This window comes from Scyliorhinus torazame, chromosome 12, assembly GCF_047496885.1.
Source record: "Scyliorhinus torazame isolate Kashiwa2021f chromosome 12, sScyTor2.1, whole genome shotgun sequence".
In the NCBI taxonomy this organism is placed as follows: domain Eukaryota; kingdom Metazoa; phylum Chordata; class Chondrichthyes; order Carcharhiniformes; family Scyliorhinidae; genus Scyliorhinus; species Scyliorhinus torazame.
The window spans coordinates 111,561,523-111,705,701 of NC_092718.1; positions in this window are offsets into that span (position 1 = coordinate 111,561,523).

A 144,179-nucleotide genomic window follows, 5' to 3' on the forward strand; every position below is an offset into this window, starting at 1 on the left:
CTCATTCACTCACTCGCACTCACTCGCATTCATTTGCTCTCTCTCGCTCACTCACTGTCACTCACTCACTCACTCTTACTCAATCTCTCTCACTAGCTCTCTCTCACTCACTCCCACTCACTCTCTACTTCTCACTTTCTAACTCATTCACTCTTTCTGACTCACTCACTGTCACTCACTTTCTCTGACTCAGTCACAGACACTCCCTCACTCTCTCTATCTCTCTCACTCACACACTGTCACACTCACTGATTCTCACTCACTCACTAACTCACTCACTCTCACTAACTCATGCTCTCTCACTCAGTTTCACTTGCTCTCCCACAGACGTTCACTCACACCCACTCACCCATTCAGTTATTCATCTCACCCACTTTCTGACTCACTCACTGTCACTCACTCTCACGCTCTGTCACTCACTCACTCACAGCCACTCTCTCTATGTCACTCGCACCCACTCCCACTCATCCTTTCACACACTCACTCTCACTCACTCACACTCAGGTTTCTATCTCTCTCCCTCTCCCACACACTCTCACTGTGTCTCACTCAATCTCAACCCCCCACTTTCACCCTCTCACGCACTCCGAATATCTCTCAGTCTCTCGCTCTCACTTAGTCTCTCGTACTGATTAACTCCCTGTCACTCACTCACTCACTCTCCTCTCTCACACCCACTCACTCTTGTCTCCCTAACACATTCACTGTCAATCACTCGCTCTCACTCTCTCACTCACTCTCACCTTCACTCAATGTCTCTCATTCACTCACTCTCTCACTCACTCACTTTCACTCAATCACTTTCACTCCCTCTCACTCATTCCCACTGCGTCTCACTCACTCTCACTCACTCACTCTCACTCTCTCTCACTCACGCACGCACAGTCTCTCTAACTCGTTCACTCTCAGTCACTCACTCAGTTTCACACACCCACTGACTCTCACTCACTCTACCTCACTCACTCACTCACTCACTTGGACTCACTAACTCCCACCTTCATTCACTCTCTCTCACCCAAAGAGTCTCTCACTCACTTATTCTCATGAACTCTCACTAACTCACTCACTCTCACTCAGCCCCACTCACTAACCCATTCACTCTCTCACTCACTCTCACTCACTCACTGTATACTCTCGCTCACTCACTCTCTCTCACCCACTCTCACACACTAGCTCTTTCTCACTCTCACTCACTCTCTCTCACTCTCACCCGTTGACTGTAACTCACTCTCACTCAGCCCCAATCACTCATCCATTCAATCTCTCACTCACTCTCACCCACTCACTGTACATTCTCACTCACTCACTCTCTCTTACCCACTCTCACACACTACCTCTCGCTCACTCTCACTCACTCTCTCACTCTCAGCTGCTGACTCTAACTCACTCTCACTCAGACTCACTCACTCAATCACTCTTACTCAGACTCACTCACTCACACTCACTCTCTTTCACTTACTCTCTCTGATCCACTCTCTCAAATTCAGTCTCACTCACTCTCACTCTCTCTCTCACTGGCGCAGTCGCACTTCCACTCACTCTCACTCATTCACTCTCTCGCATTCACTCTCTGTCACTCACTCACTCTCACTCATTCTCACACACCGCTCACTCTAACTCACTCTCACTCAACTCAAACTCACTCTCTCTCGCACTCACTCGTTTACTCATTCACTCCTCTCACTCACTCTCTCAATCTTTCTCACGCACACCATCCCACTCACTCACTATCTCTCACTCAGTTTCCTCACTCACTCTCACTCATTTGGAGTCTCTCGCTCACTCACTCTCGCCTCTCTCACTCACTCACTCTCACACACTATCTCGCACTATCTCTCACTCACTCACTCATACTCAATCCCACTGTCATTCATTCACTCAGTCTCACTCCCTCTCACTCACTCTCTCGCTCACTCATTCCCACTCACGCTCACTAACTCGCTCACTCTCACTACCTCATGCAGTCTCACTCTCTCACAGACACTCATTCATACATACTCACCAATTCACTCACTCACTCTCACTCACTCTCTCACTAACGTCTGGCACTCACTCTCACTCACACTCACTTACTCACAGCCACTCGCTATAACTCACTCTCACCCAGTCCCTCTTACCCTCTCACACACTCACGCTCACTCACACTCAGGTCTCACTCTCTCTCTCACTTACTCTTACTGTGTCTCCCTCCCTCTCATCCATTCAGTTTCTCCCCCTCACACACTCACTCTCACTCACACACCCACACTCAAGTTTCACTCTCTCCCTCTCTCCCACTCACTCTGACTATCTCTCACTCACTCTGTCTCACTCATTCATACTCTCTCTCGTCTCTCACTTGCACATACACTCTGTGGCCGACTCATTCTCTGCAACTCACTCTCACTCTCTCTATCACTCATGCACTCTCCGTCTCACTTATTCATTCACTGTCAATCACTCACTCTCACTCGCTCACTCACTTATTCTCACTCACTCCCACTCACTCTCTTTCTCACTCACTCTCACATTCACTCTCTCTCTCACTCATTCTCACTCATTCACCCACACTCACTTACTCACTCACACTTACTCATTCTCGCTCACTCTCATTGCTCATTCGCACTGCTTCTAACTCACTGTATCTGTCTCAGTCTCTCACTCTCTCATTCACCAACTATCACCTTCATTCACTCTCTCTCTCTCAAATAGTCTCTCTCTCACTCATTCCCATGAGCTCTCACTAACTCACTCACTCTCACTCACACACTGAGCACTCCCATTCACTCTCACTCGCTCTCACCCTCTCTCATTCACTATCTCTCACTCACTCTCACTCATTCGCTCTCTCACACACGCTCACTCTCGCTCATTCACTCACCCGCTGACTCAAACTCACTCTCACTCAGACTCACTGACTGTCACTCACTCTCTCTGACTCACACACACACACTGACACATTCAGTCATTCACTCACACTCTCTCTCACTCACTCTCTGACTCACTCATTCTCACTCACTCACTATCATCAACTCACGCACTCTCACTCAGTCTCACTTACTCTCTCACAGACACTCACTCACACTCACTGACCCACTCACTGACTGTCACTCGCTCTCACACACACTGATTCACCCACAGGCACTCTCTCACCCTCTGACACACTCACTCTCACTCAGATTTCTCTCTCTCTCCCTCTCCCACTCACTCTCACTGTGTCTCACTTATCCTCATCCACTCAATTTCTCCCTCTCACACACTCAATCTCACCCACATTCAAGTTTCTCTCTCTCTCTATTCCCACTCACCCTCAGTAACTCTCTCTCACTATCTCCCACTCATTAGCACTTTGTCTCACTCACACACAATCTATCTCCGCCTCTCACTCTCACTTACTCTCATATAGCGGCTCACTCACTCTCTCACTCACGAACTCTCCGTCTCGCTCACTCACTCAATCCCTCTCATTCACTTTAACACACTTTCTCAGACTCATTTACAAACTCTCACTAACTCATTCAATCATTATCACTCACAGTCACTCACTCTCTCACTTACAAACACTGACATTCACTCACTCACTCCCACTGTGCCTCACTCACTCTCATCCATTCAATTTCTCCCTCTCTAACACTCACTCTCAGTCATTCTCTCTGTGTCTCACTCACTCTCAATCTCTCTCCGACTCTCACTTACTGACTCACTCTCTGCCACTCACGTTCTCTCCGTCTCTCTTACTCATTCACTCTCCCTCTCCCTCACACTCTCACTGTCGATCTCACTCACTCACTCTCACTCACTCACTTTCACTCACTCTCAGTAATACACTGACGCTTACTCACTTCCTCCCTCCCACTCACTCTCTCTCCCTCACTCACTTATCCTCTCTCACTCACTCGCGCTCTCCCTCTCATTCACTCTCTCTCACTAACTAACTCTCGCTCACCATCTCTCATTCTCTTTCTCTCACTCACTCTCACTTTATTTCTCACTCATTCATTCATTCATTCTGTGTTATTCGCTTACTGTCTCTCACTCTCTCTCTCTCTCTACCTCACTCATTCTGTGTCACTCACTTACTTTCAGTCTCACTCATCACGCTCGGCACCTTACTGTAATCCTCTCATCATCATACACATTCTCGCACTCTCTCTCACTCACTCGCTCTCTCACGCCCACTCACTCTATCGCTCACCCTCTCTCCCACCCTCCCTATCATTTACTCATTCTCTCTCACTCACTCCTCCTCTCTTTCACTCACTCACTCTTAACCACTCACTCTCACTCCCTCGCACTGACTCACTCTCATTCACTTACTCATTCTCACTCACTCATTCATTCTCACTCACTCGCTCTCAATCACTCACTCTCACGCACTCACTCTCTTCCGCTCACTCTCACTCTCTATCACTCTCTCTCTCTTTCACACTCACACTTCGTTACTGACTAGCTCTCAATATCACTCATGCCGCTCGCTCACTGACACTCACTCTCTCACCATCACACACTCACGATTACTCTCACTCACACGCTGTCTCACACTCATTCACTCTCTCTCACTCTCTGTCCGTCACTCTCTCTCTCACTCACTCTCTCTTATTCACTCTCATCTTTCTCACTCATTCTGACTAACTCACTTTCTCTTTCTCACTCTCTCTCTATATATATATAACTCACTCACTCCCCTCATTCACTTTCACTCTCCCTCACTCACTCTCACTCACCCTAACCCACTCTCTCTGGCTCCCTCACTCACTCATTTTCACTCACTCTCTCTTACTCACACTTGTTCACGAACTCACACGCTCTCACTCCCAATGTCTCTCTCTCTCTCTCTCACTCTCCCCATCACTGACTCACTCTCTTTCACTCAATCCCCCTCTCTCACTCTCTCACGCTCGCACTCACTCGCTCTCACTAACTATCTCACGCACACACTCATTAAGTCACATTCACTCACTCACACACTCTCTCTTACTCACTCATTCTCACTCACTGACTTCCACTCACTAACTCACGCTCACTCAATCACACTCTCATACTCACTCACTCTCACTCTCTCACACACTCTATAACACTCACTCACTTTCTCACTCACAATCTTTCACTAACACTCTCTCACTCACTCACTCTCACTCACTCACATGCGCTCTCCCTCACTCACTCACTCTCTCTCTCACTCACTGTCTCCCTCTCTCTCTCTTATTACCACACTCTCACTCACTCACTTTCACTCACTCTCGATAATACACTGTCGCTCACTCGCTTCCTCTCTCACACTCACACTCTCTCCCTCATTCTCTCTCACTCACTCACGCTCTCTCTGTCATTCACACTCTCTCACGAAGTAACTCTCGCTCACCATCACTGATTCTCTTTCTCTCACTCACTCTCACTCACCCACTCTCACTTTATTTCTCACTCTTCGCTCACTCATTCATTCACTCCATGTCACTCGCTTACTGTCTCTCGCTCTCTCTCTCTCTACCTCACTCATTCTGTGACACTCACTTGCTTTCACTCTCACTCATCTCGCTCGGCACCTAATTGTAACCCTCTCATCACCATACACATTCTCGCACTCACTTTCAATCACTCTCTCTCACTCACTCGCTCTCTCACGCTCACTCGCTCTCTCACGCTCACTCACCCTAGTGCTCACTCTCTCTCCCACTCTCTCTATCATTTACTCACTATCTCTCACTCACTCCCCCTCACTTTCACTCACTGACTCTTAACCACTCACTATCACTCCCTCTCACTCACTCACTCTCACTGACTCGCTCATTCTCACTCACTCATTCACACTCACTCACTCGCTCTCACTGACTCACTCTCACTCATTCACTCACACTTTTCCGCTCATTCTCACTCTCTCTGACTCTCTCTCTCTTTCACGCTCACACTTCGTTACTGAGTTGTTCTCAATTTCACTCATGTCGCTTACCCACTCTCTCACTCACACGCTTTCTCACACTCACTCACTCTCTCTCCGTCACTCACTGTCTCACTCACTCTTCCTTACTCACTCTCATCTTTCTCAATAATTCTGACTAACGCACTCTCTTTCTCACTGTCTCTCTCTCACTCACTCACTCCCCCTCATTCACCCTCACTCACCCTCACTCACTGTCTCTCTCTCACACACTCATTCTCCCTCACTCACTTACTCTCTCTCTCACTCACTCAGGTTCATGAACTATCTCACATCATTGACTCACAGACTCTCTCTTACTCATTCTCTCTCACTCACTCTCTGTCACTAACTCACTCTCACTCTGTCAAACACTCTCTCCCTCACTTACTTTCTTACTCACACTCTCTCAAGGCTCTCTCTTTCTCTCTAACGAACTCACACTCACTCGCACACACTCAATCTCTCTTATACACTCTGAGTAATTCTCCAACTCCCACTCACTTACTCTCCCCCACTAACTCTCTCTCACTCTCTCATTCATTTCCGCTCACTTACGCCCTCATTCTCTCCCACTCACTCACGCTCTCTCACTCTCTCTCACTTACTCACTCGCTCACTCTCACACATTCTCTCTCTAACTCATTGACTCACTCTCTCTCTCACTCACTCTCACCTTCACTGACTCTCTCTCTCACTCACTCTCTCTCACTCACTCATTCTCAATAACTCTCACTCACTCGCTCTCACTAATACCCTCACTCTAATTAGACCACGAATCCTCACTCAGTCTCACTCACTCACTCTCACTTATGCACTCAATCATAATCACTCACCCATTCACTCACTCACTGGCTCTAACTCATTCACTCACCCATTCTCACATTCAACCATTCTCACTCACTCACTCTTACTCACGTTTTGCCGCTCTCTCACACTCACTCTCACTCATACTCTCTCACTCACTCACTCTCACTCATTCAATATCGCTCATTAACTCACACTCACTTACACACACTCTCTCCCTCACTCACACTCTCACTCACTCTCTCTCACTCACTTTTATCTCTCTCACTCACTCACCCAATCTCACTCATGCGCTCTCTCTCTCTATCACTAACTGTCTCTAAATCACTCACTCAATCACACTCACTCTCTCTCACTTACCCGCACTTACCCTCACACACACTCTCTCAATCATTCACTCATTTCTACTCCCTCTCACTAACTATCTCTCTCACTCACTCACTAACTTGCATTCATTCACTCACACACTCTCTCTTTCTCACTCTCTCGCACTCGCTTTTATCACTCACTCACATCCACTCACTAACTCACACTCACTCAATCAAACTATGTATTCACTCACTCTCGCTCTCTCACACGCTCCATAACACTCACTCACTTTCTCACTCAAACCCTCTCACTCAGTGACTCTCACTTTCTCACACACGGTCTCCATCACTCACTCTCTCTCAGTCACTCTCACTCTCACTAACTCACTCTCACTCACTCACCCTCACTCATCTCGCATTCTCTCTCACTCACTCATGCTCCCCCTCTCATTCACTCTCTCTCACTCACTTTCGCTCACTATCACTCATGTTCTCTCTGTCACTCACTCTCATTCTTTCTCACTTACTCTCACTTTAGTTCTCACTCACTCACTCAATCAATCAATCATTCACTCTCTATCACTCGCTTACTGCCTCCCACTCTCTCCCTTCCTCTACCTCACTCACTCCTTGTCACTCATTGGCTTTCACTCTCACTCTTCTCGCTCGGCCCCTTACTCTCTAAGTCCCTCACCATCATACACTTTCTCGCACTCACTTTCAGTCACTCTCTCTCACTCACTCGCTCTCTCGCGCTCACTCACTCTCTCACTCTCTCTCACTCACTTCCAATATCACGTACTCACTCACACTCTTTCACTCCCGCTCCCTATCTCTCACTCACTCACTCTCACTCACTAAGTCTCACTCTCTCTTTCTCACTCACTGTGCCTCACTGACTCTCACTCATTCGCACTCACTCACTCTCACGTTTTCACTGTCACTCACCCTCACTCACTCTCTATCTCGCACACTTACTCACTCACTCACTCATTCTTACTATCACTTACTCTCTCTCACGCACTCACTCGTCTCTATCTCTCACTCACTCAGTCTCACTCACGCTCTCACACACTCTTTCCCTCACACACTCTCTCGCACTCTCTCTCGCACACTCAGTATCATTCTCTCTCTCTCAGTAACTCAATCTCACTCACTCTTTTACTCACTCTCTCCTTCTCACTCTCTCACACAGACTCTCTCCCTCACTCACTCTCTCATTCTATCTCACGGACATTCACTCACTCTCTCTCTCTAATGTTACTCACTCTCTCACCCACTCACTCACTCTCTGTCACTCACAATAAATAATGCACTGAGTCTCACTAACTTCATTTCTCCCACTCACGCTCTCTCACTTTCTCACTCACTCTCACTCACTCACTCCCTCACTCTCTCGCACTCACTCACGCTCTGTCTCTCCCTCACTCACTCTCTCTCTCATTCATTCAGTCTCGCTCACTCTCACTCATTCTCACACTATTTCTCACTCACTTACTCACTCATTGCTTCACTCTATATCACTCGCTTACTGCCTCTCATTCACTCTCACTCTACAACACTCACTATCACTGAGTCTCACTCTCTCCTACTCACTCTTTGTCACTCACATGCTTTCACTTTCACTCATCCCTCTCGCTGCCTTACTCTGACTCTCTCCATCACACACATTCCCACACTCACTTTCACTCACTCTCCCTCACTCGCTCTTCCACACTCACTCTTTCTCTCACTCACTCTTACTCTCACTTACTCACTCACTCTCTCTCACTCAGTCCCCCTCCCTCTCACTCACTTACTCTCACTCATACACCCTCACTCTCTCTCAAACACCCACTTTGACTCACTCACGCTCACTCATTCGCACTCACTCTCTCTCACTCACGCACTCTCGCTCACTGTCACTCATTCTCTCTCTCACTCACTCTCACACTTTCTGACAATTCTCACTCTTTTTCTCACTCACTCATTCATTCACTCTAAATCACTCGCTTGCTGTCCCTCACTCACTCTCACTCTAACTCACGTGCTCGCGCTGACTGTCACTCTCTCTCACGCTCTCCGTCTCTACCGTACTCACTCTTTGTTACATACTTGCTTTCGCTCTCACTCATCCCGCTCGCTCACTTACTCTCACTCTTTCCATCACACACTTTCTCACGCACGTTTTCACTCACTCTTTCTCACTCACTCTCACTATCACTTACTCAGTCTCTCTCACTCAGCCTCCCTCTCTCTCACTCACTCTTACTCACCCTCACTCTCTCTCAGTCACTCACTCACTTTGGCTTACTCGCTGACTCTCACACATTCTCACGCAGTTTCACTCATTCACTCTCACTCACCCGCGCTCACTCTCTCTCACTCACTCTCACTCGCTCTTACTTACTCACGTTCATGCACTCTCTCCCTTTCACTTTCTCTCTTTCTCTCTCTCTCTCACTCTCTCACGCTCTCTCACACACTCACTCAATCTCACTCACGAACTCACACTCACTCACTGACACACTCTCTCTTCATCACTCTCTCTCACTCACTCTCTCTTACTCACTCAGGCACTCACTCACTCTCAATCACTCAGTATAACACACTGACGCACATTCGCTCACTCTCACTCACTCTCATTCACTCTCTATCTCACTCACTCCCACAATATATCACTCAATTTCACTCTCTCTCACTCACTCTCACTCTTTCTCACTTATCTATAACTCTCTCTTCCTCACTCACTTTTTTACAATCGCTTGCTCTCACTCATCTCGCTCGCTCACTTACTCTCACTCTCTCACCATCACACATTTTCTCACATTCACTTTAACTTACTCTCTCTCACTCACTCTCTCGCCCTCACTCACTTTCCCTATCAATTACTCAATCACTCTCACTCACTCCCTCTCAGCCACTCTGACTCACTTACTCACTCTCACTCATTCTCTCTCACTGCCTCATTCACAATGACTCACTCGCTCTCATTCACTCACTCTCACTCACAGACTCGCTCACTCTCACCCACTCTCATTCTCTCTCACTCCGTATCACTCTCTCTCTCTTTTCTCACTCAGTATTTGTCACTCACTTGCTCTCTCTCTCACTCATGTCGGTCGCTCACTTTCTCTCACCATCACGCACACACTTTCACTCATTTTCTCTCACTCACTCTCTCGCTCTCACTCACTTTCCCTGTCAATTACTCAATCACTCTCACTCACTCCCCCTCTCTCTCAGCCACTCTGACTTACTCAGTCACTCTCACTCATTTTCTCTCACTGCCTCATTCACAATGACTCACTCGCTCTCACTCACTCTCACTCACAGACTCACTCACTCTCACTCACTCTCATTCTCTCTCACTCCCTATCACTTTCTCTCTTTTCTCACTCACTATTTGTCACTCACTTGCTCTCCCTCTCACTCATGCCGCTCGCTCACTTACTCTCACTCTGTCACCACCACGCACTCACTTTCACTCAGTCTCTCTCTCACGGTCACTCACTCACTCTGTCTCACTCACTCAGACACTCACTCACTCTCAATCAGTCACTATAACACACTAACGCACATTCATTCACTCTCCATCACTGTCTCTCTCACTTATTCCCACTCTATCACTCACTCTCACTCTCTCTCACTCACTCTCACTCTCTCTCACTTAGCTATAACTCTGTCTTCCTCACTCACATTTTGACAATCACTTGCTCTCACTCATCTCGCTCGCTCACTTACACTCACTCTCTCACCATCACACATTTTCTCACATTCACTTTAACTTACTCTCTCTCTCGCACACTCTCTCTCTCTCACTCACTTTCCCTGTCACTTACTCACTCACTCTCACTCCCCCCTCTCTGTCAGCCACTCTGACTCACTCACTCATTCTCACTCACTCCCTTATTCACAATGACTCAACCGCTCTGACTCACTGACTCTCACTCACAGACTCACTGACTCTCATTCACTCTCATTCTCTCTCACTCCATATCACTCTATCTCTCTTTCCCACTCACTCTTTGTCACCCACTTGCTCTCACTCTCACTCATCTCGCTCGCTCACTTACTCTCACTCTCTCACCACCACTCACTCACTTTCACTCATTCTCTCTCACTCACTCGCTCTCTCACGCTCACTCAGTCTCTCTCTCACTCACTCTCACTCACTCTCCTTGTCACGTACTCACTCTCGCTCACTCACTCTCCCTTTATCCCACTCACTCACTCTCTCTCACTCAGACTCTCTCTCAGACTCTCACTCATTGACACTCACTCACTAGCTCTCACTTACTTATTCTGACTCACTCACTCACACCCTCTGACTCACTCCCACTCTCTCTCACTTACTCAATCTAACTTACTCTCACTCACTCTTACTTACTCAGAAATGATCTCACTCGCTCACTCTCTCGGTCTCTCTCACTCACATGCACTCACTCACTCTCAGTCACTCTCACTCTCAATCGCACTCACACACTCTCTCACTCACGCACTCTGAAAAGTAAAAATGCGAAAATATGCCATTTGAAAATGGAAGTCTGGAAAAACCTGATCAAAGGAAACATGAGAAAATGTGATTAAAAATCCAACGAAGGGTTAACAGCAGCTGCAAAAGAAGGTTTTGAATTGCAGATAGTATTTATCAAACAGGCGTTAGGAAAACAGCTTGTGACTATTCAAGCTGCAAAATTGATGCATATCTTTTCAGTCACAGCAGATTGAACGTTTAGTAAAATGGAAAAAATAATGTTTCACACGTTCTTTGAAGTTAATTATTTTAGTAAGCAGCTAAAAGATAATTGCCAAGATCTTCAGTTGAATTGGGTGACAAATGTTTAGGTGTTAATTTCTGGTGACACCAGGTGAAAATGGGAAGCTGGATGACAACGTGTCCACGAGAGCACACGTTACCCCCAAATCGGAGTCAGAGTTCTGACAAGCTAAGGGCACTATTTGGTAATAAAGCAACTTAAGAAGTGACAGGAACCAGATGTAATACCCCTCTAGGACCAAACCATTTTTGACCATCAAAATGGAAAAATGTAATCAGAGTTCGATGAGCTAAAGTCATGCTCAACATGAATACATAGTCGTGTTAGAAATAATTACGATTAAAGGTACCGTGTGCAATCAAGAGTAAAATAAAGTTACTTTACGATAATGAACTTCACAACTGCTCGAAGGAGAATATAAACCCGCGGGGACACGCAGCAGAGTCAGCTCTCATAGCTGCCCTTGGCCATGTGAGTGTTGAGCACAGAGACAGAGCGGAACAGCGAATCCATCTGAGAAAGACCAAAAGCTAAAGAAGAGAGATTGTCAAGATACACCTGAAGGTGTTTTCAACCAACCAAGAGAATACAGAAGCAAGACCTTTTTATTTTTCTGTAAAGACAGTGATTGCATCTTTTAAATGAAGAAATATAGTAATAAAATAACTTAAAAGTTTTAACCTGAAACAGTAGTTATTACACAGTCAACGTCACTTACTCAGCTACGCGGGACCCAAGATCGATGTTTCTAAGTGGTAAACAGATAAAACATCTTCTATAAAGATATGGGTTATACCGGGGATAACTTGAAAATATAGATTGACCCGAATAGCACCCACCTAAGTCTGCACGGGAGCCAGGGAGTAAGAATCTCTGTTCACCATTTAGAATGTCTAAGTGACCCTTTTTGGTACAAGGGCAATTCTGAGAACAGTGGTGATGTTTTTACTTCAACTGTCTCACTCTCACTCACTCCCACCCACTCACTCTTTCTCGCTCACTTTCACTGTCTCTCACTCTCTATCATTCTCTCTCTTTCTCTTGTCTTGTGAGAGTGTCTTTACGAATTGGATGCTGAAGAAATGTATCTTTAACAGATGAAGCTGATCATATTACTGAAGTGATGTCACAGGGGGGAGCTGAGCTCACTTCTGTTTTTCCTTTCAGTTTGAGAAAGCAGCTTGGGTGTGTCTGTGTGTTTCCAGAGAGCTGCACGAAGAAAAGCAAGGTGCTGGAGCTGAAGTCAACCAAGCTGATATATCTCTGCCATCCAAGAGAACGAATGCATATTCTGTGACCTGGTGTATCCTGTTTTGAAGGTTTGAAGCCTTTTGGATGTATGAAGGAACATTTTGAGGGATTATTTAGTGTTGTATAATTTTCGGGGTTATCTTTGAAGTAAGGGGTGTTAAGAGATCTCATGTTTATTCAATAGGTTAATTTGAGTTCATGGAATAGACATCGTTTTGTTTTAAAAACCACGTGTCCATAATTGTAATATCACACCTGGGGAACAAGCGGGGTTCTTCAAAAGCAACAATACGTTAAAGGGATGAACTGGTTGAAATTCATGATACATTTTGGGGTTCTGAAAACCCCTTGCCCATAACACTATTTCTTTCTCACTCTTTGTCACTCACTTGCCCTCACTCTCACACATCTCGTCTCGCTCACTTACTCTCACTCTGTCACCATCACACACTCACTTTCACTCATTCTCGCTCACTCATTCGCTCTCTCACACTTACTCACTCTGTCTCTCTTACTCTCTCTCACTCACGTTCCTTATCACTGACTCACTCTCTCTCACATACTTCCCATTTCTCTCACTCACTCTCACTCATTCACACTCTCTCACTCGTTCTCACTGTCAATCCAACTTACTCTCACTCACTCTTACTTACTCACACACTGTGTCACTCACTCACTCTCACTCTCTGGCTCTATCTCACTCACTCTCACTCACTCACGCACGCTCACTCACTTTCACTCACTCTCTCTCTCAATCTCACTCTCGCTCGCTCACTCCAACTCACTCACTCTCACCCATATCACTGTCTCACTCGCTCTCACTCATTCACTTTTACCCTCTCTCACTCACTCATTCTCTCACTCACTCAATCTCATTCACTCTCACTCACTCCTTTCAGTAGAGTACTTTCTGGCAACTTACCCAAAGCAGAATAAAGCCTCACTGGTCTGCGGTTCCCAGACGTATCCCTGCAGCTCTTCTTGAACAAGCGCATAGAATTTGGTTCCCTCCAATCTTCAGGCACCTCTCCTGTGGCTGTCAATGTTTTAAATATCTCAGCTCGGGGGCCGGAAATTTCGTGCCCAGCCTCCCACAATGTCTGGGATACATTTCATCAGGTCCCGGGGATTTATCTATCCGGATGCGCTGTAATGCCTCCAGAACCTCCTTCACTGTAATATATACACTGCTCAAGACATCACATTTCACTTCCCAATTTCTCTAACATTTGTGCCTTTCTCAAGCGTAAATACTTACGTGAAATATTAATTTAGGACCTCTCACATCTTTTGCGGATCCGCACATAGTTGGCGTTGTTTATCCTTAACAGGCCCTACGTTCTCCCTAGTCACCCGTTTTCCCTTTATGCATCTGTAAACTCTCTTTGGATTTTCCTGTGCCTTATTTGCCAAGACAATCTTATGTATAATGTTTGCACTCCTGATTTATCTCTTAATCCTCTTCAAGGGATTCCCTATATCGCAGCTGCCAATGCATGCCATCTGCCTCCTTCTATCTTTTGGCCAAGTCCTCAATATCCAAAGTCATCCAGTGTTCTCTGCTTCTGTCAGCCTTACCTTTTACTTGAGAAGAATGTGCTCATCCTGAAACCTGGTTAACACACTGTTGAAGACTGCCACTTACCAGCTTGTAAACAGGCTCTCCCAATCAACTTTTGACAGTTCCCGCCTAATACCGTCGAAATTGACCCAAATCTAGAATTTTAACTTTCGGGTAAGAACTATGATTATCTGTAGCGATGTTATAATTAATGGTCCCAAAATGATTGTTGGTGAGAAAATTATGTCTCTCACATTATATTCAATTCTGTCTCTCACAGTACATTCAATTCTGTTCTCACATTATATGACGATCTGACATGTTGGTGGGAAATCATGCTGTTTGCATTATAACTAATGGTTGCAAATTGTAGCTAACTTCGGAGCCCGATGTACTTTCTGTGTCTAAAGACAGTCCTTTGTGGAAAACAAATGACTCATCGCCAGGTGCTGACCGAGAGACAATGAAATATTCACAAACTTGCCCAAGGTCTAAATGCCTGAAGATAACCCTGTCTTGCCCGGCTAGCCACGAGCTGGCAATTTAACAACAAGAAGAGGCAATAGGTTACAACCTGATAACCATTTATGGCATGGACCGAGATAATGGAGGACTAATTAGGTCTAATTGGTTGGATGTAATGATTGTGACGCGAATAAAGGTTATTGGCTGTATGTAAATGAGATTACGAACTGATTTCGCTTCTGTATCTGTATATTAACCCATGTGAGTCTTAGCTGAAGTGGGATAAGGAGCTGTCAACGGCTGCGGAGATTCTGAGCTTGTCCCCCAGAATTCTGACAGAATAAACTGTTTTCTTTAAACTTATACTCAGGCCTTCGTGTGAATATTTTCACCTCTAACATTTGACGTAGTCTGGCGGGAGGTTGCTGAGACGAACGCCGCTCGAGCTGTGGGCAAGGAGCGTAATCAGACCTTTGACCGCCAGAAAGTAGAGTCACTCGGCGAGGCAGACGGTCGGTGAGGTAACATCCAACGAATCTGGTATCAAGGCAAAGTGAGTAAAAGTCTCATTTTAACATTTCTTTTTTTTGGTTTTGTTTTGTTGGTCCGTGATACCATTTTCTTTAGTACTAATTGGCGCTCGAAGACCCATGCTGAGCCTGAATTAAGGGGGCAATTGAGCTCTCACGCGACGGCCAGGGTTAGTTGGGAATCCGAGACGCACCGACTGTTCAGTGAATAACGGGTCGCGAAATTTACCGTGACACAGTGCCAAGCCAGGACCGCCACACTCCGGGAGTGGACGACAGGTAAAGCGTCTGAACCGGCACACAGGCTACGGGGGTTATTGAGACGACACAGTTAACACATCATGGAAAAGAGAGGCATGTGGTCGCTTTTCTGGGGTCCCACGGGATCCATGAGTCTGGCGCTCGGGCAAGCGCGAAAAACTCTGAAACAGAACATGATCAGAGATGAGTGGGACCCCGACGCAGCCCCTGTGGAACAAAGAAAATGGTGGAAATCACAGAAGCGAGATAAGACAAAAAAGGCGGGGATCACTTGAGTCCATCAATTGATTAGAGATACAGAACCGGCACAGACGTCACCACAACAGACTACGGAAATCCTAAACACATTTAGCCAAGGAAACCCACCTCCATACCCTTCCGCCCCCCTACACACTGGGGAGGAAAGAAAATGACGACACACCCTGCAGCCCTCATATCGTTTCATTTTGATCCGTTGGAGCTCTGTAAACATCTTCCATGACTAAGAGGAGGAAAGTGTTGGTGAGAAAATTCTGGCTCTCACATTATATTCAGTTCTGTCTCTCACATTATATTCAATTCTGTCTCTCGCAGCATATTCGATTCTGTTCTCAGATTATATGAATATGAGACCTTGATAAGTATGTACCTGTCAGGCAGGGAGGAAGTGGTCGAGTGAGGGAACCGTGGTTTACTAAAGCAGTCTAAACACTTATCAGGAGGAAGAAGGAGACTTATGTAAAGATGAGACATGAAGGTTCAGTTAGGGCGCTCGAGAGCAACAAGTTAGCTAGGAAGGACCTAAAGAGAGAGCTCAAAAGAGCCAGGAGGGGACATGAGAAGTCTTTGGCAGATAGGATCAAGGATAATCCTAAAGCTTTCTATAGATGTGTCGGGAATAAAATAATGACTAGGGTAAGAGTAGGGACAGTCAAGGACAGTAGTGGGAAGTTGTGCTTGGAGTCCGAGGAGATAGAAGAGGTGCTAAATTAATATTTTTCGTCAGTATTCACACAGGAAAAAGACAATGTTGTCGAGGAGAATACTGAGATTCAGGCTACTAGACTAGAAGGGATTGAGGTTCATAAGGAGGAGGTGTTAGCAATTCTGGAAAGTGTGAAAATAGATTAGTCACCTGGGCCGGATGGGATTTATCCTAGGATTCTCTGGGAAGCTAGGGAGGAGATTGCTGAGCCTTTGGCCTTGATCTTCAAGTCATCTTTGTCTACAGGAATAGTGCCAGAAGACTGGAGGATAGCAAACGTTGTCTCCTTGTTCAAGAAGGTGAGTAGAGATAAACCCGGTAACTATACACCAGTGAGCCTTACTTCTGTTGTGGGCAAAATCTTGGAAAGGTTTATAAGAGATAGGATGCATAATCATCTTGAAAGAAATAATTTGATTAGTGCTAGTCAACACGGTTTTGTGAAGGGTAGGTCGTGCCTCACAAACCTGAAAAAGTTATTTGAGAAGGTGAACAAACAGGTGGATGAGGGTATAGCAGTTAATGTGGTGTATATGGATTTCAGTAAAGCGTTTGATAAATTTCCCCATGGTAGGATACTGCAGAAAATACGGAGGCATGGGATTCAGGGTGATTTAGCAGATTGGATCAGAAATTGTCTAGCTGGAAGAAGACAAAGGGTGGTGGTTGATGGGAAATGTTCAGACTGGAGTCCAGTTACTAGTGGTGTACCACAAGGATCTGTTTTCTGGCCACTGCTGTTTGTCATTTTTATAAATGACCTGGATTAGGGCGTAAAAGGATGGGTGCGTAAATTTGCAGATGACACTAAATCCGTGGCGTTGTGGACAGTGCGGAAGGATGTTACAAGTTACAGAGGGACATAGATAAGCTGCAGCGCTGCGCTGAGAGGTGGCAAATGGAGTTTAATGCAGAAAAGTGTAAGGTGATTCATTTTGGAAGGCATAACAGGAAGACTGAGTACAGGGCTAATGGTGAGATATTTGGCAGTGTGGATGAGCAGAGAGACCTCGGTGTCCATGTACATAGATCCCTGAAAGTTGCCACCCAGGTTGAGAGGGTTGTTAAGAAGGCGTACGGTGTGTTAGCTTTTATTGGTAGAGAGATTGAGTTTAGGAGCCATGAGGTCGTGTTCCAGCTATGCAACACTCTGGTGCGGCCGCATTTGGAGTATTCCGTGCAATTCTGGTCGCCGCATTATAGGAAGGATGTGGAAGCATTGGAAAGGGTGCAGAGGAGATTTAGCAAAATGTTGCCTGTTATGGAGGGAAGATCTTATGAGGAAAGGCTGAGGGACTTGAGGCTGTTTTCGTTCGAGAGAAGAAGTTTAAGAGGTGACTTATTTGAGGCATACAAGATGATCAGAGTATTGGATAGGTTGGACAGTGAGAGCCGTTTTCCTCGGATGGTGATGTCTAGCACGAGGGGACATACCTTTAAATTGAGGGGATATATATATATAAGACAGGTTTCAGAGGTAGGTTCTTTACTCGGAGTGTAGTAAGGGCTTGGAATGCCCTGCCTGCAACAGTTGTGGACTCCCAACACTAAGGACATTCAAATGGTCATTGGATAGACATATGGACGATAAGGGAATAGTGTTGATGGGCTTTAGAGTGGTTTCACAGGTCGACGCAACATCGAGGGCCGAAGGGCCTGTACTGCGCTGTAATGTTCTATGTTCCATGTTCTATGCCGGTTCCTCACTAACACTTCCCTTACCTGTTCTTCCTTATTCCTCAAGACGAGGTAAAGGTGTCTCCCCTCTCTAGTCGGGCTACCCACATATTGAATGAGAACGTATTCCTGAATACACTCCACAGATTTTCCAACATCCAAATCCCCAGTGCAATGGCTGCCCCAATTAATGCTGGGACAGTTACAGTTCCCTCGTATTATCACCCTATTTTTCTGGTGGCTATCTGTAATCTTCTTACATATTTGCTTCTCGATTTCCCGCTGTCTGCTTGGGGACCTATAGTGCAGTCCCATCAAAGTTATCGCACCCTTCTTATTTTTCAGTTCTACTCAGTTGGCGAAACCTTGGATCTCTCCTCTCTTTTCACTGCCGTGATGTTGTCCGAAATGGTAAACGCATCTCCCCCTACTCTCCTATCTCCAGGTCCACACTTCGTACAGCATCGATAGCCAGATCACCGAGAAGGCAGTCCTGCCCCTCCTTCAGCCATGTTTCAGTAATAGATGTTATATCGCAGTACCATGTCACTATCCATGCCTTGAATTAATCTGCCTTACCCGTTCGGCCTCTTGCATTGACATAAATGCTGTTAAATCTGTTTAACTTCTCTCAACATTTCTCCTAATTCGCTTTTCTTTCTATGCCTTCTTTACCACCCCCTCATTTCCTGTATTTGTTCCCATCCCCTGCCACATTAGATAAAAGCATCTCTTACAGCCCTCGCAGATTGGTTCCACTCCTGCCCAAGTGTAGACTTTCCGATTTGTAAATGTACCATGTCGCCCAGAACCGTTCCAATGTCCCAAAGTTCTGAAAACCTACCCCACAATTCTCAAGCTAAGCATTCATCCTGTCTATCCTGCCATGTCTACTCTGAATAGCACGTGGCACTGGGAGCAATTCTGAGATTACTACCTTTGAGGTCCTAATTTTGAGTTTAGTTCCTAACTCCTTAAATTCAGCACGGTAACACAGCGGATAGTACTGTTGTTTCGCAGCGCCAGGGAAACAGGGTGGATTCCCTGCTTGAGTCACTATATGTGCGGAGTCTCCACGTTCTCCCTGTGTCTGCGTGGGTTTCCTCCTGTTGTGCAGGTTTCCATCCACAAATCCCGAAAGACGTGCTGTTAGGTAAATTGGACATTCTGAATTCTCTCTCTGTTTACCCGAACAGGCGCCAGAATTGTGCGACTAGGGGCTTTTCACAGTAACTTTGTTTTAACGTCAGCCGACTTGTGGCAATAAAGATTATATCAAAAAAATGTTGCACATCATCCCGTTGTTTATCTGCATCGTTGGAGACTCTTTGCACCACGATAGACGGTTGCTCACCCTCCTCCTTTAGAATGTCCTGAAGCCGCTCTTCTTTTATATTAATAACTACCTGACGCACATATTTCATATGAGCATACACCCATCCCCGATTGCCTTTTTAGTTGTCCTCTCATTGCTGTTAAAGTCTTCGAAAACCTTTAGATTCACGTTCATCCTCGCGAAAACGTACATGCTTTCTTCTGGTTTTAGCCGTCTCGGATTTCTCCTGTTAGTCATGGCTATCTCGCCCTCCACATAGCACCTCTCCTCCTCTTTCGGATAATTTTTTGTTGTGCCTCCTGAATCACAACATGGACACCTGCCATTGCTGCTCGGATACATTCAGGTTGTGTTCCTTATCTGCACACTGGATTACTATTTTGTTCATCCACTTTCCACATTTATATATTTAAGTTGCCCTCCTTGTTATTTGGTCATTTCCTTGTAAAATACGTGTGCTTGCTCGGCTGCACATTGGTTTACTTTTTTTTAATTTTATTTTTTTTCATGTAATTCTAACATTGATCGGACTCTATTTTGTTTTCCAATTAGGTCCTTCGGTTCGGAAACTGCGTCACATCAGGGACCGTCTTTGCGTCACCACAACGGGACATGTCTGTTTCCATTTCTTGAAAAGGCTTTCTGTAGTTTGCAATTTCAAATGAAAAACGTTCAACCTTTTTCTTAGACCTGACCTAACAATGAACGTTCAACTGTTTGGGGAAGAATTTTATGAATCACATATGAAAGAGAATTTTTTACTTCTTTGCTTTTCACCTTTAGATGTCTCATTCAGTGATTTCCTGCCATGTCTACAATTTAGCCGCCGATCTATCAGTTCTGGGAATATGTTGTTAATTGTTTCGTTCTTTTATATTATGCTTCCCTACACCTGCTGTCTTGAGTTTCAATAACTACCTTGCATTATGATCATATTGTAAAGGCTCCTTGGTGTGTCACAATGGGGTCTGGAGCGTGTATTTGGAAAGATATCTTTTTAACGTTGAGTCAGAACTTTAGGCAAATCCAATGGACAGACATTCAAGATGATTCTCTCCATGCAGAGGCATTCCAGGCGCTACTAAACTGTCAACTAGCATGTGCCTCTCTGCATCAATGGGAGAGGTGATGTTCTCCAGTCACATGTTTCCCCGCTCTGCGATGAACAACATTCTACCCCATACTATATTTTCAGTACATTCAAAGCTAATTTTCCGATATTCTAGTGGGTGCCCTTAAAATTCTCTCGAACAGCCTTCAATGAACCAAGCTGATCCAAATGTATAATTTCAATTCTGGTCTGAGATTTATGCTTGCCACGGCGACATCGATTGTGGGAAATACAAGTCTGTTGTTCCCTGTGGCCCTTTAGTGTCCTTTGGTACCAAGTCCTGATACTGGATTATGTTTCCACTTCAAGCCCATTAATTCCATGGTCATGCGACGCACATAAGTGGCAGTACTTTACATGTTCAAGACGCTGTAATGCCTCCAAGTGGACAATGCAGTTGTAACGAAAATCAATACTACCTTGGAAACATAAAACTGCAACTTATAACTGATGAAGATAAATGTCCCTCCAGACTGGACTGTACCTGTGTCAGGTTCATTAGTTCAAGGAAGCAACATACCACCATCTTTTCCATGACAATTATCTAGAGGAAACAACTGCCATCTTAGTCAAAGGTTTCCACGGCCCTTAAACAAATAAAAGAAAATATAACCGATAGCAGTTACGCGTTGCCTTTTTTTTTACATCATTTTGCTGACGTGTCTGACATTTACACAGTAAATACGTTGACGACTTCGTTCATGGTCGTACAACTTTTGTTTTGGAAAATTGAACTCCCACTCCAAAAATACATCGTACGTCAATTCCACCACTAGAACTTCTTCCATCTCCTGGTCATCACTGCACGAAAACGTGAGACTTTAGTAGAATACTGTCTGGGACAGCTGTCTCAAGTTTGACACGAGTCCCCAGATATCTGTTAAGAAGACCATCTGATTGTAGCGTGGTGTCTGTTGTTCTTGTTTCCAGTGACGAGGTGAAAGTTTAGTTTTCTTACACTTCCGCATTTTTAGGATGTTCCCGAGGTTTGGTAGAAGTGGTTTTTCATCGCCGAGGTAATTGGGGATCAGCACATTTCTGTGGTACCGGACCCAAGGTCAAAGTAAGAAAAACAGTTTATGTTCCCCAAATAATATCTGAAGTAGAGACGCTTATATGACCTATAGCATATGGTTTCACGAGTAGCAGACACGTGCTGGGCTTTAATGCCAGAATATTACATTTAATTGTATTTAACCCACAGCTGCCGTTAGCGGCACGACTGCCGGATCACAGATTATTGGCCTCCTCACTGGATTGTGTAGCAATTAATAGGTAATAGTCGCACAAACGTATCCACCAAATTCGCATTGTTTGCTTCTCGCCAACTGCTCATTAAATCTCAAAAATGTACCAAACTAAAAATGAAAAAGAAACCAAATCAGTGAGCCAATGAGATGCCTCTTCAAAACTGTTATACTCTATAACCTTAGTATATCGCATATTGAAGAGATGTGCAAAGTTGGGGATCCAATTCCGCCCACATTCAATTAGTGCATCCTATGCCCTTACCATAAGAGAAGGTTGAATGCATTACAGTAATAGATTTCAAAACCAGATTAAAAAGTGTTGAGGTATGAGAATTCAAATGCGAAGTGAAAATTATTCACTGGCATGCACGCAAAACACGCCAAATACAATAAAATAAACAAAAGGTCAAGAGCAATACCAACAGGATTGAGATAGTGGCAGTGATTAGTTTAGATGCAGATTTGCTAATGGCAATTGCTGCAAGTTATCATTGCCTGTGATTGTATTATTTGTTTCGACAGTTAATTCAATGTCAGGATTGCAACCAATACATACGAATTCCTGTCAAGTAGATGGAATTTTGGAAATCTAACGTGTTCTGAAAAGGCACTGCCAATTTGCTGTTACGACTCTCGAGTGCAACGCAAAGTAATGGTTACCAGCAAGTCTGAGAAGCAACTGATCCGATTGTGCAGCCAAATTATTTATTGAGTGGAAGATCATTGCGGGCCCAATGCATTGCCGCATCGTGCGTTGTCCTCGTACCTAACACGTGCGAAATATTAGTTAGCACATCTTTTAGTAGAGCATTATATTGAAATTTGTTTGGAATTTGAGTAGAGAATAATGTTTCTGTTGCTTTTAATCCAAGTGTGGATTCCAATTTGACATTGCGCGTTTCTGACCTTCTGTTCAGTCAATCATCTTTGCTATCTTATCAAAATGGAAAGCGTGTTCACTTGGGTAGAATAAACCAAATCGTTCATACCTACTAGACCATCATTGCTCTCTGTCAGATAATTCTAACTATTAGATAGACAAATGGAAAAGTACCTATTTGGCGGTCTGAACCTAAGAAAACGAACGCACACGCTTCAAATACAGTGCAGCACGGTGGCGCAGTGGTTAACACTACTGGCCTACGGTGCAGAGGTCCCAGGTTCGATCCCGGCTCAGGATCACTGTCCATGTGGAGTTTACACTTCTCCCCGTGGTTGCGTGGGTTTCGCCCCAAACAAATCAAAGATGTGCAGGGGAGGTAGATTCAACACACTAAATTGCCCCTTTATTGGAAAAAAATGAATTGGGTATTCTGAATTTATTTATTTATTTAAATTAAGAAAAACATCCATCGCTCATTTATTTAAGGAGTATCTGCTATGTGGAAAGAGCGGTGTCTTATGAAATCCATGTGGATGGAATTACAAAGCTATGGCAGCCAAATGCTGGTATTTTGGAACAATGGAAGCTGGGCGTCCAAAAACGCTGGTATTCAATTATGCAGACGCCTCCTATGGTTGTGGGCTGAACGGAATTCTAAAAAATAGAGGAATAATTCAAAAACGTGGCGACTGTTTTATTTATCGCTAAATGATCGTGCCGTGGGCTTCAGTCAGCAACGGAAGATAACATTGACGCACATGACATTATGAAAAATGGAATTCATTAGAAAAAATAGGAAACAAAGAAAGATGAATGTTTCACATGATTCGCAGACTTATTGCTCGTTTAAAATGCAAATCTCCATTTTAGGGGAGAGGATGTGACCTGCATTCCAGTCATGCAGCTACATGCAATGATCAAACCGTTTAGGATGTAACTTGTGTTCTTCAAATAAAAAAAGGTTCAAATCAAGCTCAACATTACTGGAACTACATTTTCACATCAGATGGAGCTGTATATCTTGAACTGCTTTCAGCTGGTTCAGTTTTGCATCTGCACAGCTGATTGTTAATTTGTTGATCCACTTTCTGGAATTCTATGTTTTTTAAACCGTCTTGTTATTTGGTCATTTTAATTGAATCTTCCTTTATGGGCACTGGGTCCGGCTTTTTTCCCCGTTTCTCTTAATTATAAACAGCCCTTTTCTGTGATCTAGCTTGGTCTTTTAATTCTGATTGAGACCACGTTCCGGCTTTTAACCATTCATATCGGATATTTTCCTTGCCTTTCCGCTTTTGTTTTCGAGTAAAATATATTCAGCCATTTACTTTGTGTGTGGCACATTATTTTATTTCCAGCAGGGCTAACGATGAACATGAAATTGCTCAAAGGAATTACATTGTGTTCACGTCTTAAAGGGGTATTTTCATTGTGTTGCTTTTCAATTTATCAATTATCTTTCAGGGATCTGATTCCTGTCTTACATGTAGCCGCATAATTCTCATGTCCGGATTCTTTTTCGTTTTATTGTCATGATTTTAGTAGGCGGGTCCCTTCACGCGTGTTTTGAATTTCCTGATGTATAATTTCCTGCTGTCACTGATACGGGCTGTTTCGTGAATGAACCAGATCTGAAGGGGGTCTCGTGTTGAGCATAAATCATTCATTGTGAAAGGGTATTTTTGTAAAAAAAATCAAGGTACGCATATGCACATGTGCTGGGTCATGCAGGCTTATTCCAAGCTCCACAGAAGGCATGTGGCTCACTACACGACTATGGGAGGAGATGTTCATAAGTCAGATGTCAACTCTGTGCACTGAACTTAATGCTGCAGATTCACTAGCGTCACGACTTGTTTTCAGATATTATAATGGTGCCCGCATGATCTTCTGTCTTTGATCCAGAGGTAATCCAATAGAAAGCTTGCAATGCAGTGTGAGCGATATGCTTGACATTATATTAACGCAAGTGGTCAACATTTCAAAACGGCACATCGCCAGCAAATATAACCTACAGTGAAACACGTATCAAAGGGCGCAGTAGAGCCGCGAGTTCAAAAGATGAGGAGAAATGAACCGGCAGCTCATAAAGCGCGCGAGAGGAGCCACAGATTCTGAGAAAAGCGCGAGACAAGCCGGGAGATTTTAAAAGCGCGAGAGGAGACGGGGGATGACAAAGAGCGTGGGAGGAGCAAGGAACCAAGAAGTTGACAAATGACGCGAGAGGAGCCAATTGTTCCAAAAAGAACGCGGTTATACCAATGCAAACAGTTATGACATTTTGGATATGGTTGAACGAAATGGCGTCCAATGAGATAACAACAGAAGCCACATTTGCGGCACTACAGGAGGGTGTGATGCACAAGGGCGCTGCAGACGATTTGAAATCAAAGAGTCGCGGGGAATCAATTGTGAATTGAATCGACAGATGTTTATGTGGCTGAAAAACATACTCCATCATGGCACGTTACCTCCCTGTTGCTACGGCTAAGCATATTTCAGAGCGGTTGCACAATGTTCTGAAGGGACAGCGTTAACCAGCAGTTGTCATGGTGCTCATTATGAAGAGGGTATTGGCTACAAAAGTGAGGTTCTAAAAGCAGAAGGCAGAGAGCTGGGAAGTATGTTGAAACAATAGAACATAGAACATAGAAAATACAGCACAGAACAGGCCCTTCGGCCCACGATGTTGTGCCGAACCTTTGTCCTAGATTAATCATAGATTATCATTGAATCTACAGTGCAGAAGGAGGCCATTCGGCCCCCTGAGTCTGCACCAGCTCTTGGAAAGAGCACCCTACCCAAACTCAACACCTCCACCCAACACCAAGGGCAATTTGGACATTAAGGGCAATTTATCATTGGCCAATTCACCTAACCCGCACATCTTTGGACTGTGGGAGGAAACCGGAGCACCCGGAGGAAACCCACGCAGACACGGGGAGGACGTGCAGACTCCGCACAGACAATGACCCAAGCCGGAATCGAACCTGGGACCATGGATCTGTGAAGCAATTGTGCTATCCACAATGCTACCGTGCTGCCCTTAAGAACAAATAAATCTACACTATATCATTTTCCCGTAATCCATGTACCTATCCAACAGCTGCTTGAAGGTCACTAATGTTTCCGACTCAACTACTTCCACAGGCAGTGCATTCCATGCCCCCACTACTCTCTGGGTAAAGAACCTACCTCTGATATCCCTCCTATATCTTCCACCTTTCACCTTAAATTTATGTCCCCTTGGAATGGTGTGTTCCACCTGGGGAAAAAGTCTCTGACTGTCTACTCTATCTATTCCCCTGATCATCTTATAAACCTCTATCAAGTCGTCCCTCATCCTTCTCCGCTCTAATGAGAAAAGGCCTAGCACCCTCAACCTTTCCTCGTAAGACCTACTCTCCATTCCAGGCAACATCCTGGTAAATCTTCTTTGCACCTTTTCCAGAGCTTCCACATGCTTCCTAAAATGAGGCGACCAGAACTGTACACAGTACTCCAAATGTGGCCTTACCAAAGTTTTGTACAGCTGCATCATCACCTCACGGCTCTTAAATTCAATCCCTCTGTTAATGAACGCGAGCACACTATAGGCCTTCTTCACAGCTCTATCCACTTGAGTGGCAACTTTCAAAGATGTATGAACATAGACCCCAAGGTCTCTCTGCTCCTCCACAATGCCAAGAACTCTACCGTTAACCCTGTATTCCGCATTCATATTTGTCCTTCCAAAATGGACAACCTCACACTTTTCAGGGTTAAACTCCATCTGCCACTTCTCAGCCCAGCTCTGCATCCTACCTATGTCTCTTTGCAGCCGACAACAGCCCTCCTTACTATCCACAACTCCACCAATCTTCGTATCATCTGCAAATTTACTGACCCACCCTTCAACTCCCTCATCCAAGTCATTAATGAAAATCACAAACAGCAGAGGACCCAGAACTGATCCCTGCGGTACACCACTGGTAACTGGGATCCAGGCTGAATATTTGCCATCCACCACCACTCTCTGACTTCTATCGGTTAGCCAGTTCGTTATCCAACTGGCCAAATTTCCCACTATCCCATGCCTCCTTACTTTGTGAAGAAGCCTACCATGGGGAACTTTATCAAATGCCTTACTAAAATCCATGTACACTACATCCACTGCTTTACCTTCATCCACATGCTTGGTCACCTCCTCAAAGAATTCAATAAGATTTGTAAGGCAAGACCTACCCCTCACAAATCCGTGCTGACTATCCCTAATCAAGCAGTGTCTTTCCAGATGCTCAGAAATCCTATCCTTCAGTACCCTTTCCATTACTTTGCCTACCACCGACGTAAGACTAACTGGCCTGTATTTCCCAGGGTTATCCCTAGTCCCTTTTTTGAACAGGGGCACGACATTCGCCACTCTCCAATCCCCTGGTACCACCCCTGTTGACAGTGAGGACGAAAAGATAATTGCCAACGGCTCTGCAATTTCATCTCTTGCTTCCCATAGAATCCTTGGATATATCCCGTCAGGCCCGGGGGACTTGTCTATCCTCAAGTTTTTCAAAATGCCCAACACATCTTCCTTCCGAACAAGTATTTCCTCGAGCTTACCAATCTGTTTCACACTGTCCTCTCCAACAATATCGCCCCTCTCATTTGTAAATACAGAAGAAAAGTACTCATTCAAGACCTCTCCTATCTCTTCAGACTCAATACACAATCTCCCGCTACTGTCCTTGATCGGACCTACCCTCGCTCTAGTCATTCTCATATTTCTCACATATGTGTAAAAGGCCTTGGGGTTTTCCTTGATCCTACCCGCCAAAGATTGTTCATGCCCTCTCTTAGCTCTCCTAATCCCTTTCTTCAGTTCCCTCCTGGCTATCTTGTATCCCTCCAAAGCCCTGTCTGCACCTTGTTTCCTCAGCCTTACATAAGTCACCTTTTTCCTCTTAACAAGACATTCAACCTCTCTTGTCAACCATGGTTCCCTCACTCGACCATCTCTTCCCTGTCTGACAGGGACATACATATCAAGGACACGTAGCACCTGTTCCTTGAACAAGTTCCACATTTCACTTGTGTCCTTCCCTGCCAGCCTATGTTCCCAACTTATGCACTTCAATTCTTGTCTGACAACATCGTATTTACCCTTCCCCCAATTGTAAACCTTGTCCTGTTGCACGTACCTATCCCTCTCCATTACTAAAGTGAAAGTCACAGAATTGTGGTCACTATCTCCAAAATGCTCCCCCACTAACAAATCTATTACTTGCCCTGGTTCATTACCCAGTACTAAATCCAATATTGCCCCTCCTCTGGTTGGACAATCTACATACTGTGTTAGAAAAGCTTCCTGGACACACTGCACAAACACCACCCCATCCAAACTATTTGATCTAAAGAGTTTCCACTCAATATTTGGGAAGTTAAAGTCGCCCATGTCTACTACCCTATGACTTCTGCACCTTTCCAAAATCTGTTTCCCAATCTGTTCCTCCACATCTCTGCTACTATTGGGGGGCCTATAGAAAACTCTTGACAAGGTGACTGCTCCTTTCCTATTTCTGACTTCAACCCATACTACCTCAATAGGGTGATACTCCTCGAACTGCCTTTCTGCAGCTGTTATACTATCTCTAATTAATAATGCCACCCCCCCCCACCTCTTTTACCACCCTCGCTAATCTTATTGAAACATCTATAACCAGGGACCTCCAACAACCATTTCTATCCAAGTTTCCGTGATGGCCACCACATCGTAGTCCCAAGTACCGATCCATGCCTTAAGTTCACCCACCTTATTCCTGATGCTTCTTGCGTTGAAGTATACACACTTCAACCCATCTCCGTGCCTGCAAATACTCTCCTTTGTCAGTGTTCCCTTCCCCTCTGCCTCATTACATGCTTTGGCGTCCTGAATATCGGCTACCTTAGTTGCTGGACTACAAATCCGGTTCCCATTCCCCTGCCAAATTAGTTTAAACCCTCCCGAAGAGTACTAGCAAACCTCCCTCCCAGGATATTGGTGCCCCTCTGGTTCAGATGCAACCCGTCCTGCTTGTACAGGTCCCACCTTCCCCAGAATGCGCTCCAATTATCCAAATACCTGAAGCCCTCCCTCCTACACAATTCCTGCAGCCACGTGTTCAACTGCACTCTCTCCCTATTCCTAACCTCGCTATCACGTGGCACCGGCAACAAACCAGAGATGACAACTCTGTCTGTCCTGGCTTTTAACTTCCAGCCTAACTCCCTAAACTTGTTTATTACCTCCACACCCCTTTTCCTACCTATGTCGTTGGTACCAATGTGCACCACGACTTCTGGCTGCTCCCCCTCCCCCTTAAGGATCCTGAAGACACGATCCGAGACATCCCTGGCCCTGGCACCCGGGAGGCAACATACCTTCCGGGAGTCTCGCTCGCGACCACAGAATCTCCTATCTATTCCCCTAACCATTGAATCTCCTACAACTATTGCTTTTCTATTCTCCCCCCTTCCCTTCTGAGCCCCAGAGCCAGACTCAGTGCCAGAGACCTGGTCGCTAGGGCCTTCCCCCGGTAGGTCATCCCCCCCAACAGCATCCAAAACGGTATACTTGTTTTGAAGGGGAACGGCCACGAGGGATCCCTGCACTGTCTGCCTGTTTGTTTTTTTCCCCCTGACTGTAACCCAGCTATTCTTGTCCTGTACCTTGGGTGTGGTTACCTCCCTGTAACTCTTCTCAATCACCCCCTCTGCCTCCCGGATGATCTGAAGTTCATCCAGCTTCAGCTCCAGTTCCCTAACACGGTCTTTGAGGAGCTGAAGTTGGGTGCACTTCCCGCAGGTATAGTCAGTGGGGACACCGGTGGTATCCCTCACCACCCACATCCTACAGGAGGAGCATGTAACTGGCCTAGCCTCCATCCCATCTTACCTTACAGAATATATCTGCTGTGAGGACTTACTAGATCTCCGCCCTCCGACTCTGCTCCCAGTCAGCTACACTTCCTGTAAACTCCTGGCTCTCTTCGCACTCTTTGCGGAAATGTCGGAAACAAAATGAAAAGAGCACCTTACTCCCTCCTCACCTAACTCCCTCGGTCACCAAACTCTCACTATCGCACTCAAAAAGCACCAAATTCAGCACAATAGTACCTCAAGTAATTAACTCGCGATGACTAACACTGCAACTTGTTGGTCAAAGTAGAAAATGCTGGATATATCGGATGCAAACATGGCAGACGAAATGGTGGGAGGGTGAGGGTTTCTCATTCCTCACACATTAGTATCGGTTCCTGGAGGGGAGGGGATGCCTATGAGAAATCTTAAATTCTTTACCCGTCAGTCTGGCCTCAATAAAACTCGAGATGGATTTGCAGGCATAGCATTAGTTATTTTTATTTGACTTGCAATTCTGACTCGTTTCACACAGACACAGAAAGCATGCTGCCTCCTGAGTCTCCCGAATCGAGTGATTCTGTAGAACAAATACATCTCTACCAACTCATTCAAATGGCATCAAGTTTCACATACACGATTCCCATAGGTCATCCTATACCCCTCCTGACCTGGCCATATATCCCAATTGGCTCACTTCTCATCCCTTTCCCTGGCCTCCTATTACCCAGCATCCTTTTCTCCTCCTCCACTGGACACCCCATTCTCCACTGGACACCCCATTCCCCCTTCGTTTGCCATGCGTTCTGAAATCCTTTGTCTGTGAACTAACATAATTAGACCGGCCTATATCTACATTACAGGAACTATATATATCTTTAAAGTAACTATTTTATATCACATTCGTCATTCCCGCCTTTTATATCATTTCCTGATAACCGAGCTATTCATTTCATAGCTATGGTCCCTCATATAAAAAGATTCTTCTCTGCATTTCCAATTCCTGTAGTAGCCCCCCTCATCCTCTGCACCGTCGTGGATCCTAACAGCCAAGATACTAGGGGCGTTGATCTGTTCCAGTGCACCCCGGATTCTATCCATCACGCAGATAAGGATGGCCAATCCCACAAAGATGCAACCACCGCTAAATACATGGCGATATTTATCAACCAGTCCTTCCAACCTCCAAATCCCCAGTTACCCCAAGAGCCAGGATCCTGCATTCAGTCCAGGTGATCCGGTATGCGATCGATAAAATTAGTGATGTTAGCGGTTAAGTCTTGAACTCCCATGATACACTTGCCCTGTACTGTGGCGTATACCCCACCCTCACGGGCCAGAAGATAGTCAAGAGCATACCGGTTCTGCATTGCAAACAACCGCAGCTGAGACAATTCCTTGGATATTGCCCCAAGGGCTTTCCCAGGATGGTAAGGCCACAAATAAAATAATTCCTATCGCTGAACGCCAAGGAACACCTCACACCTCCCAGTGTCAAGACGCTCAGAATTCCCCACCCGGCTGAGTGGCCCCGGTTGGGTGCGAGAACCTGAGGTTCTTTCCAGTTCTCGCAGAATTCAGCTGAGACTGCCCGGCGTGCTAACTGATTATGTAGCATCCACGTCGAGGGGCAGGGGACTGTGGTAGGGACTAGAGTCCCCATAGCAATTTGGCGGGGAAATGGGGGTGACAAAACATTGGTCGCTGCGCCATTAAGTAAAAAGTAGTACCCTTGCTCCGTGTACAGGCTAGCATCACAATCAGTATATCGGTTGCGTAGGGATCCCCCAGTAGCCCAGTTTATCCAGCTTTGGAACGCCCATTCGGCGCGCGTAGCATGCGGGAAGCCCTAGTCCCAACAGTGATATGAGAGACATTCGCCCAGCCACAAAGGAGCTGGAGGCCGGCCTTCAGTGGAACGCAGGTGGTGTTGTAACAAACGCATTGGCCAGACGCCTGGGTGATATGACACCTCCTCTCCATACAGGTGGGGAACAGGCATGTTATATTCGATTCCACCCCTACCACCAAAAGCCGTATCCTTCACTGCTGAAACAAATCTCGTACGACCGGGAGTCCCGATTGAGAATGAAGTGGCTAGGTCTGTACGCCCTCCACCGTTGCAGCCTATCATACTGTGAGTGGGAATTATCCCGAGGGAGGGGAAGGCAAATAGCCGATGGTGCTGAACCCGGATCGTAAGGAAGTTTGACTTGCTCCGGCGGTGGCTCGGAACGCTGACAATGAACCACCGTTTGGGGAGTGCCGCAAAGCGGTGAAACAGAAAATAACCTAGACACCGCTGCGTGGTTCGGGTAGCAGACAACCCGTCCCTGGCCATATAAACGGTGGTAAATCTGGTAGAAGAGATTCATACTACCCGGGTTTTCCTCAGTTTGGCCTCTAGATGAATTAAGTATATTTCCTGATAACCTACAGTCTAGTTATACTCCCCTCCTTACACGCCCGTCCTGTCTCTTGTCCCCCTCTCTCTTTCACAACCTCTTCCTATCCTCTCCTGACGGTCTGATTTTACCATTATGGCACCAAGCTTAACAGATCCAAAATCAAATTTACATGTACTCCCAAAACAAGGCAATGTCCATGTAATGTTCCCTTTCCATCGCGGGGACCGGTGCAATTGCTTCATGAGTCCTGCATTGTCCTTTAATTTGATGACCTTCCATGAGTCGATGCCATGCCCTCGTATATGGGGGCATTGAAGAGCATCACCTCTGCATAAACGAAATGTCCTTGTAGTTTGGTTGGGGTTACAAATGTGGATAATATTTCCCTTTTCCATGTCCATCGCCGATGACAGTCCAAACGAGGTGATGCCGAAGATCACACAGGCGGTGCGTAACCACCCCATCATGCTCCACACCTGTAAAATAGCGCTGGGGAAGGGAGGCAGGTTAGTAACCGACGTTTTTACAGTGGGAGAGGTGGCCCCAGTTTACAGTGGTGGAGGTGGACCCAAGCACTCCGCCCCTCCACTTTAACTGCTGTGGCGGTAGTAAGGAGAACTTGGAAGGGCCCCTCCAATCGCGGCTCTGACCCTTTCCGAGTCCAATTTTTGACCATGACATAACTACCGGGCTGCACTGAATGTGAGCTAGGTAATGGGGGCGGTGGCTGGTGAACCGCGTGGACCTGGCCATGGAGCTCCTTGAGCACCTGAGTGAGGTCTAGAAAATAGGTGGTCATCTCTTCAGTCATATGGTGAAACTGAACCAGTCTGGGAACATGCAGGCTCCAGGGAGTTCTAAGAGGCCTGCCATAAAGATATCGGCAGGAGAGAGCCGGTCCTGTCCCGCAGGTGCAACCCACAGCTGCAAGAGGGCAACGGGGAGCAACTTAAGCCGTGTCAGTCCCGTGTCTGCTCTAAATTTAGTCAATTTAGTTTTGAGGGTCTGATTGTGTCTCTCAACCAACCGGGCCGCCTGCGGTCTGTACGCACAGTGTAACTGCTGGCGTATGCCCAATTGGGAGCAGAACTTCTTGCTAATCTGTCCAGTAAAATGGGGCCCGTTACCAGAACTTAACTGAGCTGGTATACCGTACCGGGTAATGATTTCCCGCATCAGAACTTTAACCACAGTAGCAGCTTTATTATCGAAAGTCGGAAACGCCTCAACCCATCTGCTGAACACATTCACAATGACCAAAACATATTTATAACGTTGACACCTTTCCAACTCAATGTAATCCATTTCGAGCTTCTCAAAGGGACCATTGGGCAACGGGGTTTGCCCCATACCACAAGGGAGACCTTTGCCGGTGTTACATTGCTGACAGATGAAGCACCGATTACTGATACTCTGGGCCAACCCCTGCATTTTAGGGTGCCACCAAGTGTCCAGCAACAAATCACTAGTTCCCTGAGCCCCACAATGAGTTGCAAAGTGTACACATTCAACGACCCATAAAGCCAGTACATCAGACATACAAGGCTGATGTGCTGGCGTGGTCCATAAAGAGGAAACAGAATCATATGTACAACCTAACCGTGTCCACATTTGTTTATCACTCCAAGGAGCGTCCTCCTGTAACCTTATGACGTCTTGGATGGTTCGCATTGGCTTGTCAGAAGCAGACATATTTATAGTATATCGTTTAGTCTGACTTAACATCTTAGACACCATCACTTGCTGAATTTGCGCGGCTGTCCGTGCTGCACAATCTGCTTGTTCACTACCAACGTCAACAGGGGTCTTACCGTTTGTATGGGCAGCGCATTTAATGACGGAAATCTGCGCGGGCATAAGGAGGGCCTGTAGTAGGTCATTAACTAAACCCCGGCGGGGTATTTCCGTGCCGGCCGAGGTAAGGAATCCCCTATTCTTCCAGAGCTGTCCGAAGTCATGAACTACCCCGAAAGCGTATCGGGTGTCAGTGTAAATGTTAACCCGACGATCTACCCCAAGTATACATGCACGGGTAAGGGCAAAAAGTTCGGCTTGTTGGGCTGAATAAGGGGTCAGGAAAGCTGCCGCTTCTAGGATCAGACCATCCTGATCTACGATTGCGTAACCGGACAGTCTCCGGCCTGTGGGGCTTATTAATGCACTGCCATCAACATACATAATCATGTCAGGTTGTTCTAACGGAATATCACTCAGATTGTCCCTTATTGTGGTAGTTTCCTGAATCAAGGCTAAGCAGTCGTGGCCAGGTGCGTCTTCATGGACAGGGGGACCGCTAAGAAAACAGGCTGGCTTGATAGTGGTACAGTATTTAAATGTCAGACGTGGATTGTTCAAAAGGTATATCTCATACCTATTCTGACGAGCTGCGGTAAGATTCTGAGTCTGCAGCTGCCCCAATGATGCGATTACAGAGTGGGAGGTATATACCGTAATATCCTGTTGCAGAGTTATATTGGCAGCAGCCTGCAAACTATTGTATATCGCTGCCAAGATCTGGGTGCAAACAGGGGAGCCCAACGCCACTGGATCAAGTTTGGAAGAGTAATATGTGCTTGTCCCCATGATGCTGAGTGAGTACCGCTGTTTAACATCCTTCCAGAACAGTACAGTGTTTCTGGAATGGTCGATCGTACAAGGAGCTCTCGAGGGCCGGTGCTTGTAACAAGGCCTGCTTCAGGCAACGGAAGGCTTCGAGTGCCTCGGTGGTGAGAGTAAAATCCCCCCCCCCCCCCCCCTTTACTAGTGTAAGGCGTCAGCAGCTTTGTATAGACAGAGATGTTTGGTATCCACTGCCGACAATAATTCACCATACCCAGCCAATGACGGTAGGGGCGGGGAATTGGCATATTGGTTCAATCCTACTGGGGTCAAGACTTATTTTTGTGACTGTAAGTAAAACTCCTAAGAACTTGACCTTTGGCTGAGCCAGCAAGACCGTTGATTGTTAAACAATATAATCCAACGAGGATAGGTGGTTTAATAGCTGGATCACATCATCCCTGTTACTGGGCTCGTCAGGACTCGCTACCAATATGTCATCTACATACTGCACTAGAGTGGAACCATGCTTCAATGCCAAAGCCTGGAGCTGGGTCTGCAGACATCTGGAGAAGAGCGTAGGTGAGTTAACGAACCCCTGTGGCAGTCGGGTCCAGGTTTACTGCTGTCCATTGTAAGTAAAGGCAAACAAATATTGGCTTTCAAGTGCAAGTGGGAGGGCAAAGAAGCCGTGCTGAAGGTCTATTATGGCGAAGACCCGGGCATGAGCTGGAATTTGAGCCAATATGTGGGCAGGGTTTGGGACGCGATCATGTAAAGGCTGTGGAATGGCATTGATTGAACGTAAATCCTGTACTAATCGGTACAGGTCTGGTTTGGCTGCTTTAGGCACAGCAAGTATGGGTGTGTTACATTATGACTAGTAAGGGACCAAAATACCCTGTTGCAACAGCTCTCGGATTAATTTGTCTATAAACGGGGCAGCTTGGGGTTGCAGCGGGTATTGCCGAATGGAAGACAGCTTTACATGGTCTTTAATCGTTACCTTAATAGGTGTAGCATTTGTATTTCCCACTTCTGATTGGTATTCCACCCAGACCTGTGGATTGTAATATTCCAAAACATCACGTCCGCGGTGATGCTGCAGTCGAGTGTTAATCGTTTCAGGGACCTCAAAATATTTTATGGCAGTACCGTCTCGCGTGACTTGAAATGCGTACTCTGTTGGATCCGAATGATCCACTGCCCTCCTTACCAGTGACCCCAGATCATTGGCATGGTGCTGGTCGTGGACCTGACGAGTAATATGAGGGCTTACCGAAGCTGACTGTGGCCATAAATGTGGTGGTATTGTAACAACATCGGCTGTACCTTCTTTTCCCGTGGCTTTGACTGGAACCTTGACTGACCATTCGGTCCCAATTAACGGCCGGTATTTGTCCTCCAACCCCCTGTTTTGTCCGGTTCTGTCATAGGCCAAGGTAACGTGATGCAGTGAATGTTAAATGACTAACGTCCACCACTGGGGAGTGATGGAAATATAGCACTGTTGTCTCATGCTCGATGATTGAACCGTTACCCCTTCGTCTCCGCACTCTAGCTGTAGCTGGAAGGTACACAGTAAATCTCGGGCCAACAAGTTACAGTCCAATCCAGTAGTCACTATAAACTGCTGATCTGCAGGCTTATTCTCGTAAGTGACTGTCACAGGTTCAGAAATAGATTACTCACACACCTGTCCTTGGAACCCCGACAAATTCTGCGTGTGGTCAGATAGTGGTAGTCGAAGTTCTGATTGCACTGAAGACATGGTTGCTCCAGTGTCGATTACAAACGGGTGATGTTGTTCTCCTATCTGCAGATAAATAATAGGTTCCCTGTCCGATTGGAGAGTCCTTATGACTAAATTAGCTAGTCAATCCTGTGTTGGGAAAGGGTTTGCCTGGGAGAAGTCAGTGTATCTCGTCTGCCCTCCCCTTGGTGCGTACCCCCTTCTTTGAGTCGGGTAGTCTCCTTCTGCTGCCCGTCTTTCTTTTAAAGGGGCATTCCTGTTGCCAGTGAACTGCACGGCCGCAATTAAAACATGCATTGTTCCCTCTATATCTGCCCCGTCCTCTTCTCCCAGGAGATCAATGGCCCCTCAGAGGTGCCGGTGGTTGTAAAGCTGTTGGTACATACGGTGGGCCATAAAGAGGAGCTTAGTGTCCATTTGGGTGGGTTTCATATTCTCCCCCTTGCTGATCCCCTCACCCAAAGTCACAATATTGGGGTTCCAGCTGGTAAGCCACCGTTTCTGCCGCTGGTTGGGGTCTCAGATCATCCTTTTTGATTCCAAACTCAGTCTTAATCTTTGTAACTGAGCCTCCTTCCTGGCCGATACCCTCCTTCCAATAACATCTGACTGCCCTGGCCATATGGGAAGGGTCGTTCTCTGTGCAATTCATGCTATTACATTTCACGGCAGTAGCCACGGAAGGTGGTAGGCAATGCATTAACATAGCACAATATTGAGGGGAATTCTGACCATTTTGATATGGCAAGTCGTCTGACTGCCCAGGGTAGATTTCATTAAAACGTTCCAGAAATTCCTCGGGCTCTTCAGTCTTTTTAGGTTTGAGGTCTAAGATAGCAGAAATGTTTATGGGCTTTTGAAATGTGTTATTCAACGCATTCAGGATTTATGTCCGTCTACCATCGTCCAACGCTTGGGCCTGCTGGAGTGCGTCGTGGCTAGCATAATTCAAGTGATTGAGATGATTGCGGTACTCTGCTGGGGTTAAAACCTGCTGGACTTGGGACCAGAGGTCCTGAGAATCAGCTTGATAAACTGAGATGTTAGTTCTCAGATGATCCACGAAAGCAGCAGGAGATTTTTTTTTGTCTGGGATTGCAGCCATAATAGCCATAATCTCACTGGGTCTCCATGGGAAATAAACGTCTATCGTGGGCTGGGCCGCCGCCGTCACAGAGTCAGGGTTTGGTATTTTCCTAATCGGCAACTGTCTAATAGTCTCACCAGGGGGCACTCTAGCTGTTTCCTCTGGCTCTTCCAAGACTTCGACGTCCCTCCCTGTCACTAGAGGGAGCTCCAGCTCCTCAGAGTCATCCATGTCCTCTCCCTTTGTTCTCGGACGTTTCCTGTTCCTCCTTATCGGTCTGAAGGGATTTAGGTGGTATGCGTGATTGTTTCTGGATAGGATCAGACCCTCCTCTCGCTGTCCGAGTTCGGGTCCTAGAGCTAATTGGGCTTGTGGAACAGAGCTCCCCTTCTCTCTTAGACAGTGAAGATGGTAAAATAGGACCAATGCTATCAGCCGAAGTGGCTGGAGAGGCTGGCATGATTAGAATCTGGGGAGCAGTGACTGGATATAAATTATGATACTCTGGTGGTTCTGGAATTAATGCAGACAATGCTACAGGTGCAGTCGGAACCCTAGCCGACATGGTCAAATTATCTAAATCTTCATCTTCTGTCAATGCAAGGGCAGCCATTGAACTACGTAGCCCATTTTTTGTTTGACTCGATCCTTCCCTGTCTTTACTTGCGCGTTTGTTGAATGCACACTCCTTTTTCAAGACCTCGAACGTTTGCTGGTTTCCCCTTCACTAATTGGAATTCCCATTTTAAGGGCATTGTCTTGCCAACTTGATAACATGATCTTATCTCTTTCCTCTTGACAATATTGTCTCCATAATCCAATTAATTCTTTTGCTTTCAAACTTTGGCTCTTTTTCCAGATTTGTCCCTGAATTTTCTTAATGAATGGCTAGGTGCTTGGTGCCCCCTAGTGGTCATTCATTACCCAATTTGTTCCTTAAGGTTGCTGACATTTTCCTAAAGTCTTTCGCTTTCTCTGGACAAATTTCACATAATATTTGCAGTGGCGTGCCTGGATCATTTGTGTTATCCAAGCAATTCCCCATAATCTCAACTAGTCCTCAAGACTGCGTTTTTCGCCACTACTGTCCAAAGGCACAATTTTAGCTTAATCAACTATAGATTTAAAACACTAATTGAACTAAACCCTCCTTCCTGAGGTCCCATTAGTTCTTAAAAATACTCACACATGGAATTAAACCATCTTTTTTCAGATGTCCCATTAATCCCAAAACCTAACCCAAAACCGAATCATTAATTATGAAATCCCATCAGCTAAATTTCTGATCCCCAGATTGACCTTTGACTTCGTCGAGACCATCTTTCCGTACCAACCGCGAGTGACCAGACTAATCAGACCTAAGAAGAGGGGAATAATCAATGCACGGTCATTTTCCAGCTTTACATTGTGGTTCCTTTTCCACTCTCCTTGTCCAAAATCAGTCTAATTCGGATTTCGCGGTTGGGAAGAACCGTCTTGAGAAATCCCGGGTTTCGGCACCAAATGAGAAATTTTAAATTCGTTTCCCGTCAGTCTGGCCTCAATAAAACTCGAGATGGATTTGAGGGCATAGCATTAGTTATTTTTATTTCACTTGCAAGTCTGACTCGTTTCACACAGACACAGAACGCATGCTGCCTCCTGAGACTCCCGAATCGAGTGATTCTGTAGAACAAAGACATTTCTACCAACACATTCAAATGGCATCAAGTTTCACAGACAAGATTCCTATAGGTTATCCTAAACCCCTACTGACCTGGCCATACATCCTAATTGGCTCAATTCCCATCCCTTTCCCTGGCCTCCTATTACCCAGCATCCTTTTCTCCTCCTCCACTGGACACCCCATTCCCCCCCCCCCCCTCGTTTGCCATGCGTTCTGAAATTCTTTGTCTGTGAACTAACAGAATTAGACCGGCCTATATCTATATTACAGTAACTAATATCTTTAAAGTAACTATTTGTGTCACATTCGTCAACTACAAACTGAATTGGCTGCACAGGGCAGGAACGGGACTGATATGGGGCGTGCAAGAGCGGTTGGCGAGAGTTTAAACTCATATGTCAGGCGATTGGGAAGCTATATATATATATCCAGACGAGGGGGAACCAAGAACAAGAAAACACGACAGCAAGGAGAAAAAGAAAAGCGAGAGGCACAAATATCCAAGGCCAGAATGAGATAAGGACGCAATACAAATAATAGGTACTGAACATGGAATGTTAATAGGACTGGCTTTAAGGTTTTGAACCTGAATGCTCGGACCATTCGAAATAAAATGGATGAATTCGTGGTGTAAACAGATGTAAAGGGATATGATCTCGTTGGGAGTACGGAGATATGATTCTAATGTGACCACGTTTGGTAACTCAAAATTGAGGGCTATTCAGGTTATAGGAAGGACAGGCATTTAGGAAAAGTTAATGGATTTGCACTGTTGATTGCAGAAGATAGTAGTACAATATCGAGAAAAGATATGCCGGCCGATGATGCAGAATTTGTCGGATTCAAGGTAGAAAATACCAACAGAGCAGAGGACATTTGCAGGGGTCGCATACAGAATACCAAAGTGTGATGGAAATGTTGGGAATAGAACTAGACAGGAGATTAGAGGTACATGTTATACAGAAACACATCGGATTACTGGTGCCTTTAATCTGCCTGTCGATTGGGTGAGTCAATTTCGTCCCAGTAGTATAGAATACAAATATTATTCCTGTTGTGTACTTATCTCATTCTGGCCTTGGATATTCGTGCCTATCGCTTTTCTTTCTCTCCTTGGTAGCACGGTAGCGTAGTGGTTAGCACAATTGCTTATCAGCTCCAGGGTCCCAGGTTCGATTCCAGGCTTGGCTCACTGTCTGTGCGGAGTCTGTGCGTTCTCCCTGTGTGTGACTCAGTTTCCTCCGGGTACTCTGGTTTCCTCTCACAGTCCAAAGATGTGCAGGTTAGGTGGATTTTACATGCTAAATTGCCCTTAGTGTCCAAAATTGTCGTTATAGTTGGGTGGGGTTACTGGTTTATGGGGATAGGGTGGAGGTGTGGACTTGGGTAGGGTGCTCTTTCCAACAGCTGGTGCAGACTCGATGAGCTGAATGGCCTCCTTCTCCAATGTAAATTCTATGATAAAAAGATGAATTCCATTTGTGTATACAACATCATTTTCTGGACAAATCCGTTTAAACTAGTAATACAGGGGTGTGGGAACCGGAGCAATAGGTCAGAGGGTGAAAATATTGAGGTTTAATTTGGAAATTGGGCCAGAATGGCTCTGAGGAAGAGCAGGAAGGATTGTGTTGCTGAAAACAATGGGATTGGTGACCTGAAGTTTTAATCCAAGAAGTTTAACAGGTAAGGCAGATGAAATTCGAGCTTGTGTTAAGACTTGGAACTATGATGTTATTGCCATTATAGAGACCTGGTTGAGTTGAGGACAGGCAGCTAAACGTTCCAGGATTTTGATGTTTCAGGCGGGAAAGAGTGGGAGGTAAAAGGGGTGGAGGAGTTGCGCTACTGGTGATTGAGAATATCGCATCTGTAGTGCGGGACGACACCTCAGAGGGCAGCGAGGCCAGATGGGTGGAGATCAGGAAGAAGAAGGGTGCAGCCACAATGCTGGGTTTTTACTACAGGCCTCCCAACAGTCAGCGGGAAATAGAGTAACAGATAGGTAGACAGATTTTGGAAAGGAGTAAAAGCAAATGGGTTGTTGTGATGGGAGACTTTAACTTCCCAATATTGACTGGGTCTCACTTAGTGCTCGCGGTTTGGGCGGGCAGAGTTTGTATGGGGCATTCAAGAGGGCTGCTTAAAAAAATATGTGGATAGTCCAACTAGGGCGGGGCTGTACTGGACCTGGTTTGGGGAATGAGCCCGGCCGGCTGGTAGAAGTTTCAGTAGGGGAGCATTTTGGGAATAGTGACCACAATTCAGTAAGTGTTAAAGTTCTGGTGGACAAGAATAAGGGTGATCCGAGGGGGAATGTGATAAATTGGAGGAAGGCTACTTATAACAATATTAGGCGGGAACTGAAGAACATAGATTGGTGGCGGATGTTTCAGGGTACATCAACATCTGACATGTGGGAGCCTTTCAAATGTCAGTTGAAAGGAATTCAGGACTGGCATGTTCCTGTGAGGAAGAAGGATAAGTACGGCAAATTTCGGGAATCTTGGACAACGAGAGATATTGCATGTCTCGTCAAAAAGAAAAAAAAGGCATTTGTTAGTTCTAGAAGGCTGGGAACAGACCAAGCCTGTGCGGAATAGAAGGAAAGTAGGAATGAACTTAAGCAAGGGGTCAGGACGGATAAAAGGGGTCACGAAAAGTCACTGACAAATAGGGTTAAGGAAAATCCCAAGGCTTTTTCCACGTACAGAAAACGCAATCGGGTTGCCAGGGGAAGGGTTGACCGACTGAAGGACAGGGGAGGGAATCTATGCGTGGAGCCAATTCACGAGGTACGAAATAAATAATTTGCATGCATCAGAATTCACCAACGAGAAGTGGATGTTGACTCTGGGGAAAGGTGTGTAGATAGCCTGGGTCAAATTGAGATCCAAAAAGACGAGATGTGAGGCGTCTTGGAAAATATTAAGGAGGATAATCCTCCGGGCTTGATGGAGTGGAACTGGCTGAGGCCTTGACAGAAATCTTTGGTCCTCACTGTCTTCAGGTGATCTCCCGGAGGCCTGGAGAAGAGCCAATGTTGTTCCTTTGTTGAAGAAGGATAGCAAGAATTTTCCAGGGAACTACAGGCCGGTGACTCTTACGTCAGTGTTAGGGAAATTAATGGAGAAAATTCGTCGAGTCAATATCTACTCACATTTGGAAGTAAGTGGATACATTAGCGAGCGGCAGCATGAATTATTGAAGGGGAGGTCGTGTTTCACTCACTTGATAAAGCTTTTTGAGGAGGTCCCAAAGAACGGTGATGCAGGCAGGGCAGCGGTTGTTGCCTATCTGGACATCAGTAAGGCCTTTCACAAGGCCATTCATGGCAGACTGGTACAAAAGGTGAAACCACACGGGATCAGAGGTGAGCTGGCAAGGTGGATACAGAACTGGCTAGGTTACAGAAGGCAGAGTGTAGCAATGGAAGGGTTATTTTCTGTTTGAAGTGAAGTGACTAGAGGAGTTCCGCAGGGATCAATTCTGGGACCTTTGCCGTTCATAGTATATATACATTTTTTGCAAGAAACTGCAACTGGCCTGATTTGTAAGTTTGCGGACGACACAAAGGTTGGTGGAATTGTGGATCACGATGAGGACTGTCAGAGGATACAGCAGGATTTAGATCATTTCGAGACTCGGGCGGAGAGGTTGCAGATGGAGTTTAATCCGGAAAAATGTGAGGTAATGCATTTTGGAAGGTCTAATACAGGTCGGAAATACCCAGTGAATGGTAGAACCCTCAAGAGTATTGACAGTCAGAAAAATCTAGGTGTACAGGTCCACGGGTCACTGAAAGGGGCAACACAGATGGAGAACGCAGTCGAGAAGACTTTCGGTATGCTTGCCTTCATTGGCCGGGGCATTGAGTGAAGACATTGGCAAGTCATAGTGCAGCTGTGTGGAATCTCAGTTAGACCACACTTGGAGTCTAGTGTTCAATTCTGGTCCCCACACTACCAGAAGGATGTGGAGGCTTTGGAAAGAGTGCAGAATAGATTTACCAATGGAGGGCATTAACTATGAGGAGGGGTTGGATAACCTCGGTTTGTTCTCACTGGAACGACGGAGGTTGAGGGGCGACCTGATCGAGATCTACAAAATCATGAGGGGCATAGGCAGGCGGAATAGTCAGAGGTTTGTTTCCCAGAGTAGAGGGGTCAATTACTAGGGGGCGGAGGTTTAAGCTGCGAGGGGCAAGGTTTAGAGGAGATTTACGAGGAAGGTTTTTTACACAGTGTGTATTGGGTTTCTGGAACTCGCTGCCGGAGGAGGTGCTGGAAGCAGGGACGATAGAGACGTTTAAGGGGCATCTTCACAAATACATGAATAGGGTGGGAATAGAGGGATACGGATACCGGAACTGCAGAAGATTTTAGTTTAGACGGGCAGCATGCTCGCCGCAGACTTGTCGGGCCGAAGGGCCTGTTCCTGTGCTGCACTTTTCTTCGTCCTTTGTTCTTAACCAACAAAGAAGTCGGCCATATTGGACTGGGCATTGTGCAATGAGAAAGGATAAGTTAACAATCTCGGTGTGAGAGAAATATTGGGAATGATTGACCAGACTGCAACATAATTCATCATTCTAGTGGATAGTGAGGTTATTGATTCGGAGTTCAGCGTTCTGACTAGAAATTTACGGAATTATGATGGTATGAGTTTTATCTGACGGAAAGGGAAATATTACTGAACGGAACAACAGAGGGCAGTAAATGACAGGTGATCAAGGAACACGTTGGGGAACTCAAAACGTTGTTTATTCCTATTTGCCGAAAGATTCGAAACAGAACGGTGGCCAATCAAAGGTTCCATGAGTTTGAGAACTAGCATTAGATTCAAAGAAGGAGCATACACGTTAGCAAGGAAAATCAATAAGTCTGAAGAGTTAGAACAATTTTAAATTCAGCAAAGGCATACCAAGTGATTGATTCAGAAGGTGAAAATGCAACAGGAAAGTAAGTAAGTGGAACACGTAAGGAGTGAGTTTAAAAGGTTATGTAGATATGCAAATAGAAATAAATATTAATGAAATGTATGTCAGCACGTTATCGTCAGAAAAAGAGCTTTTCACAATGGAGAACACCGAAATGACAGAGGACCTAAATTCGCCCATTTCATCTGTCTTGAAAAAGAAGAAACGAATAATGTTGTGAAATTCTGAGACGTGAAAGTTTCCGTGAGGCGTTGAGTCCAATTAGTATGGGCGGCGTTAATTGGATTGAAGGCGTATAAATCTCCAGGGTCTGATGCTTTTCGTCCAAGAGTACATAAAGCAGTAGCCCTATGAATAGCATAAACATTAGTGTCCATTTTCATAAATTATTTGGACGCTATGGGTCATACCAAGGAACCTAGGAATGCCGATTAGATGTAGACTATTTAGCTCGTAGACCCTGCTCCGCCATCACTCAGACCATGGCTTATCTCTTCCTGGTTTCAATCCACCTCTTTACTGTTATCCAGACCTCTTCAACCGATTTTCTATCAGAAATGTATCGGTCTCCTTCTTGAAACCATTTAGTGACTCCGATTCCACCGCACAACGGGGCAGCAAGATCCACAAATTCACCACGTAAAGTGAAATCCTTCTCTGCGAAAAGTAAATATTCCTCGTCTCAATTTTAAATCTACCGTCTCTCAACCTATAAGGGCGGCACAGTAGCACAGTGCTCAGCACAGTTGCTTCACAGCGTTGGGATCCAGGTTCGAAACCCGGCATGGGTCACTGTCTGTTGGGAGTCTGCACGGTCCCCCCGTAGATTTCCTCCAGTTGCTCCAGTTTTCTCCGACCAGTGCTGTGAGGTGAATTGGTTATTCTGTATTCTCTTTCGTGTACCCGAACAGAAGCCTGAATGTGGCGACTAGAGGATTTCACAGTAAAATCACTGCAGTGTTAATGTAAGCCTACTTGTGATACAAATAAGGATTATCATTATTTATCTGCGACCTCTCGTTCTGGATTGCCCCACAAATGGGAACATTTGGTCAATCCCTTCATCAGTGCCTTTTGGAATTTTTGATACCTCGATCTGATCCTGTCTCACTCTTCTAAACTCCAGCGTGTATAAGCACAAACTGTTCAATCTCTCTCATTTCCCAACCCTTTCATCCACGGAATCAGAGTGTAGATAATACAAGCTCGCTGTACAAAAAGGGACGGTGAGAGAAATCCGGTAAGAATGAACCAGTGAGCATAAAGTCGGTAGTAGGGATGTTTCTAGCGTTCACCATCAAGTGTTCCCTCGCACAACATTTGGAAAACAGTGATATAGTCAGAAAAAATCAACATGACTTTCCGAAAGTGAAGCCATGCTTGACACATCTGCTGGAATTATTTCAATATGCAAGTAATACTTGCATATTGAAAACTTTTGGAAGTTTTTTGACATGATTTCGTGTAGTTGATTACAATATAAAGATAAAGCACATGGGAATGCAGACAGTGTCGTGAGATGGATAGAAAGCTTATTAGCAGACATGAAGATAAGAGTTTGAATGAATGGTTTCTTTTTCGATTGTCAGGCTGTGACTAGAAGGTGACCAACGATATCTGTGCGAGGACCATAACTGTTCACATTGTTCATTATTGATTTGGGCGAGGGAACGAAATGCACTCTCGCCATATTTTGAAATAATCCAGAGTTGTACAGGAGGTTGAGCGGTAAGGAGGAACCATGGATGCTTTAGCGGGATTTGGACATGCTGATTGTGCAGAGATATGCATGAGAAATGCAGTGCAATTATCATAGAATTTTCAGTGCAGAAGGAGGCCATTCGGCCCATCGAGTCTGCACTGGCTGTTGGAAAGAGCACCCTACCCAAGGTCAACACCTCCACCCTATCCCCATAACCCAGTAACCCCGCCCAATACTAAGGGCAATTTTGGACACTAAGGACAATTTATCACGGCCAATCCACCTCACCTGCAGATCTTTGGACTGTTTGAGGAAACCGGAGCAACCGGAGGAAACCCACGCACACACGGGGAGGATGTGCAGACTCCACCCAGACAGTGACCCCAAGCCGGAATCGAACCTACGACCCTGGAGCTGTGAAGCAATTGTGCTATCCACAATGCTACCGTGCTGCCCTGAGATTCATGTGTATGAATCTCAGAATATCTGCATTTAGCAAAAAGAGGAAGGCAGATCATTACTTAAATGGGAGCAAATTGTAAATACTCAGCGTGACCTAGGTGAGCTCGTGCATCAGTGACTGAAAGTAAGCATGCATGTTCAGCCAGTAGTAATGAAAGCAAATGGCAGATTGGCGTTCATAGCAAGACGATGTGTATAGGAATAGGGATTGTTACTGCAATCAAATAAGGTGTTGTTAACGCCACACGTCGACTATTGTGCGCAGTTTGGGTATACTTATGTGAGGAAGGATGTTCTCGTTATGGGAGGAGTGAAGCGAAGATTTACCAGGCCAATTACTGGAATTGAAGGACTGTCATTTGGGCAGACACTAAATCGATGAGAATTATATTCATTGGAGTTTTGAAGAGCCAGAGTAAATCTCATACAACGTTATCTAATTCTAACATAATAACACAGGGTAGGTTACGAAAGAACGGTCCCGATGATGGGGTGCTCAACACTTGGGGCTTTAGTTGCAAGAGAAGTGGTAAATATTTTAGGACTGAGGTGAGGAGAAGTTTGTTTACGAAGCACATTGTGAATTGGTGGAAATCGCGACCACAGAACATAGTTGAGGCCAAATCGTTGTGTGTGATTTAAAGGAATAATTACATACCCTCTCTGGGCTGGAGAGAATAAAGGATATGGGGGACACTGAATTTTATGATGATCCGTGATCATAATGAATGGACGAGCAGGCCTGACGGACCGACTGGCCTGCTCAAGCTTCTTTTTCTTTCTATGTTTGACCGAATGTAAATTTTCTTGTAATGACAAATTTGCAACAGGTATTTTGGTGATAATCAATTATATTCCGAAAGAACTTTTAATGTACCTGCACTGCATCGCACTGCATAACACCACACAGTAAATTCTGCAAGATGTCTACGGCAATTGGATATGGGCGACAAATGTTGTCCCAGCCAGAGGTCGCAATCACTCTTGAACGAATAAAGGAAATGCGTACATTACCTCTGTTCATTTTTCAAAAAGTCATTGTCTTCCCTCCCCAGCAATTGCAGTCTTGTTTAACAGCCAGACCCATCATAGCGCGGCCAGCTCATTCATAACGTGTACGACAGGGCCACGATTATTTTGTCCATTGGACTTTCCTCCCCCTGAATATTTCGCGACTTTTACTCAAAGTGAACTTCTTACATTGGTTGTTCAACATTTTCAGGTACGGACTGAAAGGTAGACATGTGCGCCAAATAGCAATAAACACGATTTTTTTACTGCAAATATTTCTGTCCGACTATGAAGCCGACATTATTTCTACAATGTAAATTGAATACGAGTCGGATGCAATAACACTTTCCTCACTTTTCCTTGTCTGACATAGGTAAGAATATATTCAAACGAGCTATAGGGGTGCTCGATATTGAGATGGATTCTGCATTTGAGCAGAGAATGAATTTCTAGCTGGCTTGATTTCAGACTGTATTCCAATTGTATATTTTGTGTTTCCTTATCTTCCGTGGAATCGGTGTCTTTCTCATCGATTCTAAAAGCATATATGTTCAATTGCATACAATCCATCCAAATTAAATTTAGATGCAATAGAGTGTTACTTCATTTCAGGTTTCTTCGCGACATTAGTTTCAAAATCTGCGAAACAAATTATTTGGCACCGTTGATCTCACAGAGCAACAATGAGGGAAAAATAAAGAAGCAATGTTTGAAGGTTAACATAATCCACATGACTGACCGTTTCAAATTAAAGCTCACATTTTTTGGGTAGCATGTACTGTCTATATTCATTGCATGTAATTATGTTGGAATATTGAAAAGTTAAGCAAAGTAGATTTTTCTGAGATGCATATAAATTATGGAGCTGAAAGAAAATGTTGGAATCAAAGCTCGTCATTTCTAATGTTTTCTCACCCTATGACTGCAAAACTTCTATTTATGTAAAGGAACGCCAATTTGATAATTTGAATACGTTTGGCGGATAGAACATCCAGTTCTCGGCCATAAGACATGGTCAAGGCCACATATCAATAAATGTTTCCAGTATTAGTCTGTTAATTACAATAGTCATTTGTGCATCGCAGGTAGTTAAATATGTTTCACTGGTTTTATTTGTGAGATTATCGTATTAATGGTTTTTACTTAAATTGAACATCTACAATTGGTACTGCGGGAGGACACATCGGAGGGCTCATCCAACGACGCAATCTGCGTAGACTTCAGGAAAGGGCAATTGCAATGTTGGACGTTTAATACTGCACACCCCCAATTGCCAGTGAGAGACCGAGGAGCAGATAGGTAGAGAGATTGTGGGTTAAGGGTACTGCTTAACATCTTCCTTACCTTGCAGGTCAGCTGTTAGTTCGGGAGAGAGAGAGAGAGCAGGGACCTTGGAAACAGCGCGGGAGTTTGAAAAAGCGCGGGAGCTGCGAGGCAGAGTGGACAGTTCAAAAGGTCGCGGCCTGGGTGAGGTAAGTACTTCTTAACAACTTCCTTACCTTGCAGGTCAGATGTTAGTTCGGGAGAGTGAGAGAGCCGGGACCTTGGAAACAGCGCGGGAGTTTGAAAAAGCGCGGGAGCTGCGAGGCAGAGGGGACAGTTTAAAAGGTCGCGGCCTGGGTGAGGTAAGTACTGCTTAACAAATTCCTTACCTTGCAGGCCCAGTTGATTTCAGCGGGAGCGGCGCAGGTTAGTCAATTTCAGCGGGGGCAGTGCGGAAGTGATTTCTGGGAGGTAAGTCTCTCCTGTAAAAACACTTACCTGGTCCCGTTTTCGGTCCCTCTTTGCTGTTTTTTTTTAAATTTTAGTGTTTCAGGCAGGAACAGGAAGTCGATCCGCGGACTTCTGGGAATGCCCTCACCAATAAATTCTGGTGGAGAGGAAACCCGAGACACTACACGTGTAGTGTCTCCCACCCGCCCTCCTCCTCTAACCTAATAATAAAACCCATTGGTGTGAGGTAAGTACCATATATTATTATTATTTTTTTTTTTTAATTAAAAAATGCAATTTAGTTGTGAGCCAGATCTTGGTAGAAAGTTAGAGGGGTGGCAGGGAAGGGAGTACAATGTTCCTCCTGCAGGATATTTGACGTGAGGGATGCCGTTAGTGTCCCTGCTTATTTTACCTGCAGCAAGTGCTGCCATCTCCAGCTCCTCCAAGACCGAGTTAGGGAACTGGAGCTGGAGTTGGAAGAACTTCGGATCATTCGGGAGGCAGAGAGGGTCATAGATAGCAGCTTCAGGGAATTAGTTACACCAAAGATTGGAGATAGATGGGTAACTGTAAGAGGGACTGGGAAAAAGCAGTCAGTGCAGGGATCCCCTGCGGTCGTTCCCCTGAGAAACAAGTCTACCGCTTTGGATACTTGTGGGAGGGGGGGACTTACCAGGGGTAAGCCATGGGGTACGGGCCTCTGGCACGGAGTCTGTCCCTGTTGCTCAGAAGGGAAGGGAGAGAGGAGCAGAGCATTAGTAATTGGGGACTCGATAGTCAGGGGCACAGATAGGAGATTTTGTGGGAGCGTGAGAGACTCACGTTTGGTATGTTGCCTCCCAGGTGCAAGGGTACGTGATGTCTCGGATAGTGTCTTCCGGGTCCTTAAGGTGGAAGGGGAGCAGCCCCAAGTCGTGGTCCACATTGGCACTAACGACATAGGTAGGAAAGGGGACAAGGATGTCAGGCAGGCTTTCAGGGAGCTAGGGTGGAAGCTCAGAACTAGAACAAACAGAGTTGTTATCTCTGGGTTGTTGCCCGTGCCACGTGATAGTGAGATGAGGAATAGGGAGAGAGAGCAATTAAACACGTGGCTACAGAGAAGGTGCAGGCGGGAGGGATTCAGATTTCAGGATAACTGGGGCTCTTTCTGGGGAAGGTGGGACCTCTACAGACAGGATGGTCGACATCTGAACCTGAGGGGCACAAATATACTGGGGGGGGGGGGGATTTGTTAGTGCTCTTTGGGGGGGGGGGGGGGGTTAAACTAATGCAGCAGGGGCATGGAAACCTGGATTGTAGTTTTAGGGAAAGGGAGAATGAGAGTATAGAGGTCAGGAGCACAGATTTGACGTCGCAGGAGGGGGCCAGTGTTCAGGTAGGTGGTTTGAAGTGTGTCTACTTCAATGCCAGGAGTCTACGAAATAAGGTAGGGGAACTAGCAGCATGGGTTGCTACCTGGGACTTCGATGTTGTGGCCATTTCGGAGACATGGATAGAGCAGGGACAGGAATGGATGTTGCAGGTTCCGGGGTTTAGGTGTTTTTGTAAGCTCAGAGAAGGAGGCAAAAGGGGGGAGGTGTGGCGCTGCTAGTCAAGAGCAGTATTACGGTGTCGGAGAGGATGCTAGATGGGGACTCATCTTCCGAGGTAGCATTGGCTGAGGTTAGAAACAGGAAAGGAGAGGTCACCCTGTTGGGAATTTTCCATAGGCCTCCAAATTGTTCTAGGGATGTAGAGGAAAGGATGGCGAGGATGATCCTGGATAAGAGCGAAAGTAACAGGGTAGTTATTATGGGGAACTTTAACTTTCCAAATATTGACTGGAAAAGATATAGTTCGAGTGCATTAGATGGGTCGTTTTTTGTACAGTGTGTGCAGGAGGGTTTCCTGGCACAATATGTTGACAGGCCAACAAGAGGCGAGGCCACGTTGGATTTGGTTTTGGGTAATGAACCAGGCCAGGTGTTGGATTTGGAGGTAGGAGAGCACTTTGGGGACAGTGACCACAATTCGGTGACGCTTACGTTAATGATGGAAAGTGATAAGTATACACCGCAGGGCAAGAGTTATAGCTGGGGGAAGGGCAATTATGATGCCATTAGACGTGACTTGGGGGGGGAGGGGGGGATAAGGTGGAGAAGTAGGCTGCAAGTGTTGGGCACACTGGATAAGTGGAGCTTGTTCATGGATCAGCTACTGCGTGTTCTTGATAAGTATGCACCGGTCAGGCAGGGAGGAAGGCGTCGAGCCAGGGAACCGTGGTTTACCAAAGAAGTGGAATCTCTTGTTAAGAGGAAGAAGGAGGCCTATGTAAAGATGAGGTGTGAAGTTTCAGTTGGGGCGTTGGATAGTTACAAGGTAGCGAGGAAGGATCTAAAGAGAGAGCTAAGACGAGCAAGGAGGGGACATGAGAAATATTTAGCAGAAAGGATCAAGGAAAACCCAAAAACGTTCTATAGGTATGTCAGGAATAAGCGAATGACTAGGGAAAGAGTAGGACCAGTCAAGGACAGGGATGGGAAATTGTGTGTGGAGTCTGAAGAGAAAGGCGAGATACTAAATGAATATTTTTCGTCAGTATTCAATCAGGAAAAAGATAATGTTGTGGAGGAGATTGCTGAGCCCCAGCCTAATATAATAGATGGCATTGAGGTACGTAGGGAAGAGGTGTTGGCAATTCTGGACAGGCTGAAAATAGATAAGTCCCCCGGACCTGATGGGATTTATCCTAGGATTCTCTGGGAGGCCAGAGAAGAGATTGCTGGAGCTTTGGCTTTGATTTTTATGACATCATTGGCTACAGGAATAGTGCCAGAGGACTGGAGGATAGCAAATGTGGTCCCTTTGTTCAAAAAGAGGAGCAGAGACAACCCCGGCAACTATAGACAGGTGAGCCTCACGTCTGTAGTGGGTAAAGTCTTGGAGGGGATTATAAGAGACAAGATTTATAATCATCTAGATAGGAATAATATGATCAGGGATAGGCAGCATGGCTTTGTGAAGGGTAGTTCATGCTTCACAAACCTTATCGAGTTCTTTGAGAAGGTGACTGAACAGGTAGACGAGGGTAGAGCAGTTGATGTGGTGTATATGGATTTCAGCAAAGCGTTTGATAAGGTTGCCCACGGTAGGCTATTGCAGATAATACGGAGGCTGGGGATTGAGGGTGATTTAGAGATGTGGATCAGAAATTGGCTAGCTGAAAGAAGACAGAGGGTGGTGGTTGATGGGAAATGTTCAGAATGGAGTTCAGTCACAAGTGGAGTACCACAAGGATCTGTTCTGGGGCCGTTGCTGTTTGTCATTTTTATCAATGACCTAGAGGAAGGCGCAGCAGGGTGGGTGAGTAAATTTGCAGACAATAGTAAAGTCGGTGGTGTTGTCGATAGTGTGGAAGGATGTAGCAGGTTACAGAGGGATATAGATAAGCTGCAGAGCTGGGCTGAGAGGTGGCAAATGGAGTTTAATGTAGAGAAGTGTGAGGTGATTCACTTTGGAAGGAATAACAGGAATGCGGAATATTTGGCTCATGGTAAAGTTCTTGAAAGTGTGGATGAGCAGAGGGATCTAGGTGTCCATGTACATAGATCCCTGAAAGTTGCCACTCAGGTTGATAGGGTTGTGAAGAAGGCCTATGGAGTGTTGGCATTTATTGGTAGATGGATTGAGTTCCGGAGTCAGGAGGTCATGTTGCAGCTGTACAGAACTCTGGTACGGCCGCATTTGGAGTATTGCATACAGTTCTGGTCACCGCAGTATAGGAAGGACGTGGAGGCTTTGGACCGGGTGCAGAGTAGATTTACCAGGATGTTGCCTGGTGTGGAGGGAAAATCTTATGAGGAAAGGTTGGTGGACTTGAGGTTGTTTTCGTTGGAGAGAAGAAGGTTAAGAGGAGACTTAATAGAGGCATACAAAATGATCAGGGGGTTGGATAGGGTGGACAGTGAGAGTCTTCTCCCGCGGATGGAAATGACTGGCACGAGGGGACATAGCATTAAACTGAGGGGTAATAGATATAGGACAGAGGTCAGAGGTAGGTTCTTTACGCAAAGAGTAGTGAGGCCGTGGAATGCCCTACCTGCTACAGTAGTGAACTCGCCAACATTGAGGGCATTTAAACGTTTATTGGATAAACATATGGATGATAATGACATAGTGCAGGTTAGATGGCTTTTGTTTCGGTGCAACATCGTGGGCCGAAGGGCCTGTACTGCGCTGTATTGTTCTCTGTTCTATGTTCTATGTATGTGCAAATGTAACATGGTTGTTGTGGTATGGACTTTGAATTTCCCCTTTATGACTAGCACTCGTGTAGTGCCTGGGGCTTGGATAGGGCAGAGTTCGTAAGTTGTATCGAGGAAGATTTCTTGTTGCAATATGCAGATAGTCCGATTAGGGTAGGAGAAGTTCTGGATGCGGTATGGGGTAATGAGCCTGGACTGACGCTTTAGTAGGGGAATATTTTGGGAGTAGTGACAACAATTCCGTAAATTTTAGGGTACTTTTGGAAGCGAATGACGCTAATCCTCGAGTTAAAGTGCGAAACTGGGGAAAGGCAAATTATAATAACATTTGACTGGAATTGAAATATTTGGATTGCGTGCGGCTGTCAATCAATATCGGACATGTGGAAGTCTTTCAAGCGACAGTTGATTAGGAATCAGGAAACTCACATTCCTCAGAGAACAGAGCATAAGTATAGGACGTTTAGGCAGATTTGGATAAAGAAGGATATTGAGAACCTCGTCATAAACAAAAAGGAGACTTCTGTACGGTCTAGAATGTCTGGGACAGTCTAAACACTTGCGGAGTATAAAGGAAGTGGAAAAGTAATTAAACGGAAAAGTAGAGGGGGCGGGGGGCTAGGAGGTGACATGAAAAGTCCTTGGCAAGTAGGATTAAGATGAATCACAAAACATTTTCCTCATAAGTAAAACGCAAAAGGGTAGCCGGGGGAAAGGATTGGACTACTTCAGTCTAGTGGGTGGAATTCATGTGGTCAGCCAGAGGAAACAGGCAAGATACTAAATGAGCACTTTGCATCAGTGTTCACCAAAGAAAGGGAATTTGTTGAAGATGATTCTTGGATAGGGTGTGTTGACAGTCTGGATCATGTTAACTTCGAAAAGGAGCAAACAGTCGGTCTTTTAAAATATATTAAGGTAGACAAGTCTCCTGGGCCGGATGGGATTTACCCAACAATACAGAGGGAAGCAAGGGAGGAAATTGGTGGGGTCTTGACTGACATCTGTGTATCTCATTGGCTACAGGTGAGATCCCAGAGGACTGGAAAGTATCCCATGTAGTACATCTGTTTAAGAAAGGTAGCAGGGATTATCCTGGAATCTATAGGCCTGTGAGCCTCACATCGGATGTAGGTGAAGTATTGGAGAACATTTTCAGGGTTAGGACTTATACCCATTTGGAATCAAATTGACTCAGTAGAGATAGAGAGCATGGATGTGTGAAGTGGTAGTCGTGTCTCACCAACTTCATCGAGTTTTGCGATGAGGTGACAAAGATGATTGATGAGGGGAGGTCGGTGCAGGTTGTTTACATGGACTTCAGTAAAGTATTTGACAAGGTGCCTCATGGCAGATTGGTGCAAAAGGTGAAGTCACACGGGATCACGAGAGATGTGATAAGATGAATATAGAACTGGGTGGGTCACAGAATGCAAAGGGAAGCAGTCGACGTGTGTTTTTATGAATGGAAGGTTGTGACTACTGGTATTCAACATGGATCTCTGCTGGGACCTCTGTTGTTGTAGTATACATAAACGATTTGGAGGAAAATGTCGCTGCTCTGTTGAGTAAGTTTGCGGATGACACCAAGATTGGTGGAGTGGCAGCTGGTATTGTGGATTGTTAGAGGATGCAGCAGGGCACATACAGGTTGGAGACCTGGGCAGAGAAATGGCAAATGGAGTTTAATCCGGACAACTGTTTGGTAGTGCATTTTGGTCGGTCTCCATAGAGGGGAAAAATACCGTAAATAGCAAAACTCTGAGGAATATAGAAAGTCAGAGAGATCTGGGCGTGCAAGTCCACAGATCTTGAAGTCGGCAACACAATTGGACAAGGTAGTCAAGAAAGCTTACGGAACGCTTGCCTTCATTGGACAGGGCATCGATTATAAAAAATGTCAAGTCGTGCTACAGTTGTATAGTAACTTGGTAAGGCCGCACTTTGTATATTGCACACAATTCTGGTCGCCACACTCCGAGAAGGCTGTGGAGGCTTTGGGGAGGGTACAGCGAATGTATACTATGATGTTGCCTGGTTCAGAGGGTATTGGCTATGCGGAAAGGCTGAATAGACTCGCACTGTTTTAATTAGAACCACAGAAGTTGAGCGGTGAATTGATCGAGGTCTGCAATATTATGAGGGGCATGGATAGAATGGATGGGCTGGCACTCTTTCCCAGGGAGGAACGGTCAGTCAACGGGCGAAATAGGTTTAAGGTCCGTTGTGCAAAGTCTAGTGGAAATGTGCGAAGCAGATTTTTTACACCGAGGGTGGTGAGTGCCTGGAACGCGTTACCAGGGGTGCTTGTCGAAGCAGATACATTAGCAGCGTTCAAAAGGCATCTTAACAAACACATGGATAAGATAGGTATTGAGGGACACGGCACACAGAAGTGCCGAGGGTGTTGTCAAAGGTTGGTATCATGACTGGTCCAGGCTTTGAGAGCGGAGGGCCTGTTCCTGTGCTGTAATTCTCTTTGTTCACGCAGGAAAAACAACCCAAGAAGTGTTGTGATCACTAGGTATTACGTTCTGCCGGAAGTCGACGGAGGGGAACTCAAAAGGCAGTGCCCCTCGTGATGGAATCTAAAGAAGCAACAATAGGCAATGAAGCTTTAGAACTAGGAAGAGCAAAAATAGTCAATTCAACAGGTCAGTCATGCACCACCGGTCAATAAAATTCGACTCCACAGCGATGATCACTTTCTTGCCTGCGAACCCAACCTTGGACCATATTCGTCAATTATGGGACTTCTGTTTAATTCACCATTCACTACATTCGGTAACCAAGTCTCCACTTTCTTCTGCAAGGTAGACTTCCAGGCAACAAATAAATCTCTGAGAGAAGGAAACTCAACGATCTTGCGTCCGAAAGGGGATGCGCTTGATTAAAATCACTAATTTTTCCACATTTGTGAAGACGAAGCATGGTGGCAGATCGGCGAATACTGTTTCCTTACAGGTCACCGGGTTCGATGCTGACCTTGGGTGACGGCGTTAGAATTTGCACGCTCTCTCCGTGACTGCGTGTGTTTGGTCTGGATGTTTCCAGAATCTAACGATGTGCAGGTTAAGTGGATTGTCCATGAACAATGAGCGGTTCACAGGGACATGACGGGGGACTGATCTCGGTTTGGGACGCGATCATGTAAAGGCTGTGGGATGGCATTGATTGAACGTAAATCCTGTACTAATCGGTACAGGTCTGGTTTGGCTGCTTTAGGCACAGCAAGTATGGGTGTGTTACATTATGACTAGTAAGGGACCAAAATACCCTGTTGCAACAGCTCTCGGATTAATTTGTCTATAAACGGGGCAGCTTGGGGTTGCAGCGGGTATTGCCGAATGGAAGGCAGCTTTACATGGTCTTTAATCGTTACCTTAATAGGTGTAGCATTTGTATTTCCCACTTCTGATTGGTATTCCACCCAGACCTGTGGATTGTAATATTCCAAAACATCACGTCCGCGGTGATGCTGCAATCGAGTGTTAATCGTTTCAGGGACCTCAAAATATTTTATGGCAGTACCGTCTCGCGTGGCTTGAAATGCGTACTCTGTTGGATCCGAATGATCCACTGCCCTCCTTACCAGTGACCCCAGATCATTGGCATGGTGCTGGTCGTGGACCTGACGAGTAATATGAGGGCTTACCGAAGCTGACTGTGGCCATAAATGTGGTGGTATTGTAACAACATCGGCTGTACCTTCTTTTCCCGTGGCTTTGACTGGAACCTTGACTGACCATTCGGTCCCAATTAACGGCCGGTATTTGTCCTCCAACCCCCTGTTTTGTCCGGTTCTGTCATAGGCCAGGGTAACGTGATGCAGTGAATGTTAAATGACTAACGTACTCCACTGGGGAGTGATGGAAATATAGCACTGTTGTCTCATGCTCGATGATTGAACCGTTACCCCTTCGTCTCCACACTCTAGCTGTAGCTGGAAGGTACACAGTAAATCTCGGGCCAACAAGTTACAGTCCAATCCAGTAGTCACTATAAACTGCTGATCTGCAGGCTTATTCTCGTAAGTGACTGTCACAGGTTCAGAAATAGATTACTCACACACCTGTCCTTGGAACCCCGACAAATTCTGCGTGTGGTCAGATAGTGGTAGTCGAAGTTCTGATTGCACTGAAGACATGGTTGCTCCAGTGTCGATTACAAACGGGTGATGTTGATCTCCTATCTGCAGAGAAATAATAGGTTCCCTGTCCGATTGGAGAGTCCTTATGACTAAATTAGCTAGTCAATCCTGTGTTGGGAAAGGGTTTGCCTGGGAGAAGTCAGTGTATCTCGTCTGCCCTCCCCTTGGTGCGTACCCCCTTCTTTGAGTCGGGTAGTCTCCTTCTGCTGCCCGTCTTTCTTTTAAAGGGGCATTCCTGTTGCCAGTGAACTGCACGGCCGCAATTAAAACATGCATTGTTCCCTCTATATCTGCCCCGTCCTCTTCTCCCAGGAGATCAATGGCCCCTCAGAGGAGCCGGTGGTTGTAAAGCTGTTGGTATATACGGTGGGCCATAAAGAGGAGCTTAGTGTCCATTTGAGTGGGTTTCATATCCTCCCCCTTGCTGATCCCCTCACCCAAAGTCACAATATTGGGGTTCCAGCTGGTAAGCCACCGTTTCTGCCGCTGGTTGGGGTCTCAGATCATCCTTTTTGATTCCAAACTCAGTCTTAATCTTTGTAACTGAGCCTCCTTCCTGGCCGATACCCTCCTTCCAATAACATCTGACTGCCCTGGCCATATGGGAAGGGTCGTTCTCTGTGCAATTCATGCTATTACATTTCACGGCAGTAGCCACGGAAGGTGGTAGGCAATGCATTAACATAGCACAATATTGAGGGGAATTCTGACCATTTTGATATGGCAAGTCGTCTGACTGCCCAGGGTAGATTTCATTAAAACGTTCCAGAAATTCCTCTGGCTCTTCAGTCTTTTTAGGTTTGAGGTGTAAGATAGCAGAAATGTTTATGGGCTTTTGAAATGTGTTATTCAACGCATTCAGGATTTATGTCCGTCTACCATCGTCCAACGCTTGGGCCTGCTGGAGTGCGTCGTGGCTAGCATAATTCAAGTGATTGAGATGATTGCGGTACTCTGCTGGGGTTAAAACCTGCTGGACTTGGGACCAGAGGTCCTGAGAATCAGCTTGATAAACTGAGATGTTAGTTCTCAGATGATCCACGAAAGCAGCAGGAGATTTTTTTTTTGTCTGGGATTGCAGCCATAATAGCCATAATCTCACTGGGTCTCCATGGGAAATAAACGTCTATCGTGGGCTGGGCCGCCGCCGTCACAGAGTCAGGGTTTGGTATTTTCCTAATCGGCAACTGTCTAATAGTCTCACCTTGGGGCACTATAGCTGTTTCCTCTGGCTCTTCCAAGACTTCGACGTCCCTCCCTGTCACTAGAGGGAGCTCCAGCTCCTCAGAGTCATCCATGTCCTCTCCCTTTGTTCTCGGACGTTTCCTGTTCCTCCTTATCGGTCTGAAGGGATTTAGGTGGTATGCGTGATTGTTTCTGGATAGGATCAGACCCTCCTCTCGCTGTCCGAGTTCGGGTCCTAGAGCTAATTGGGCTTGTGAAACAGAGCTCCCCTTCTCTCTTAGACAGTGAAGATGGTAAAATAGGACCAATGCTATCAGCCGAAGTGGCTGGAGAGGCTGGCATGATTAGAATCTGGGGAGCAGTGACTGGATATAAATTATGATACTCTGGTGGTTCTGGAATTAATGCAGACAATGCTACAGGTGCAGTCGGAACCCTAGCCTACATGGTCAAATTATCTAAATCTTCATCTTCTGTCAATGCAAGGGCAGCCATTGAACTACGTAGCCCATTTTTTGTTTGACTCGATCCTTCCCTGTCTTTACTTGCGCGTTTGTTGAATGCACGCTCCTTTTTCAAGACCTCGAACGTTTTCTGGTTTCCCCTTCACTAATTGGAATTCCCATTTTAAGGGCATTGTCTTGCCAACTTGATAACATGATCTTATCTCTTTCCTCTTGACAATATTGTCTCCATAATCCAATTAATTCTTTTGCTTTCAAACTTTGGCTCTTTTTCCAGATTTGTCCCTGAATTTTCTTAATGAATGGCTAGGTGCTTGGTGCCCCCTAGTGGTCATTCATTACCCAATTTGTTCCTTAAGGTTGCTGACATTTTCCTAAAGTCTTTCGCTTTCTCTGGACAAATTTCACATAATATTTGCAGTGGCGTGCCTGGATCATTTGTGTTATCCAAGCAATTCCCCATAATCTCAACTAGTCCTCAAGACTGCGTTTTTCGCCACTACTGTCCAAGGGCACAATTTTAGCTTAATCAACTATAGATTTAAAACACTCATTGAACTAAACCCTCCTTCCTGAGGTCCCATTAGTTTTTAAAAATACTCACACATGGAATTAAACCATCTTTTTTCAGATGTCCCATTAATCCCAAAACCTAACCCAAAACCGAATCATTAATTATGAAATCCCATCAGCTAAATTTCTGATCCCCAGATTGACCTTTGACTTCGTCGAGACCATCTTTCCGTACCAACCGCGAGTGACCAGACTAATCAGACCTAAGAAGAGGGGAATAATCAATGCACGGTCATTTTCCAGCTTTACATTGTGGTTCCTTTTCCACTCTCCTTGTCCAAAATCAGTCTAATTCGGATTTCGCGGTTGGGAAGAACCGTCTTGAGAAATCCCGGGTTTCGGCACCAAATGAGAAATTTTAAATTCGTTTCCCGTCAGTCTGGCCTCAATAAAACTCGAGATGGATTTGAGGGCATAGCATTAGTTATTTTTATTTCACTTGCAAGTCTGACTCGTTTCACACAGACACAGAACGCATGCTGCCTCCTGAGACTCCCGAATCGAGTGATTCTGTAGAAAAAAGACATTTCTACCAACACATTCAAATGGCATCAAGTTTCACAGACAGGATTCCTATAGGTTATCCTAAACCCCGACTGACCTGGCCATACATCCTAATTGGCTCAATTCTCATCCCTTTCCCTGGCCTCCTATTACCCAGCATCCTTTTCTCCTCCTCCACTGGACACCCCATTCCCCCCCCCCCCCCCTCCTTTGCCATGCGTTCTGAAATCCTTTGTCTGTGAACTAACAGAATTAGACCGGCCTATATTTTTATTACAGTAACTAATATCTTTAAAGTAACTATTTGTGTCACATTCGTCAACTACAAACTGAATTGGCTGCACAGGGCAGGAACGGGACTGATATGGGGCGTGCAAGAGCGGTTGGCGAGAGTTTAAACTCATATGTCAGGCGATTGGGAAGCTATATATATATCCAGACGAGGGGGAACCAAGAACAAGAAAACACGACAGCAAGGAGAAAAAGAAAAGCGAGAGGCACAAATATCCAAGGCCAGAATGAGATAAGGACGCAATATAAATAATAGGGACTGAACTTGGAATGTTAATAGGACTGGCTTTAAGGTTTTGAACCTGAATGCTCGGACCATTCGAAATAAAATGGAGGAATTCGTGGTGTAAATAGATGTAAAGGGATATGATCTCGTTGGGAGTACGGAGATATGATTCTAATGTGACCACGTTTGGTAACTCAAAATTGAGGGCTATTCAGGTTATAGGAAGGACAGGCATTTAGGAAAAGTTAATGGATTTGCACTGTTGATTGCAGAAGATAGTAGTACAATATCGAGAAAAGATATGCCGGCCGATGATGCAGAATTTGTCGGATTCAAGGTAGAAAATACCAACAGAGCAGAGGACATTTGCAGGGGTCGCATACAGAATACCAAAGTGTGATGGAAATGTTGGGAATAGAACTAGACAGGAGATTAGAGGTACATGTTATACAGAAACACATCGGATTACTGGTGCCTTTAATCTGCCTGTCGATTGGGTGAGTCAATTTCGTCCCAGTAGTATAGAATACAAATATTATTCCTGTTGTGTACTTATCTCATTCTGGCCTTGGATATTCGTGCCTATCGCTTTTCTTTCTCTCCTTGGTAGCACGGTAGCGTAGTGGTTAGCACAATTGCTTATCAGCTCCAGGGTCCCAGGTTCGATTCCAGGCTTGGCTCACTGTCTGTGCGGAGTCTGCGCGTTCTCCCTGTGTGTGACTCAGTTTCCTCCTGGTACTCTGGTTTCCTCTCACAGTCCAAAGATGTGCAGGTTAGGTGGAGTTTACATGCTAAATTGCCCTTAGTGTCCAAAATTGTCGTTATAGTTGGGTGGGGTTACTGGTTTATGGGGATAGGGTGGAGGTGTGGACTTGGGTAGGGTGCTCTTTCCAACAGCTGGTGCAGACTCGATGAGCTGAATGGCCTCCTTCTCCAATGTAAATTCTATGATAAAAAGATGAATTCCATTTGTGTATACAACATCATTTTCTGGACAAATCCGTTTAAACTAGTAATACAGGGGTGTGGGAACCGGAGCAATAGGTCAGAGGGTGAAAATATTGAGGTTTAATTTGGAAATTGGGCCAGAATGGCTCTGAGGAAGAGCAGGAAGGATTGTGTTGCTGAAAACAATGGGATTGGTGACCTGAAGTTTTAATCCAAGAAGTTTAACAGGTAAGGCAGATGAAATTCGAGCTTGTATTAAGACTTGGAACTATGATGTTATTGCCATTATAGAGACCTGGTTGAGTTGAGGACAGGCAGCTAAACGTTCCAGGATTTTGATGTTTCAGGCGGGAAAGAGTGGGAGGTAAAAGGGGTGGAGGAGTTGCGCTACTGGTGATTGAGAATATCGCATCTGTAGTGCGGGACGACACCTCAGAGGGCAGCGAGGCCAGATGGGTGGAGATCAGGAAGAAGAAGGGTGCAGCCACAATGCTGGGTTTTTACTACAGGCCTCCCAACAGTCAGCGGGAAATAGAGTAACAGATAGGTAGACAGATTTTGGAAAGGAGTAAAAGCGAATGGGTTGTTGTGATGGGAGACTTTAACTTCCCAATATTGACTGGGTCTCACTTAGTGCTCGCGGTTTGGGCGGGCAGAGTTTGTATGGGGCATTCAAGAGGGCTGCTTAAAAAAATATGTGGATAGTCCAACTAGGGCGGGGCTGTACTGGACCTGGTTTGGGGAATGAGCCCGGCCGGCTGGTAGAAGTTTCAGTAGGGGAGCATTTTGGGAATAGTGACCACAATTCAGTAAGTGTTAAAGTTCTGGTGGACAAGAATAAGGGTGATCCTAGGGGGAATGTGATAAATTGGAGGAAGGCTACTTATAACAATATTAGGCGGGAACTGAAGATCATAGATTGGTGGCGGATGTTTCAGGGTACATCAACATCTGACATGTGGGAGCCTTTCAAATGTCAGTTGAAAGGAATTCAGGACCGGCATGTTCCTGTGAGGAAGAAGGATAAATACGGCAAATCTCGGGAATCTTGGACAACGAGAGATATTGCATGTCTCGTCAAAAAGAAAAAAAGGCATTTGTCAGTTCTAGAAGGCTGGGAACAGACGAAGCCTGTGCGGAAGAGAAGGAAAGTAGGAATGAACTTAAGCAAGGGGTCAGGACGGATAAAAGGGGTCACGAAAAGTCACTGACAAATAGGGTTAAGGAAAATCCCAAGGCTTTTTCCACGTACATATAAAGCAATCGGGTTGCCAGGGGAAGGGTTGACCGACTGAAGGACAGGGGAGGGAATCTATGCGTGGAGCCAATTCACGAGGTACGAAATAAATAATTTGCATGCATCAGAATTCACCAACGAGAAGTGGATGTTGACTCTGGGGAAAGGTGTGTAGATAGCCTGGGTCAAATTGAGATCCAAAAAGACGAGATGTGAGGCGTCTTGGAAAATATTAAGGAGGATAATGCTCCGGGCTTGATGGAGTGGAACTGGCTGAGGCCTTGACAGAAATCTTTGGTCCTCACTGTCTTCAGGTGATCTCCCGGAGGCCTGGAGAAGAGCCAATGTTGTTCCTTTGTTGAAGAAGGATAGCAAGAATTTTCCAGGGAACTACAGGCCGGTGACTCTTACGTCAGTGTTAGGGAAATTAATGGAGAAAATTCGTCGAGTCAATATCTACTCACATTTGGAAGTAAGTGGATACATTAGCGAGCGGCAGCATGAATTATTGAAGGGGAGGTCGTGTTTCACTCACTTGATAAAGCTTTTTGAGGAGGTCCCAAAGAACGGTGATGCAGGCAGGGCAGCGGTTGTTGCCTATCTGGACATCAGTAAGGCCTTTCACAAGGCCATTCATGGCAGACTGGTACAAAAGGTGAAACCACACGGGATCAGAGGTGAGCTGGCAAGGTGGATACAGAACTGGCTAGGTTACAGAAGGCAGAGTGTAGCAATGGAAGGGTTATTTTCTGTTTGAAGTGAAGTGACTAGAGGAGTTCCGCAGGGATCAATTCTGGGACCTTTGCCGTTCATAGTATATATACATTTTTTGCACGAAACTGCAACTGGCCTGATTTGTAAGTTTGCGGACGACACAAAGGTTGGTGGAATTGTGGATCACGATGAGGACTGTCAGAGGATACAGCAGGATTTAGATCATTTCGAGACTCGGGCGGAGAGGTTGCAGATGGAGTTTAATCCGGAAAAATGTGAGGTAATGCATTTTGGAAGGTCTAATACAGGTCGGAAATACCCAGTGAATGGTAGAACCCTCAAGAGTATTGACAGTCAGAAAAATCTAGGTGTACAGGTCCACGGGTCACTGAAAGGGGCAACACAGATGGAGAACGCAGTCGAGAAGACTTTCGGTATGCTTGCCTTCATTGGCCGGGGCATTGAGTGAAGACATTGGCAAGTCATAGTGCAGCTGTGTGGAATCTCAGTTAGACCACACTTGGAGTCTAGTGTTCAATTCTGGTCCCCACACTACCAGAAGGATGTGGAGGCTTTGGAAAGAGTGCAGAATAGATTTACCAATGGAGGGCATTAACTATGAGGAGGGGTTGGATAACCTCGGTTTGTTCTCACTGGAACGACGGAGGTTGAGGGGCGACCTGATCGAGATCTACAAAATCATGAGGGGCATAGGCAGGCGGAATAGTCAGAGGTTTGTTTCCCAGAGTAGAGGGGTCAATTACTAGGGGGCGGAGGTTTAAGCTGCGAGGGGCAAGGTTTAGAGGAGATTTACGAGGAAGGTTTTTTACACAGTGTGTAGTGGGTTTCTGGAACTCGCTGCCGGAGGAGGTGCTGGAAGCAGGGACGATAGAGACGTTTAAGGGGCATCTTCACAAATACATGAATAGGGTGGGAATAGAGGGATACGGATACCGGAACTGCAGAAGATTTTAGTTTAGACGGGCAGCATGCTCGCCGCAGACTTGTCGGGCCGAAGGGCCTGTTCCTGTGCTGCACTTTTCTTCGTCCTTTGTTCTTAACCAACAAAGAAGTCGGCCATATTGGACTGGGCATTGTGCAATGAGAAAGGATAAGTTAACAATCTCGGTGTGAGAGAAATATTGGGAATGATTGACCAGACTGCAACATAATTCATCATTCTAGTGGATAGTGAGGTTATTGATTCGGAGTTCAGCGTTCTGACTAGAAATTTACGGAATTATGATGGTATGAGTTTTATCTGACGGAAAGGGAAATATTACTGAACGGAACAACAGAGGGCAGTAAATGACAGGTGATCAAGGAACACGTTGGGGAACTCAAAACGTTGTTTATTCCTATTTGCCGAAAGATTCGAAACAGAACGGTGGCCAATCAAAGGTTCCATGAGTTTGAGAGCTAGCATTAGATTCAAAGAAGGAGCATACACGTTAGCAAGGAAAATCAATAAGTCTGAAGAGTTAGAACAATTTTAAATTCAGCAAAGGCATACCAAGTGATTGATTCAGAAGGTGAAAATGCAACAGGAAAGTAAGTAAGTGGAGCACGTAAGGAGTGAGTTTAAAAGGTTATGTAGATATGCAAATAGAAATAAATATTAATGAAATGTATGTCAGCACGTTATCGTCAGAAAAAGAGCTTTTCACAATGGAGAACACCGAAATGACAGAGGACCTAAATTCGCCCATTTCATCTGTCTTGAAAAAGAAGAAACGAATAATGTTGTGAAATTCTGAGACGTGAAAGTTTCCGTGACGCGTTGAGTCCAATTAGTATGGGCGGCGTTAATTGGATTGAAGGCGTATAAATCTCCAGGGTCTGATGTTTTTCGTCCAAGAGTACATAAAGCAGTAGCCCTATGAATAGCAGGTACATTAGTGTCCATTTTCATAAATTATTTGGACGCTATGGGTCATACCAAGGAACCTAGGAATGCCGATTAGATGTAGACTATTTAGCTCGTAGACCCTGCTCCGCCATCACTCAGACCATGGCTTATCTCTTCCTGGTTTCAATCCACCTCTTTACTGTTATCCAGACCTCTTCAACCGATTTTCTATCAGAAATGTATCGGTCTCCTTCTTGAAACCATTTAGTGACTCCGATTCCACCGCACAACGGGGCAGCAAGATCCACAAATTCACCACGTAAAGTGAAATCCTTCTCTGCGAAAAGTAAATATTCCTCGTCTCAATTTTAAATCTACCGTCTCTCAACCTATAAGGGCGGCACAGTAGCACAGTGCTCAGCACAGTTGCTTCACAGCGTTGGGATCCAGGTTCGAAACCCGGCATGGGTCACTGTCTGTTGGGAGTCTGCACGGTCCCCCCGTAGATTTCCTCCAGTTGCTCCAGTTTTCTCCGACCAGTGCTGTGAGGTGAATTGGTTATTCTGTATTCTCTTTCGTGTACCCGAACAGAAGCCTGAATGTGGCGACTAGAGGATTTCACAGTAAAATCACTGCAGTGTTAATGTAAGCCTACTTGTGATACAAATAAGGATTATCATTATTTATCTGCGACCTCTCGTTCTGGATTGCCCCACAAATGGGAACATTTGGTCAATCCCTTCATCAGTGCCTTTTGGAATTTTTGATACCTCGATCTGATCCTGTCTCACTCTTCTAAACTCCAGCGTGTATAAGCACAAACTGTTCAATCTCTCTCATTTCCCAACCCTTTCATCCACGGAATCAGAGTGTAGATAATACAAGCTCGCTGTACAAAAAGGGACGGTGAGAGAAATCCGGTAAGAATGAACCAGTGAGCATAAAGTCGGTAGTAGGGATGTTTCTAGCGTTCACCATCAAGTGTTCCCTCGCGCAACATTTGGAAAACAGTGATATAGTCAGAAAAAATCAACATGACTTTCCGAAAGTGAAGCCATGCTTGACACATCTGCTGGAATTATTTCAATATGCAAGTAATACTTGCATATTGAACACTTTTGGAAGTTTTTTGACATGATTTCGTGTAGTTGATTACAATATAAAGATAAAGCACATGGGAATGCAGACAGTGTCGTGAGATGGATAGAAAGCTTATTAGCAGACATGAAGATAAGAGTTTGAATGAATGGTTTCTTTTTCGATTGTCAGGCGGTGACTAGAAGGTGACCAACGATATCTGTGCGAGGACCATAACTGTTCACATTGTTCATTATTGATTTGGGCGAGGGAACGAAATGCACTCTCGCCATATTTTGAAATAATCCAGAGTTGTACAGGAGGTTGAGCGGTAAGGAGGAACCATGGATGCTTTAGCGGGATTTGGACATGCTGATTGTGCAGAGATATGCATGAGAAATGCAGTGCAATTATCATAGAATTTTCAGTGCAGAAGGAGGCCATTCGGCCCATCGAGTCTGCACTGGCTGTTGGAAAGAGCACCCTACCCAAGGTCAACACCTCCACCCTATCCCCATAACCCAGTAACCCCGCCCAATACTAAGGGCAATTTTGGACACTAAGGACAATTTATCACGGCCAATCCACCTCACCTGCAGATCTTTGGACTGTTTGAGGAAACCGGAGCAACCGGAGGAAACCCACGCACACACGGGGAGGATGTGCAGACTCCACCCAGACAGTGACCCCAAGCCGGAATCGAACCTACGACCCTGGAGCTGTGAAGCAATTGTGCTATCCACAATGCTACCGTGCTGCCCTGAGATTCATGTGTATGAATCTCAGAATATCTGCATTTAGCAAAAAGAGGAAGGCAGATCATTACTTAAATGGGAGTAAATTGTAAATACTCAGCGTGACCTAGGTGAGCTCGTGCATCAGTGACTGAAAGTAAGCATGCATGTTCAGCCAGTAGTAATGAAAGCAAATGGCAGATTGGCGTTCATAGCAAGACGATGTGTATAGGAATAGGGATTGTTACTGCAATCAAATAAGGTGTTGTTAACGCCACACGTCGACTATTGTGCGCAGTTTGGGTATACTTATGTGAGGAAGGATGTTCTCGTTATGGGAGGAGTGAAGCGAAGATTTACCAGGCCAATTACTGGAATTGAAGGACTGTCATTTGGGCAGACACTAAATCGATGAGAATTATATTCATTGGAGTTTTGAAGAGCCAGAGTAAATCTCATACAACGTTATCTAATTCTAACATAATAACACAGGGTAGGTTACGAAAGAACGGTCCCGATGATGGGGTGCTCAACACTTGGGGCTTTAGTTGCAAGAGAAGTGGTAAATATTTTAGGACTGAGGTGAGGAGAAGTTTGTTTACGAAGCACATTGTGAATTGGTGGAAATCGCGACCACAGAACATAGTTGAGGCCAAATCGTTGTGTGTGATTTAAAGGAATAATTACATACCCTCTCTGGGCTGGAGAGAATAAAGGATATGGGGGACACTGAATTTTATGATGATCCGTGATCATAATGAATGGACGAGCAGGCCTGACGGACCGACTGGCCTGCTCAAGCTTCTTTTTCTTTCTATGTTTGACCGAATGTAAATTTTCTTGTAATGACAAATTTGCAACAGGTATTTTGGTGATAATCAATTATATTCCGAAAGAACTTTTAATGTACCTGCACTGCATCGCACTGCATAACACCACACAGTAAATTCTGCAAGATGTCTACGGCAATTGGATATGGGCGACAAATGTTGTCCCAGCCAGAGGTCGCAATCTCTCTTGAACGAATAAAGGAAATGCGTACATTACCTCTGTTCATTTTTCAAAAAGTCATTGTCTTCCCTCCCCAGCAATTGCAGTCTTGTTTAACAGCCAGACCCATCATAGCGCGGCCAGCTCATTCATAACGTGTACGACAGGGCCACGATTATTTTGTCCATTGGACTTTCCTCCCCCTGAACATTTCGCGACTTTTACTCAAAGTGAACTTCTTACATTGGTTGTTCAACATTTTCAGGTACGGACTGAAAGGTAGACATGTGCGCCAAATAGCAATAAACACGATTTTTTTACTGCAAATATTTCTGTCCGACTATGAAGCCGACGTTATTTCTACAATGTAAATTGAATACGAGTCGGATGCAATAACACTTTCCTCACTTTTCCTTGTCTGACATAGGTAAGAATATATTCAAACGAGCTATAGGGGTGCTCGATATTGAGATGGATTCTGTATTTGAGCAGAGAATGAATTTCTAGCTGGCTTGATTTCAGACTGTATTCCAATTGCATATTTTGTGTTTCCTTATCTTCCGTGGAATCGGTGTCTTTCTCATCGATTCTAAAAGCATATATGTTCAATTGCATACAATCCATCCAAATTAAATTTAGATGCAATAGAGTGTTACTTCATTTCAGGTTTCTTCGCGACATTAGTTTCAAAATCTGCGAAACAAATTATTTGGCACCGTTGATCTCACAGAGCAACAATGAGGGAAAAATAAAGAAGCAATGTTTGAAGGTTAACATAATCCACATGACTGACCGTTTCAAATTAAAGCTCACATTTTTTGGGTAGCATGTACTGTCTATATTCATTGCATGTAATTATGTTGGAATATTGAAAAGTTAAGCAAAGTAGATTTTTCTGAGATGCATATAAATTATGGAGCTGAAAGAAAATGTTGGAATCAAAGCTCGTCATTTCTAATGTTTTCTCACCCTTGGACTGCAAAACTTCTATTTATGTAAAGGAACGCCAATTTGATAATTTGAATACTTTTGGCGGATAGAACATCCAGTTCTCGTCCATAAGACATGGTCAAGGCCACATATCAATAAATGTTTCCAGTATTAGTCTGTTAATTACAATAGTCATTTGTGCATCGCAGGTAGTTAAATATGTTTCACTGGTTTTATTTGTGAGATTATCGTATGAATGGTTTTTACTTAAATTGAACATCAACAATTGGTACTGCGGGAGGACACCTCGGAGGACTCATCCAACGACGCAATCTGCGTAGACTTCAGGAAAGGGCAATTACAATGTTGGACGTTTAATACTGCACACCCCCAATTGCCAGTGAGAGACCGAGGAGCAGATAGGTAGAGAGATTGTGGGTTAAGGGTACTGCTTAACAACTTCCTTACCTTGCAGGTCAGCTGTTAGTTCGGGAGAGAGAGAGAGAGCAGGGACCTTGGAAACAGCGCGGGAGTTTAAAAAAGCGCGGGAGCTGCGAGGCAGAGTGGACAGTTCAAAAGGTCGCGGCCTGGGTGAGGTAAGTACTTCTTAACAACTTCCTTACCTTGCAGGTCAGATGTTAGTTCGGGAGAGTGAGAGAGCCGGGACCTTGGAAACAGCGCGGGAGTTTGAAAAAGCGCGGGAGCTGCGAGGCAGAGGGGACAGTTTAAAAGGTCGCGGCCTGGGTGAGGTAAGTACTGCTTAACAAGTTCCTTACCTTGCAGGCCCAGTTGATTTCAGCGGGAGCGGAGCAGGTTAGTCAATTTCAGCGGGGGCAGTGCGGAAGTGATTTCTGGGAGGTAAGTCTCTCCTGTAAAAACACTTACCTGGTCCCGTTTTCGGTCCCTCTTTGCTGTTTTTTTTTAAATTTTAGTGTTTCAGGCAGGAACAGGAAGTCGATCCGCGCACTTCTGGGAATGCCCTCACCAATAAATTCTGGTGGAGAGGAAACCCGAGACACTACACGTGTAGTGTCTCCCACCCGCCCTCCTCCTCTAACCTAATAATAAAACCCATTGGTGTGAGGTAAGTACCATATATTATTATTATTTTTTTTTTTTATTAAAAAATGTAATTTAGTTGTTAGCCAGATCTTGGTAGAAAGTTAGAGGGGTGGCAGGGAAGGGAGTGCAATGTTCCTCCTGCAGGATATTTGAGGTGAGGGATGCCGTTAGTGTCCCTGCTTATTTTACCTGCAGCAAGTGCTGCCATCTCCAGCTCCTCCAAGACCGAGTTAGGGAACTGGAGCTGGAGTTGGAAGTACTTCGGATCATTCGGGAGGCAGAGGGGGTCATAGATAGCAGCTTCAGGGAATTAGTTACACCAAAGATTGGAGATAGATGGGTAACTGTAAGAGGGACTGGGAAAAAGCAGTCAGTGCAGGGATCCCCTGCGGTCGTTCCCCTGAGAAACAAGTCTACCGCTTTGGATACTTGTGGGGGTGGGGGGACTTACCAGGGGTAAGCCATGGGGTACGGGCCTCTGGCACGGAGTCTGTCCCTGTTGCTCAGAAGGGAAGGGAGAGAGGAGCAGAGCATTAGCAATTGGGGACTCGATAGTCAGGGGCACAGATAGGAGATTTTGTGGGAGCGTGAGAGACTCACGTTTGGTATGTTGCCTCCCAGGTGCAAGGGTACGTGATGTCTCGGATAGTGTCTTCCGGGTCCTTAAGGTGGAAGGGGAGCAGCCCCAAGTCGTGGTCCACATTGGCACTAACGACATAGGTAGGAAAGGGGACAAGGATGTCAGGCAGGCTTTCAGGGAGCTAGGGTGGAAGCTCAGAACTAGAACAAACAGAGTTGTTATCTCTGGGTTGTTGCCCGTGCCACGTGATAGTGAGATGAGGAATAGGGAGAGAGAGCAATTAAACACGTGGCTACAGAGAAGGTGCAGGCGGGAGGGATTCAGATTTCAGGATAACTGGGGCTCTTTCTGGGGAAGGTGGGACCTCTACAGACAGGATGGTCTACATCTGAACCTGAGGGGCACAAATATACTGGGGGGGGGATTTGTTAGTGCTCTTTGGGGGGGGGGGTTAAACTAATGCAGCAGGGGCATGGGAACCTGGATTGTAGTTTTAGGGAAAGGGAGAATGAGAGTATAGAGGTCAGGAGCACAGATTTGACGTCGCAGGAGGGGGCCAGTGTTCAGGTAGGTGGTTTGTAGTGTGTCTACTTCAATGCCACGAGTCTACGAAATAAGGTAGGGGAACTAGCAGCATGGGTTGCTACCTGGGACTTCGATGCTGTGGCCATTTCGGAGACATGGATAGAGCAGGGACAGGAATGGATGTTGCAGGTTCCGGGGTTTAGGTGTTTTTGTAAGCTCAGAGAAGGAGGCAAAAGGGGGGAGGTGTGGCGCTGCTAGTCAAGAGCAGTATTACGGTGTCGGAGAGGATGCTAGATGGGGACTCATCTTCCGAGGTAGCATTGGCTGAGGTTAGAAACAGGAAAGGAGAGGTCACCCTGTTGGGAATTTTCTATAGGCCTCCAAATTGTTCTAGGGATGTAGAGGAAAGGATGGCGAGGATGATCCTGGATAAGAGCGAAAGTAACAGGGTAGTTATTATGGGGAACTTTAACTTTCCAAATATTGACTGGAAAAGATATAGTTCGAGTGCATTAGATGGGTCGTTTTTTGTACAATGTGTGCAGGAGGGTTTCCTGGCACAATATGTTGACAGGCCAACAAGAGGCGAGGCCACGTTGGATTTGGTTTTGGGTAATGAACCAGGCCAGGTGTTGGATTTGGAGGTAGGAGAGCACTTTGGGGACAGTGACCACAATTCGGTGACGTTTACGTTAATGATGGAAAGTGATAAGTATACACCGCAGGGCAAGAGTTATAGCTGGGGGAAGGGCAATTATGATGCCATTAGACGTGACTTGGTGGGGGGGAGGGGGGGATAAGGTGGAGAAGTAGGCTGCAAGTGTTGGGCACACTGGATAAGTGGAGCTTGTTCATGGATCAGCTACTGCGTGTTCTTGATAAGTATGCACCGGGCAGGCAGGGAGGAAGGCGTCGAGCCAGGGAACCGTGGTTTACCAAAGAAGTGGAATCTCTTGTTAAGAGGAAGAAGGAGGCCTATGTAAAGATGAGGTGTGAAGTTTCAGTTGGGGCGTTGGATAGTTACAAGGTAGCGAGGAAGGATCTAAAGAGAGAGCTAAGACGAGCAAGGAGGGGACATGAGAAATATTTAGCAGAAAGGATCAAGGAAAACCCAAAAACGTTCTATAGGTATGTCAGGAATAAGCGAATGACTAGGGAAAGAGTAGGACCAGTCAAGGACAGGGATGGGAAATTGTGTGTGGAGTCTGAAGAGAAAGGCGAGATACTAAATGAATATTTTTCGTCAGTATTCAATCAGGAAAAAGATAATGTTGTGGAGGAGATTGCTGAGCCCCAGCCTAATAGAATAGATGGCATTGAGGTACGTAGGGAAGAGGTGTTGGCAATTCTGGACAGGCTGAAAATAGATAAGTCCCCCGGACCTGATGGGATTTATCCTAGGATTCTCTGGGAGGCCAGGGAAGAGATTGCTGGAGCTTTGGCTTTGATTTTTATGACATCATTGGCTACAGGAATAGTGCCAGAGGACTGGAGGATAGCAAATGTGGTCCCTTTGTTCAAAAAGAGGAGCAGAGACAACCCCGGCAACTATAGACAGGTGAGCCTCACGTCTGTAGTGGGTAAAGTCTTGGAGGGGATTATAAGAGACAAGATTTATAATCATCTAGATAGGAATAATATGATCAGGGATAGGCAGCATGGCTTTGTGAAGGGTAGTTCATGCTTCACAAACCTTATCGAGTTCTTTGAGAAGGTGACTGAACAGGTAGACGAGGGTAGAGCAGTTGATGTGGTGTATATGGATTTCAGCAAAGCGTTTGATAAGGTTGCCCACGGTAGGCTATTGCAGATAATACGGAGGCTGGGGATTGAGGGTGATTTAGAGATGTGGATCAGAAATTGGCTAGCTGAAAGAAGACAGAGGGTGGTGGTTGATGGGAAATGTTCAGAATGGAGTTCAGTCACAAGTGGAGTACCACAAGGATCTGTTCTGGGGCCGTTGCTGTTTGTCATTTTTATCAATGACCTAGAGGAAGGCGCAGCAGGGTGGGTGAGTAAATTTGCAGACAATAGTAAAGTCGGTGGTGTTGTCGATAGTGTGGAAGGATGTAGCAGGTTACAGAGGGATATAGATAAGCTGCAGAGCTGGGCTGAGAGGTGGCAAATGGAGTTTAATGTAGAGAAGTGTGAGGTGATTCACTTTGGAAGGAATAACAGGAATGCGGAATATTTGGCTCATGGTAAAGTTCTTGAAAGTGTGGATGAGCAGAGGGATCTAGGTGTCCATGTACATAGATCCCTGAAAGTTGCCACTCAGGTTGATAGGGTTGTGAAGAAGGCCTATGGAGTGTTGGCATTTATTGGTAGATGGATTGAGTTCCGGAGTCAGGAGGTCATGTTGCAGCTGTACAGAACTCTGGTATGGCCGCATTTGGAGTATTGCATACAGTTCTGGTCACCGCAGTATAGGAAGGACGTGGAGGCTTTGGACCGGGTGCAGAGTAGATTTACCAGGATGTTGCCTGGTGTGGAGGGAAAATCTTATGAGGAAAGGTTGGTGGACTTGAGGTTGTTTTCGTTGGAGAGAAGAAGGTTAAGAGGAGACTTAATAGAGGCATACAAAATGATCAGGGGGTTGGATAGGGTGGACAGTGAGAGTCTTCTCCCGCGGATGGAAATGACTGGCACGAGGGGACATAGCATTAAACTGAGGGGTAATAGATATAGGACAGAGGTCAGAGGTAGGTTCTTTACGCAAAGAGTAGTGAGGCCGTGGAATGCCCTACCTGCTACAGTAGTGAACTCGCCAACATTGAGGGCATTTAAACGTTTATTGGATAAACATATGGATGATAATGACATAGTGCAGGTTAGATGGCTTTTGTTTCGGTGCAACATCGTGGGCCGAAGGGCCTGTACTGCGCTGTATTGTTCTCTGTTCTATGTTCTATGTATGTGCAAATGTAACATGGTTGTTGTGGTATGGACTTTGAATTTCCCCTTTATGACTAGCACTCGTGTAGTGCCTGGGGCTTGGATAGGGCAGAGTTCGTAAGTTGTATCGAGGAAGATTTCTTGTTGCAATATGCAGATAGTCCGATTAGGGTAGGAGAAGTTCTGGATGCGGTATGGGGTAATGAGCCTGGACTGACGCTTTAGTAGGGGAATATTTTAGGAGTAGTGAAAGCAATTCCGTAAATTTTAGGGTACTTTTGGAAGCGAATGACGCTAATCCTCGAGTTAAAGTGCGAAACTGGGGAAAGGCAAATTATAATAACATTTGACTGGAATTGAAATATTTGGATTGCGTGCGGCTGTCAATCAATATCGGACATGTGGAAGTCTTTCAAGCGACAGTTGATTAGGAATCAGGAAACTCACATTCCTCAGAGAACAGAGCATAAGTATAGGACGTTTAGGCAGATTTGGATAAAGAAGGATATTGAGAACCTCGTCATAAACAAAAAGGAGACTTCTGTACGGTCTAGAATGTCTGGGACAGTCTAAACACTTGCGGAGTATAAAGGAAGTGGAAAAGTAATTAAACGGAAAAGTAGAGGGGGCGGGGGGCTAGGAGGTGACATGAAAAGTCCTTGGCAAGTAGGATTAAGATGAATCACAAAACATTTTCCTCATAAGTAAAACGCAAAAGGGTAGCCGGGGGAAAGGATTGGACTACTTCAGTCTAGTGGGTGGAATTCATGTGGTCAGCCAGAGGAAACAGGCAAGATACTAAATGAGCACTTTGCATCAGTGTTCACCAAAGAAAGGGAATTTGTTGAAGATGATTCTTGGATAGGGTGTGTTGACAGTCTGGATCATGTTAACTTCGAAAAGGAGCAAACAGTCGGTCTTTTAAAATATATTAAGGTAGACAAGTCTCCTGGGCCGGATGGGATTTACCCAACAATACAGAGGGAAGCAAGGGAGGAAATTGGTGGGGTCTTGACTGACATCTGTGTATCTCATTGGCTACAGGTGAGATCCCAGAGGACTGGAAAGTATCCCATGTAGTACATCTGTTTAAGAAAGGTAGCAGGGATTATCCTGGAATCTGTAGGCCTGTGAGCCTCACATCGGATGTAGGTGAAGTATTGGAGAACATTTTCAGGGTTAGGACTTATACCCATTTGGAATCAAATTGACTCAGTAGAGATAGAGAGCATGGATGTGTGAAGTGGTAGTCGTGTCTCACCAACTTCATCGAGTTTTGCGATGAGGTGACAAAGATGATTGATGAGGGGAGGTCGGTGCAGGTTGTTTACATGGACTTCAGTAAAGTATTTGACAAGGTGCTTCATGGCAGATTGGTGCAAAAGGTGAAGTCACACGGGATCACGAGAGATGTGATAAGATGAATATAGAACTGGGTGGGTCACAGAATTCAAAGGGAAGCAGTCGACGTGTGTTTTTATGAATGGAAGGTTGTGACTACTGGTATTCAACATGGATCTCTGCTGGGACCTCTGTTGTTGTAGTATACATAAACGATTTGGAGGAAAATGTCGCTGCTCTGTTGAGTAAGTTTGCGGATGACACCAAGATTGGTGGAGTGGCAGCTGGTATTGTGGATTGTTAGAGGATGCAGCAGGGCACATACAGGTTGGAGACCTGGGCAGAGAAATGGCAAATGGAGTTTAATCCGGACAACTGTTTGGTAGTGCATTTTGGTCGGTCTCCATAGAGGGGAAAAATACCGTAAATAGCAAAACTCTGAGGAATATAGAAAGTCAGAGAGATCTGGGCGTGCAAGTCCACAGATCTTGAAGTCGGCAACACAATTGGACAAGGTAGTCAAGAAAGCTTACGGAACGCTTGCCTTCATTGGACAGGGCATCGATTATAAAAAATGTCAAGTCGTGCTACAGTTGTATAGTAACTTGGTAAGGCCGCACTTTGTATATTGCACACAATTCTGGTCGCCACACTCCGAGAAGGCTGTGGAGGCTTTGGGGAGGGTACAGCGAATGTATACTATGATGTTGCCTGGTTCAGAGGGTATTGGCTATGCGGAAAGGCTGAATAGACTCGCACTGTTTTAATTAGAACCACAGAAGTTGAGCGGTGAATTGATCGAGGTCTGCAATATTATGAGGGGCATGGATAGAATGGATGGGCTGGCACTCTTTCCCAGGGAGGAACGGTCAGTCAACGGGCGAAATAGGTTTAAGGTCCGTTGTGCAAAGTCTAGTGGAAATGTGCGAAGCAGATTTTTTACACCGAGGGTGGTGAGTGCCTGGAACGCGTTACCAGGGGTGCTTGTCGAAGCAGATACATTAGCAGCGTTCAAAAGGCATCTTAACAAACACATGGATAAGATAGGTATTGAGGGACACGGCACACAGAAGTGCCGAGGGTGTTGTCAAAGGTTGGTATCATGACTGGTCCAGGCTTTGAGAGCGGAGGGCCTGTTCCTGTGCTGTAATTCTCTTTGTTCACGCAGGAAAAACAACCCAAGAAGTGTTGTGATCACTAGGTATTACGTTCTGCCGGAAGTCGACGGAGGGGAACTCAAAAGGCAGTGCCCCTCGTGATGGAATCTAAAGAAGCAACAATAGGCAATGAAGCTTTAGAACTAGGAAGAGCAAAAATAGTCAATTCAACAGGTCAGTCATGCACCACCGGTCAATAAAATTCGACTCCACAGCGATGATCACTTTCTTGCCTGCGAACCCAACCTTGGACCATATTCGTCAATTATGGGACTTCTGTTTAATTCACCATTCACTACATTCGGTAACCAAGTCTCCACTTTCTTCTGCAAGGTAGACTTCCAGGCAACAAATAAATCTCTGAGAGAAGGAAACTCAACGATCTTGCGTCCGAAAGGGGATGCGCTTGATTAAAATCACTAATTTTTCCACATATGTGAAGACGAAGCATGGTGGCAGATCGGCGAATACTGTTTCCTTACAGGTCACCGGGTTCGATGCTGACCTTGGGTGACGGCGTTAGAATTTGCACGCTCTCTCCGTGACTGCGTGTGTTTGGTCTGGATGTTTCCAGAATCTAACGATGTGCAGGTTAAGTGGATTGTCCATGAACAATGAGCGGTTCACAGGGACATGACGGGGGACTGATCTCATTGAGAGTGCTCTTTCGGAGGGTCCCTGCAGACTCGCTGGGGCGAATGGCCTTCTTCTGCAGTGTCGAAACTCTATGGATTCTGTGGAGCAGCCTCGAATTAATATTCGAACGCCTCCATCATTGCAGTAGTTTCGTTTGCACGCTCCAAATTAGCAACACTGCATATTACATAGGGTCGACTCGTTGGCGTAGCCCATCGAACAGAGCTGAGCAGTCCACACCAAAACATATCCTTTCTGAACAGAAGTTCCGCCAGTCGCATCTTCCTAGAGGCAGTTGCTGAACATTTCTTCGTTCTCCGGTTCCCTGCTGGATTCAGGGCCCGACGCGCCAAACTCCTGAAAGTCTTTTCATTCTATCTCCGGCTACAGTAAAAATGTGTAATCCGAACGTTTCTTCACACTGCCGCACCCCCCCCCCCCCCCCCGCCGCCCCACATCCTCCGCCACACACACATACACTCCACCCCCACTGTGCAATGCGGAGATATTAAAATTACTAGGACTTTCATTCGAACGACAGAGATGAGGTGTGCCCTGATACAGCTCTGCAAGGTTATGAGAGACATGGATAGTGTGGATGGGCAACCACCCTTTGCCAGGGTGGAGGGGTCATTCACTAGGGGGGGATAGGTTAAAGGTGGGGCAATGGTGAGCGGAGATATGCAAGGCGGGTGTTTTACACAGAGGGGCTGCGCAGCCAGTGCAGGTAATGGAAGAAGATACTTTAACGGCGTTCGAAAGTCATCTCGCCGAATGGATAGGATGGACATAGAGGGATACGGCACTCGGAAATGCTGAGGGCTTTGGTCAAGGGCGGTATCATGAGCGGTACAGTCTTGGAGGGCCGAAGTATCTGTTCCTGTGCTGTATTGATCTTTGTTCCAAAGGTCTCTGTACTCGACTCGAAAATGTTGTACAATAACATCATGAAACCCATGTTTACAAACACAAACATATAGAATGGTAGGGGTATGGGAGGTACTGAACAAGGGGGCCAATAGTTTGTATAACTTCTGCTCCCGCCATTGCATGCCGAGGTCAATTTGGCTTACTCCTGTCGTGCAGCACAGGAATACATTTTCTCCCTGATGTTTTCAGATCTTTAGCACACTGGGCTAAGTAGCTGGCTTTTAATAAGCGCAGTACGAAGTCTTACAACACCAGGTTAAAGTCCAACAGGTTTGTTTTAAACACTAGCTTTCGGAGCACTAGCTTTCGGAGCACTGCTCTTTGCTCAGGTGAATGTTTAAAAAGCAGACCAAGGCTGGCCAGCAGCACGGTTCAATTCCCGTACCAGCCTCCCCGAACAGGCGCCGGAATGTAACGACTTGGGGCTTTTCACAGTAACTTCATTTGAAGCCGAATTGTGACAGTAAGCGATTTTCATTTAAATTTTTCATTTTCATTAAAGCTTATAAACAGAATTCTACCGTTGCTCATTGTCCACTTTTTCGAGTTTAACACCAGCTATTACTTTAAAAAAATAAATTTAGAGTGCCCAATTGAGTTTTTCCAATTGAGGGAAATTTAGCCTGGCCAATCCACGCAACCTGCACGTTCTTTACGCAGAGGGTGGTCGGTGCCTGGAACGCATTGCCGGCGGAGATGGTAGAGGCAGTCACAATAGCGTCATTTAAGATGTATCTAGACAGGTGCATGAATGGGCAGGGAGCAGAGGGATACAGATCCTTAGAAAATAGACGACAGTTTTAGATAGAGGATCTGGATCGGCGCAGGCTTGGAGGGCCGAAGGGCCTTTTCCTGTACTGTAATTTTTATTTGTTCTTTGTTCTCTTTGTTCTTTGGCAGTGACCCAGATCCAGGATCAAATCTGGAACCCTGGAGCCGTGTGGCTGCAGGGCTAACCCACTGCGTCACCGTGGAGCCCAACACCAGCTATTACGCCACAGATCTGTCATGCTGTTCAATTGCTAACATTTCCACTTACAACCGAGCACAGTTTCCAGTCATGTAACTTACTAAATATATCCCTTATCCGGCACATACATGCGAGCAAAAAAAAAAAATTAGAGTCATAGAGACACATCATTAAAACACGCCCTTTGGCTCAGTTTGTCCATGCCGCCCAGTTTCTATCACGAAGCTATTCCCACTTGTCCGCATTTGTCCCATGTCCCTATGCACCTACCCTGCCCATGTAACTGTCCAAATGTTTTTAAACGAAGAAAATGTAGACTCCTCTACCAGTGCCTCTGGCAACCCATTCCAGATGCTCAACACTCTCTGTGTGAATTAATGTCTCCTCTCATCTTAAACCGATGCCCTCTAGTTCTAGACTCCTCTACATTTGGAAGATATGTCGACTATCTACCGTATCGATGCCCCTTATTATTTTATAGACCTCTATAAGTTTCCCGCTCGGCCTCCTACGCCCCAGCGAAAACAGTCCCAGCCTATCCGACCGCTCCTTCTATCTCAGACCATGAAGTCCTCGTAGCATCATCGTAAATCTCTTCTGCACTTTTTCGAGTTTAACAATACCCGTCCTAAAATAGGGTCAACGGAACTGAACACAGTATTCCATGTGTGGTCTTACTAATTTATTGTACAACTTGAACAAGCCTTTACAACTTCTGTATTCAATATTCTGACCAATCAAACCTAGCATGCTGAATGCCTTCTTCACCACCCTGTCCACCTGCGACACCAACTTCAAGGAGCAATGAATATGTACCCCTAGATCTCTTTGTTCTGTAACTCGCCCCAACTACCGACCATTAACTGAATAGGTCCTGCCCTGATTTATTCTCCCAAAATGCATCACCGCACACTTATTGAAATTAAACTCCGTCTGCCATTCATCGGCACACTAGCCTAATTGGGCAACAGCCAGTTTCAATCTTATGTAGCCTTCTTCATTATCCACTATGCCACCAATTTTGGTGTCATCTGCACACTTACGATGTCTCCAACATTCTGATCCAAATCATTAATATATATATAACAAGTAACAGTCGACCCAGCACCCTACCCTGAGGCAAACCGCTGGTAACAGGCCTGTAGTTTGGAAATAAACACCCTTTGTCTTCGGTCGCCAAGCCAACTTTGTAACCAATTGGCTATTTCGCCATGGATTCCATGAGATTTAACCTTTTTCAACAACCTACAATGCAGTACCTTGTCAAAGGCCTTGCTAAAGTCCATGTAGGCAACGTCGATTGCACTGCCCTCATCTCCCTTCGTGGTTACCCCTTCAGAAAACTCAGTCACACTGGCGACACATGACATTCACATTACAATGTCATGCTGACTTTCCCTAATTAGCCGTTGCCTGTCTAAATGCCTGAAGATCCTGTCTCTCAGAATACATTCTAACAATTTACCCACTACAGAAATAAGGCTAATCGGCCTGTAGTTCCCAGAATTATCCCAACAACCCTTCTTAAACAATTGCACCCAATTTGCTGCCCTCTTTAAATTCAGGCTCAACTCCTGTGTCTTTCGATGATTCAAATATCTTACCTAAGGGGCCTACAATTTACTCCCTAGCCTCCCACAACGTCGTGGGATACATTTCATGAGGCCGCGTGGCTTTAATACCCCCGGCACCTCCTTCTGTGATATATGTACAGTCCTCAAGACATCACTTTTAATTTTCCCAATTTCCCTCGCATTTGTGCTTTTCCCAACAGTAAATACTGACTGGAAATATTTATTTAGGACCTCCCCCATCCCTTCTGGATCTGCAAATTGTTGACCTTATTTAACCTTAAGAGGCCCTGCCTCTCCCTCGTCACCCTTTTATCGTTTATGTATCTGGAAAAGCTGTTTGGATTTTCTTTTGCCTTATCTGCCAAGACAATCTCATGCATCCTTTGTGACCTCCTGATTTCGCTCTTAACTGTACTCCGACAAGCCCGATACACTTCAAGGGATCCATTAGCTCCCAGCTGCCTATGCAACGTCATTTTCTCCTTCTTCCTTTTGACAATGGCCGCAATATCCCGAGTCAGCCAGGGTTCCATCCTTCTACGAGCCTTACCCTTCATTCCAAGAGGAATGTGATCATCTTGAACACTTGGTCACAGCTTTTTGAAATATTTCAATTTATCAGTGTCCCTTTGCCTGCAAATAGGCTCAATCAACGATTGAAAGTACCCGCCCAACACCCTCGCAATTGCCCTTGCACCAATTTAAAATTTTAATTTCTGTTCCAAAACTATCATTCTCCATAGCTATCTTAAAACCAATGGAATTATGATCACTGGTCCCAAAGTTATCTCTCACTTACAATTCCGCAGCCTGCCGTTCCTTATTCCCCACGGCTCTTAAACCCAATCCCCGTGTTAATAATTGCTAACACACTGCAGGCTTTTTTCACGGCTCTATCCACTTGGCTGGCAACTTTCCGAGATCTATGAAAATGAACTCCGAGATATCTCTGCTCCACTACATTCTTCAGAACCCTGCCGTTTATCCTGTAACTGGCATTCAAATTTGTACTACCAAAATGAATCACCTCACACTTATCAGAGTTAAACTGCATCTGCCACTTTTCAGCCCAGCGCTGCATCCTATCAATGTCTCTTAGCAGCGTACAACAGCCCTCCACATTATCCACTACTCCACCAATCTTGATGTCATCAGCAAATTTATTCACTCAACCTTCAACTCCATCATCCAAGTCATTGATAAAAATCACAAACATCAGAGGACCCAGCACTGATCCCTCTGGTACACCGCTGGTGACTGGGCTCCAGGATGAAAATTTACCATCTACCACCACCCTCTGTCTTCATGTGATAGCCAGTTACTGATCCAATCGGCCACATTTCCCTCTGTGCCGTGTTTCCTTTCTTTCTGCATGAACCGACCATGGGGCACCTTATCAAACGCCTTACTAAAATCCATGTATACGACATCAACTGCTCTACTTTCATCTGTGTACTTAGTTACCTCCTCAAAGAACACAATCAACCTTGTGAGGCAAGAATTACCCCTCACAAATCCGTGCTGACAGACCTGGGTCAAGCTGTATCTTTCCAAGTGATCACACATCCTATCGCTCAGGACACTTTCCAATAATTTACCTATGACCGAAATGAAGCTAACCGGCCTACAATTCACAGGGTAATATCTATTCCCTTTCTTGAGCAAGGGGACAACATTCGCCTCTCTCCAGTCTTCTGTCACTATTCCTGTAGACAGTGAGGACATAAAGATTAAAGCCAAAGGCTCTGCAATCTCGTCCCTCGCCCCCAAAGAATCCTAGGATATATCCCATCAGGCCCAGGGGACGTATCTATCCTCAGGCTTCTCAAAGTTTCTAACACATCTTCCTTCCGAATATCTGCCTCCTCCAGCCTACCAGCGTGTATAGCACTATCCTCCTCAACAAAATGGCCCCTCTCCTTTGTGAACAATGAAGTAAAGTATTCATTCAGTGCCTCTCTTTTTTCTTCAGACTCCGTGCACACGTTCCCACTACTGTTCTTGACTGGCCCTAATTTCACCTTGGTCATTCATTATTCCTCACATAAGTATAAAAAGCCTTGGGGTTTTCATTGATCCTACCCGCCAAGGACTTCTCATGCCCCCTCCTAGCTCTCCTAAACCCTTTCTTGAGCACCTTCCTAGCGATCTTGTGCCCCTCAAGTGCCCTAACTGAACCTTGTTTTCTCATCCTTACATAAGCCCCCTTCTTCCTCTTGACAAGACATTAAACCTCTTTTGTAAACCATGGTTCCCTCACTCGACCATTTCCTCCCTGCCTGACAGGGACATACATATCAAGGACACACAATATTTGCTCATTGAACACGCTCCATATCTCAATTGTGCCTGTCCCTGACAGTTCCTGTTTCCATCTTATGCTCCTAAATTCTTGCCTAATCACATCGTAATTGCCCTTCCTCCAGTTATAAACCTTGCACTGCCGCATGCTACTATCCCTCTCCATTGCAATAGTGAACGTCACCGAATTGTGATCACCATCTCCAACTTGCTCTCCCACAACCAAATCTAACACTTGGCCCGGTTCATTACCCAGTACAAAATCCAATGTGGCCCCGCCTCTTGTCGGTCTATCCACATATTGTGTGAGGAAACCCTCCTGCACACACTGGATAAATCAGCCCCGTCCAAACTATTCGAATTATAGATGTTCCAATCAATATATGGAATGTTAAAGTCACCCATGACAATTACCCTGTGACTACCGCACCTATCCAAAATCTGCATTGCTATCCCTTCCTCCACACCTCTGTTACTGTTTGGGGGCCTATAGAAAACTCCTAACAAAGGGACCGCTCCTTTCCTAATTCTAACTTCAGCCCACACTACCTCAGTAGACAGATCCTCCTCAAACTACCTTTCTGCAGCCATTATACTATCCTTGATTAACAATACTACTCCTCCACCTCATTTACCACCTCACTAATCTTACTGAAACATCTAAACCCCGGAACGTCGAACAACCATTCCTGCCCCTGTTCTATAAACGTCTCCGTAATGGCCACAACATCGTCGGCCCCTGTTCTATCGACGTCTGCGTAATGGCCGCAACGTCGTCGTCCCAGGTACCAATCCATGCTTCAAGATCAGCAACCTTATTCCTGATTATCCTCGCATTGAAGTACACACTTCAAACCACCTACATGCCTGCAGGTCCACTCTTGTGACCTTGGTACCTTCCTCAGTACTGCACTACCCTCAACCCTCCTGGACACCAGCAACACTATCTCCTGGAATACAAATGTGTTTCCCATCCGAGTGCCAAATTAGTTGAACCCCCCCCCCCCCGCCCCACCCCCAACCCCACCGCGAAGAGCTCTAGCAAATTTCCCTCCCGGAATATTGGTGCCCCTCTGGTTCAGGCGTAACCCGTCCTGTTGTTGTACAGGTGTCACTTCCCCAGAATGTGCTCCAATTATCCAAGTAACTGAAATTCTCCCTCCAACACCATCCCTGTAGCTACGAGTGCAGGGAGAACTGCACTCTCTCCCTGTTCCTCGCCACGCTAGCACGTGGCACAGGCAGAAAACCAGAGATGACAAGACGGTCGCTCCTGGCTCTCAGTTTTCACCCGAGCTCCCTGAATTCCTGTTTTACATCACCGTCCCTTTTCCTACCTATGTCGTTGGTACCGATGTGTACCATGACTTGTGGCTGCTCTCCCTCCCCCTTAAGGATCCTGAAAACTGGATCAGAGGTCACGGACCTTGGCACTCGGGAGGCAACACGCCAACCGTTGCCACATAACCGCCTATCTGTACCTCTAACTATAGAGTCTCCAATAACTAATGCTCCCCTGCTCTCCTCCTTCCCTTCTTAGCCCCAGGGACAGACTCAGTACCAGAGACCTGGTCACCGTGGTTTACCTCTGGTAGGTCCCCCCCTCCCGCCCTACAGTATCCAAAACAGTATCGAAGATTTCACAAGAATTAGTATTTCTCAGACAGGGAAGAGTTAGGCAGAGTGGTTAGCACTTGAAAGTAGTAGCCAACTGCCAATCCGTCCAGTTATCATTCTTCCTCGGAAAACATGGCTCCGATTTTCCAAGTGCCGCAATCAACAAAGGATTCCAGACATTTCCTTCGAGGACAAACTTCAAAGTAAGCATTTTAGCCGATGATGTGAAGGAGAATCTGTTCAGTGCGACAATAACGTTGAAAAAAATCTTCGCCAGAATACAGTGCAGGCTATTCCATTGCAACAGAGCGCGAGAGCAGCCGGAGATGCTAAAGTGCGCGAGACGAACGGAGACTTAAGGAATGCAGAGAATCGGAGCAGGGTGTAATAACGCACGGGGATCCCTGGTATCCAGGGAGCAATGCCGAAGAACGGAGCTTCGGAACGGTGACTATCGGGAGTTCCATTGACGCTGAAACTCAGACGTCACAGGAAAGCTGTGACCTAATTGGCTAATAGGAAATATGTGCTAAGTTTGAAAAAAAAAAACCACTGCTAAACGAATTACTTAACTCATTAATTAGTTACACAAGCGATATGCTGTAGCTGCATGATATGGGGGTCAGCAGGCCCATTGCGAGCTGCAGTCACTGCGTCTGCAGCAAGTGCTTGTTCCATGATCAATTTAATGTCAGAATTGATGAGCTTCAGAACAAAGAACAAATCCAAGTACAGCACAGGAACAGGCCATTCGGCCCTCCAAACCTTTGCCGACCATGTTGCTCGTCGAAACTAAAATCTTCTGCAGATCCGGGGTCCGTATTCTTCTATTCCCTCATATTTATGTGTTTGTGAAGTTGTGCCCTGAACGTCACTATCGTCCCTGCTTCCACCACCTCCTCCGGCAGCGTATTCCAGACTGCGACAACCCCTGTGTAAAAAACTTGCCTCGTACATCTCCTCTAAACGTTGCGCCTCGCACGTTAAAGCTATGCCCCCTAGTAATTGACCACTCTACCCTGGGAAAAAACCTCAGAGTCGCCACTATGTCTATGCCCCTCATAATTTTGTAGAAGTCTATCAGGTCGCCACTCAACCTCCGTCGTTCCAGTGAGAAGAAACTGAGTTTATTCAACCTCTCCTCATAGCTAATGTCCTCCTTATCAGCGAACATACTAGGAAATCTCTTCTGTACCTTGTCTAAAGCCTCCTCATCCTTCTGATGGTGTGGCGACCAGAATTGAACACTATACTCCAAGTGTGGCCTAACTAAGGTTCTATAGCGCTGCACCATGCCTTGCCGATTTTTATACTCAATACCCCGACCAATGAAGGTAAGCATGCCGTGTGCCTTCTTGACTTCCTTCTCCAATTCTGTTGCCCCTTCCAGCGATCTGTGGACCTGTACACCTAGATGTTTCTGACTGTCAATAAACTTGAGGGTTCGACCATTCACTTTATATTCCCTACCTGCATTAAAACTTCCAAAATGCATTTCCTCACATTTCTCCGGATTAAATTCCATCTGCCATCTCACCGCCCAAGTCTCGAAACGATCTAATTCCTGCTGTATCCTCTGACAGTCCTAATCGCTATCCGCAATTCCACGAATCTTTTTGTCGTCTGCAAACTTACTAATCAGACCAATTATATATTCCTCCAAGTCATTCATACATACTACAAATAGCAAAGGTCCCAGCACTGATCCCTGCTGAATACCACTCGTCAGAGTCTTCCAATCAGAAAAGCAACCTTCCATTGCTACTGTCTGCCTTTTATGACCTAGCCAGTTCTGTATACAACTTGCCAGCTCACCCCTGATCCAGTATGCCTTGAGGGACCTTTGCAAAGGCCTTTCTGAAGTTCATATAGACAACATCGACTGCCCTACCTGCTTCACTCATCTTTGTGACCTCCTCTAAAAACTCTATCAAGTTAGTGAGACAAGACCTTCACAAAACCGTGCTGCTCTCGCTAATATGTCAATTCACTTCCAAACGGGGGTAGATCCTGCCTCGAAGAATTCTCTCCAGTAATTTCCCTACCACTGACGTAATGCTCGCCGGCCTGTAGTTCCCTGGATTATCCTTGCTACTCTTCTGAAACAAAGAACAACATTGGCTATTCTCCACTCCTCCGGGACATCCCCTGAAGTCAGTGAGGATCCAAAGATTTCTGTCAATGCCTCAGCAATTTCTGCCCTAGCCTCCTTTGGTATTGTGGGGTAGATCCCATCAGGCCCTGGGGACTTATCTCCTTTAATATTTTTCAAGTCGCACAACACCTCGTCTTTGTGGATCTCAATGTGACCCAGGCTATCTACACACCCTTCTCCAGACTCAACATCCACCAATTCCGTCTCTTTGGTGAATACTGATGCAAAGAATTAATTTAGGACCTCTCCCATTTCCTCTGGCTCCACACATAGGTTCTCTCGCCTGCCTTTCAGTGGGTCCACCCTTTCCCTGGCTACTCTTTTGCTTTATGCGGCATATCCTGTCAGTGGAGAGTTAACTGGACCTTTGTTTCAGGAGGTGGCCACACCACGCAGATTAAGTACCTCAAATGCTTCAAGTTGTCAGAGACAACAGGTTGTGACTGTTGGTGAAGCAGGTAGATGGAGCCTGAATTCAGCAACGAAGGACCCCATGCTCTTGACCTGGTGCAGCAATTATGAGATACTTCCTCTCTGTTTGAATGAGGAAAAGGACTGCTGTGAGGATGATCTAGCTGACAACTGAACAATGATACCTGATGCGATTAACGAGGGTGGAATAAAACGACAAATGGCAGTTGTAGGGCTATTATAATTAGGAAACCTCATAGCATCCTTTGCAACTGACGTCGATAATCCCGCATGATACGTTACTTCCTTGTGCCAGAGTGAGGGACATCTCTACCCGGCTTGAAACTATATTGGAGTGTGAGTGAGAGAGAATCCATGTCGGGAAAACAAAATCATCGGCAAGTCCAGGAAAGAGGATCTGATGCGGATTATTGAGCATTTGGAGCTAAATTAAAGATTAGGTCCTCAAAGGATATAATCTTTGAATTATTATCACAGCCACGTGCAAATTGGCAGAAGGACGAGCACATTGGAGAGGTAAGCACGTATTTAAAGGAGTGGTGTGGGACAGGAGAGATTAGTACCTGTGGGACGTTCTCCACCTGGACCTATCTGGGACCAGTGTTCTAGCGGAATATATAAATAGGGTGGTCGGAAGGAATTTAAACTCGAAATTGGGAGTGTTGGGCGGAATTTGTGATGAGGGAGGGAAGGATAAACCAACATAAAGTATATAATGGTAAATAAGAACTTACGCAGTAGATCGGCATGCGAGGAGGAGGTAGCGCTCAATAGGATGAACAGGCATAACGAGTTTCAGGGCTACAGAGGGGAACAAAGAACAAATAAATGTACAGCACAGGAACAGGTCCTTCGGCCCTCCAAGCCCGCGCCGACCATGCTGCCCGACTAAACTACAATCTTCTACACTTCCTGGGTCCGTATCCCTCTATTCCCATCCTATTCATGTATTTGTCAAGATGCCCCTTAAATGTCACTATCCCGTCCCTGCTTCCACCACCTCCTCCGGCAGCGAGTTCCAGGCACCCACTACCCTCTGTGTAAAAAACTTGCCTCGTACATCTACTCTAAACCTTGTCCCTCTCACCTTAAACCTATGCCCCCTAGTAATTGACCTCTCTACCCCGGGGAAAAGCCTCTGACTATCCACTCTGTCTACGCCCCTCATAATTTTGTAGACCTCTATCAGGTCGCCCCTCAACCTCCTTCGTTCCAGTGAGAACAAACCGAGTTTATTCAACCGCTCCTCATAGCTAATGCCCTCCATACCAGGCAACATTCTGGTCAATCTGTTCTGCACGCTCTCTAAAGCCTCCACATCCTTCTGGTAGTGAGGAGACCAGAATTGAAGACGATACTCCAAATGTGGCCTAACTAAGGTTCCATACAGCTGCAACATGACTTGCCAATTCATTTTCTCAATGCCCCGGCCAATGAAGGCAAGCATGCCGTATGCCTTCTTGACTACCTTCACTACCAGTGTTGCCCCTTTCAGTGACCTGTGGACCTGCACTCCTAGATCTCTTTGACTTTCAATACTCTTGAGGGTTCTACCATTCACTGTATATTCCCTACCTGCATTAGACCTTCCAAAATGCATTACCTCACATTTGTCCGGATTAAACTGCATCTGCCATCTCTGCGCCCAAGTCTCCAAACAATCTAAATCCTGCTGTACCCTCTAACAGTCCTCATCGCTTTCCGCAATTCCACCAACCTTTGTGTCGTCTGCAAACTTACTAATCAGACCAGTTACATTTTCCTCCAAATCATTTATATATACTACAAACAGCAAAGGTCCCAGCACTGATCCCTGTGGAACACCACTGGTCACAGCCCTCCAATTAGAAAAGCATCCTTCCATTGCTACTCTCTGCCTTCTATGACCTATGACCTAGCCAGTTCTGTAACGGAAAGTTAAAAAATCAAATTGTAATGTGACTGGAGAGTGAACGTCGGTGGTGAGGCTGAGTACTACCAGAGATTCACATAGGAGGTCCGAATATCAGAAAAACTCAGTGCAAAAGATATTCTTGCAAGGGAGAGACAAATCAATCGGACGTATGTAAAGGCATTGTAACTTCATGCGCGCAGGATTCGGAATAAAGTTAATGAGCGGCAGCACAAATAGAGACAAATGGGCATGGTTTAGTGGTGACTTCCGCGACTTGGCTGCAGCAAGACAAGAACTGGGAGCTAAACTCCATGGGTAATCAGCATTCCGAAAGGATTCCAGGTTAAGCAGCGTTTCAGGTGCACCTCCTGCAAACTGATCTATTGCATTCGCTGCTCCCAATGTGGTCTCCTCTATCTCGGAGAGACCAAACGCAGACTGGGTGATCGCTTTGCTGAGCACCATCGGTCCGTGCGCATTCAGGACCCGGACCTTCCCTTTGCTTGCCATTTTAACACAAGTCCCTGTTCCCATGCCCAGATGTCTGTCCTTGGCCTGCTGGAAAGTTCCAGTGAAGGTCAACGCAAACTGGTGAAACTACATCTCATCTTCCGGTCAGGCACGCTACAGCCTCTGGTCTCAACAACTTCAAATCATTAGCTCTACCCCACATCGACTCATTTGTTTTCACCCCATTTCATTTCAACTGTCTCTTCCCCTTTCTTTCTATCTTGTTTAACTTATTATTTATTGAGATGCCCCCCGGAAAAAAAATATAATGCACCTTTCATTACCTCTTCTCCCCTTTGCTCCCCCTTCCGCTCCCCCCACATCTCCATCTGTCACAGTTTAGGCTCCGATGGCAGTACCTCTGCTGTTTCGCCTCCCACAGCTTTTGTTCTCTCTGGGGACTGCCATTAGCACTCGTTTCCCTTGGTTTCTGTGGCTATTAGCACCCGTTTACCGGGGTTTCTGTGCCTTTGCTTCATCTTTGATCTTTCATTCTCACTCCACAGTATAAATATTCCCCACATTCTCTGATTTTTCGCGTTGACAAAGAGTCATTGGACTCGAAACGTTAGCTTTTTTTCTCTTCCTGAAGATGCTACCAGACCTGCTGAGATTTTCCAGCATTTGCTCTTCCATTTCAGAGTCCAGCATCCGCAGTAATTTGCTTTTATTCCGAAGCAGGTGGATTTGATTTCTTGGTTAAAGATGCCATCAGGGCTGTATTAAGGAATCATATTGGCAATAGGTACGAAATATTGGATTGATCATGGTTGAAAAAAACAATGGAAACATTTATTTGTAGGAGTAATTTACAGGCTCCCGAGCAAAATTTCTAATGTTGTGAATGGTATGAACCAAGAAATGATTAGGGCTTGTGAAAAGGCCAGAGCAGAAATCAGGGATAATTTTAATCTGCATGTGGACTAGATTAATCGAGGGAGATGTCATAGGATGTATGAGAAAGTGTTTCTCAGAGCATAGAACATAGAACATAGAACAATACAGCGCAGTACAGGCCCTTCGGCCCACGATGTTGCACCGAAACAAAAGCCATCTAACCTACACTATACCATTATCATCCATATGTTTATCCAATAAACTTTTAAATGCCCTCAATGTTGGCGAGTTCAGTACTGTAGCAGGTAGGGCATTCCACGGCCTCACTACTCTTTGCGTAAAGAACCTACCCCTGACCTCTGTCCTATATCTATTACCCCTCAGTTTAAGGCTATGTCCCCTCGTGCTAGCCATTTCCATCCGCGGGAGAAGGCTCTCACTGTCCACCCTATCTAACCCTCTGATGCAATATGTTACGTGGCCAACTAGGCAGCAGGCTACTTTAGAGTTAATATTTGTACCAAAGAAGGTTTGATAAATCGAGTTGTCGTTAATAATGGTCTTGGAAGGAGTGATCACAGCATGCTCGAATTTCATATTCAGATTGAACGAAGGAAGGCAAAGTGCCCTATTAATGTATTCGCATCGGGCAGAGGTAATTCTACAGGCATGAGAAAAAAGTTGTCCCATGTAGACTGGGGACAGGTAAGTGAGGGTCGGACTGTTGATGAACAATGGCTGATGTTCAAGGAGATATTCAATACTATTCAATTCAAGTACATTGCTGAGATGAAACCGTGTTGTAAAAGGGAGATAAAAAGTTCCATGGCTACATGTGGAAGGCAAGAGAAACCATAACGGCAAAATCTCGGGCATATCGTAATGCTAAAACGCATTGTAAACTGGAGGATTAGGAGAACTTTAAGGTCCATCGATATGTTGCAAAAAATAAATTTGAAAGAGCAAAAATGAACAATGAAAGTAAACTAGCAGGAAGCAAAATGACTGATACCAAAAGCTTTTTTCGTGTTTAAGTATTCAGAGAATAGGTAAAGTGATTGTTCCCCTTCAGGGGACGATCTGAGTGCGGTAATAATGGGGAAAACAGAGATGGAGGATGTACTGAGCCAATATTTGCCCTTGTTTTCTCCGTAGAAGATAATATAACATTTCAAGAAGCTCCAGTTAATGCAGTGCAAGAACCATCACGAGGGAAAAGATAATGAATGCACTTGTGCGATTAAGGGCAGAGATCTCCTAGCGAGCTAGTGACCTGAACACTAAGAGATTAATAAAGGCGGTAGCGGAAATAGCGAATGATATTTCAGGATTCCCTGGATTCTGGAAGGGTCCCGGTTCATTGAAAACAAGCGGATGTGACGCCCCTATCCAGAGGGTGAGAGGCGAAAAGTAGGAAACTGTAGGCCGGTAGCTTGATCTTGGCGGGAAGGTTGCTGGAATCAATCATTAAAGAGGAAATTACTGAACATTTGAAATAAGAAATCTCAACCGCCAGTGTCAGCATGGTTTTATGAAGGTTAGGTCATGCCTGAGTAACTTGCATGAGGTCCTTGAGGATGCAAAAAGTAAGGTGGATGGATAATCAGGAACCTGCGGATGTTGCATATCTAGATGTCACGAAGGCATTTGATCTGGCGCCACATAAAAGAATGATTCAGAAGAGGATATCGCCGGGGACCCGAATAGAGTTCGAGATTGTATTGAGGATTGGCTGACTGACAAAAAGTAGAGGTTTGGGATAAATTGCACTTTCCTGACTGGCGAACTGTGACAGGATGGGTGCCGCAGGGATCAGTCCTCGGACAGCAACCCTTTAGAATTTACATGAATGATCAGAAGGAAGGACAGAGCGTAGTATAGCAAAATTTGCGGATGACACTAAAATTGTTTGGAAAATAGGCAGCGAAGAGATGATAAAGATGTTACATGTGGTTATAGATATACTAAGAGATTGAACCGAACATTGGCACATGGAGTTGAATGTGGATAAGTGTGTCGTTATCCAGTTTGGCCGAATACATATACAGGCAAATTATTGTCTAAATAGAAAGCAGATTCAAGATCTGTCTGGGGAGATGGATCTGGGTGTCTCTGTTCAAGAATCACTGAAAATCGGTATGCAGCTACAGCATGTCATTAAAAATGCAAATGGCATCTTAGCGTTCATTGCAAAAGGACTGGAGAATAATAGTAGAGACGTGTTCATGCAATTTTATAGAGTGTTGGTGTCACCATCTGAAATGTTGTTCAATTTTTGGTCAGCTTCCTTGAGGACGGATGTCCTGGCATTAGAGCAGCTCAGAGGAGGTTCAGCAGATAGATTCCGGGGACAAAAGAGCTGATTTATGAGGACAGATTAAATACTTTGGGCGTATAGTCGCTGGAGTTTAGAAGCATGAGTACGATCTGATCGAGGTGTATATCATACTAAATTGGATTGATAAATTAAACATAGATCAAATATTCCCCCTCGTGAGGCAATCTAGAACGAGAGGGAAAAAGATAGCGTTAGCGGCGCGAGAGTCAGAACTGATATGAGGAGGAACTGGGTATCAAGTGGGGAGTTGGCATTGAGATCAGGAAGTGATCGGCCATGATCTCATTCAATGGCGGAGCAGAATCGAGTTGCAGAATTGTCTATTTCTGCTCATAATTACATTGTTTCTATGTTCCAACATGGTCACGACTGAGTTACCCAGCGCTTTGAATTTCTGAAGAGGCAAGATAAACTGAAAATTGGTTTTAAAGTAACTGTCAAGCAGAGATTATTTGTATTTTTAATTTCGGTGTAGCTGACAGGGATAAATGCCTTTCTCATGCTCTTCTTACGTCGTTGTCCACAAAGATAAAACTGAACTCTAAAAATGGTTTGTGTTCTCAAGTGAACCTACATGATTTACTCGAAAGCATAACAGTCAGGTTGTCCCAACCTATATTTTTGCACATCCACAATACTACACCAAATATTCTGGTTAATATGAAACTGTTGCTTTTGAGTCATATATCTTTCTGTGCTGGATGGAGTGAACTATGTGGAATGTGAAAACTACTGTTTCAAATCAGTGCTAATGAATGTTAGATGACTCCGAACCCTGCCAGCATCAACTGTATAGAGTACAACCACTTTGATTGGTTTGCAAATACTTTGATCATTTCGCAAGATTAAACATCATGCCAAACACATTTGCAACGGGGCAAGCATCTGTGGCAGATCTTGTTCCTATAATACCTACATTTCCATCATGTATAATCATTGATTTTTCAAAAAATCGAATGTACATCATTAATTAAGAAGCGCTGTCCGACGTCCAAACATGAAAGTGTAGACAATGCTCAGCAAGTACATTTTGAATCTTGCCCGCTTTTGCAGCGAGTAGAAGAGTTCATGAAAAGTAAAAATGATATGTTTGACGATTGGTTGAGGTGTTGGGTTTTTGTTCTGTCGCTAAACCCGATCGTTTCTAGTGAATGCCAAAAGATTTTCGATGACGGCAACGCCTGAATAACAAAACTTCAGTATTTTAATAATGGTCATAATCAAGTTGAATTGTTTGATTAGCACTGTCTTAACAAATACTGACCTTTCTCTTTGTCAAACAGAGTCTTCACTGTGAAAACAAACGCGGAAAAAATATTGAGAACGCGTTTCAAAACCTAGTTATTTAGTACGTAGCAATACAAACTTGGCCTGGGCAAAAAAAAGCTATACATTCTTGCATTGAGTGACGTTTAAAAAAATGCCTGTGCATTTTGCTCACTGCAAATTAAGTAGTCTTTCAGTTTCCACAACTATATAGATATTCCGCATTGAACTGATGCATGTAGAAATGGTACACCAGTTATCATGGGGGATTTTAATCTACCTGTCGATTGGTTTAACCAGGTTGGTCAAGGCAGCCTTGAGGAGTAGTTTATCGAATGTATCCGCGGTAGACAGTATGCAATGGAACCTGCGAGGGAACAAGCGGTCCCAGATCTGGTCCTGTGTAATGAGACAGGATTCATTAATTATCTCATCATTCGGAATCCTCTCGGAAGGAGCGTTCACAATATGGTGTAATATAAAATACAGATGGAGGTTGAGAGGGTAAAATCAATCACTAGTGGTTTGTGCTTAAACAAAGGAGATCAATGGATGTGGTATATCTGGATTTCCAGAAAACCTTTGACAAGGTGCCACACAAAAAGGTTGCTGCATGAGATAAAAATGCATGGCATTAAGGGTAACGTAGTGGCATGGATTTAGGATTGGTTAATTAATAGACAACAAAGAATGGGGATTAATGGGTGTTTCTCTGGTTGGCAATCAGTAGCTAGTGGTGTTCCTCAGGGATCAGTGCTGGGCACACAATTGTTCACAATTTACATAGACGATTTGGAGCTGGGAACAAGTGCAATGTGTCCAGGTTTGCAGACAACACGAAGATGAGTGGTGAAGCAAAAAGTGCAGAGGATACCGGAAGTCTGCAGAGGGATTTGGATAGGTTAAATGAATGGGCTAGCATCTGGCAGATGGAAATGTTAACAAATGTGAGGTTATCCATTTTGGTAGGAATAACAACACAAATGATTATTATTTAAATGATAACATATTTAAAAGTTCTGCTGTGCAGGGAGACATGGGTGTGCCTGTGCATGAGTCGCAAAATGTTGGTTTACAGGTTCAACAGGTGATTAAGTAAACAAATGGGACTTCCGGGTGCGGCGATGACCAGCTAAGTCGCACGTTTCGGCAACTCCCGGTGGACCGGACTTTTGGGCTCTTAATAGGAGCCCCAACGGCAATTTAAACGGCCAAAAACACTGTGCGGTAGACTAGAAGGAAATCCCTCCGGACACGCATGGATAAGGGAGAGGATAGCGGCCGGATTGCGGAGGATCCTCTGGAGCAGCGGCAAGGAAGGAAAGCTCAAAGCGAGATGGCGTCGGAAGGTGGCCGTTTTTTTATGGGGCCCAGACCAACAAGAGTTCCTGCGGCGCTGTGTGGAAGAGCTGAAAAAGGAGTTGAAGATGGAGGCATTGGCCCCGATATTACAGGCGATTGAAGGGCTAAAGGAGGAGCAGAAGACCCAAGAGCAGGAGTTTCGCGTCGTGAAGGCAAAGGCTGCTGAAAATGAAGACGAAATACAGGGCCTGGTGGTGAAGACAGAGACGCACGAGGCACAGCACAGAAAGTGTGTGGAAAGGCTGGAAGTACTTGAGAATAATTCGAGGGGGAAGAATTTAAGGGTTCTGGATCTTCCCGAAGGCGCAGAAGGGGCGGACGTCGGGACATATGTGATCACGATGCTTCACTCGCTAATGGGATCGGAGGCCCCGACGGGCCCTTTGGAGGTGGAGGGAGCGTATCGAGTTTTGGCGCGAAGACCGAGGGCTGTTGAAATACCTCGAGCTATAGTGGTGAGGTTTCTCCGCTATAATGACAGAGAGACGGTCCTCAGATGGGCAAAGAAAACTCGGAGCTGTAGGTGGGAGAACGCGGTGATCCGCGTATACCAGGATTGGAGTGCGGAGGTGGCGAGAAGGAGGGCAAGTTTTAATCGGGCTAAGGCGGTGCTTCACCAAAAGAAGATCCAGTTTGGAATGTTACAACCGGCGAGATTGTGGGTCACACACCAAGGGAAGCACCACTACTTTGAGACGGCAGAAGAGGCGTGGACATTCATTGTGGACGAGAAGCTGGAATAGTCTGGAGAGAGAAAGAACTTTTGGGACAAAGTGGTGGGGTAATTATGTGGGGCGAGGAAAAAGGGGGCGGGGGGGGGGGGGATGATTTTTCAATTTATTAATCTTGCGATCCTGTAACATTTCTCTCTTCCCCATGTTGGGGGGGGGGGGGGGGGAGTATGAGGAAATGTGGGCGCCGGTCATTAGGGGCCGGGCCGAGTGGGAAACGCGGGCTTTGTTCCCGCGCTATGGTAATAATGGCGGGAACAGGGACGCAGGAAAGAGGGCGCCTCGCACAGTGGGGGCCGAGGACAAGGGAGGAAGCCGAGGTCAGCCAGAGTTCGCTGACTTCTGGGAGCAACATGGGGGGTGCAACTAAGCTAGAAAGGGATCTAGCGGAGGCGGGGGAGGGGGGGTTAACTGGGTTGCTGCTGCTAAGGAGAAGGGGGAGCTGTTATGGGATGGGGTGGTCGAGGCGGGAGGGCGCCGTCGGGGGGATACACGGGTACGTGGGAACCGGGTGAGGAGCTGGGTTAAAAAAAGGGGATGGCTAGTCGACAAGGGGGGGGGGGCGTAAAGAGCCCCCCAACCCGGCTGATCACGTGGAACGTGAGAGGGCTGAACGGGCCGATTAAAAGGGCACGGGTACTCGCAGACCTAAAGAAATTAAAGGCAGATGTGGTTATGTTGCAGGAGACGCATCTGAAACTGATAGAACAGGTCAGACTACGTAAAGGATGGGTGGGGCAGGTGTTTCATTCGGGTTTGGATGCGAAGAACAGGGGGGGGGTGGCTATCTTGGTGGGGAACCGGGTACTGTTTGAGGCAAAGACTATAGTGGCGGATAGTGGGGGTAGATATGTGATGGTGAGTGGCAGATTGCAAGGGGAGGCGGTGGTTCTGGTGAACGTATATGCCCCGAACTGGGATGATGCAAATTTTATGAAGCGTATGTTGGGATGTATCCCGGACCTGGAGGCGGGAAAGTTGGTAATGGGGGGAGACTTCAATACGGTGCTTGATCCAGGGCTGGACCGATCGAGCTCCAGGACCGGGAGGAGGCTGGCAGCGGCCAGGGAGCTCAAGGATTTCATGGAGCAGATGGGAGGGGTAGACCCCTGGAGATTTAGTCGGCCTAGGAGTAAGGCGTTCTCATTTTTCTCCCATGTCCACAAAGTATACTCACGGATAGACTTTTTTGTCTTGGGAAGGGCACTGATTCCGAAGGTGACAGGGACGGAATATACGGCCATAGCTATTTCGGACCACGCTCCACATTGGGTAGACCTGGAGGTAGGAGAGGAAAAAGAACAGCACCCACTCTGGAGAATGGATATGGGCTTATTGGCGGATGAGGGGGTATTTTTAAGGGTGAGGGGGTGCATCGAAAGGTACTTGGAGTCGAATGACAATGGAGAGGTTCAGGTGGGAGTGGTCTGGGAGGCGTTGAAGGCGGTGGTTAGAGGGGACCTGATATCCATAAGGGCACATAAAGGGAAGCAAGAGGGTAAAGAAAGGGAGCGATTGCTGAAAGAGCTTTTGAGGGTGGACAGGCAATATCCGGAGGCACCGGAGGAGGGACTGTACAGGGAAAGACAAAGGCTACATGTGGAATTTGACCTGCTGACCACGGGTAAGGCAGAGGCACAGTGGAGGAGGGCACAGGGTGTACAGTATGAGTATGGAGAGAAGGCGAGTCGGCTACTGGCCCACCAATTGAGGAAGAGGGGAGCAGCGAGGGAGATAGGTGGGGTGATAGATGAGGAGGGAGAGATGGAACGGGGAGCGGCGAGAGTGAACGGGGTGTTCAAGGCATTTTATGAGAGGTTATATAAGGCTCAGCCCCCGGAAGGGAAGGAGGGAATGATGTGTTTCTTGGATCAGCTGGAATTCCCTAAGGTGGAGGAGCAGGACAGGGCGGGACTGGGAGCACAGATTGAGATGGAGGAGGTGGTAAAAGGGATTGGGAGCATGCAGGCGGGGAAGGCCCCGGGACCGGACGGATTCCCGGTGGAATTTTATTAGAAGTATATGGACTTACTGGCCCCGCTTTTGACGAGAACCTTTAATGAGGCTCGGGAAAGGGGGCAGCTGCCCCGACTATGTCGGAGGCAACGATATCACTCCTTTTGAAGAAGGAAAAAGACCCGCTGCATTGTGGGTCCTACAGGCCCATTTCCTTTTTAAATGTAGATGCTAAGCTCCTGGCCAAGGTGATGGCGACGAGGATAGAGGACTGTGTCCATGGGGTGGTCCACGAGGATCAAACTGGGTTCGTTAAGGGGAGACAGCTGAACACGAATATACGGAGGTTGCTAGGGGTAATGATTATGCCTCCACCAGAGGGGGAGGCGGAGATAGTGGTGGCGATGGATGCCGAGAAAGCATTTGACAGAGTGGAGTGGGATTATCTATGGGAGGTGCTGAGGAGATTTGGTTTTGGAGAAGGTTATATCGGATGGGTGCAGCTGCTGTATAGGGCCCCGGTGGCGAGCGTGGTCACGAACAGACAAGAGGTCTGATTACTTCCGTCTTCATAGAGGGACGAGGCAGGTGTGTCCCCTGTCTCCGATACTGTTTGCATTGGCGATTGAGCCCCTGGCCATAGCACTGAGGGGCTCCAGGAAGTGGAGGGGATTGCTCAGGGGAGGAGAAGAACACCGGGTATCCTTGTATGCAGATGATTTATTGCTGTATGTTGCGGACCCAGTGGAGGGGATGCCTGAGATAATGCAGACACTGAGGTAGTTTGGGGAATTTTCGGGGAACAAATTGAATATGGGTAAGAGTGAGTTGTTTGTGGTGCATCCGGGGAGGCAGAGCAGGGGAATAGGTGACTTACCGCTGAGGAAGGTAACAAGAGATTTCCGGTACTTAGGGATTCAGATAGCCAGGAGTTGGGGAACCTTACACCGGCTTAATTTAACAAGATTGGTGGAACAGATGGAGGAGGATTTTAAGAGATGGGACATGGTGCCCCTATCACTGGTGGGTACGGTGCAGGCGGTTAAAATGGTGGTCCTCCCGAGATTCCTCTTTGTGTTTCAGTGCCTTCCGGTTAAGGTCACGAAGGCTTTTTTTCAAGAGAATTGAGAAAAGTGTCATGAGTTTCGTGTGGGCCGGGAAGACCCCGAGAGTGAGGAGGGGGTTCTTGCAGCGTAGCAGGGATAGGGGGGTGGCTGGCACTACCGAGCCTAAGTGAATACTACTGGGCCACCAATATTTCAATGGTGTGTAAGTGGATGGGAGAAGGGGAGGGAGCGGCGTGGAAGAGATTGGAGATGGCGTCCTGCAAGGGAACCAGCCTACAAGCAATGGTGACGGCGCCGTTGCCGTTCTCCCCGAAAGAATACACCACAAGCCCAGTGGTGGTGGCAACCCTAAAAATTTGGGGGCAGTGGAGACGACATAGGGGAAGGACGGGAGCCTCGGTGCGGTCCCCGATAAGAAATAACCATAGGTTTGTCCCGGGGAGAATGGATGGGGGATTTGGTGCATGGAGTTGTGCAACTGAGAGATCTGTTCGTAGACGGGACGTGAACGAGTCTGGGAGCGCTGACGGAAAAATATGGGTTGCCCCAAGGGAATGCATTTCGGTACATGCAACTGAGGGCTTTTGCGAGGCAACAGGTGAGTGAATTCCCGCAGCTCCCGACGCAGGAGGTTCAGGATAGAGTGATCTCAGGGACATGGTTGGGGGACGGTAGGCTGTCGGATATATACACGGAAATGAGGGACGAGGGGGAGATCATGGTGGATGAGCTGAAGAGAAAATGGGAAGAAGAGCTGGGGGAAGAGATTGAAGAGGGGCTGTGGCAGATGCCCTACGTAGGGTAAACTCTTCGTCCTCGTGCGCCAGGCTAAGCCTGATACAATTCAACGTGTTGCACAGGGCGCATATGACCGGAGCAAGGCTCAGTAAATTCTTCGGGGTAGAGGATAGGTGTGGGAGATGCTCGAGAAGCCCAGAAAACCACACCCACATGTTCTGGTCGTGTCCGGCACTGCAGGGGTTCTGGGTGGGGGTGGCAAAGGTGCTTTCGAAGGTGGTGGGCGTCCGGGTCGAACCAGGCTGTGGCTTGGCTATATTTGGGGTTGCAGAAGATCCGGGAGTGCAGGAGGCGAAAGAGGCTGATGCTTTGGCCTTTGCGTCCCTAGTAGCCCGGCGAAGGATATTGCTTAAGTGGAAGGAAGCCAAACCCCCAGGCGTGGAGACCTGGATAAATGACATGGCAGGGTTTATAAAACTAGAACGGATAAAGTTCGCACTACGGGGTTCGGCTCAAGGGTTCACCAGGCGGTGGCAGCCGTTCATTGACTACCTCGCAGAACGATAAAGGAAATGGGAAGGTAACACCAGGAACCCAGGGGGGAGGGGGTGGGGGGAGTGCCCGGGCGGGTCCTCAGGGGTGTTTTTGTATAGATATCAGTATTAGGCTATGTATATTGGATTGTTTGATTTTATTTTTGGAGAGTTATTATTTTTGATATGGCAGTTGCCATTTAGTTTATATATTATTTATTTATTTGTTAAAAACGGCCACTGTTATTTATACTGTTTTACTGTTATAAAAAGGAAAACCTTTGTATTTTTTTGTTTGGCCAAAAAATTTGAATAAAATATATTTTTTTTCAAAAAAGAAAACAAATGGAGTGTTGTCCTTGATTGCTGGAGGGATGGAGTTTAAGGCTAGGGAGGTTATGATGCAAATGTAGAAAGTGTTCGTGAGGCCACAACTGGAGTATTGTGTTCAGTTTTGGTCCCTTTACCAGAGAAAGGACGTACTGGCGCTGCAGGTGGGGTGGGGTGCAGAGTCGATTCACTAGGTTAATCCTAGATCTGAAGGGGTTGGATTACGAGGAGAGGTTGAGTAGACTGGGACTGGACGCGTTGGAATTTAGGAGGATGCCGGGGGGGGGGGGGTGGATCTTACAGGAACATCTAAAATTATGAAGGGAACTGATAGGATAAGTACGGGCAGGTTGTTCCCACTTGCGAGTGAAAGCATAACTAGAGGGCATAGCCTCAAAATAAGGGGAAGTCGATTTAGGACTGAGCTTAGGAGGAACACCTTCACCCAAAGGGTTGCGAACCTATGGAATTCCTTGTGCAGCGAAGCAGTTGAGGCTCCTTCATTAAATGTTTTTAAGCTAAAGATAGATAGATTTTGGAAGAATAAAGGGATTAAGGGTTATGGTGCTCGGGCCGGAAAGTGGAGCTGAATCCACAAAGATTAGCCATAATCTCATTGAATGGCGGAGCAGGCTCGAGGGGCCAGATGGCCTACTCCTGCTCCTGTCTCATATGTTCTTCTGTTATAATATTATCAGCGAATAACACAGAATAATTTAGTTGTTAAACGTTTGGATGTCACACATATTACGAGGAATTCCACATATCAATATTTCCAAAACAATTTTTATGTCGCTGCTACACGATTTAAAATGTGATAATCCCTCTTCTCTCATCTCTTCTCAATTTCGTTCAAGGTATGTGGGCGGCGCTCGTTAGGCTACCCATTTATCTTTTGAATTCAAATTTGTCCAGTGATTTTCGGTGATTTGAATAACCATCCACAGAGCAGCACCTGCTTGTCGCGCGGCAGTATGACTGTGTCACCGCAAACGGCCGGCTCTGTCTCTGTCATTGAATTTCTTCCGCCACTATGTTGATGACAGATATTTTCTGTGTTTCTGTACCTGCCTAAAACTTGATCAACACGCGTTGCAATTCACTGTTTCTTCGCATACTTGTTTGTTCGGCCTGTCTTCTCATCGATGCTGCCAAAATATGATAATAATTTCATGCTGGGAATGTAGATTTTCCAAATTTTCTGCAATTCGCTGTTTGCTGGTGATCAATCATTTTCAGAGGGCTTCTGACCCGAGCAGATCCCAAGGGATTCTGATTCCCGTTTTTCTCATGCATTTATGGATCCCCGATCAGCAACCCGATGAAGTTGTATACGCATGTCGAGAAATTCCAGCCTTTTGCCTTCATGGAGCATTTCAGTACTCCCATTCCTCTGATTCGTCAACTTGCTTTCGGCTGTTCCTGCATTGGATATGAGAACACATTGGTTTCAACCCTGGCAGGTTAACACGGTTGTCTTTTGTCCATCAAACTATCTCCGGTCCTTATGCTGATAATCAATTTCGCCCCCCATTAATTGGATGAGGCTAAACCGGGCCCATTGCAAACATGAAATGTAGTTTGAACACGACTGGAGCTTCGAATTATATATGCGCTCCATCAGCATTCCAAACGGTTTGCAGATGCTTCCTTTAGTTGATTTTCTGTTGACATTGATTTGAGTGTTTCATAATATGTAGCTTTAAGTCATCCAAGCTTTATTCCGGTCTGAGATTATTCAGTCACCATCAACGAACACAGACTTCATTTTAATTTAAGTAATTTCACGAACACTTCCGTCACTTAAGCTTTCTTATTCCCCAAGAAGAATTCAAGGTGTCTCCTCTCTCTAGTCGGGCTATGAACATACTAAATGAGGAAGACTTCCTTAATACACGCAACACATTGTACAACATCCAAACCCCTCGAGCTATAACTGTCCCTGTTAATGCTGGGAATTGTGATGTCCCCTACTCTTATCACCCCATTTTCCCTGCAATTATCTGTAATCTCCTTGCATATTTGCTTCTCGATTCCCCACTGTCTATTTGAGAGCCTGTAGTATAGTCACATCAAATTTATCTCACCCTTCTTATTTTTCTGTTCTACTCAGTGGGCGAACCCTTGGATATATCTGCCCTCGGTACTGGCGTAATGTGATGCTAAATAAACAACACACTTCCCCCTCCTCTCCTTTGTTCTTGTCAAGATTGCCTGTGGCATTGGAAGCCCGGAACATTGCCAGTCCTGCCCCACGTTTAGCAATGTTTCTGTAATAGATATACTATCCCAGTCCCATATACGTACCCATGCCTTGAGTTAATCTGCCTTACACGTTAGGCCTCTTGCATTGAATTAAATGCAGTTTAATCTGTTTCTCTTCGTTCCACATTTCTCCTGACTGGATTTTGTTTATATCACCTTTTTACTCCCCTTTGATTTCCTGTATTTGTTCGCACCACTTGCCACATTAGTTTAAATCTTCCCCAGCAGCGCGAGCAAACATCCCCCCACGGACATTGGTTCCAGTCCTGCCCAGGTGTAGACTGTCCGATTTGCATGGTCCTATCTCTCACACAGCCGTCCCAATGTCCGAAAATTCTGAATCCTTCGCTCGTGCACCATCTCTCAAGCCATCCATTGATCTTGTATACCCTGTGATCCCTACTCTGAATAGCACATGGCACTGGTACCAATACTGAGATAACTACCTTTGAGGTCCTACGTTATGGTTTAGCTCCTAACTCCATAAATTCAGCATGTAGCTCATCATCTCGTTGTTTACTTATATCGTTGGTGTCTATATGCACCACGACAGCTGGTTTTTCACCCTCCTTTTTTATTATGTCCGGCAGCCGCCCTTCTTTTATATTAATAACTACCTGACGCTCATATTTCATATATGCTTATTCCCATCCCTGCCTTTTTCGTTGTCCTCTCATTGCTGTTAAAGTCGTCCAAAACCTTTAGTTTCCAACTCATCTTCGCCAAAATGTGTATGTTTACTTTTGCTTTCATGCTGTCTCAGATGTCTCTTGTCAGTCATGGTCATCTCGCCCTCCACTTCGCATGCCTGCGCCTCTTTGGGATAATTTTTTGTTGTGCCTCTTGAATTACACCCCAAACACCTTCCATTGCTTTTCATCTTCCTGCTCTGGTCTATTCTGGTTTTGTTCCTTATCTGCACAATGGATTACTATTTTGTTCAACCATTTTCCACATTTATATATATAATTTAGTCTCCTTGTTATTTGGTCATTTCCTTTTAACATTTACTTGTATTAGGTGCATTAGTTCAAAGAAGCAATGCACCACCATCTTCTCCATGGCAATTATGCACAGGCAACAACTGCTAACTTAATCAAAGTTTTGCACGTCCCTTCAATAAATAAAATAAAGACATAACGGATATCATTTAGGCGATGCTTTGCTTACATCATTCTGCCGACTTGTCTCACATTTTCGCAGTATATACGTTGACTAGTTCGTTCATAGTTATATGATCGAGCTGCTTTTTTGCTTGCTCTACTGCACATTGGATTACTTTCTTTCTGATTTCAATGCTTTTTTCATGTAATTTTAACATTGATCGGACTCGTTTTTGTGTTCCAAGTCGGTCATTTAGTTCGGAACCACGTCAGGTCAGTGGCCACATTTACGTCACCACAACGGGACATGTCTAATCTCATTTTTTGAAAAACGTTTTAAGTCGTTTGTAATTTCAAATGAAAGACATTCAACCTTTTTCTTAGATCTGGCCTCACAATGAACGTTCAACTGTTTTGGGGTAGAATGTTATGCATCACATGTTGAAGAGGATGTTTTATCTCGTTGCTTTTCACTTCTACATTTCGCTTTTAGTGATCTCCTGCCACATCTACCATTAAGCTGCACACCTCTCAGTTCTGGGCGTATGTTCTTCATTTTTTCGTTCTTTGATATTATGCTTTCCCTCACCTACTTGTCTTGGCTTTCCATAACCACCTTACATTATTACCATATGGGAAAGACTCTTTAGTGCGTCACGATAAGGTCTGGAAGCGTGTATTTAACGTCGAGTCATAATTTTGGGAAATCCAATGTACAGACATGCAAGATGATTCCAGGCAGTACCAAACTGTCAGCTCTGCATCAATGGGGGCGTGATATTCTCCAGCAACATATTTCCCCGCTCTCTGATGAACAGCAGTCAGCCCCATACAATAGTTTCACTGCATTCAAAGCTCATTTTCCGGTATTCTAGTGGGTGCCCTTCAACATAGAACATAGAACATAGAAAATACAGCACAGAACAGGCCCTTCGGCCCACGATGTTGTGCCGAACCTTTGTCCTAGATTAATCATAGATTATCATTGAATTTACAGTGCAGAAGGAGGCCATTCGGCCCTTTGAGTCTGCACCGGCTCTTGGAAAGAGCACCCTACCCAAACTCAACACCTTCACCCAACACTAAGGGCAATTTTGACATTAAGGGCAATTTATCATTGGCCAATTCACCTAACCTGCACATCTTTGGATTGTGGGAGGAAACCGGAGCACCCGGAGGAAACCCACGCAGACACGGGGAGGACGTGCAGACTCCGCACAGTCAGTGACCCAAGCCGGAATCGAACCTGGGACCCTGGAGCTGTGAAGCAATTGTGCTATCCACAATGCTACCGTTCTGCCCTTGAGAACAAATAAATCTACACTATCATTTAACCGTAATCCATGTACCTATCCAATAGCTGCTTGAAGGTCCCTAATGTTTCCGACTCAACTACTTCCACAGGCAGTGCATTCCATGCCCCCACTACTCTCTGGGTAAAGAACCTACCTCTGATATCCCTCCTATATCTTCCACCTTTCACCTTAAATTTATGTCCCCTTGTAATGGTTTGTTCCACCCGGGGAAAAAGTCTCTGACTGTCTACTCTATCTATTCCCCTGATCATCTTATAAACCTCTATCAAGTCGCCCCTCATCCTTCTCCGTTCTAATGAGAAAAGGCCTAGCACCCTCAACCTTTCCTCATAAGACCTACTCTCCATTCCAGGCAACATCCTGGTAAATCTTCTTTGCACCTTTTCCAAAGCTTCCACATCCTTCCTAAAATGAGGCGACCAGAACTGTACACAGTACTCCAAATGTGGCCTTACCAAAGTTTTGTACAGCTGCATCATCACCTCACGGCTCTTAAATTCAATCCCTCTGTTAATGAACGCGAGCACACCATAGGCCTTCTTCACAGCTCTATCCACTTGAGTGGCAACTTTCAAAGATGTATGAACATAGACCCCAAGATCTCTCTGCTCCTCCACATTGCCAAGAACTCTACCGTTAACCCTATATTCCGCATTCATATTTGTCCTTCCAAAATGGACAACCGCACACTTTTCAGGGTTAAACTCCATCTGCCACTTCTCAGCCCAGCTCTGCATCCTATCTATGTCTCTTTGCAGCCGACAACAGCCCTCCTTACTATCCACAACTCCACCAATCTTCGTATCGTCTGCAAATTTACTGACCCACCCTTCAACTTCCTCATCCAAGTGATTAATGAAAATCACAAACAGCAGAGGACCCAGAACTGATCCCTGCGGTACGCCACTGGTAACTGGGATCCAGGCTGAATATTTGCCATCCACCACCACTCTCTGACTTCTATCGGTTAGCCAGTTCGTTATCCAACTGGCCAAATTTCCCACTATCCCATGCCTCCTTACTTTCTGCATAAGCCTACCATGGGGAACTTTATCAAATGCCTTACTAAAATCCATGTACACTACATCCACTGCTTTACCTTCATCCACATGCTTGGTCACCTCCTCAAAGAATTCAATAAGATTTGTAAGGCAAGACCTACCCCTCACAAATCCGTGCTGACTATCCCTAATCAAGCAGTGTCTTTCCAGATGCTCAGAAATCCTATCCTTCAGTACCCTTTCCATTACTTTGCCTACCACCGACGTAAGACTAACTGGCCTGTAATTCCCAGGGTTATCCCTAGTCCCTTTTTTGAACAGGGGCACGACATTCGCCACTCTCCAATCCCCTGGTACCACCCCTGTTGACAGTGAGGACGAAAAGATCATTGCCAACGGCTCTGCAATTTCATCTCTTGCTTCCCATAGAATCCTTGGATATATCCCGTCAGGCCCGGGGGACTTGTCTATCCTCAAGTTTTTCAAAATGCCCAACACATCTTCCTTCCTAACAAGTATTTCCTCGAGCTTACCAATCTGTTTCACACTGTCCTCTCCAACAATATCGCCCCTCTCATTTGTAAATACAGAAGAAAAGTACTCGTTCAAGACCTCTCCTATCTCTTCAGACTCAATATACAATCTCCCGCTACTGTCCTTGATCGGACCTACCCTCGCTCTAGTCATTCTCATATTTCTCACATATGTGTAAAAGGCCTTGGGGTTTTCCTTGATCCTACCCGCCAAAGATTGTTCATGCCCTCTCTTAGCTCTCCTAATCCCTTTCTTCAGTTCCCTCCTGGCTATCTTGAATCCCTCCAATGCCCTGTCTGAACCTTGTTTCCTCAGCCTTACATAAGTCACCTTTTTCCTCTTAACAAGACATTCAACCTCTCTTGTCAACCATGGTTCCCTCACTCGACCATCTCTTCCCTGCCTGACAGGGACATACATATCAAGGACACGTAGCACCTGTTCCTTGAACAAGTTCCACATTTCATGTGTGTCCTTCCCTGCCAGCCTATGTTCCCAACTTATGCACTTCAATTCTTGTCTGACAACATCGTATTTACCCTTCCCCCAATTGTAAACCTTGCCCTGTTGCACGTACCTATCCCTCTCCATTACTAAAGTGAAAGTCACAGAATTGTGGTCACTATCTCCAAAATGCTCCCCCACTAACAAATCTATCACTTGCCCTGGCTCATTACCCAGTACTAAATCCAATATTGCCCCTCCTCTGGTCGGACAATCTACATACTGCGTTAGAAAAGCTTCCTGGACACACTGCACAAACACCACCCCATCCAAACTATTTGATCTAAAGAGTTTCCACTCAATATTTGGGAAGTTAAAGTCGCCCATGACTACTACCCTATGACTTCTGCACCTTTCCAAAATCTGTTTCCCAATCTGTTCCTCCACATCTCTGCTACTATTGGGGGGCCTATAGAAAACTCCTAACAAGGTGACTGCTCCTTTCCTATTTCTGACTTCAACCCATACTACCTCAGTAGGCTGATACTCCTCGAACTGCCTTTCTGCAGCTGTTATACTATCTCTAATTAATAATGCCACCCCCCCACCTCTTTTACCACCCTCCCGAATCTTATTGAAACATCTATAACCAGGGACCTCCAACAACCATTTCTGCCCCTCTTCTATCCAAGTTTCCGTGATGGGCACCACATCGTAGTCCCAAGTACCGATCCATGCCTTAAGTTCACCCACCTTATTCCTGATGCTTCTTGCGTTGAAGTATACACACTTCAACCCCTCTCCGTGCCTGCAAGTACTCTCCTTTGTCAGTGTTCCCTTCCCCACTGCCTCATTACACGCTTTCGCGTCCTGAATATCGGCTACCTTAGTTGCTGGACTACAAATCCGGTTCCCATTCCCCTGCCAAATTAGTTTAAATTCTATCGAACAGCCTTCATAGCTCATCGAATTTACAGTGCAGAAGGAGGCCATTCGGCCCATCGAGTCTGCACCGGCTCTTGGAAAGAGCACCCTACCCAAGGTCAACACCTCCACCCTGTCCCCATAACCCAGTAACCCCACCCAATACTAAGGGCAATTTTGGACACTAAGGGCAATTTAACATTGTCAATCAACCTAACCTGCACATCTTTGGACTGTCGGAGGAAACCGGAGCACCCGCACGAAACCTACGCATACTCGGGGAGGATGTGCAGGCTCCGCACAGACAGTGACCCAAGCCGCAATCGAACCTGGGACCCTGGAGCTGTGAAGCAATTGTGCTATCCACAATGCTACCGTGCTGCCCTACGAGTATCAATGAACTAAGATGATGCAAATGTATAATTTCAATTCTGGTTGAGAGTTACGCTTGCCACGGCGATATAGATTGTGAAAATACAAGTCTGCTGTTTGCTGTGGCCCCTCAGTGTCTATTGGTACCATGGTGTGGAAATGCCGGCGTTGAACTGGGGTGAGCACAGTAAGAAGTCTGACCACACCAGATTAAAGTCCAAATGTTTGCTTCGAATCACTAGCTTCTAGAGCAGGGCTCCTTCACCCGAGGAAGAAGCAGTGCTCCGAAAGCTAATGATTAAACACAAACCTGTTGGACTTTTACCTGGTGTTGTCAGACGTCTTATTGTACTGGTACCAAGTCTTGATACTGGATTATGTTTCCACTTAGACACCATTAATTATGCGGTCTTGCCACGCAGATCAGTGGGAGTAGATTTTTTATGTTGAAGACGCTGTAATGCCTCCAAGTGGACAATGCACGTGTAACCAAAATCAAATACTATCACGGAAACATAAAACTGCAACGTATAACTGATGAAGATAAATGTCTCCCTTGACTGGACAATACCTGTGGCAGGTGCATTAGTTCAAAGAAGCAATGAAGCATCATCTTCTCCATGGCAATTATGTACAGGCAACAGCTGCTAACTTAATCAAAGTTTTGCACGTCCCTTCAATAAATAAAAGAAAGGCATAACGGACATCAGTTAGGCGTTGCTTTGCTTACATCATTTTTCCGACTTGTCGCACATTTGCGCAGTATATACGTTGACTATTTCGTTCATGGTTATACAACCGAGCTACTTTTGTTTTGGAAAATTGAACTCCCACTCCAAGAATACATCGTACGTCGTTCCCACCACGAGAGCTTCTTCCGTTGCCTGCTCGTCACTGAGTGGCGCGGCAGGTGACAATTGACAACAAGATAATTTTCGATTGTTATACAATGGCATGATACATCAATGCTGGTGTAAATTCCCTCAGACTTTCTCTCCTCTCATTTTGTGTTAATGTCCTGCTGGAGAGCAATGATGCCGATGAATGACGTTGGTGATAAACTAATCTTAATTCACCGGTCGGAGAGTATGAAAATGTGCGACTTTAGCGGAATAATGCCTGGGGCAGCTGTCTCACGTTTGACACGAATCCCCAGTTACTTGTTGAGAAGACGATCTCAGGGTAGCCTGGTGTGTGTTGTTCATGCTTCCAGTGACGAGGTGAGAGTTGTGTTTTCTTACACTTCCGCATTTTTAGGATGTTCCCGAGGTTTGTTAGAAGTGAGTGGGTGGCTTTTCATCGCCGAGTTAATTAGGGATCAGCACATTTTTGTGGTACTGGACTCAAGGTCAAAGTATGAAAAAACGTTTATCTTCCCGAAATACTATTTTGAAGTAGAGACCTATTACATATGTTCTATAACATATGGTTTCACGAGCAGCAGCCAAGTGCTGGGCTTTAATGCCAGAATATTACATTTAAGTGAATTTAGTCCACAGCTGCCGTTGTCGGCTCGACCGCCGTATCACAGAGTATTGCCCTCCCCACTGGTTAGTATGGCAATTAATAATCGCTCAAACCGGTCCCCAAAATCCACACCATTTCGTTCTTCTTTCTAGCGGCTCATTATATCGGGAAAAAATTTAAAAATCAACCATAAGAAATTTAGTTGCCTCATAAAACAGTTGCACTATATAACTTTAATATATCGCATATCGAAGAGATGTGCAAAGTTGGGCATCCAATTCCGCCCATATTCCATTAGTGCATCCTACTTGCTCTCCGTAAGAGAAGGATGATTACATTACAGTAATAGATTTAAAAAATAAATTTAAAATTGTTGAGGTATGAGAATTGAATGCGAAATTAAAATTATTCACAAACATGGGCGCAAAACATGTCAAATATAATAAAATTAACAATATGTCAAGGGATTGGGATAGTGGCAGGGATTAGTTTAGACGCAGATTTGCAGATGGCAAGAACCGCAATTTATCAATGATGATGATTATATTATTTGTTTCTACAGTGAAAACAATGTCACGATTTAAACCAATACCTACGAATTCCTGCCAAATAGAGGAAATTTTAGAAATCTAATGTGTTCAGAAAAGACTCTGTCAAGTCGCTGTTATGACTTTCGAGTGCAACTCAAAGTAATAGTTACCACCAAATCTGAGAAACGACCGAGCCTAATGTACAGCCTAAAATAGTTATTGAGTGGAAGTTCAATAAGAGCCCGATGCAATACCTCAGCGTGCATTATGCCCCTACCTAACACAAGCGAAATATTCGTGAGCACATCGTTTAGTATAGCATCACATTGAACTTTGTTTGGAATTTGAGTAAAGAATAATGTTTCTGTTGCATTTTATTCCCCCAAGTGTGAATTCCAATTTCACATTGTGCGTTTCCAACCTCCTGTGAAGTCAACCGTCTTTGCTCGCTTCCGAAAATAAAATGTGTGTCACTTGCATAGAATAAATCAAATTGATTTTACCTACAATATATTATTGCTCAATGTCAAATTAATTCGAACTCTCAGATAGATCAATGGAAACGTATCTATTTGGCGCACTGGTCTCAGAAAACTAACGCATATGCTTCAAATGCAATCAAGTGTTTTAAGATATGGCACCAAGCACAAGGTACATGAAGGGAACTATACGGGGCAACACGGTGGCGCAGTGATTAACACTGCTGCCTCACCGTGCGGAGATCAAAGGTTCGATCCGGGCCCTGGGTCACTGTCCATGCGACGTTTGCACATTGCCCGCATGTTTGCGTGGGGTTTGATTGGACACACGAAATTGTCCCTTAATTGGAAAAAAGTGAATTGAGTACCCTTTTTAAAAAAGTTTTATTGAAGGAAAATATATATTGCGTATTTATTTAAGGAGTGTCTGATATGTGGAAAGAGCGGCGTCGTATGAAATCCTTGTGGAAGGAATTGTAAAGTTATGACGCCCGGACAGCGAAACGCAGGCATTTTGGAACAATGTAAGTTGGGCATCCAAAAACGCCAGCATTCAATAAGTACAGACGCCTCCTATGGCTGTGAGGTGAACAAATTTAGAAGAAAATTGATGAATAATTTAAAAACGTAGAGACTGTTTTCTATGTTGGTTAATCATTGTGCTGTGGATTTTAGTCAGCAAGGGAAGAAAGCGTTGACGCACATGACATTGTGCACAATGGAATTCACACAAAAATAGGAAACAAAGAAAGATGAATGATGAACTGCATTCGCAAATTTACTGCACATTTAAAATAAAAATCTCAATTTTAGGGGAGCGGATGCGACCTGTATGCCTTTCATGCAGCTGGATGAAATGATCGTACATTTAAGGATGTAACCTCTGTTGTTCAGACAAAAAAGGTTCAAATCAAGCTCCGCATCACTGCTCATGAGTTGGCTGTGTGTCTTAAACAGCCTCCATCTGACTCAGATTAACATCTTCACAGTTGATTGTTCATTTGTTGTTTCACTTTCTGCAATTGTATGTTTTGTTAAGTCGTACTGTGATTTGGTCATTTTCGTTGAATCTTCCTTTATGGCCGGGTCCCGCTTTTCCCCCCATTTTTTGTAACACTGAGCAGCGCTTTTCTGCGATCTGGCTTGGTCTTTTGATTCTGATTGAAACCCGCTTCCGGCTTTTAACCTTTCCATCGGTTATTTTCCTTGCCGTTTCCGCTTTTTTTTCGACTAAAATTGGCTCAGCCATTTATGTGTTGTGTATGGCCCATTCGTTTCTTACCAGAAGGGCTAACGATGAACATGGAATTGCTCAACCGAATGACATTGAGTTAAAGGAACATTTTCACCTTGTTGCTTTTCGACTTTTCAATTATCTTTCAAGGATCCCATGTCCTGTCTTAAATTTAGCTTCATAGTTCTCACGTCCATAATCATTTTCATTATATTGTAATGATTTTCGATAGCGGGTTCCTTCACGTATTTTTGCTTTTCCTGATGCATCTTATACTGTCGTCTTCGATACTGGTTGTTCCGTAATGGATACGGATCTGGCGGCGTCAGCGTTAAGCACAAATCATTATTTGTGAATATATATTTTTGTACAAAATCAAGGTCCACATGTGCATGTGTGCTGTGTCATACAGGCTTCTTCAAAACTCCTCAACAGTCAGCTATAACGTGACTCACTGTACAGCTGTGGGAGGAGATGTTCATAGATCATATGTCAACTCTCTGCACTGAACGTAATGCTGAAGATTCACTAAGGTCACGACTTGTCTTCGGATATTCAAATTCTGCCCGCATTATCCTTTCTCCCACCATTTCTCATCCAGAGGTAATCCAATAGAATGCTTGCATTGCAGTGTGAGAGATATGTTAGACATTACATTAACGCATGTAGTCAACATTTGAAGGCGGCACGTCGCCACTAAATATAACCTGCAGTGAAACACTCATCAAAGAGCACAGTGAAGCCGCGAGTTCAAAAAACATGTCGAACTAGCCTGCAGGGGCTGTTTAGCACAGGGCTAAATCACTGGCTTTGAAAGCAAACCAAGGCAGGCCAGCAGCACGGTTCAATTCCCGTAACAGCCTCTCCGAACAGGCGCCGGAATGTGGCGACTAGTGGCTTTTCACAGTAACTTCATTGAAGCCTCCTTGTGACAATAAGCCATTTTCATTTCATTTTTTCATTTTCAGATCACAAAGAGCGCGAGTGGAGCAAATAGGTCCTCGAAGAGCGCGAGACAAGACGGGTACTCTTTTTTTAAAGCGCGAGAGGAGGCGGGCGTTCACAAAGAGCGCAATCGGAAGAAGGCTTTCAAAAATGAATGCGAGACGAGACAAGAGTTTGAAAAATGGCGCGAGAGGAGCCGAGAGTTTCAAAACGAGCGCGGCTAACCCTTCAAAACAATTCTGCAATTCTGCATACGGTTGAACACAAAACACAGAACATACAGTGCAGAAGGAGGCCATTCGGCCCATCGAGTCTGCACCGACCCACTTAAGCCCTCACTTGCACCCTTTCCCCGTAACCCAATAATCCCTCCAAACCTTTTTGGTCACGAAGGGCAATTTATCATAGCCAATCCACCTAACCTGCACTTCTTTGGACTGTGGGAGGAAACAGGAGCACCCGGAGGAAACCCACGCAGACACGGGAGAACGTGCAGACTCTGCACATACAGTGGCCCAGCGGGACATCGAACCTTGTACCCTGGTGCTATGAAGCCACAGTGCTATCCACTTGTGCTACCGTGGCTTCCCATGAGATAACAACAGCAGCCATATTTCCGGCTACACAATAGGCTGTGCTGCACCAGGTGGGCGCAACAGCAATAGAAATAAAACCGTCGTGTGGAATCAGTTGTGAGGGGAATAGGCAGACGTTTATGTGGCTGTAAAACAGTCTCCATCATGGTATGTTACCTCCCTGGTGCTTCGGCCAACATATGACAAAGCGGATGAAGGGGGAGCGTGGACCAACGGTGGTCAGGGTGTTCATGCGAATAGAATATTGGATAAAAACGTGAGGTCATAAAAACAGAAGGCAGGGAGCTAGGGATTATGTAGAACAGTAGGAACTTAAAGTTATATCTCGCGATGACTACCACTGCAACTTGTTAGTCAAAGTCGACAATACAGGATATATAGGGTGCATAAATGGCAGACCAAATGCTGCGAGGGTAAGGGTTTCTGTTCTTGGGGCATTAGTTTCGGTTCCTGGAGGGGACGGGGATGAGTACAAACTCAATTGGTTGCAATGTGCGAGACCGGTGCAGGTGCTCCGGGAAGCATGCAGGAGCGGTTGGCCAAGGTTTAAACTCATATGTCAGGACAATGGAAAGCTTCATAATGAGTCAGCGTAGGGAGGAATAGGAATAAGAAAACACAGCAGCAAGTAGAATAAGAAAAGTGATAGGCACAACTATGAAAGGCTAGAATGAGATAAGGACACAATACAAATAATGAGGACAGGACATGGAATGTTAAAAGGTCTGGCTTTAAGGATTTGAACCTGAATGTTCGGATCATTCGAAATAAAATGGACGAATTAGTGGTGTAAATGGAGGTAAAGGGATACGATCTAATTGGGAGTATGGAGATATGTTTCTAATGTGACCAAGTTTGGGAACTCAAAATTGAGGGTTATTCAGGTTTTAGCAAGGGCAGACATAAAGGAAAAGTTGATGGATTTGCACTGTTGATTGAAGAAGGTATTAATGCAATATTGTGAAAACATATGCAGATCTATGACACAGAAATTGTATGAGTCGAGGTAGAAAGTACCAAAGGGGCAGCGAACATTTGCAGGGGTTGCATACAGAATACCAAACTGTGATGGTAATGTTAGGAATAGAACTAGACAGGAGATCAGAGGTGCATGTTATGCAGAAACATCTCTGATTACGGGTGCCAATAATCTGCCAGTTGATTGGGTGAGTCATTTTCGTCGCAGTAGAATAGAAGATGAATTCCGATTGTGTATGCAAGACGGTTTTCTGGACAAATACATTGATTTACCAACAAAGGGATGGACCATTTTGGACTTGGCATTGTGCAATGAGAAAGGTTAAGATAATAATCTAGTTGTGAGAGAAACATTGGGGATGACTGACCAGATTACAAAATAATTCTTTGTTCTCGTGGACAGTGAGCTGATTCTGAGAACAGGCTTCTGAATATAAATTTACGTAATTATGACGGATTATGACGGTTTTCTATGCTGGACAGGGAAATATTGCTGAAAGGAACAACACTGGACGGGAAATGAAAGAGAAAATCCTGGAAAACCTCAGTAGGTCTGGCAGCATCTGGAGGGAGAGAAAAGAGCTAACGTTTCGAGTCCAATGACTCCTTGTCAAAGCTAACAGACAGAGAAACGCTGAGTCATAGCCACAGAAACCCAGGGAAACCGGGTGCTAATGGCCGCAGAAACCAAGATGAAAGAGTTCTAATGGCAGTCCCCAGAGAGAACAAAAGATGTGAAAGGCCAGACAGCAGAGAAACTGACATCAGAGGGTGAACTGTGATAGATGTAAATGTGGGGGAGGGGAACATAGCATCTAGAACATTACAGCGCAGTACAGGCCCTTCGGCCCTCGATGTTCCGGCGACCTGTGAAACCACTCTAAAGCCTATCTACACTCTGCCCTTATCGTCCACATTTCTATCCATTGACCATTTGAATGCCCTTAGTGTTGGCGAGTCCACTACTGTTGCAGGCAGGGCATTCCACGCCCTTACTACTGCCTGAGTAAAGAAACTACCTCTGACATCTGTCCTATATCTATCTCCCCTCAATTTAAAGCTATGTCCCCTCGTGCTAGACATCACCATCCGATGAAAAAGGCTGTCACTGTCCAGCCTACTTAATGCTCTGATCATCTTGTATGCCTCAATTAGGTCACCTCTTAACCTTCTTCTCTCGAACGAAAACAGCCTCAAGTCCCTCAGCCTTCCCTCATAAGATCTTCCCTCCATACCAGGCAACATTCTGGTAAATCTCCTCTGCACCCTTTCCAATGCTTCCACATCCTTCCTGTAATGCGGCGACCAGAATTGCACGAAATACTCCAAATGCGGCTGCACAGAGATTTGTACAGCTGCAACATGACCTCATGGCTCCGAATCTCAGTCCCTCTACCAATACAATCTAACACACTGTCCGCCTTCTTAACAACCGTCTCAATCTGGGGGGGGGGGGGGGGGACTTAGAGGGATTTATGTACACGGACACCGAGATCTCTCTGCTCATCCACACTACCAATAATCTTACCATTAGCCCAGTACTCTGTCTTCCTGTTGTTACTTCCAAAATGAATCATCTCACACTTTTCTGCATTAAACTCCATTTGCCATCTCTCAGCCCAGGGCTGCAGCTTATCGATGTCCCTCTGTAACTTGTAACATCCTTCCGCACTGTCCACAACTCCACCGACTTTAGTGTCATCTGCAAATTTACTCACCCATCCTTCTACGCACTCCTTCAGGTCATTTATAAAAATGACAAACAGCAGTGCCCCCAAAACAGATCCTTCTGGTACACCACTAGTAACTGGACTCCAGTCTGAACATTTCCCATCAACCACCACCCTTTGTCTTCTTGCAGCCGTACAATTTCTGATCCAAACTGATAAATCACCCTGAATCCCGTGCCTCCGTAGTTTCTGCAGTAGCCTACAGTGGGGAACCTTTTCAAACGCATTACTGAAATCCATATACACCATATCAACTGCTTTCCCCTCATTCACCTGTTTGGTCACGTTCTCAAGGAACTCAATAAAGTTTGTGAGGCACGATATACCCTTCACAAAACCCTGCTCACTATCTCTAATCAAATTATTCCTTTCCAGATGATTATACATCCTATCTCTTATAAACCTTCCCAAGACTGTGCCGGCAACAGAAGTAAGGCTCCCTGGTCTATAGTTACCTGGGTTGTTTCTACTCCCCTTCTTGAACAAGGGGACAACTTTTGCTATCCTCCAGTCTTCTGGCACTATTCCTGTAGACAATAATGACTTAAAGATCAAAGCCAAAGACTCAGCAATCTTCTCCCTAGCTTCCCAGAGAATCCTAGGATAAATCCCATCCGGCCCAGGTGACTAATCTATTTTCACACTGATGTGTTTGAAGATGTATTTGGTGGTGGCAGCACGCTGGAGTTGGCGAAAAACGCGGGGGATTATGCTTTGTATACAGAGGCTGGTGGGATGAAATGTGAGAACGAGGGGGCTCTACCCTTGTTCTGGGAGGGAGGGGAGGGGGCGAGTGTAGTGGCGCGGGAGATGGACCGCACACTGTTGAGGGACCTGTCATCAGTTGTAGGTGGGAAATCACGATTGAGGAAGAAGGAAAATATTTCCAAACCACCATTTTGGAAAGTGGCATCATCGGAACAAATGCGATGGAGGCGAAGGAGTTGAGAGAAAGGGATGGAGTCCTTACATGGTGTAGGGTGCGAACGGGCTGTAGTCCAAATAGCTGTGGGAGTCAGTGAGCTTGTATTGGATATTAGTAGATAGTCTATTGCCGGAAATGCAGACAGAAAGATCAAGGACGCGAATGGAAGTGCCTGAGAAGGACCAGGAGAAAGTGATCGAGGGGTGGAAACTGGAAGCGAAGTTGATGAATTTTTCTAGGTCCGTACGGGATCATGAAGCGGCACCAAAATAGTCATCAATGTATCGGTAAAGTAGTTGTGGGAGGGGGCCCGGGTAGGCCAGAAACAACATCTCATCTTCTGATTAGGCACGCTGTGGTCTCCGGTCTGAACATCGAATTCAACAACCTCAGATGTTCAGCTCTACCCGACCTCGACCAATTTGTTTTCATCACATTTCATTTTAACTGTCTTTTCTTTCTTTCTTGTCTTTCTTAATATATATTCAACCCCACCCATCTTACCAACCTTCCCTTACCCTTTCTCCTCCTTGCTTCCCCCTTCCCCTCCCATCACATCTACATCTGTCACAATTCATCCTCTGATGTCAGTTTCTCTGCTTTTTGGCCTTTCATATCGATTGTTCTCTCTGGGGACTGCCATTAGCACTCGGGTTCTCTGGGTTGCTGTGGCTGTGACTCGTCTTTCATTCCCACCACAGTGTAAATATTTTCCAATTTCTCTGTCTGTTAGCTTTGACAAAGCGTTATTGGACTGGAAACTTTGGCTCTTTGCTCTCCTTCCAGATGCTGCCAGTTCTGCTGAGCTTTTCTAGCATTTTCTCTTTCGTTTGAGATTCCAGCATCCGCAGCAATTTGCTTTTATACAGTGGACAGATAATGGCAGGGATTCAAAACGCATTGGTGAACTCCAAATTGTTTAATTCTATTTGGTGCAAGATTCGAAACAACAGGGTGGCCAACCAAGGATTTCATGAGTTTTAGAGCTAGTATTAGATTCAAATATGAAGCATACACAATGGCAAGTGATAGCAATAGATCTGAAGACGAGGAACAGTTTTAAGTTCAGTAATTGATTAAGAACGTGAACATACAACATGAAAGTAAGCAAGTGGAGTACATTAAGAGCGATTTTAAAAGTTTATGTAGATACGCAAATAGAAAAAAGCATTAACGAAACGAATGTAAGCTCCTTATAGTCAGAAAAAGAGGATTACATAATGTTGAACAACGAAATGGCTGAGGATCTAAATTCGAACTTTGCTTCTCTATTTATAAAAGAAGAAACGAAGAATAGCCTGAAATTCTGAGCCATGTAAGTTTTAGTGAGGATCCGAAGCAAATTAGTATGATTAGAAAAATTATTTGGCGGCATTAATGGAATTGAAGGGAAATCTGCAGGTCCTGATACTTTTCGTCCATTAGTACATAAAGCAGTAGCCCTATGTATAGTATGTACAATGGTGTCCGTGATCCAAAATTATTTGGACTCAAAATAGCCATACCTAGGAATATAGGAATATCGATAAGAAGTAGGCTATTTAGCTCGTCGACCCTGCTCCGCCTTTCAAACAGATCATGGCGTATTTCTTCCTGGTTTCAAATCCACCTCCTTGCTTGTTTCCCATAACTCTTTCACGCCTTTTTACATATGAAATGAAACGGTCACCTTCTTGAAACCATTTAATGACTCCGATTCCAACGAACAACGGGGCAGCAAGATCCACAAATTCACCATCCTCTGCAAAAAGTAGATCGCCCTCGTCTCAATGTTAAATCTACCGTCTCCCAACATACAAGTGCGGCACACACGCCCAGTGTTTAGCACAGTTGCTTCACAGCGTTGGGAACTAGGTTCGATACCCGGCAGGGGTCACTGACTGTTCACGGTCTCCCCATGGGTTGCTCGAGGTGCTCCAGTTTCCTCCGACAAGTGCAGTGAGGTGAATTGGTCATTCTGTATTCTCTTTCGTGTACTCAAACAGGCGCCTGAATGTGGCGACAAGAGGATTGCACAGTAACTTCATTGCAGTGTTAATGGAAGCCTACTTGTGATACAAATAATGATTATTATGATTTAGCTGCCACCTCTCGTTTTAGTTGACCCAAAAGGGGGAACATTTAGAACTTAGAACATAGAACGATACAGCGCAGCACAGGCCCTTCGGCCCACGATGTTGCACCGACATGGGAAGTCAAAAAACAAAAGCCATCTCACCTACACTATGCCATTATCATCCATCTGCTTATCCAATAAACTTTTAAATGCCCTCAATGTTGGCGAGTTCACTACTGTTGCAGGTAGGGCATTCCACGGCCTCACCACTCTTTGCATAAAGAACCTACCTCTGTCCTATATCTATTACCCCTCAGTTTAAGGCTATGTCCCCTCGTGCTAGCCAATTCCATCCGCGGGAGAAGGCTCTCAATGTCCACCCTATCTAACCCCCTGATCATTTTGTATGCCTCTGTTAAGCCTCCTCTTAACCTTCTTCTCTCTAACGAAAACAACCTCAAGTCAATCAGCCTTTCCTCATAAGATTTTCCCTCCATACCAGGCAACATCCTGGTAAATCTCCTCTGCACCCGCTCCAAAGCTTCCACGTCCTTGCTATAATGCGGTGACCGGAACTGTATGCAATACTCCAAATGGGGCCGAACCAGAGTTTTGTACAGCTGCAACATGACCTCATGAACTCAATCCCTCTACCAATAAAGGCCAACACTCCATAGACCATCTTCACAACCCTGTCAACCTGGGTGGCAACTTTCAGGGATCTATGTACATGGACACCTAGATCCCTCTGCTCATCCACACTTCCAAGAACTTTACCATTAGACAGATATTCCGCATTCCTGTTAAAGTTTAGTCTACGATTACTTCAACAATGTATTTTAGTATATTATAAACCTCGATCAGATCCCCTTTCATTCTTCCAAACTCCAGCGAGTAGAAGCACAAACTGTCCAATCTCTCTCCTTGTACATCAACCCTTTCAGTAATCTCCGGATTACTGCCCGAGCCACGTGCAATTTGGCATAGGGAGGCAAGAATAAGGGAAGTTAAAACGTGGCTGAAAGAGTGGTGTGGGAAAGAGGGGTTCCTTTTCATGGGACACTGGCATCAGTTTTTGGACAGGGAGGACATATACCGTTGGGATGGTCTCCACCTGAACCGAGCTTGGACCAGTGTTCTGGCGAAAAGAATAAATAGGGTGGTCAATAGGACTTTAAACTAAAGATTGGGCGTGGGGGGGGAGGGAAAGTCAGGGAACCAAGAGGTGAAGTAATCAGTGGGAAGCGTAGCTGCTTAGGAATACAAAAAAGCACGAAAAGACAAAACTCAGGAGAGGTTACGACAGTCCCCATCCCACAAAATATGACACAGTGTATGGAAAGGCTCAGTAAACCAAGGTCCACCACACTAAGAAAACAAAAAGGGACGGTCAATAGAGAATTAAAGGTGCTCTATTTAGATACGCGCAGTGTACGGAACAAGGTAGATGAGCTTGTGGCCCAGATAGTGACTGACAGATATGATGTGGTAGGCATCACAGAGACATGGTTGCATGGGGTTCAGGACTGGCATTTAAACATCCAGGGATTCACAACCTATCGAAAAGACAGGGAGGTGGGCAGAGGGGGCGGGGTTGCCTTGTTAATTAGGAATGAAATTAAATCAATCGCACTAAATGACATAGGGTCAGATGATGTGGAGTCTGTGTGGGTAGAGTTGAGGAACCACAAAAGCAAAAAAAACAAAATGGGAGTTATGTACAGGCCTCCTAACCGTGGTCAGGACCGGGGGCACAAAATGCACCACGAAATAGAAAGTGCATGTCAGAAAGGCAAGGTCACAGTGATCATGGGGGACTTCAATATGCAGGTGGACTGGGTAAATAATGCTGCCAGTGGACCCAAGGAAAGAGAATTCATTGAATGTTTGCAGGAGGGCTTTTTGGAACAGCTTGTGATGGAGCCCACGAGGGAACAGGCCATTCTAGACTTAGTGTTATGTAATGAGCCAGACTTGATTAAAGATCTTTAAGTAAGGGAGCACTTAGGAGGCAGTGATCATAATATGGTAGAATTCAATCTCCAATTTGAAAGAAAGAAGGTAGAATCAGATGTAAAGGTGTTCCAGTTTAATCAATGTAACTACAGGGGCATGAGGGAGGAACTGACGAAAATCGACTGGGAGCAGAGCCTAGTGGGAAAGACAGTAGAACAGCAATGACAGGAGTTTCTGGGAGTAATTGAGGACACAGTACAGAGGTTCATCCCAAAGAAAAGAAAGGTTATCAGAGGGGGGGGGGGATTAGGCAGCCACGGCTGACAAAGGAAGTTAGGGAATGCATCAAAGCAAAAGAGAAAGCCTATAATGTGGCAAAGAGTAGTGGGACCTCAGAAGATTGGGAAGGCTACAAAAACAAACAGAGGATAAAAAAGAGAGAAATAAGGAAAGAGAGGATCAAATATGAAGGTAGCCTAGTCAGTAACATTAGAAATGATAGTAAAAGTTTCTTTAAATACATTAAAAACAAACGGGAGACAAAAGTTGACATTGGGCCGCTCCAAAATGACGCTGGTAATTTTGTGATGGGAGACAAGGAAATAGCTGAGGAACTAAATAAGTACTTTGCGTCAGTCTTCACAGTAGAAGACATGAGTAATATCCCAACAATTCCGGAGAGTCAGGGGGCAGAGTTGAATATGGTAGCCATCACAAAGGAGAAAGGGCTAGAGAAACTAAGAGGTCTAAAAATTGATAAATCTCCGGGCCCAGATGGAGTACATCCGAGAGTTCTAAAGCAGATAGCTGAAGAAATAGTGGAGGCGTTAGTTATCATCTTTCAAAAGTCACTGGAGTCAGGGAAAGTCACAGAGGATTGGAAAATCGCTGTTGTAACCCCCCTGTTCAAGAAAGGAACAAGGAAAAAGATGGAAAATGATAGGCCAATTAGCCTAACCTCGGTTGTTGGCAAGATTCTAGAATCCATTGTTAAGGATGAGATTTCTAAATTCTTGGAAGTGCAGGGTCAGATTAGGACAAGTCGGCATGGATTTAGTAAGGGGAGGTCGTGCCTGACAAACCTGTTAGAGCTCTTTGAAGAGATAACAAATAGGTTAGACCAAGGAGAGCCAAACGATGTTATCTATCTTGACTTCCAAAAGGCCTTTGATAAGGTGCCTCACGGGAGACTGCTGAGTAAAATAAGGGCCCATGGTATTCGAGGCAAGGTACTAGCATGTATTGACGATTGGCTGTCAGGCAGAAGGCAGAGAGTTGGGATAACAGGTTCTTTTTCGGAATGGCAACCGGTGACGAGTGGTGTCCCACAGGGTTCAGTGTTGGGGCCACAGCTGTTCTCCTTATATATTAACGATCTACATGACGGGACTGAGGGCATTCTGGCTAAGTTTGCCGATGATACAAAGATAGGTGGAGGGGCAGGTAGTATGGAGGAGGTGGGGAGGCTGCAGAAAGATTTAGACAGTTTAGGAGAGTGGTCCAAGAAATGGCTGATGAAATTCAACGTGGGCAAGTGCGAGGTCTTGCACTTTGGAAAAAAGAATAGAGGCATGGACTATTTTCTAAACGGTGACAAAATTCATAATGCTGAAGTGCAAAGGGACTTGGGAGTCCTACTCCAGGATTCTTAAAGTTAAAATTGCAGGTTGAGTCCGTAATTAAGAAAGCAAATGCAATGTTGTCATTCATCTCAAGAGGCTTGGAATATAAAAGCAGGGATGTACTTCTGAAGCTTTATAAAGCATTAGTTAGGCCCCGTTTAGAATACTGTGAGCAATTTTGGGCCCCACACCTCAGGAAGGACATACTGGCACTGGAGCGGGTCCAGCGGAGATTCACATGGGATGATCCCAGGAATGGTAGTCATAACATACGATGAACGTCTGAGGATCCTGAGATTATATTCATTGGAGTTTAGGAGGTTGAGGGGAGATCTAATAGAAACTTACAAGATAATGAATGGCTTAGATGGGGTGGATGTAGGGAATTTGTTTCCATTACAGGGGAGACTAGGACCCGGGGGCACAGCCTTAGAATAAAAGGGAGTCACTTTTGAACAGCGATGAGGAGAAATTTCTTCAGCTAGAGAGTGGTGGGTCTGTGGAATTCATTGCCACAGAGGGCGGTGGAAGCCGGGACGTTGAGTGTCTTTAAGACAGAAGTTGATAAATTCTTGAGTTCTCGAGGAATTAAGGGCTATGAAGAGAGAGCGGGTAAATGGAGTTGAAATCAGCCATGATTGAATGGTGGAGTGGACTCGATGGGCCGAATGTCCTTACTTCCGCTCCTATGTCTTATGGTCTTATACGCGGAATCAGAGTGCAGCTAATATAAGACCCCTGTTCAAAAAGGGACGGATACAGAAAACAGGTATATATGGTCCAGTGTGCCAAGGGACGGATACAGAAAACAGGTATATATGGTCCAGTGCCTAACGTCGGTAGTAGGGATGTCTGTAACGTTGACTATCAAGTGTTCCCTCGCACAGCATTTGGAAAACAGTAACTTAGTCAGAAAAAAACAGCTTTAATTTCCGAATGTGAAGCCATGCTTGACACATCTGTTATGGCCAGGGTTTAGATAACCCGAAAGTATTTTGTAAACCAAAGCAATATTTATTCTATGAACTCAAGTTAACCTTTTAAAAGCATGTAGTGACTATCGTAGAAACCATCATTTCCAAGACAGCCTCCAAAGAATACAACACTAAGTAATCCTCAATAACTTCCGAAACAACATCCAGAAGACAGATGAAATACCTTTTAACAGAAGCACATCAGGTTTACATTCACTACTGAAAACATTTATAATTCTGAATTCACCAAATGATCAAGACATAATCTTTCCATGGCAGAGTGATCAACAGTGCATCTGCTCTCTCTGGCTTCAGCTCCAACACTGAAAACGAAACTAAAACACACCCTGCAGCAAACAGCCTAAAACGAATGTAAAAAGCAGACAGAAAGACCAGCTCCACTCACACTCTTACATCACTGCCGTAATATGACCAGCCAAACATTTCTACAAGCGACATTCTCATGACACCTCCCCACAAGAAAAAAAGATAAACCATCGACTTCAAGGTGGTGTCATTTTTCACCTTTTAACTATCCTTCAACAAATGCAAACAATAAATATACTTTTTCGTTTGAAAACAAAATACAAGCAAACAGGTATAATAATATAGTCCGTTGTTTTTCGTTCTTCTTCCTCCAAGTGAAATCTGTCTCGATTGACAGTCTCCTTGAACAAGAAGGTCTCTGCACGATACATCCATTTCCCTACGCCTCGACATTTCTTTTTAAAGTCTGATACTTTAGTTCAATCTGATCACAGAGTCCCTTGCAACCCTCCAACACCGTATCATTGGTTATCACTGCTTTTAGGCAGTCAAATGCCTGTTGAAAGTCTGCTCTCCACTGACATTTTCGACGGTTCTGCAGCAAGTCCATCAGTGGCGCAATCACGTTCCAAAACCTTTGCACCAAAGTTCGATCAAATCCACTCATGCCAAGAAATCGCATTAATTCCCTTCGTCTTGAGGGTATTGAAAACTCATCAATAACTGTTGATTTCAGATCCCGCGTCACCATTCGACCCTGTCCGATTGTCTGGCCAAGAAAAGTAACTTGGGCTTTTCCAAATTCACTTTTGGCGAGGTTTATTACCAATCCCGAGTCCTGAAGTCGATCGAATATCTCCAGCAGATGTTTTTAATGTTCTCTCCATGTCTAGCTGAAAATTACCAGATCGTCCGTCGATGTATACCACACATTGGGGTAATCCTGAAACAACTTTGTTAGTTAACCGTTGAAACGTGGCTGGGGCTTTTTTCATGCCAAATGGCATAACTTTGAATTGGTAGATACCATTTGGAGTCACAAAAGCTGAAGTCTCCTTGACCCTTTTGGATAAAGTTACCTGCCAGTAACCGTTAAGTAACTCCAGGTTGGAAATAAAAGCTGATTGTCTCACTTTCTCAATGCAATCCTCCAAACGTGGATAGGATAAGAGTCCGTTCTTGTAACTGCATTAACCTTTCTATAGTCCACACACAACCTTTGGGTACCGTATGGTTTTGGTTCCAACACTATGGGTGAGCTCCATTGGCTGCAACCCACTTAAATTATGCCATTTTAAGCATATTGTCAATCTATTTGTTAACCTGTGCCAGTTTTACAGGGTTAAGTCTGTATGGTTGTTGTTTGATCAGAACAGCAATTCCCACATCTACATCATGTATAGCCATTTTAGTACTTCACATTTTATCTCTAAAAACTTGCCCAGGTGATATTAATAACACTTTCAGGTCAGTCTGTTATTCCTCTAGATGTTAACTCAACAATTTATCCCAATTTGTAAGAACATCCTTGTTTTCCTATTTAATTTCAGGTACGTCGAATTCCAATTCATCTGGATTTGATTGGTCACTTCGAGTTAGAATCATTAAAACCTCCTCGTGTTTCTCTCCTTCCCTTTCACAGTACCTTTTAAGCATATTCACATGAGACACTTGGTGAGTTTTCCTTCTGTTTGGTGTTTTTAACCACATAATTACCCTCACTTAATTGCCTTTCATTCGTATCAGGTCCACAAAACCCTGATTTTACAGGTTCACCTACCACCGGTAACATCACTAAATCTTTATCTCCAATGGCAAAACTACGAACTTTGGATTTCTTGTCCGCTACCCGTTTTATCACATTTTGTGCAACTTTTAAATGTGGCCTAGTCAATTCGCCTCCTCTATCTAATCGTTCCCTAAAATTTGACACGTAATCCAAAAATGTAATTTCCGATTTGACACTCACCAATTTTTCCTTAATAATTTAAGTGGTCCTATTGCCTCGTGACAAAAATTTAGTTCAAAAAGACTAAATTTGGTTGACTCATCAGGTGCACCCCTAATGCAAACAGTACGAATGGAATTCCTTTATCCCAATCCTCTGGGATAATCGTGACAGTAAGCCCTCAACATTGTTGTTAATGTCTGATCCACCTTTCTAACGCTCCCTGCGATTCCGGATGGTTCGCAGTTGATTAAAATTGTTTTATTCCTAAGCTATCCATAACTTCTTTGAATAACCTTGAGGTACAATTTGATCCATGATGCCGTTGTATTTCTGTGGGTAGTCCATATCTAGTAAAGAATTGAAGTAACTACTTCACAAACTTTTCAGCTGTAATATTACATCCTGGAATGGCCTCTGGAAACCTAGCAGACACATCCATTATGGCCGAAAGATATTGATTCCCACTTTTCGTTTTAGCAAGTGGTCCTACACAATTAGGACCTTTGTAAAAGGTACCTCAAATGCCGGGATTGGTTTTAAGGGCGGCGGTTTTATCACTGCTTGAGGTTTCCCTATCACTTAACATGTGTGACCAAATTTCACTCCATCGTTATGCAGCTCAGGCCCATAAAAATGTTTTTGGATTATAGCTTGAGTTTTCATTATTCCTAAATGACCTCCCACTGGTACCTCATGTGTAAGTCGCAGCACCTCCCATCTATAACCTGCCGGCGATACTACTTGATGAACTTCTGCCCACTTTTTATCCGCTTACATATATAAAGGTTTCTATTTTCTCATCAAGATATTACTTTTACGGTAATAACATTCTGCTTTACACTCAAATACCTCTTCCGTATATGCATTCTGAAACATTCGTTTTGTTTCTATATCTTTCTGTTGTAACTCCGCCTCATCCTGCACCTGTTTTGTTCTTTTTCAACCATCTGATCAAAAATCGTTTCTGATAATTGTACTTCAACTTCATCTTCACTCTTTGATTTCTCCTCTTGTCTTAACCTGTGACCTTGGTACTACACAAATCGGAAATATCTCAGGATATTCGTCCTTCAACACTTCAATTGTCTGATTTTCTACTGATTATCAACGACAGTAGGCATCACTTCCACCTGCAATCCAGCTATATCATTACCCAAGATAAACTGTATTCCTGGACACGATAGTTTCTCAATTACACCTCCTACTACTTCACCACTCTTCACTGGACTTTCCAACTTTACCTTATATAATGGAATACTACTCCTCTCACACTGAATTTCACATAATACCACCTTTTCTGGCAATATTCTTCCCAAACTAGATAGCTCCTCATCTCTGACCATTAAAGATTAACTAGCTCCCGTATTGTGAGTTCTTCACCTGCTCCTCCTGATACACATGAGTAAACTTTACCCACACAACTAAATTATTTAAATAGATCTGGTACCTTCTTATCAGTCAACTCTTGATCACGCTGCATAATCTTTTGCACCTCCTTCGATTCACTTGGAATTTCCTTTACCACTTTACCAAAACCCACTGTCTTACCTCGTTTTACCACATCAGCTTTCCCAGTGATTTTCTTCAACACCAACACTGTGACTTTACGTGGCCTAGTTTATTACAGTGAAAACATTTGATCATTTTCATTTATTTTCCGCCGTCATGGATTTCTTTTTTAGTCTGATGCACACTCTACTTTTTACCTCCCATCGGATCACCTTTACCTTTACCCCTAGAGTATTTCTCATGTCCCCAGTTTCTATTCCTCACAGGTTGAAACTCATGTCGGAAACCAAGCTTTGATTTATGAGCTAATTCATAATCATCTGCCATTTCTGCTGCCAATCTCGCAGTTTTAACCCTCTGCTCCTCCACATGAGTTCGCACTACACCAGGAATTGAATTTTAAAGACTTCCAAAAGTATAATTTCTCTGTGAACTTCATACGTTTGGTCTATTTTCAAAGCCCTTATCCACCTATCAAAATTACTCAGTTTGAGCCTTTCAAACTCCTTGTATGTTTGACCAAATGTTTTCCTTAAATTTCTAAACCTTTGTCTGTCGGCTTCAGGCACTAGTTCAAATGCACCAAAGATGGATTTTTTTCACCTCCTCATACGTCCCAGATACCTTCTTCGGTCGGGCTAGTCATGGACAGTAGTGAAATTTGTGCGCGGAGTCCGAGGAGATTGGAGAGGTGCTAAATGAATATTTTTCGTCAGTATTCACACAGGAAGAAGACTATGTTGTCGAGGAGTACACTGAGATACAGGCTACTAGACTATACGGACTTGCGGTTCATAAGGAGGAGGTGTTGGCAATTGTGGAAAGTGTGAAAATAGATAGGTCACCTGGGCGGAATGGGATTTATCCAAAGATTCTCTGGGAAGCTAGGGGGTGATTGCTGAACCTTTGGCTTTGATCGTTATGTCGTCATTGTCTACAGCAGTCGTGCCAGAAGACTGGAGTATAGCAAGTGTTGTCCCCTTGTTCAAGAAGGAGAGTAGAGACAAGCCCGGTAACTATAGAAGTGAGCCGTACTTCAGTTGTGGGCAAAGTCTTGGAAAGGTTTATACGCGATGGGGTTTATAATCACCTACAAAGGAATAATTTGATTAGGGATAGTCAACACGGTTTTCTGAAGGGTAGGTCAGAAACTTTTTTGAGTTATTTGAGAACGTGGCCAAACAGGTGGACAAGGGTAAAGCAGTTGATGTGGTGTATATGGATTTCAGTAAAGCGTTTGATAATGTTTCCCACGTTAGGCTATTGCAGAAAATACGGAGGTATGGGATTCAGGCTGATTTAGCGGTTTGGATCAGAAATTGGCTAGCTGTAAGAAGACAGAGGGTGGTGGTTGATGGGAAATGTTCAGCGTGGAGTTCAGTTACTCGGGGTGTACCACAAGGATCTGTTTGGGTCCACTGCTGTTTGTCATTTTTGTAAATGGCGTGGAGGAGGGTGTAGAACGATGGGTGAGTAAATTTTCAGATGACACTGAAGTCGGTGGAGTTGTGGACAGCACGGAAGGATGTTGCAGGTTACAGAGGGACATAGATAAGTTGCAGAGCTGGGCTGAGAGATGGCAAATGGAGTTTATTGCAGAAAAGTGTGAGGTGAATCATTTTGGAAGGAGTAACACGAATACAGAGTACTGAGCTTACGGTTAGATTCTTTGTAGTGTGAATGAGCAGAGAGATCTCGGTGTCCACGTACATAGATCCGTGAAAGTTGCCACTAAGGTGGAGAGGGTTGTTAAGATGGCGTACGGTGTGTTAGCTTTTATTGGTAGAGGGATTGAGTTTCGGAGCCATGAGGTCATGTTGCAGCCATACTAAGCTCTGGTGCGGCCGCATTTGTAGTATTGCGTGCAGTTCTGGTCGCCGCATTATCGGAAGGATGTGGAAGCATTGGAAAGGGTGACGAGGAGATTTACCAGGATGTTGCCTGGGATGGACGGAAGATCTTATGATGAAAGGCTGAGGGACTTATGGCTGTTTTCGTTAGAGATAAGAAGGATAAGAAGTTACTTAATTGAGGCATACAAGATTGTCAGAGGATTGGATAGGGTGGACAGTGAGAGCCTTTTTCCACGGATATTGATGGCTAGCACGAGGGGACATAGCTTTAAATTTAGGGGAGATAGATATAGGACAGATGTCAGAGGTAGGTTCTTTACTCAGCGAGTATAATGGCGTGGAATGGCCTGCCTGCATCAGTAGTTGGCTCGCCAACATTAAGGGCATTTAAATGGTAATTGTATAAACATATGGATGATAAGGGAAAAGTGTAGATGGGCTTTCGATTGGTTTCACAGGGCGGCGCAACATCTCGGGCCGAAGGGCCTGTACTGCGCTGCAATGTTCCATGTTCTACGTTCTCTGATGCAAACACTTCACTAGCACTACCTACAGCTTTGTTTGAATCAGTAATACCCACATGTCCTGTGGTCATTTCATTTGTTTAGCTACCTTATCAAATTAAATGAAAAAGGCTTCCACCCCCTTCTCGTCAATCCTTTGTAATGCTTGGACATATTTAAATAGATCCTCACCAAGTCGTCGACAATGACGCTCTTTCTCATTATCCTCATCACTATCATCCAACTGTACGTTTCTCGTTACGAATTCCAATTTTAACTGACTGTCATGTTTCATGGCCATTTTCCAGAAGTGAAAACTCGGTTACTTGATCTTTTTCCCTGATCTGTACCTCCCTTTCTCTTTCATTTTATTGTGAAAGGGCTTTACATTCATTTCTTCTTTCTTCTCTCTCTCTTTCTTTTTCCTCTCTATCTCTTTCGTATTCAAGCTGCTTTAATTCTTCCTCATGTTCCATGTGTTTATGTTGTAACTGAAGTTTTGCCATTTCCAATGAGTCAACCTGTATCGTAGGCAATTTTAACTGCTTAACCACCGTCATAATTACCTCATCTTTTCGCATTTTGTCAGGTAATGGCTACTGCAATGTTTTTGCCATATCTAGCAGTCTCCTTTTAGTCTATGTCCGTAAGGTACTGCGCGTGACAGTCTCCACCCCGAAAAACCTCTTGCCTCTGAAAGAGGCATTGTCCAGAACACAGTCTCCACTTAAACTGGAATACCGCACCTGAAAAGCAACCACAATATGCTCACCCCTCACTGTCTTTAAGTATACTAAGCCAATCCAATAGATAGACTTTTATCCCGGATAAGCCCCCAATATGTTATGGGCCAGGGTTTAGAGAACCCCAAAGTGTATCATGGAGTTAACCTGATTCACAGCATTTTACAGATTGTGGTATGGGGCGCACACTACCACTCTACAGTTGTGGTACAGCAGAAATTTAATAGTATTTCTTTCATGCAAAACAGCGATTTTTCTATGAACCCAAGTTAATCTTTTTCACATACAGTGAACATCTTAGCAACCATCAATCCAGATACAACCCCCAAAGATTACAACACTAAGTAATCCGTAATAACGTCCCAAATAACATCAGTAGACAGAAGAGAAACCTTTTAACAGAAACACATCGGGTTTATATTCACGACTGAAAACATTTCTAATTTTGAATTCACCAAATGATCAAGAGATAGTCTTTTCGTGGCAGAGAGGTCAACAGTGCATCTGCTCTTTCTGGCTTCAGCTCCAACACTCAAAACGAAACTAAAACACACCCTGCAGCAAACAGCCTAAAAGGCAAGTAAAAAGCTGACGGACAGCCCAGCCCCACTCACACTCTGACATCACTGCCGTAATATGAGCAGCCAAACATTTATTTAAGCGACATTTTCATGACACATCGACGGGAACTATTTCAAGATGTAACTAGTACAGTAGCAGAGGAATACCCCGTGGATATAAACAATTTCAACCGTTGGAAGATTTTTGGCACGGTTTCAAAGAACAAACAAAGAACAAAGAAATGTACAGCACAGGAACAGGACCTTCGGCCCTCCAAGCCCGTGCCGACCATGCTGCCCGACTAAACTACAATCTTCTACACTTCCTGGGCCCGTATCCCTATATTCCCATCCTATTCATGTATTTGTCAAGATGCCCCTTAAATGTCACTATCGTCCCTGCTTCCACCACCTCCTCCGGTAGCGAGTTCCAGGCACCCACTACCCTCTGCGTAAAAAACTTGCCTCGTACATCGACTCTAAACCTTGCCCCTCTCACCTTAAACCTATGCCCCCTAGTAATTGACCCCTCTACCCTGGGGAAAAGCCTCTGACTATCCACTCTGTCTATGCCCCTCATAATTTTGTAGACCTCTATCAGGTCGCCCCTCAACCTCCTTCGTTCCAGTGAGAACAAACCGAGTTTATTCAACCGCTCCTCATAGCTAATGCCCTCCATAACCAGGCAACATTCTGGTAAATCGCTTCTGCACCCTCTCTAAAGCCTCCACATCCTTATGGTAGTGTGGCGACCAGAATTGAACACTATACTCCAAGTGTGGCCTAACTAAGGTTCTATACAGCTGCAACATGACTTGCCAATTCTTATACTCAATGCCCCGGCCAATGAAGGCAAGCATGCCGTATGCCTTCTTGACTACCTTCTCCACCTGTGTTGCCCCTTTCAATGACTTGTGGACCTGTACTCCTAGATCTCTTTGACTTTCAATACTCTTGAGGGTTCTACCATTCACTGTATATTCCCTACCTGCATTAGACATTCCAAAATGCATTACCTCACATTTGTCCGGATTAAACTCCATCTGCCATCTCTCCGCCCAAGTCTCCAAACAATCTAAATCCTGCTGTATCCTCCGACAGTCCTCATTGCTATCCGCAATTCCACCAACCTTTGTGTCGTCTGCAAACTTACTAATCAGTCCAGTTACATTTTCCTCCAAATCATTTATATATACTACAAAGAGCTAAGGTCCCAGCACTGATAGAGTTAATTACAATGTAAAAGTAAAGCACATGGGGTTGCACATAGTGTCGTGATACGAAGAGAAAGCTGACTGGCAGGCAGGAAGATATGAGTTGGAATAAATGGTCACTTTTTCGATTGTCAGGCTGTGACCTGAGGGTCACCAAAGATATCTGTGCCACGAGCATAACTGTTCACTTTGTGCATTACTGATTTGGGTGAGGTAATTAAATGCACTCTCTCCATATTTTCAAATAATCCAATGTTGAGCAAGAGGGTTGAGCTGTGTGGAGGAAGCAGAGATGCTTCAGCGGAATTTGGACATGCTGATTGTGCAGACAAATGCATGGCAGATGCGGTGCGATGTGGATAAATATGAGCATGCCTACATACAGCAAGAAGAGGAAGGCAGATTATTATTCAAATTGGCGTAAATTGTGCGAGGTGGATATTCAGCGAGACTTCGGTGAGCTGGTGCATCAGTGACTGAAATTAAGCCTGGAAATTCAGCAGGTAGTAACGAAAGCAAATGACTTATTGGCATTCATAGCAAGACGTCGCGTATAGGAATAGATATTCTTACTCCAATTCTATAATGTGTTGTTAACGCGACACATGGAGTATTGTGCGCAGTTTTGTATCCTTATGTGAGGAAGGATGTTCTCGTTATGGGAGGCGTGAAGCCAAGATTTACCAGGCTGGTTACTGGAACTGCCGGACTATCATTTGAGCAGACACTAAATCGATGAGCATTATATTAATTGGAGTTTTGAAGTGTGAGAGCTAATCGCATACAACGTTATAGAATTCTAAGAGAATAAGACCGGGCATATTCCGAAAAAATGTTCCCGATTATGGGGTGTTCAGAACTTGGGGCTATAGTTTCAAGATAAGGGATAAACATTTCCGGACTGAGGTGCGGATACATTTGTTCACGAAGCACGTTGTAAATCTGTGGATATCACGACCACAGAAAATAGTTGAGGCAAAATCGTTGTGTGATTTTAAGTAATAATTACATACCCTCTGTGGGCTAGAGAGGACAAAGCATATGGGGGATACTGAATTTTCTGATTACCGTGATCATAATGAATGGTCGAGCAGCCTCGACGGGCCTGCTCAAGCTTATGTTTCTCTTTATGTTTCTCTGAATGTAAATTTCCTTGGAATAACACATTTGCAACATGTAATTTGTTTATAATCAATTGTATTCCTGGAAAGACATTGACGGTAACTGCGCACCCGCACTGCATCGCATCATGCACTAAATTCACCAAGATGTTGTCCACGGCAATTCGAAATCGGTGACAAATGGTGTCCAGGCCAGAGATCGCAAACGACTTTGAACGAATAAAGGACATAAGTAGATGACCTCAGTTAGCTTTTTATAAACCCATTATCTTCCCTCCCCTGCAATTGCAGGCTTTTTTAACACCCACGCCCATCATAGACCGGCCAGCTCATTCATAATTTGTACGACAGAGAAAGGATTATTTTGTCCATTGGACTTTCCTCACCCAGAACATTCGGCGACGTTTACAGAATATCTTACGTTGCTTGTTCAACATCATAAGGTGCGGACTCAAAGGCAGGCAGGTGCGGCAAGTGACAATAAACACGATTTTATACTGCAAATATTCATTTCCGACTACGAAGTCGCCACTTGCTCTACACTGTCAAGTGAATACGCGTCGGATGCGCCACAGTATTCTAAACGTTTCCTTGTCTGACAGAGGTAAAAATATACAAAAACGAGCTATAAGAGAGCTCGACATTGAGATGGATTCTATATTCGAGCAGCGAATGAATTTCTTGCTGGATTCTAGAAGCATATATGTTCAATTGCTTACACTCCAGCAAAATTAAATATAGATGTGGTATAGTGTCACATCATTTCAGATTTCTTCGCAATATTAGTTTCAAAACCTGCGAAAATACTTATTTGGCACATTTGATCTTAGAAACGAAGTGGTCATTACGACTTTGGGAACGGTTATGACGGTAGTCACAAATTGCTCATGCCGGACAAAAATAAATGCTCGACTTTGTGAAGTCCAACCTTGTTTTCGAACTGTATGAAACTATATAGCGAATTTCAAACGTAAAGCGCCCGGGCGGCCAAATCCTGCCATTTTCGAGTAACGAAAATTGACATGCTGAAACTAATGTGATTAGTTCAGATAGGTTGCATGGTTATATTGCAGAATGACGTTGGATGTAACGCGAGAGAAGAACTGCCACAGAATGATAAAGTATAGATTAAGATATTTACCATAAAATTTCACTTAATCGTGGGTTAGCCGATTACTATAAGAGCAAATGGAATTTGGGCACAGGACGTTCCGTTCCGAAGCAATAATTAGGGAACTGCCACAGAATGATAAAGTATAGATTAAGATATTTACCATAAAATTTTACTTAATCGTGGGTTAGCCGATTACTACAAGAGCAAATGGAATTTGGGCACAGGACGTTCCGTTACGAAGCAATAATTCGGGAAAAATAAAGAAGCAATATTTGAAGGTCAACATAATTCACACGACTGACCGTTCAAAAATACAACTCTCACTTTTTGGCAGCGTATGCCGTCTGCATTTATTGTATATAATTATGTTAGAATATTGTTTTTTTTAGAGATGCATATACATTACGGAACTAAAGAAAAACGTTGGAAACAAAGCTCGTCTAGCACAGGGCTAATAAGCTGGCGTTTAAATCAGACCAAGGCAGGCCAGCAGCACGGTTCAATTCCCGTACCAGCTTCCCCGAACAGGCGCCAGAATGTGGCGATTAGGGGCTTTTCACAGTAAATTAATTTGAAGTCTCCTTGTGACATTAAGTGATTTTCATTTCATTTCATTCATTTCTTTTCATTTCGTCATTTCTAATATTTTCTCACCCTTGTCCTTCAAAACCTTTAGTTCTGTAAACGAATGTCAACTTGATAAGTTGAATACGTTTGGCGGATAGAATACACTGTTCTCGGTCATATGGCATGCACAAGACCACATTTCATGTACAGTTTCCAGTATGAGTCCGTTAATTCCAGTAGGCAATTCTACATTGTAGGTAATTAAATACGTTTCACTCGTTTGCTTTGTGAGACTATCGCACGAATGGTATTTGCTGCAATTGGATATCTAGAATATCTACAATTGGTACTGCGGGAGGTTACCTCGGAGGTCTCAGAACCACGAGGCAATCTGGGTAGCGTTCAGGAACAGGAAAGGGGCAATCCCAATGTTGGGCGTTTATTACTGGCCCCCAACTGTCATTGAGAGATAGAGGAGCGGATAGGTGGAGAGATCGTGGATAGGTGCAAAGGTAACATGGTTGTTGTGGTACCGGATTTTAATTTCCCTTATATTGACTGGGACTCACTTAGTCCTAGGGCCTTCGATGGGATAAAGCTTTTAAGGAGTATCCTGAAAGGTTTCTTTTTGCAATATGTAGATAGTCTGACTAGGGAAGGGGAGAACTGGAAAGTGTTTGGGGAAATGCGTATGGACAGGTGGTTAAGATTTCAGGAGGGGAACATTTTGGGAGTTGTGACAACAATTCCGTAAGCTTTAGCGTACTTTTCGATGGAGGCGAGGACAACCCTCCAGTTAATAATGTCCTAAACTGGGGAAAGGCAAATTACGATAACATTAGATAGGAATTGAAAAATTTGGATTTGGTGCGGCTGTCAATCAACACCTGACATGTGGGGGTCTTTCAAGTGACAGTTGATTAGAAATCAGAAAACTCACGTTCCTGAGAGAACGAAGGATAATTATGGGTGTTTAAGGAGACTTGGATAACGAAGGATATTGTGAACCTCGTCAAAATGAAGAAGGAGACTTTTGTATGGTCCAGAATGATGGTGAATGACGAAACCATCGTGGAGTATAAAGAAAGTAGGAAGGTACATAAGCGGAAAACTAGGAGGGCAAGGAGGAATCATGAACAGTCCTTGTCAAGTAGGGTTAAATTGAATCCCAAAACATTTTATTCATGTGTAAAAGGCAAGAAGGTGGCCAGGGAAAAATTGGAATTCTTAAGGACAATGGGTGAAATCTATGTGCTCAACCTGAGGAAATGGGCGAGGCACTGAATGAGTTCACCAAAGAAAGGGGCTTTGTGGAACATGATTCTTGGAAAAGGTGTGTGGACATTCTGGATCACATGGAAAAGGAGGAGACATTGGGTCTTTTAAAATATATTGAGGTAGATAGGTCTCCTGGGCCGGATGGGATTTACACCAGAATACTGAGGGACGCAACAGAGGAAATATCTGGGGCCTTGACTGACGTCTGTGTATCCTTATTGGCAGCAGTTGAGATCCCAGAGGACTGGAAAATAGCTCATATGGTACAGCTGTTTCAGAAAGGAAGCAGAGATAATCCTGTTACCTATAGGCCAGTGAGCCTGACGTTGGTAGTAGGCAATGTATTGGATAGAATGTTCAGGCATAGGATTTGAACCCATTTGGAAACAAAAGGACTCAGTAGCGATAGACAGCATGCTTTTGTGAAGTGGAGCTCGTGCCTCATTAACTTGGTCGATATTTTTTGAGGAGGTGTCAAAGATGATTGATGAAGGGAATATAAGGGATGTTTTTTAGATAGACTTCAGTGAAGCCTTTGACAACGTGATTCATGGCATGCTGGTACAAAAGGTGAAGTCACACGGGATCATATGAGCTGTGATGAGATGCATACAGAACTGGTTCGGTCACAGAAGGCAAATGGCAGCAGAAGAATGGTGTTTTGATGAAAGAAATGTTGTGACTAGACCTATACCACAGGCATCTGTGCACAGGCATCTAGTATACATTAACGATTTGAAGGAAAATGTAGCTGGAAGCCAAGTTCGCGTAATACACCAAGGTTGGTGGAGTAGCAGCTAGTAATGAGAATCGTTCGAGTATGTAGAAGGACATAGATAGGTTGTAGACTTAGACAGAGAACTGGCAAACGGAGTTTTACCCCGACAAATGTGAGGTTGTGCTCTTTGCTAGGTCTAACATAGAGGGTAAATACACCGTAAATGTCAAATCTCTTAGGAATATAGAAAGTCGGAGAGATCTGGGCGTGCAGGTCCACAGATCGTTTCAGGTGGCAACACAATTGGACAAGGATGTCAATAAAGCTTTCGGAATGCTTGCCTTCATTGACCGGGCATCTAATATAGAAACTGACACGCCGTGGTACAGTTGTTTAGAACCTTGGTAAGGCTGCTCATCAAATATTGCACATAATGCAGGTCGCCACACTACGAGTAGGATGTGAAGACTTTGGAGAGGGTGCACAGTCGGCTTACTATGATCTAACTTGGTGTGGAGGGTGTTCCGTATGCGGAGAGGCTGAATAGACTCGGACTGTTTTAATTATAACCTGGGACGTTGAGCGGTGACCTGATAGAAGTCTACAAGAATATGAGGGGTGTGGATAGAGTGCATAGGCTGACATCTTTTTCCAAGGGTGCAGGGATCGGTCACCGGGGGAAATAGGTAGAAGGTCCGTGGGGAAAAGTTTAGAGGTGATGTGCGAGACGTATTTTTTACACAGAGCGTGGTGAGTGCCTGGAACGCGTTGCCAGGGGAGGTTGTGAAAGCAGATACATTAACGGCGTTCAAATGGGGGCTTGACAAACACATGGATAGGACGGGTGTAGAGGCATACGACACAGAGAAATGCCGAGTGTTTTGACAATGTTTGGTGACGTGATTGATACAGGCTTGGAGAGCCGAAGGGCCTGTCCCTGTGCTTGATTGTTCTTTGGTCTTTCTACACGCAGGACAAAAACACAGGAAATGGTGTGATCACTCGGTATTACATTCTGCCGGAAATCGACGGAGGGGAACTGAAAGCTATTGCCCCTCGTGATGGAATCTAAAGAAGCAACAATGCACAGTGCAGCTTTACAACTAGGAGCAAAAATAGTCAATTCAACACGTCAGTCATGCACTACTAGTCAATGAAATTAGATTACGGTGTCATGATGACTTTGTTGCGTACGAACCCAACATTGGACCATATTCGTGAATTATGGAACTTCAGTTTAATTCACTATTTACTACATTCGGTAACCAAAACTCCACTGTACTCTGTACAGGAGACTTCCAAGCAAGAAATGGCACTTTGAGAGAAGCAAACTCGTCTATCTTACGTCCCAGAGGGGAAGCGCTTGATTATCATCACTCATTTTACCACATGTTTGAAGACAAGGCACGGTGGCAGCACGGTGATAACTGCTGCCTTACAGGCATCCGGGTTCTATTCTGGTATTGGGGTGAGTTTCCTCTGCGTGTTTCCACAATCTAACGATGTGCAGGATAAGCGGATTGGCCAGGATCAATGAGAGGGTTACAGGCACATGACCGGGTGATGGTTCCAGTGAGAGTGCTCTTTAGGAGGATACCTGCAGACTCGTTGGGGCGAATGGCCTACTTTTACAGTGTCGAAATTCTATGGCTTCTATGGAGAAGCCTAGAGGTAATATGCAAACATCTCCAGCATTTCAGTAGTTTCGTTTTCACGCTCCAAATTAACAAGTATTGTGTGCAGCACGGTAGCATTATGGATAGCACAATTGCTTCACAGCTCCAGGGTCCCAGGTTCAATTCCGGCTTGGGTCACTGTCTGTGCGGAGTCTGCACATCCTCCCCGTGTGTGCGTGGGTTTCCTCCGGGAGCTCCGGTTTCCTCCCACAGCCCAAAGATGTGCAGGTAGGTGGATTGGCCATGATAAATTGCCCTTTGTTTCCACAGTTGCCCTTAGTGTTGGGTGGGGTTACTGGGTTATGGGGATAGGATAGAGGTGTTGACCTTGGGTACGGTGCTCTTTCCTAGAGCCGGTGCAGACTCGATGGGCTGAATGGCCTCCTTCTGCACTGTAAATTCTATGATAAACACTGCATATTACATAGGGTCGTCCAGCTGGCGGATCCCATCGATCAGAGCTGAGCAGTCCAGACCAAAACATAACATTTCTGAACAGCTGATACGCTTTTCGTATCTTCCTACCGGTCGTTACTGACCATTATTTCGTTCTCCGGTTCTCGGCTGGATTCAGGGCTAGGCATGCCAGCCGACTGAAAGCTTTATCATTCCTAATCCGGCTACAGTTAAGATGTGTAATCTGTACATAACTTCACAGCCCCCCCCCCCCACCCCCCCCCCCCCCACCCCCACGCCGCCCCCACGCATAGTCGCAACTCACACTGTGCTGTGTGGAGAGACATAATTTACTTGGACTGCTTTCATTAGAACGACGGAGGTTGAGGTGTGACCTGATTGAGGTCTACAAGGTTATGAGAGACATTAAAGTTCGAATTGGCAGACACTCTTTCCCAGGCTGGTCGTGTCAGTCACCAGGGGGGGAATAGGTTTAATGTCCGCGGGGAAAGATTGAGTGGAAACATGTGAGGCAGCTTTTTTACACAGAGAGTGGTAAGTGCCTGGACTGTGCAGCCAGGGTAGGTTGTGAAGCGGACACATTAACGGTGTGCGAAAGGCATCTTGACCAAAATATGGATAGGATGGGTATAGACGGATCCGGCATTTGAAATTTCTGAGGGCTTTGGTCAAGGGTGGTATCATGACCGGTACAGGCTTGAAGGGCCGAAGTACCTGTTGTTGTGCTGTATTGTTCTTTGTTCCAAAGGTCTGTGGGCTCCATTCGAAAATGTTGGATGATAACATCATCAAACCCAATTTAGCAAATACAAGCATACAGACTGGTGGGGTTATGGGGGATACTCTACATACAAGGGGGCCAACAGTTTATATAACTTCAGCTCCCGTCCTTGCATGCCGAGGCCAGTTTCGCGTACTCCTTGCGTGCAGGACAGGCATACATTTTCTCCCTGCCGTTTTAAGATCTTCAATAAAGCTTATGAACAGAATTCTACGCTTGCACATTGACTACTTTTACCAGTCTAACACCAGCTACTACGCCACAGTTCTTTCATGCTGTTCAACTGCTAGCATTTCCACCTAAAACGCTGCACAGTTACCATAAAAGAAATTTACAAAATATACCCCTCATCCGGGATACACATGCGAGCATAACTTTAAAAACCCACAAATTACAGTCATAGAGTTATCGATGTTTACAGCATGGAAAAAGAGCCTTTGGCCCAGCTTGTCCTTGACGCTCAGTTTCTATCACGAAGCTAGTCCCACTTGCCCGCATTTGGCCCGTATCCCTCTATACCTACCCTGCCATGTAATGTTTTAACTGTTTTTTAAAGGGAACAAAATGTACACGCCCCTACCACTGCCACTGGCAGCTCATTCCAGATGCTGACAACCCTTTGTGTGAATAAATATCCCCTCTGTTCCCTCACCTTAAACCTGTGCCCTCTAGTTCTAGAAACCGCTACCTTTGGGAAAATATGCCGACTATCCACCGTATCTATGCCCCTCATTACTTTATAGACCTATATATGTTCACACCTGCGCCTCTTGCGCGCCAGCGAAAAAAACCCAGCCTATCAAGCCTCCCTGTATAGCTCAGATCATCATCTCCTGGTAGCATCCTGGAAAGTCTCTGCTGCACTATTTCCAGTTCAACAATATTCTTCCCATAATAGGGTGACCAGAACTGAACACTGCATTTCATGTGTGGTCTTACTAATGACTTGTACAACTTCAACAAGACGTCCCAATTCCTGTGTTCAATATTCTGACCATTAAAACCTAGCATGCTGAATTCAACACTCGGTCCACCTGCGTCGCCTTCCTCAAGGAGCTATGAACCTGTACCCCTAGATCTGTTTGTTCTCTGACTCTCTCCAACTCCCTGCCATTAACTGAATAGGTCCTATCCTGACCTGACTTCCCAAAATGCAGCACCTCACATTTTTCCAAATTAAACTCCATCTGCCATTCATCGGCCCATTGGCCCAATTGGTCAAGATCCTGTTGCAACCTAACATAACCTTCTTCACAATGCCACCAATCTTGGTGTGATGTGCAAACTTACTACTCATGCCTCCTACATTTTCATCCAAATCATTGACATACATACAACAACGAAGAGTGGACACAGCACCGATCCCTGAGGCAACCCGTTGGTTACAGGCTTCCAGTTTGGAAAAATACTCCTTGCCTTCGGTCGCAAAGCCAATGTTCTAGCCAATTGGCTCCCTCACTATGGAATCCGTGATATTTAACCACTTGCAAAAACCTACCATGCGGCAACTTGTGAAATGCCTTGGTAAAGTCCATGCAGCCAACGTCGATTACACTGCCTCCCCTCTAGCCTCTTGGTTACCACATCAAAAAACTTGATCAAATTGGTGAGACATGACTTTCGCTTTCAAAGCCATGCTGACTTTCCATAACTAGCCCTTGTCTGTCTAAATCCCTGTAGATCCTGTCCCTCAGAAGACCGCCTAACAATTTTCCCATGACAGAAGTAAGGCCAACCGGTTCCCTTCTTCTACGAGCCTTACCCTTCACGCTCTAAGAGGAATTTGCTCACCTTGAACCCTACTTAAACCCTTTTTGAAAGGTTCCCACTGACCAGGGTCCCCTTGCCTGCAAATAGTCACCCTAATGAACTTTTGAAATTTCCCACCTAACATCTTCGCAATTGACCTTGCACCAATTGAAAATTTTAATTTTGGGGGCAAAAACTATCATCCTCTCGAGCTGTATTGAAAACTAATGGAACTGTGATCACAGGGCCAAAAGTGACCCCTCACTGACACGTCTGTCGACGGCCCTTTCTTATTCCCCAAGAGGAAGTCAGGTTTTGCCCCCTCTCTGGTCGCGCCATCCGCATATTGAATGAGGAAGTCTTCCTGAATACACTGAAAACATTTCTCTCCATCCAAACCCCTAGTGCTATGGCTGTCCCAGTTAATGTTGGGAAAGTTAAAGTCCCCATCTTTTACCACCCTATTTTTTCCTGCAGCTATCTCGAACCTCATTACATATTTGCTCCTCAATATCTCGCTGTCTATTTGGTGGCCTATAGTAAAGTCCTATGAAAGTGACCTCACCCTTCTTATTTTGCAGTTCTACCCATGTAGACTCAGTCGGCCAACCCTCGGGTATACCTCCTCTCTGTTCTGCCGTTATATTGCCACTAATAAAAACGCAACTCCCCCTCCTCTCTTACCTCCTATTCTATCTGTCCTACAGCACCTGCACACCGGAACATTGAGTTGCCAGTCCTTCCCTTCCTTTACACATGTTTCAGTAATTGATGAGATCAATCAGCCATTCAGTCAGCGATTCGCTCATCTATTTACACAGCCGCGTCTTTCCCATCACATTGAATTGCAGTGCCCTTATCTCAAATATATTCAGATTTCAAGTGCACAGCTACAACAAAGGGAAACGAGTGCCTTGTAAAGGAGACCTTGTCTTGCCGCACCCCTCACGAATCAATACCAGCAGACAGTGGCTGCATGGTATTGAGCAGCACGTTTCAGAAGAATCATTATTTCTGAGACAGTGAAGATATACGCAGCAGTGCTTAGCACTGCAAAATAGGAGCCAACTGTCAATCCATCCAGTTATCATTCTTCCTCGGGAAATAAGGCTACGTTTTTCCAACAGCCCCCAAATAATGGATTCCAGACATCCCCTTCGAAGAAATACTTCAAAGTAAGTATTTTAGCCTATCATGTGAAGGAATGTCTTTTCAGAGCGACAGTAACATTTTAAAAATCTTCACCCGAAAACAGTGTAGACCACGGCACTGCAACGGACCACGATAGGAACCGGAGATTCAAAAGAGCGCGAGAGGAACGGGAGATTTAAAGATGGCAGAGCATCGGAGAATCGACGCAGTGATTATATAAAGCAGGGGGATCCCTGGTGTCGAGGGAGCAATCACGAAGGGCGTAGCTTCGGAACGATGTGTATCGGGACTTCCATTGAAGCTAAAACTCAGACGTCACAGGAAAGCTGTGACCTAATTGGCCAGAGGGAACCTGTGCTAAATTTGACAAAAAACACTGCAAGATTAATTTCTACACTGAGTAATTAGTTACACAAGCGATGTGATGCAGCTGCATTATATGGGAACTGGCAGATCCCATTTCGAGCTG